General features: G+C 42.4%; 2 protein-coding genes across 9 annotated transcripts; one reads left to right on the top strand and one right to left on the bottom strand.

Annotated features, from left to right (window-relative positions):
- The first annotated feature begins 12,118 nt into the window (after nt 1-12,118).
- LOC112252828 (cytochrome P450 1B1) lies at nt 12,119-15,764 on the top strand. 2 transcript variants are annotated; one of them, XM_042323478.1, is made up of 4 exons: nt 12,119-12,475; nt 12,649-13,663; nt 14,478-15,121; nt 15,276-15,764. In XM_042323478.1, the coding sequence occupies exons 2-3, from the start codon at nt 12,657-12,659 to the stop codon at nt 15,088-15,090; spliced, it is 1,620 nt and encodes a 539-aa protein (XP_042179412.1). In that variant the 5' UTR covers nt 12,119-12,475; nt 12,649-12,656; the 3' UTR covers nt 15,091-15,121; nt 15,276-15,764. The 2 variants fall into 2 exon arrangements, with proteins under 2 accessions (XP_042179412.1, XP_024280233.1); XM_024424465.2 differs by having other exon boundaries at nt 14,478-15,764.
- Nucleotides 15,765-34,300: 18,536 nt separating this feature from the next.
- LOC112252829 (regulator of microtubule dynamics protein 2) lies at nt 34,301-106,252 on the bottom strand. 7 transcript variants are annotated; one of them, XM_024424468.2, is made up of 11 exons: nt 106,150-106,252; nt 103,045-103,493; nt 74,624-74,813; nt 73,429-73,531; nt 68,807-68,867; nt 40,506-40,581; nt 39,245-39,322; nt 38,318-38,416; nt 36,908-36,961; nt 36,694-36,774; nt 34,301-36,564 (listed from the first exon to the last, which is right to left on the bottom strand). In XM_024424468.2, the coding sequence occupies exons 2-11, from the start codon at nt 103,482-103,484 to the stop codon at nt 36,508-36,510; spliced, it is 1,239 nt and encodes a 412-aa protein (XP_024280236.1). In that variant the 5' UTR covers nt 103,485-103,493; nt 106,150-106,252; the 3' UTR covers nt 34,301-36,507. The 7 variants fall into 7 exon arrangements, with proteins under 7 accessions (XP_024280236.1, XP_024280235.1, XP_024280237.1 ...); XM_024424467.2 differs by lacking the exon at nt 106,150-106,252 and adding an exon at nt 105,126-105,213; XM_024424469.2 differs by lacking the exon at nt 106,150-106,252 and adding an exon at nt 104,836-104,960.
- Nucleotides 106,253-134,814: the final 28,562 nt, after the last annotated feature.

Consider the following 134,814-nt stretch of genomic DNA (forward strand, 5'->3'; position numbering starts at 1 on the left):
ATGCAGTAATAACCAACAAGTAATCTAACTAATAATTCCAAAACTACTGTCTTATACACAGTGTAAGGGGATAAAGAATATGTACATAAGGATATATGAATGAGTGATGGTACAGAGCAGCATAGGCAAGATACAGTAGATGGTATCGAGTACAGTATATACATATGAGATGAGTATGTAAACAAAGTGGCATAGTTAAAGTGGCTAGTGATACATGTATTACATAAGGATACAGTCGATGATATAGAGTACAGTATATACGTATGCATATGAGATGAATAATGTAGGGTAAGTAACATTATATAAGGTAGCATTGTTTAAAGTGGCTAGTGATATATTTACATCATTTCCCATCAATTCCCATTATTAAAGTGGCTGGAGTTGAGTCAGTGTCAGTGTGTTGGCAGCAGCCACTCAATGTTAGTGGTGGCTGTTTAACAGTCTGATGGCCTTGAGATAGAAGCTGTTTTTCAGTCTCTCGGTCCCAGCTTTGATGCACCTGTACTGACCTCGCCTTCTGGATGATAGCGGGGTGAACAGGCAGTGGCTCGGGTGGTTGATGTCCTTGATGATCTTTATGGCCTTCCTGTAACATCGGGTGGTGTAGGTGTCCTGGAGGGCAGGTAGTTTGCCCCCGGTGATGCGTTGTGCAGACCTCACTACCCTCTGGAGAGCCTTACGGTTGTGGGTGGAGCAGTTGCCGTACCAGGCGGTGATACAGCCCGCCAGGATGCTCTCGATTGTGCATCTGTAGAAGTTTGTGAGTGCTTTTGGTGACAAGCCGAATTTCTTCAGCCTCCTGAGGTTGAAGAGGCGCTGCTGCGCCTTCTTCACGATGCTGTCTGTGTGAGTGGACCAATTCAGTTTGTCTGTGATGTGTATGCCGAGGAACTTAAAACTTGCTACCCTCTCCACTACTGTTCCATCGATGTGGATAGGGTGGTGTTCCCTCTGCTGTTTCCTGAAGTCCACAATCATCTCCTTAGTTTTGTTGACGTTGAGTGTGAGGTTATTTTCCTGACACCACACTCCGAGGGCCCTCACCTCCTCCCTGTAGGCCGTCTCGTCGTTGTTGGTAATCAAGCCTACCACTGTTGTGTCGTCCGCAAACTTGATGATTGAGTTGGAGGCGTGCGTGGCCACGCAGTCGTGGGTGAACAGGGAGTACAGGAGAGGGCTCAGAACGCACCCTTGTGGGGCCCCAGTGTTGAGGATCAGCGGGGAGGAGATGTTGTTGCCTACCCTCACCACCTGGGGGCGGCCCGTCAGGAAGTCCAGTACCCAGTTGCACAGGGCGGGGTCGAGACCCAGGGTCTCGAGCTTGATGACGAGCTTGGAGGGTACTATGGTGTTGAATGCCGAGCTGTAGTCGATGAACAGCATTCTCACATAGGTATTCCTCTTGTCCAGATGGGTTAGGGCATCTGGACAAGAGGAATACCTATGTGAGAATGCTGTTCATCGACTACAGCTCGGCATTCAACACCATAGTACCCTCCAACCATCTGCCTCCCGTGTCTGAATCTGGGTCTTGCCCTGTGCCCTTATAGAACAAACATGTTTATTCTGCTGAAGGTAGCTGCCAGTCAAGCAGTGACTACAATGGCATAGGCAAAATTGATTGACAGTGTGCATACCAGAAAAGATAGCTATATGAGTTAGCTATCAGCACTGTAACATTAGCTAGCTAGCTAGCTAAATTAGGACTGTAACTTTAGCTATTCCCTCTGAATATATTTGGTCACCGCATCATTCTTGATAGCCGCAACGCAAGCCACTGGCAGAATCTGGGTGACTCACTGGTAGGTATATTGGTGAAAGATAACACATTTTCACGTTAGTTTATACTTAGCACAGAACACAACACGGGCATGATGACAAACATTAGTGAAAAATTTACGTTTTCAACAAAAATCTTGCCTAGAGAAGTTCTTAGATTACTGTTTGTTGGTCATTCGAAGTAAACAACGCCATTATTCAAGTTTGTGGGAACACCCCATCTACCTAGCGGGTGGTATCAGGATTCGCTAGGAATTTTGTGGTTCACTATGAGCAGACGAATACACAGGGAGTCGACACTTCCCAATTCTACCAGTGAAATGAAAATGTGCTAGTTCTAGCTTGTGGTTTGGAAAATTGTGAAGTTTATGATAAAAACGTAATATTGGTAATATACCAATGAGTATATGCTGTGGCAGAGCCAGAGTGAAATTCCACTTTAAACTGTTAGAGTTTTACGGGGCATTTTTTATTGTGCTAATTAGATTTCCGCGGGGCGCAGAAATCGACTCTTGGGGTGTCTCCTACTCTTCATCTGCACTGACTGAAGTGGATTTAACAGGTGACATCAATAAGGGATCATAACTTTCGCCTGGATTCACCTAGTCAGTCTATGTCATGGAAAGAGCAGGTGTTCCTAATGTTTTGTACACTCAGTGTATATCAGCATAATATTTTTAAGGTGGTTTGGCCTTTTGACATATTCACTAACATTGGTATGGCAGAAGCTCACTTTTGAGAACAGCCATAATGATGACACAACGCTGTCATTGTAATTATGCATGTATTATTAAGATACCTAAATATGAGCTCTTGCATAGAATGACATGAATGCGCTATAGATATGTTATGTATATATTTCATTAACCTTTAATAATGTGGTTGGGACCGTTATAAATGCTTATAGATGTGTAATACATTATTTATGGATATGTAGTTATTTATGGATATGTAGTCAAAGTAAATCGTTAGTGAACTGGTGAACTTTCTTCTTTTTTTCTACAAAACTTTTTTCACATATGTTGACATTGGTTTTGTGCTGGAGATGTTGAAAATGCGGTTGAAAATGAGTTGCCCTTTAACTTTTTCGCAACACAAGCTCCAAAGAGGATGCCATCCCTCTCAGCAATAGAGATATGACATGGCTGGTCATTTTAATTATGGCATGTGGGGCCGTTTGTGGTGCTGTCTGTAGATTTATGGAGTGTGTGGTTGTTTTAATTATGACGTATGGTTTATATTGACGTATGTTAGCTGTCAGTCAAACTGCGTAAAAGTGAAACAGATATTTACCTTGATTGTTAAGTTTACATTTTTGTAAAATTTTGTTAACAGTGTTAACCTGAGGCATTTATTCCAAATGGTTATGGTAAGGGTTCATGTTTAGGATAAGGTTTAAACAAAAAAACAAAAAATGCAAATGACTGCAAATTACTGGGATTCAACCCGCGATCCTCAGAGCTGTAGCTAGCGGATCGCATAGTACTGCGATTGAACCCGCGATCCCATTTATGGTGTGTGGGGCCGTCTGTGGTGCTGTCTGTAGATTATGGACTGTGTGGCCGTTTTAATTACGCATATTTTGATATATGTTAGCTGTCAGTCAAACTGTGCAAAACTGAAACTGAAACAGTTTTTGGTTAAATTTAGGCAACAGGGCATTAATTCTGAGTGGTTAAGGTAAGGGTTTGGGATAGGGTTAAAAAACAACAAGTGCCTAGCACTGCTATTGCAATCCTCTGAGTCGTAGCTCATGGTAATAGGCGCTCGCGATGCGGCTTGTGGATGGTAGGAAATTGTGTTGGAAATAAAATGACTCAAGAGGCCATCATTTTACCATTGAGAATTTGACTAGAGTTTGGCCTGCTATTTCACCTATTCAGAACTACTCAGCTCATAGCAGTCAGTTCACTAAATCAATGACATAATGATGATGACATAAATTGGTTGAGTTCATTGAGTTTGAGTCATTGAGTTTACTCAGTTAAAGGTCAATAAGATCAGGGGGGGTTCTGGGTTGTTGTATTTTACCTTGTGAATAGATTCCACTTCATCTCATGCAGACCTCTCTGAAGCTCCGTCTTTGCACCCCTCTCACCAATTACACAGAATAACCGTAAATATCCCAAGCCTGTTAGAATAGACACACGCACACTGTTTCTCATGACCAGGGATGTTCAGGATCACCAGTTTGACCACTGACTGGGCTTTGCGGGCTCAGTAGTCTCAGCAGTCACACACCCCTCTGAGCCAAACACACACACACACAAACACACACACACGCACACACGCACACACGCTTCTGTCATGGTTCAGCTCACTTCCTGAATCTGGATATTTTATTTTCTGATGATGAGATGTTTGCCTTTGAGCGTATCATTAATGCTTCATATGAATCATCATCTGAAGTACCACTTTTACCTTGCTAAGAAGAATTCCACAAAAACAGGAGAACAGAACTGGAAGATCCTAATTCAGTAAGTGTTATAATTCAGTAATTTTTGTTCATTCAGGATTCCCTACTAATTCAACAGAGCTCTCAAACAGCGTGTAGCAGCTGTTTACATGGGGGGGGGGTCAATGTAAATTGTACGTTGGGCCTAGACTTGGTGCTCTGGTACCGCTTGCCATGCGGTAGCAGAGAAAACAGTCTTTAACTTGGGTGACTGGAGTCTGAATTTTATGGGCTTTCCTCTGACACCGCCTATTATATAGGTCGTGGATGGCATGAAGCTTGGCCCCAGTGAGATACTGGGCCATTCGCACTACCCTCTGTAGCGCCTTACGGTCAGATGCCAAGCAGTTGTTATACCAGGAGGTGATGCAACCGGTCAGGATACTCTCGATGGTGCAGCTGTAAAATCTTTTGAGGATCTGATGACCCATGCCAAATATTTTCAGTCTCCTGGGGGGGAAAGGTTTTGTTGTGCCCTCTTCACGACTGTCCTGGTATGTTTGGACCACGATAGTTCGTTGGTGATGTAGACACCAAGGAACATGAAACTCTCGACACGCTCCACTACAGCCCCGTTGATGTTAATGGCGGCCTGTTAGGCCTGCCTTTTCCCATAGTCCACGATCAGCTCCTTTGTCTTGCTCACATTGAGGGAGAGGTTGTTGTCCTGGCACCACACTGCCAGTTCTCTGACCTCCTCCCTATAGGCCGTCTCATCGTTGTCGGTGATCAGGCCTACCAGTGTTGGGTCATGAGCAAACTTAATGATGGTGTTGGAGTCGTGTTTGGTCACGCAGTCGTGGGTGAACAGGGAATACAGGAGGGAACTAAGTACACAACTCTGTGGGGCCCCAGTGTTAAGGATTAGCGTGGCAGACATGTTGTTGCCTACTCTTACCACCTGGGGGTGGCCCGTCAGGAAGTCCAGGATCCAGTTGCAGAGGGAGGTGTTTAGTCCCAGAGTTCTTAGCTTAGTGATGAGCTTCGTGGGCACTATGGTGTTGAACGCTGAGCTGTAGTCATTGAGCAGCATTCTCACATAGCTGTTCCTTTTGTCCAAGTGGGAAAGGGCATTGTGGAATGCGATTGGGATTGCGTCATCTGTGGATTTGTTGGGGCGGTATGCAAATTGGAGTGGGTCTAGAATGTCCGGGAGGATGCTGTTGATGTGAGACATGACCAGCCTTTCAAAGCACTTCATGGCTACCAACGTGAGTTCCACGGGCGGTAATCATTTATTCATGTTACCTTTGCCTCTTTGGGCACAGGGACTATGGTGGTCTGCTTGAAACATGTAGGTATTACAGACTTGGTCAGGGAGAGATTGAAAATGTCAGTGAAGAAGCTTGACAATTGGTCCGTGCATGCTTTAAGTACACGTCCTTGGTAATCCGTCTGGCCCAGCGGCTTTGTGAATGTTAACCTGTTAAAAGGTTTTGTTCACACCGGCTACCGAGAGCGTTATCACACAGTCACAGTGTTGCTTGTCTCGAAGTGAGCATAAAAGGTATTGTCGTTTCCCTTTGTAGTCCGTAATAGTTTTCAAGCCCTGCCACATCCGACGAGCGTCAGAGCTGGTGTAGTAGGATTCAATCTTAATCCTGCATTGACGCTTTGCTTGTTTGATGGTTCGTCTGAGGGCATGGTGGGATTTCTTATAAGCATCCGGATTAGCCTCCCGCTCCTTGAAAGTGGCAGCTCTAGTCTTTAGCTCGATGCGGATGTTGCCTGTAATCCATGGCTTCTGGTTGGGATATGTACGTACAGTCACTGTGGGGACGACATCGTCATTGATGCACTTATTGATGAAGCTGATGACTGAGGTGGTGTGTTCCTCAATGCCTTTGGATGAATCCCGAGAACATATTACAGTCTGTGCTAGCAAGACATTCCTGTAGTGTAGCATCCGCGTCATCTGACCACTTCCATATTGAGCGAGTCACTGGTAATCCTGCTTTAGTTTTTGCTTGTAAGCAGGAATCAGGAGGATATAATTATGGTCAGATTTGCCAAATGGAGGGTGGGGGAGAGATTTGTATGCATCTCTGTGTGTGGAGTAAAGGTGGTCTAGGAGTTTTTTCCCTGGTTGCACATGTGACATGCTGGTAAAAATGTGGTAAAACTGATTTGAATTTGCCTGCATTAAAGTCCCCGGCCACTAGGAGCACCGCTTCTGGGTGAGCATTTTCTTCTTTGCTTATGCCTTATAGAGTTGGTTGAGAGCAGTCTTTGTGCCAGCTTCGCTTTGTGGTGGTAAATAGACGGCTACAAATAATACAGATGACAACTCTCTTGGTACATAGTGCGGTCGACAGCTTATCATATGGTACTCTACCTCAGGCGAGCAATACCTTGAGACTTCTTTAATATTAGACATCGCGCACCAGCTGTTATTGACAAAAAGACACACACCCCCACCCTTCGTCTTACCAGAGGTAGCGTCTCTGTTCTGCTGGTGCATGGAAAATCCCTCCACCTCTATATTGTCCGCTTCTTCGTTCAGCCATGTCTCGGTGAAACATAAGATGTTACAGTTGTTAATGTCCCGTTGGTAGGATAATCTTAATAGTAGGTCATTGGAAGGCATTGGGAGTTTGCTCGCTCGCCTCCGGATTCTCAAAAGGATCCCTGATCTGCGTCCCCATGTCTGGCGTCTTTTCTTCATGCAAAAGGCTTGGATCTGGGCCTGTTCCAGTGAAAGCAGGATATCCTTCTCGTCGGACTCATTAACTTCTTATGGCTGGGGGCAGTATTGAGTAGCTTGGATGAATAAGGTGCCCAGAGGTGCCCAGAGTAAACTGCCTGCTACTCAGTCCCAGTTGCTAATATATGCATATTATTAGTATATGTTGATATGAAACACCCTGAAGTTTCTAAAACTGATTGAATGATGTCTGTGAGTATAACATAACTCATATGGCAGGCAAAAACCTGAGAAAAAATCCAACCAGGAAGTGGGAAATCTGAGGTTGGTAGTTTTTCAACTCATTCCCTATTGAAGATACAGTGGGATATTGGTAATGTTGCACTTCCTAATGCTTCCACTAGATGTCAACAGTCTTTAGAACATTGTTTCAGGCTTCTACTGTAAAGGAGGGGCTCAGAAGGGCTCTTTGACTCAGTGGTCTGGCAGAGTACCACAAGCTCGTGACGCTCGTTCACGTGAGAGTTAGCTCGCGTTCCATTGCATTTCTGAAGACAAAGGAATTCTCCGGTTGGAACATTATTGAAGATTTTTGTTAAAAACATCCTAAAGATTGATTCTGTACATCGTGACATGTTTCTACGGACTGTAATGGAACTTTTTGACATTTTGTCTGCTCCTAGTGAACGTGTTTCGTGAGTTTGGATTTCTTTACAAAACGTGCTAACAAAAGTAGCTATTTGGACATAAATGATGGACATTATCGAACAAATCAAACATTTATTGTGGACCTGGGATTCCTGGGAGTGCATTCTGATGAAGATCATCAAAGGTAAGTGAATATTTATAATGTTATTTCTGACTTCTGTTGACTGCATATGGCGGATATCTTTTTGGCTTGTTTGGTCTCTGAGCGCAGTACTCTTTTTCCGTAAATCTGACACAGCGGTTGCATTAAGGAGAAGTGTATCTAGAGTTCCATGTATAACACTTGTATTTTCATCAACATTTATTATGAGTATTTCTGTAAATTGATGTGGCTCTCTGCAAAATCACCGGATGTTTTTGGAACTACTGAACATAACCCAATGTATAATGAGATTTTTTTTATATAAATATGACCTTTATCGAACAAAACATACATGTATTGTGTAATATTAAGTCCTATGAGTGTCATCTGATGAAGATCATCAAAGGTTAGTGATTCATTTTATCTCTATTGTGCTTTTATGACTCCTCTCTTTGGCTGGAAAAATGGCTCTGTTTTTCTGTGACTTGGCTCTGACCTAACATAATCGTTTGTGGTGCTTTGCCGTAAAGCCTATTTGAAATCAGACACTGTGGTGGGATTAACAAGAAGTGTATTTTTAAAATGGTGTGAAATACATTTATGTTTGAAGAATTTTAATTATGGGATTTCTGTTGTTTTGAATTTGGCGCCCTGCACTTTCACTGGCTGTTGTCATATCGATGCCGTTAGCGGGATCTCAGCCCTAAGAAGTATTAAAGGAAAAAGTTTCTTCCAGTCCGCGGTGAGTAAACGCTTTTCTGATGTCTGAAGATATTTTCGTCCATAACAGACGGTAGCAGCAACATTACGTACACAATAAGTTAAAAAATAAGTTACCACAAAATGCCCCCCCCCCACACACACACACACACACACAAAAAAAAATTGCACAATTGGTGGGGGGAATGTAAAACGTCAGCCATGTTCTTCGGCGCCATCTTCAAAGTGTGCAAACTATTTAATATAAATTGATGGAAAATGTGCTGACCATTGAATATTTAATATATGTTTCATATTTATTTTATTTATCAGCATTTAATAACAGGTGTTGACATTTAGGTAAAGAGTCAATTTTGAGAGTAAAATTATGTAGGCATGTTAAAATAAAAAATAGAAAGATATCTTCTAGAAGGAGATACAGTACATGATCAAAAGTATGTGGACACTTGCTTGTCGAACATCTCATTCCATGGGCATTAACTTCTTGGAGTTGGTCCCCCCTTTGCTGCCATAACAGCCTGCACTCTTCTGGGTAGGCTTTCCACTAGATGTTGGAACTTTGCTGTGGGGACTTGCTTTAGTGAGGTTGGGCAATGATGCTGGGCGATTAGACCTGGCCCGCAGTCGGCGTTCCAATTCATCCCAATGGTGTTCGATGAGGTTGAGGTGAGGGCTCTGTGCAGGCCAGTCAAGTTCTTCCACACCGATCTCAAAAAAACATTTCTGCATGGAATTCACTTTGTGCAAGGGTGCATTGTCATGCAGAAATAGGAAAGGGCCTTCCCCAAACTGTTGCCACAAAGTTGGAAGCACAGAATTGTCTATAATGTCATTGCATGCTGTAGCGTTAAGATCTCCCTTCACTGGGGGCCTATCCCGAACCATGAAAAACAGCCCCAGACAATTATTCCACTTCCACCAAACTTTACAGTTGGCACTATGCATTCGGGCAGGAAGCGTTCTCCTGCCTACCGTCAAACCCAGATTCGTCCGTCGGACTGCCAGATGGTGAAGCACGATTCATCACTCCAGAGACAGCGTTTCCATTGCTCCAGAGTCCAATGGCGGCGAGCTTTACACCACTCCAGCCGACGCTTGGCTCCCGACGAACAGTTCTTGTGCTGACGTTGTTTCCCGAGGCAGTTTGGAACTCGGTAGTGAGTGTTGCAACGATTTTTACACACATCCTATGACGGAACCATGTGGAAAGTCACTGAGCTCTTCAGTACAGGCCATGCTACTGCCAGTGTTTGTCTATGGAGATTGCAACGGGTGTGGTTGAAATAGCCGAATCCACTCATTTGAAGGGGTGTCCACATATTTTTGGTCATATAGTGTATATTGAATAGTGAATGTATGCTTTGCATTGTATTTCAAGTGAGTGCTCATGAACAGTTATGAGAATGAAAACGAAACTACCCATTTCAGTTTTCGATTTCAAACTCAAAAGCATTAGGTTATATAATTGAAATAATAGCTGTCGCAAATAAACACGGAGTTATCTTGTATGCGCTGTCCGTGGTACTGAAGTCTTAAAACTATAGCCAAAGGTCCTGCACGTCACGCATCGATTATAACAGCAAGAAACCACAGACAATGCCAGCAACTTCATGTCAAAAACATGTTTTGCTCCAATAAAACAAAAAAACAAAACAAGTGACAAATCTCTTCGTTCTGACTAACACGATTGTGCTGTGTGATTTGTGAACGGTGCGGTGAGATGAGATGCTCAACAGTGAGTAGAATGGACATAAATCCACAGAAATGTAGTGATCTGTGTCATGCACTTCCCCTGGCGCCGAATACGTGGATGCCGATTATTGCAGCCCCTCCGCACCTCTCTGATTCAGAGGGGTTGGGTTAAATGCGGAAGACATCCTTTAAAAAAAACAATAATATGTAGCCGCCATGCCTTTATCTCAATCATGCTTATTTTGATTTTTGTGTAGACAAAACTTGTAAACCATTATTCCAATAGCTTGTGTTCCAAGATAACCGTTCAAATACATGCCTAGGGAAATAGTTAGAATACAATTGTAATACAATGTCTTGTAATTCGTGAAATTAAAAAATAAAATAGGGACAGTCTCCTCCTGGTGGTATACATTGGACAAGCAGCCTAATCCATTTGTCTTAATGAGCAACGTTTGACAGGCCTATCATAATTGCATATGCTTTGACAAAATATGACCAATAACCCATTAACAAATATTAAATATATCAAACGTCAAATGTTTCTTAAGATTAAATGGAGGCAAGACATGTGGGGAAACAAAAATGCCATGGAACAACTTGATATTTACATAGTTTACTCTGTGTCCTGCCAGAATTCATGCAGTTCTGTGCAATAGCCTAAATGACAAATGATATATAAATTAAGCACCTATGTTTTACGATATAAAATGTACTTCATCAAGAGTTAGTACGTGATTGCAGGTATGCTTGAAAACCCAGCTCCTGTCACGTATCAGGCCTCGATAACGGAATAAAGCATCAGCTAATAATGAGTAATAATAAGTCAAATGTTTTTATAGACCTCTCATAATTAACAATTCTTTATCATTATAAATTAAAACGGACACATTTTACTTGTTGGAAACTGTATCCCGTAAAATAAGAAATACAACTATACCAGAAACACTCGGTCAGTCTACAAAAACGTTTATTTCTATTGATGTGTATGATCCGCAGTAGCCTTTATGTAAACACATTAAAGGACATAAAAAAATGCATGTTATTTCCATTTGGGGAATAATTCACGAAATATAGCATAGCACCACATAATTCTGGAAAACGTGTCCCCTACACACACATTCGTATGAATCCTTCATAAATTGCAATATCAAATAATTTGACAGTATGAATGGGTAAACACACGATTTATTTGCGTAAAAGGAACAGGAGTCGAATATAGTTCAAATGAAACAAGGCCTCTCTCATTTGCTGCATGATAAGACCCACTATATTGCATTTTAATAAACCATAGGCCTACATTTCCGCAGACACTAATCATCATTTATAAATTAAATTCAATACAATACTACATCTTGTACTTTCAAGCTGTAACCGATAATAACTTCATAGTATAATAGTATACAATTTCTAATGATAATTCGAATAATATTAGGTCAAACAAATAATAAATACAAAAAACTACTACTACTAATAATAATGTTACATTAATAGTAGTATGGTAGTTCTATCTTCTAGTATTAGGCTGCTAAAATCATATGATCTTTCATTTTTGTTGATATTTCATCATGGTTGTAGTTATTGTTCGGCTATTAGCATTAAATCTAAACATATAACCATCTACATATGAGGCTAAAGCCTAGGCCCAAATATAGGCATATTTGGTGAATGGTAACCAATTAAATAAAACAAATGAATACGTTGATTTGATTGGACATCCATAATCCCTTGACAAAACTTATCCAGCAAAGTATTGAGTTCCTAGTGGCTAGTGGTGATTGCATTCTGCCTCCAATTGCAACGAGGGAATGGACAACTTTTTGAGTAGGGGAGGGGGAAGGGAGGAAGAGGGGAGGAAGAGAGAGTGAGTGAGAGCGCGTGAGAATGTGTGTGTGTGTGTGTGTATGTGTGTGTGTAAGTGTGTAAGTGTGTAAGTGTGTGAGGGGGAGGGAGGGAGGGGAGCAGACACCCCTTACAACAAACCAGGACTCAGACGCTGACGAGCTATGATGCTATTTGACACTTCTGTTTGTGATAAATCATTTAACTCGGGACAGCAGAAGGCTATTCGCATGTGGAGTGTGGAAGGTCTAGAACTGCACCAAATGACAAATTAAGTTACTGGACGTATAATGGTTTACTTTCTTGTCTATTGTGCAGGTTATGAGGATTTTATTCTCCAATAATCCTTACTTTCAATCACTGGATCCGCTATATAAAGACGTGACCTATAATTACCGCGCTTCTTGCATTTATATTAAAATGTAGTCTTACCATCGGCATCGACGGGACAAAGGACAGGAGCTTATTCTTCAAAACATCGATTAGTAACCGACAGACTGCAATTAACATAAGGCTGTTCTTTACTTGGAAGAAGCAACGAATTGACTGCAAGGTGGTGTATTTCCATCCTCAATATTTGACCCGTTAACAATAGGATATGTTGTGCCATATTTTGTGCTGCAATAATATTACCACTATATTCTTAATTTTACTTGTGAGTTCCCCTAGAATGAGTTAATATTTTTTCCCCCAGAAATAACATTGCTTTCTCTCAATATATTATAGGCTTCATAATGGACATGCACATTATATTCGAGGAGATGACCTGGCCATCGCCACGGAGTATATTATTGGCGTCTTTGACTGTCGTCTTTGCAGTGCACCTGTGGCGCAGGATCAGGCGGAACTGGGACGTATGCAGCCCGCCTGGACCCTTCGCTTGGCCGGTCATTGGGAACGCAGTAGAGGTTGGCAAAACTCCTCACCTCTATTTCTCTCGCATGGCACGGAAATATGGGGATGTCTTTCGAATCAAACTCGGCTGCCGGGACGTTGTGGTGCTGAATGGCGACGCAATCAGGCAGGCGCTCATCAAAAAGGGATATGATTTCGCAGGCAGACCGGACTTTACTTCTTTTCAATACGTTTCCAATGGCGATGGCATTGCTTTTGGAAAATTCAGCGAATGGTGGAAAGTGCACCGAAAAGTAGCCCAATCTACTGTTCGGATGTTTTCCACCGGCAACATGAACTCCAAAAAGACCTTCGAAAACCACGTTGTCTGCGAAGTTAGGGAGCTGCTCCGTCTTTTCCTGGGAAAAACGCAAGAGCACAAATATTTCCAGCCGATGACATACTTGGTGGTATCAACAGCTAACATAATGACCGCCGTGTGCTTTGGAAAGAGGTATTCCTACGACGACGCAGAGTTTGCGCAAGTTGTGGGACGAAATGATCAATTCACCCAAACAGTAGGGGCTGGGAGCATCGTTGATGTGATGCCTTGGCTCCAGTATTTTCCCAACCCAATAAAAACCATTTTTGACAATTTTAAAGAGCTCAACCGGGAGTTCAGTAAATTTATCGTTACTAAGGTTGTCGAGCATCGAAAGACCATTCAGCAAAGCACAATCCGGGACATGACAGATGCTTTCATCATGGCATTGGACCATTCTCAGGACAGCTCGACCGGAGTCTCGCCAGGCAAAGATTATGTGCCACCTACTATTGGTGACATTTTTGGAGCAAGCCAAGACACACTGTCTACTGCACTCCAATGGATCATTCTGATACTTGTGAGGTAATAGCCTACGTATTAATTTTGAATCAGCTAAAGTGTAATTAAAGTTCTCGTTTTCCCATAGGCTATAATATGTTCTATTAACAAAACATTTTATATTTTAGTCATTAAGCAGTCGCTCTTATCCAAAGCAACTTACACTAAGTGCATTCATCAATTCACAATAGCATATATGCTTTAAGTTGAGAAAACCTATGCGTAAAACAGAAAAAGCAATTTTGTCTTGGGAGAATGATCCAACCTAATGTACTAGTATGCCACTGTCTCACTATCAACATCAAATAACGAAAGAGTACTATGCTCTGCTCTTTTTTGCTGGCAGCCTACTCCTTTACGTGCTCCTGTGTCCCGCACGTCAGTAGCAGAACTAGGATGTTAGGTAATAGTCTTAAATAGGAGAAGTGCCCAGGCAGGTATTAGAAGCCTCTCATGAGGGCTCCGCTGTACTGAAATTTCGCTTGATAAAGTAATCTGAGCCGCAGAACATCATGATGTGAGTTGCCAGTTTGCGCGGGAGAAATAAAACAGTTTCGATAGTAATTCATGTTTATTTTGTCCAGTATTTAGTATTTACTTAGGAATTCTTGGCATGTTGGCAACTGTAACCATGCTACCAAATCCCCAAATAACAAATTGCCAAATAACTTGTAGCCTATATCAACCTGCTGCTCATAGTTACCCATCAAAAAATATTGATGTATTGAGTATGCCCTCAGTGTTGAAATGGAGGTTAGCTTCCCAATAGGAAATTATTATATCAATGAACAAAGATACCTGTGTTCTGAGTGTTCACTTTTGACCATGTCCTATATAGGTTTCCTCATATCCAGCTGCGTCTCCAAGAGGAAGTGGACAAAGTGGTCTACCGGAGCCGCCTGCCCACCATCGAAGACCAGTCTCAGTTGCCTTACGTGATGGCCTTTATCTACGAGGTGATGCGCTTCACCAGCTTTGTGCCTCTCACCATTCCCCACAGCACCATCAACGACACTACCATCATGGGCTACACCATCCTCAAGGACACAGTGATCTTCATCAACCAGTGGTCCAGCAACCACGACCCCGCCAGGTGGACACAACCAGAGACCTTTGACCCCCTGCGCTTCCTGGACCAGGACAGCTCTTTGAACAAGGACCTGGCCAGCAGTGTGCTCATCTTCTCCTTGGGAAAGAGGCGGTGCATCGGAGAAGAGCTGTCCAAGATGCAGCTGTTCCTATTTACTGCATTGCTGGCACACCAGGCCCACTTTAGTCCCGACCCGGACAAGCTGCCCACCATTGACTACACCTATGGGCTGACCCTGAAGCCCAATAACTTCTCCATAGCAGTAAATCTACGGGACACCATGGACGTCTTGGAGGAGGCTAGTCAAAAGCCCTTCTATGGGGAGACCCAGGAGGACACAGGCAACTCCAGATCAGACTGAGAATATAGTTGCCAAAAGCATTACAAAAACGGTAAATGAAGCTTTTAAGAAGTAGATTCATGAACTGAAATTCTTCCTCATGTGCTATCAGGTATCAGCTACTATATAGTTAAAACATGTATTTATGAACTGAACACTCAGGCAAAATACCCTTCATATACATCCTTATTTTCTTTGTTTTACAGGTAATCACTCATATGACTATGGCTCACAAAAATGCAACTTTTAAAGATTGTTTTTAATAGGTTATTGCACTGATGTTTGTATATCTTTCACTGGAACATGCCAGAACATTAAAAAAAGTGTGCAGTGTTCATCTTAGGGCGATGGCATGTTCTTTTACACTTGTTTGCCACTTCATTTGACTGTATTTACTGGAATATTGACCAATTGGAGTTATTTTGCTTGCACCCACCACCTCAGAGAGTGTACATTTTATGGCCCAAATGACCTCCCAACAAGGTCAATATGATACAGAGAGAATCTTGATTTATGTAAATATAGGTAACTAGGTAGATAGTAATACCAACCTTATTACTATTAAAAACAATAATTGTGTTTTAAGTGACATCGTGTTGGTAATTCTAATGAGCAGCCCTACTCTACATTTGACATATGCACTAAGGTTTTACAGAAAACTCAGATTGTTGTGCTTTTAAAAAAAATTGAGTCAACTTTAAAAAACAAAATATGGCAACCAGCTCTCATCAAGGCAAAGGGTGGCTACTTTGAAGAATCTAAAATCTAAAACACATTTAGATTTCTTTGTCACTTTTTTGATTACTACATGATTCCATGTGTGTTCTTTCATAGTTGCGATGTCTTCACTATTATTCTACAATGTAGACAATAGTCAAAATAAAGAAAAACCCTGGAATGAGTAGGGTGTGGACAAACGTTTGACTGGTACTGTACATTTGTTAAATTGAAATGGTAATTTAAAAAAAAAATCTATATTTGAATAGCTTTTTCTTTTTCATGGTCTTTTTGTTCTCTTCGAGTGTGTGTTATGTCTTCATGCGCTTGAACGTTCAAATGGCTGCTCTGCAAAAGTCCTTCATATATACCATATTAAGATTCTTCATTTAAGATACCAGTTATCAAATGATTTATTCTCCATGTTGTATTGAATACAGAACATAATCATTCTGTTACTGCAACTGTGATGTTGCTCCGGTGAGAGGATTTTACGATATCTATCTGAACGGATGACATTGAGTTGATGAGTAAAGGTAATATGTGTGATATTATACAGTAACACTAAATTAAAGGACATTTTAATTCTTGCTTGATTTGTAACTAGTGTATTTATTATACTGATATGAGTTGGAGGAACACGAGATTGCGTTTTGTTTATTTTAACACATGCCTCAGAATAGGAGGTACATCTAACCAGCTTTTGAGTAAGTAGGGGCTCATTCGAACCAAAATAAAAAGTCACGTGGGCAGGTGGAATAAAAATGGAATGCTGATACTGCAATGTTTAGGAATACACAAAGGTTACATACAAAGTCACTCAACACTTCCATATCTCAAACTCACTATGGCCGAGATTCTCTATTTTTAAATGACCGGTTCAATTGTTCCCGAAAATAGAATAACCTTTGTGTATTTTCTGAAATGACAGAATTATTATTAGAAATACACTTTGTCTGGTTAGTTTGATACAGTAGATTTCATTACTTTCTTATTTCAGCGAGCAAATGTATTGTACTGTATTACGGGCACATAGCCATGTCATGTTGCAACAAATGGGGAGAGTCCTTTCCCTGTAGTACGTTTTTATCTCGCTCACCCAGAACATCCTGTACTTCATCAGAGAGATACTTGCAGCCAGACAGCCAGCTTGGAGTGCGTGACAAATTCAGATAAAGCCAGATGATCACTGATACGCTACTCCCTTGTGCTCTCCCTTTTACCTAACAGAAAAGGAAGACAGTCAAAGAAAACGATTTGCCTCAGATCTCAGTGTGAAGGAAAAGCGTAGATAGACAAGACTCGGAAATTCCGCACATGAAATAATGGCGGGGTTGTGAGGGTTTGATTTTTTGAAAGGCTTTAAAAAAAATAATTTAAAAAAACATATTCCAACGTAAAGGCAGAACTACGCGTTCAGGGTTCAAAGCTCTCATCAGTCCTCATCCAGCACACATGACCCTATGGATGGTCGGGGACATGTTGAATGCACCTTCAACATCATATTTGTCATGTACATTTTAGTGGGCCCCAAAAAAGAAGTGGTATGCATGCCTGCAAAGCCACTACACAACACAACACTAAACAATACATTAATTGCACTATAACGGTGACAAACGGTGCCCACAAACTGTTAGGGCCTACATAAAGCTGTCCCAACAGCAGAGTCCCAACACCTTACCACTTTCAGCAGAGCCTTGTCTGTCAGCGAAACAATTTCATTTAGTGCCTTAAAAAAACATAGCTGATATGGCAGACTTGCTTAAATAAGGGGACGACAAGCTGATAAGAGGCAATCAGTGATTTCAATTAACACATGAACGAGCAAGCGACGATGGACTTAGTCAATATAACTATTTGTTCAGCACTTTTGAAATGTACTGTACAGCGACAGAATTCAGAACATGGGCCATTCTTAACACGGAACCCAAACCAGCTGCGCCCGGGTGCGATTGTGCGTAAATGTATTTTGTCCCCCTACACGAAACGTGATCACGACAAGCAGGTTAAAATATCAAAATAAACTCTGAACCAATTACATTAATTTGGGAACAGGTCGAAAAGCATTAAACATTTATGATAAATTAGCTAGTTAGCTTGCTCTTGCTAGCTAATTTGTCCTATTTAGCTAGCTTGCTGTTGCTAGCTAATTTGTCCAGGGATATAAACATTGAGTTGGTATTTTACCTGAAATGCACAAGGTCCTCTACTCCGACAATTAATCCACACATAAAAACGGTCAACCAAATCGTTTCTAGTCATCTCTCCTCCTTCCGGGCTTTTTCATCTTTGAACTTATATGGTGATTGGCATCTAAACTTTCATAGTATTACTACACCGACCGGGAACACAGTTTGTCTTTCAATCACCCACGTGGGTATAACCAATAAGGAGATGGCATGTGGGTACCTGCTTCTATAAACCTATGAGGAGATGGGAGAGGCAGGATTTGGAGCGCGACCTGCGTCAGAAATAGACAGGACTTCTATTTTAGCCATTGGCAACGCGAGCGGTGTGGCCAGCCTATTACAGTGTACTCCATGTACAAGTCAGAACCGTGGGATAAATAAATGGGGCATTTAAAACATAATGAAAGCTCTTACAATATTCGATGATTACATTTCTCTAACACAGGTTATAGGCTATTTGTGCATCCCCAAGTCAGAACAGTAGGCAAATTAAAAGGTGAAAATAGAGCAAATGATTAGGGTCAGGCACATTGGACGCCGTTTGGGTCGTTGCCTGTCAAAAAAAGATACATGTCATATAACACGATTTGACATGTTAAATAAGCTTTTAATTTGACATGTCAAATAACACAATTCTAATATAGAATGTTGTGTGTGCTGAATTTGCACGTGCAAACCAAGCGCCACTACTACTAACGTTATGTCAAATCAAATCAAATCAAATCAAATTTTATTTGTCACATACACATGGTTAGCAGATGTTAATGCGAGTGTAGCGAAATGCTTGTGCTTCTAGTTCCGACAATGCAGTAATAACGAACAAGTAATCTAACTAACAATTCCAAAAAAAAAACTACTGTCTTATACACAGTGTAAGGGGATAAAGAATATGTACATAAGGATATATGAATGAGTGATGGTACAGAGCAGCATAGGCAAGATACGGTAGATGATATCGAGTACAGTATATACATATGAGATGAGTATGTAAACCAAGTGGCATAGTTAAAGTGGCTAGTGATACATGTATTACATAAGGATGCAGTCGATGATATAGAGTACAGTATCTACGTATGCATATGAGATGAATAATGTAGGGTAAGTAACATTATATAAGGTAGCATTGTTTAAAGTGGCTAGTGATATATTTACATCATTTCCCATCAATTCCCATTATTAAAGTGGCTGGAGTAGAGTCAGTGTCATTGACAGTGTGTTGGTAGTAGCCACTCAATGTTAGTGGTGGCTGTTTAACAGTCTGATGGCCTTGAGATAGAAGCTGTTTTTCAGTCTCTCGGTCCCAGCTTTGATGCACCTGTACTGACCTCGCCTTCTGGATGACAGCGGGGTGAACAGGCAGTGGCTCGGGTGGTTGATGTCCTTGATGATCTTTATGGCCTTCCTGTAGCATCGGGTGGTGTAGGTGTCCTGGAGGGCAGGTAGTTTGCCCCCGGTGATGCGTTGTGCAGACCTCACTACCCTCTGGAGAGCCTTACGGTTGAGGGCGGTGCAGTTGCCATACCAGGCGGTGATACAGCCCGCCAGGATGCTCTCGATTGTGCATCTGTAGAAGTTTGTGAGTGCTTTTGGTGACAAGCCGAATTTCTTCAGCCTCCTGAGGTTGAAGAGGCGCTGCTGCGCCTTCCTCACGATGCTGTCTGTGTGAGTGGACCAATTCAGTTTGTCTGTGATGTGTATGCCGAGGAACTTAAAACTTGCTACCCTCTCCACTACTGTTCCATCGATGTGGATGGGGGGTGTTCCCTCTGCTGTTTCCTGAAGTCCACAATCATCTCCTTAGTTTTGTTGACGTTGAGTGTGAGGTTATTTTCCTGACACCACACTCCGAGGGCCCTCACCTCCTCCCTGTAGGCCGTCTCGTCGTTGTTGGTAATCAAGCCTACCACTGTTGTGTCGTCCGCAAACTTGATGATTGAGTTGGAGGCGTGCATGGCCACGCAGTCGTGGGTGAACAGGGAGTACAGGAGAGGGCTCAGAACGCACCCTTGTGGGGCCCCAGTGTTGAGGATCAGCGGGGAGGAGATGTTGTTGCCTACCCTCACCACCTGGGGGCGGCCCGTCAGGAAGTCCAGAACCCAGTTGCACAGGGCGGGTTCGAGACCCAGGGTCTCGAGCTTGATGACGAGCTTGGAGGGTACTATGGTGTTGAATGCCGAGCTGTAGTCGATGAACAGCATTCTCACATAGGTATTCCTCTTGTCCAGATGGGTTAGGGCAGTGTGCAGTGTGGTTGAGATTGCATCGTCTGTGGACCTATTTGGGCGGTAAGCAAATTGGAGTGGGTCTAGGGTGTCAGGTAGGGTGGAGGTGATATGGTCCTTGACTAGTCTCTCAAAGCACTTCATGATGACGGATGTGAGTGCTACGGGCGGTAGTCGTTTAGCTCAGTTACCTTAGCTTTCTTGGGAACAGGAACAATGGTGGCCCTCTTGAAGCATGTGGGAACAGCAGACTGGTATAGGGATTGATTGAATATGTCCGTAAACACACCGGCCAGCTGGTCTGCGCATGCTCTGAGGGCGCGGCTGGGGACGCCGTCTGGGCCTGCAGCCTTGCGAGGGTTAACACGTTTAAATGTCTTACTCACTTCGGCTGCAGTGAAGGAGAGACTGCATGTTTTCGTTGCAGGCTGTGTCAGTGGCACTGTATTGTCCTCAAAGCGGGCAAAAAGTTATTTAGTCTGCCTGGGAGCAAGACATCCTGGTCCGTGACTGGGCTGGGTTTCTTCCTGTAGTCCGTGATTGACTGTAGACCCTGCCACATGCCTCTTGTGTCTGAGCCGTTGAATTGGGATTCTACTTTGTCTCTGTACTGGCGCTTAGCTTGTTTGATAGCCTTGCGGAGGGAATAGCTGCACTGTTTGTATTCAGCCATGTTACCAGACACCTTGCCCTGATTAAAAGCAGTGGTTCGTGCCTTCAGTTTCACACGAATGCTGCCATCAATCCAAGGTTTCTGGTTAGGGAATGTTTTAATCGTTGCTATGGGAACGACATCTTCAACGCACGTTCTAATGAACTCGCACACCGAATCAGCTTATTCGTCAATGTTGTTGTCTGACGCAATACGAAACATCTCCCAGTCCACGTGATGGAAGCAGTCTTGGAGTGTGGAGTCAGCTTGGTCAGACCAGCGTTGGACAGACCTCAGCGTGGGAGCTTCTTGTTTTAGTTTCTGTCTGTAGGCAGGGATCAACAAAATGGAGTCGTGGTCAGCTTTTCCGAAAGGGGGCGGGGCAGGGCCTTATATGCGTCACGGAAGTTAGAGTAACAATGATCCAAGGTCTTTCCACCCCTGGTTGCGCAATCGATATGCTGATAAAATTTAGGGAGTCTTGTTTTCAGATTAGACTTGTTAAAATCCCCTGCTACAATGAATGCAGCCTCCGGATAAATCGTTTCCAGTTTGCAGAGAGTTAAATAAAGTTCGTTCAGAGCCATCGATGTGTCTGCTTGGGGGGGATATATACGGCTGTGATTATAATCGAAGAGAATTCTCTTGGTAGATAATGCGGTCTACATTTGATTGTGAGGAATTCTAAATCAGGTGAACAGAAGGATTTGAGTTCCTGTATGTTTCTTTCATCACACCATGTCACGTTAGTCATAAGGCATACGCCCCCGCCCCTCTTCTTACCAGAAAGATGTTTGTTTCTGTCGGCGCGATGCGTGGAGAAACCCGCTGGCTGCACCGCTCGGATTGCGTCTCTCCAGTTAGCCATGTTTCCGTGAAGCAGAGAACGTTGCAGTCTCTGATGTCCCTCTGGAATGCTACCCTTGCTCGGATTTCATCAACCTTGTTGTCAAGAGACTGGACATTGGCGAGAAGAATGCTAGGGAGAGGTGCACGATGTGCCCGTCTCCGGAGTCTGACCAGAAGACCGCTTCGTTTCCCTCTTTTCCTGAGTCGTTTTTTCGGGTCGCTGCATGGGATCCACTCCGTTGTCCTGTTTGTAAGGCAGAACACAGGATCCGCATCGCGAAAAACATATTCTTGGTCGTACTGATGGTGAGTTGACGCTGATCTTATATTCAGTAGTTCTTCTCGGCTGTATGTAATGACACCTAAGATGACCTGGGGTACTAGTGTAAGAAATAACACGTAAAAAAACAAAAAACTGCATAGTTTCCTAGGAACGCGAAGCGAGGCGGCCATCTCTGTCGGCTCCGGAAGTTCCAGAGGTTATGTGTTTACAATACCGCGTTGGTGCAAATAGACCAAATTATTAGGGTGAGGCACATGGGCTGCTAACAGCTTACTACACAACATACACTTAGTATTACTTTCTTGGCTACATTATACATTTATCCCTGGCATATTACATCATTAATGCAGCAGCACACAAGACATTTTTGGACTCACCTTGTGAAGGTGGCGCAGCGGTCCTTTGTGGGCAAATCTTGTCATCAAACTTTGTCATCAAAGTCTAGCATTCTCTGGATTTATGGCCAGAACTCGTAAAAAAACACAGCCACTCCATTGAATAGCAGGCTAATATTAGTGGTTTCTTTGCCATGCTTGCAGTTAGCTACTGATTCCCTCCAAACAACTCATTGTTGAATTTGCGATTTCCAACTTGTTGTGTAATCTTTATGTGCAATGGCCGATGAGCACCGATATGTTTTATCTATAATTTCTCTTCATTATTTCTCTTCATATGGCAAGGATTAAAAAGGATTTGCCAGCATATTGGCGGCTTAATGACAACTGATGGTGACTGCTTGCTAAGACTTTGAAAGTAAGATGTTGACATAATCAGTCAAATCAAAGCTACTGTAGATATAATGTGATTTGATGTCATTCTATCTATGGCCAATGACCTTGAGCCTTCTTGGATGGGCACTTCTAATATAACTCTATGGCAGAATCCAAGGGGCAAAAAGTTTTGAGATCCAACCTAAGAATTGGGGAGGATGTACTGTCCCATGAGTGACAGAAAACTGAGCCAATCATGACAGAAAACTGAGCCAATCAGGTGCAACGCTCTATATTTTCTGCTGGCTAGACCCACCACAGAAAGCACTGAGCTAGTGCTCAAAACAGTGCACAAAACAGGTGGGACTCAGCCCCACCTGCCCTGAATGATGGGTCGCTACTGTCCCCGACAATATCAGCTTCAGGGTTATTACTGGATCACAATACAGGCCCTGCTAACCCCTCTTGGGTTACAGGAAGGCAGGCAACACTCTACTGTTACATTATTACCCACACAAGCCAGGAGAGAGTAATGAGTGTTGACCTGGCAAATGAAAGAAGAAGCTTTACACCTCTGAAAATCCAGGGAACTTCCTGAAAAATAAAAAACTGACATCGAATACCCCTTTGAGCATGGTGAAATTATTAAATACACATTGGATGGTGTATCAATACAGCAGGTCACTACAAATTGACAGGTGTCTTTCCTAACTCAGTTGCCTGAGAGAAAGGAAACAGCTCAAGGATTTCACCATGAGGCCAATGGTGACTTAAAAGAGTTACATAGTTTAATGGGGCTGTGACAGGATGGACCAACAACATTGTGGTTACTCCACAATACCAACCTAAATGACAGAGTGAAAAGAAGGAAGCCTGTACAGAATAAAACAATTCCAAAACATCCATCCTGTTTGCATTAAGGCACTAAAGTAAAACTGCCAAAAATGTGGCAAAGAAATTCACTTTATGTCATGAATGCAGTGTAATGTTTGGGGCAAATCCAACACAACAGATCACTAAGTACCACTCTTCATATTTTCAAGCACGGTGGTGTCTGCATCATATTATGGGTATGCTTGTCATCGCAATGATTAGGGACTTTTTTTGCCCCAAAATAAAAGGAATAGAGCTAAGCATAGGCAAAATCCTAGTTCAGTCTGCTTTCCACAGACACTGGGAGACAAATTCACCTTTCAGCAGGACAATAACCTAAAACACAAAGCCCTACACTAGAGTTGCTTACCAAGACGAGGTTAAATGTTCCTGAGTGGGCTAGTTACAGTTTTTATGTAAATTGGCTTAAAAATATATATGGCAAGACTTGAAAATGGCTGTCTAGCAATGATCAACTACCAACTTGACAGAGCTTGAACATTTTTTTTAAGCAATAATGTGCAATTATTTTTCAATCCAGGTGTGGAAACCACTTAGAGACTTACTCAGAGAAAAATCACAGCTGTAATCACTGCCAAAGGTGATTCTAACATGTATCGCCTCAGGGGTGTGAATGCTAATGTAAATGTATATTTCTGTATTTAATTTTCAATAAATTAGCAAAAATTTCTAAAAACATGTTTTCACTTTATCATTATGGGGTATTGTGTGTAGAAGGGTGTGACAAATATAAAGGTCATCCATTTTGAATTGGCTGCAACACAACTAAATATGGAATAAATCAAAGGATATGAATACTTTCTGAAGGCACTCACTGTATTTGGTATTTTATTCGGATAAATAATGTCATAAGGATGGATGTATATGGGTGGGGCTTTCTTGGAGCACTTGTCACACCTCAGCTGTCACACATCAGCTGTCACACATCAGCTGTCCTTGTGCTTGTCTTCATCCCCCTCCATGTGTTGCCCATCTCCCCCATTATCCCCTGTGTATTTATACCTGTGTTTTCTGTCTGTCTGTGCCAGTTCATCTTGTTTTCCAGGTAAACCAGCAGTTTTCTCCAAGCTCAAATTCTGAAGAATTAAAAAAATATATAACGACTTGGGGCTAGCCATTGTAAGTTCAGAATCACTCACCCCAACAGTGCCTGTGTGCTGGAGGCGAGCGAAAGCTCAGGAGGGGGAGGGGGGCTGTACCAGACAGGGGGAGACAGGCCAGGACAGACCATGAACAGATCGGCAGGTGGAATCCAAGCAGCAGTGCAGCAGGCAGCGGGAGTAGATGTCTGACCCACTTGGGAGAAGCTTTTATTTCTGGAGGCAGCTTTCTTGTAAATAATGCCAGTGGATGGCTTCAATGACTCCTGCCACTTGTTGGGCCCAACGGCATTGAACACCTCTCACTTCACACCTTCGTGCTAATCTAGATCTATCCTTTTGTAAAAAAACACATTGAAAAATGTGAGAGCTCACATGCAGCTGTGTCTCTCTCTCTCTGCTCCATCCCTGAAACTGAATATATAAATATTGAATTTGTATATTTAAATACATTGAAATTGAATTTTAAAACAGAATGCGATATTAATTCAACTCAATTCTAAATCATGAAATACAAGTTCAATTCATGAATTAAATTATTCCATTTGTGAATTACAAATGCAAAAATATTGAATTCAAATTCAATGTCTTAAAACATTTTTTACATTCAAATAGTTTCTGTTGGCACTGATATCGGTCCATATAATGGCCTCAAACCCTCGCAATGACACTACAAGCTTGGCACACCTGCATTTGGGGAGTTTCTTCCATTCTTCTCTACAGATATTCTCAAGCTCTGTCAGGTTGGCTGCCCCATCTACACACAATTACCTCATAATGACAAAGTGAAAACATGTTTTTATATATTTTTGCTAATTTATTGAAAATGAAATACAGAAATATCTCATTTACATAAGTAATCACAACCCCAAGTCAATACATGTTAGAATCACCTTTAGCTGCGATTACAGCTGTGCGTCTTTCTGGGTAAGCCTCTAAGAGGTTTGCACACCTGGATTGTACAATATTTGCTCATTATTCTTTTCAAAATTCTTCAAGCTCTGTAAATTTTGTTGTTGATCATTGCAAGACAATCACTCAGGAACATTCACTGTCTTCTTGGTAAGCAACTCCAGTGCATAGTAGATCTGGCCTTGTGTTTTCGGTAATTGTCCTGTTGAAAGGTGAATTCATCTCCCAGTGTCTGGTGGAAAGCAAACAACCAGGTTTTCCTCTAGGATTTTGCATGTGCTGAGCTCCATTCTGTTTATTTTTTATCCTCAAAAACGTCCCAGTTCTTAACGATTACAAGCATAACCATAACATGAAGCAGCCACCACTTTGCTTGAAAATATGGAGAGTGATACGCAGTAATCACAGCCATTAAACTCTAACTGTTTTAAAGTCCCCCATTGGCCTCATGGTAAAATCCCTGTGCGGTTTCCTTCCTCTCCGGCAACTGAGTTAGGAAGGACGCGTTTCTTTGTAGTGACTGGGTGTATTGATACACCATCCAAAGTGTAATTAATAACTTCACACCTTCGTGCTACTTCATCAACCTCAAGGGGATATTCAATGTCTGCTTTTTTTGTACCCATCTACCAATATGTGCCCTTCTTTGCGAGGCATTGGAAAACCTCCCTGGTCTTTTTGGTAGAATCTGTTTGAAATTCACTGCTCGACTGAGGGACCTTACAGATACCTGTGTGTGGGGTACAGAGACTTCATCAACCTCAAGGGGATATTCCATGTCTGCTTTTTTTGTACCCATCTACCAATATGTGCCCTTCTTTGCGAGGCATTGGAAAACCTCCCTGGTCTTTTTGGTAGAATCTGTTTGAAATTCACTGCTCGACTGAGGGACCTTACAGATACCTGTGTGTGGGGTACAGAGATGAGGTAGTCATTAAAAAAATTATGTTAAACATTATGTTAAACACTATTATTGCACACAGAGTGAGTCTTATGTGACTTGATGAGCAAATGCTTACTCCTGAACTTATTTAGGCTTGCCATAACAAAGGGGTTGAATAATTATTGACGTAAGACATTTCAGCCATTCATTTTGTATTAATTTGTAAAAAAAGAAAAAAGAAATCTAAAAACAATTCCCACTTTGACATTATGGGGTATTGTGTGTAGGCCAGTGAGATGTCATTTAAAAAAAAATCAATCTTAAGTTCAGGTTGTAAGTCAAGGGGTGTGAATACTTTCTGAAGGCACTATTTTAATTTTGTAAAATTTTCAGGCCCACAGGGAAGGGGTGGTATGGGAAAGGTTTTCTCTGGTCGCCGGGGGGGATTCATGTACATTTTGAAAATTATAGACTGTTTGTGATTTGAACCCGTCACCCAAAAAATTATAATAATAAAAAGTTGCTCACAAAAAAAGAAAAATGACTGGCGGCGTGACTTTCCGTTAGTTATTTTTTGCCATCCGTGAGAGTAAATGTTATTCCGGTTCTTCTGTTCTATTACATTGTTAACAGTTTTGTAACTTTAACGAAGCTTACAAAAATGTAAGAGTTCCTAGAAAGCTTACGCAAATCCCAATGTTGGGAAAGTTACCACTTTGTAACAATATGTAAACAATTATGTAATTAATAATACATTACAATATGTAATGAGTAAAAATGTTTTCATTACATTTTTTATTAGCAGGGTACCAATTTAATATGATGAGCAATAATGACATTTACTGTCACAGGTGGCAAAAAAATAGCTATCTGAAAGCCACACCTACTGAAAATAACCTATGGATTACATTAAAAAAAGACCTAACTGCTGGGTCAACTCAGTATGAAAATGAATATAAACCAATTGATGGTTAAATTAACCCAATATGTTGGGTTATTCATGCAACACTGGCTGGATCAAAATAACCAAACGTGTGTTCTGTCCAATATTTATCCAGCGCTGGGTTACCAAATTGTGTTGATTTTACCCAGCATTTTTTTGTGTAGGTGGTGAGGAAGATGACCTCATCCTTGATAGCATGACTGATGACAGTTTGGTTTTGTGACTCGTTACGTCACATTTTCCCATTATCCAAAAAGACTGACAGTCGTGTCTGTGATGGCCAATCATAAATTCATGACAGTTCCTCAAAAGTAGGATATAGTTGACCAACCTCTCAGACAGGCAATGTGCACATTAGCAGAAGTTTTCCAGTAAACCTTACTTTCAAGATGATTAACTACCGCAAACAACATATCCAGTTAGGACATTATGAGAAGGGAAAGGAGAACATTTCCAAATTATGTAACTATGTTGTTCAGATGAGATGTTAACCCTTAAGGATTTCCCTGAGCCACTGGTATATTTGTTTGGCCTTTGAGGATCACGAGACAAGTTTTATGTTTTGTTTTGCTATTTATTTCACCTATAACTAACCAGGTAGGCAAGTTGAGAACAAGTTCTCATTTACAACTGCGGCCTGGCCAAGATAAAGCAAAGCAGTTCGACTCATATAACAACACAAAGTTACACATGGAGTAAAACAAACTTACAGTCAATAATACAGTAGAAAAATAAGTATATATACAATGTGAGCAAATGAGGTGAGATAAGGGAGGTAAGGCAATAAATAGGCCATGGTGGTGAAGTAAATACAATTTAGCAATTAAAAACACTGGAATGGTAGATTTGACAGTAGATGAGTGTGCAAAGTAGAAATACTGGGGTACAAAGGAGCAAAATAAATAAATGAATACAGTAGGGGAAGACGTAGTTGTTTGGGCTATTTATAGATGGGCTATGTACAGGTGTAGTGATCTGTGAGCTGCTCTGACAGCTGGTGCTTAAAGCTAGTGAGGGAGATAAGAGTTTCCAGCTTCAGAGATTTTTGTAGTTCGTTCCAGTCATTGGCAGCAGAGAACTGGAAGGAGAGGCGGCCAAAGGAGGAATTGGTTTTGGGGTTGACAAGTGAGATACACCTTCCGGAACGCGCGCTACCGGTGGGTGCAGCTATGGTGACCAGCGAGCAGAGATCAAATCAAATCAAATTTATTTATATAGCCCTTCGTACATCAGCTGATATCTCAAAGTGCTGTACAGAAACCCAGCCTAAAACCCCAAACAGCAAGCAATGCAGGTGTAGAAGCACGGTGGCTAGGAAAAACTCCCTAGAAAGGCCAAAACCTAGGAAGAAACCTAGAGAGGAACCAGGCTATGTGGGGTGGCCAGTCCTCTTCTGGCTGTGCCGGGTGGAGATTATAACAGAACATGGCCAAGATGTTCAAATGTTCATAAATGACCAGCATGGTCGAATAATATACGGCAGAACAGTTGAAACTGGAGCAGCAGCACAGTCAGGTGGAAGTTGAAACTAGAGCAGCAGCATGGCCAGGTGGACTGGGGACAGCAAGGAGTCATCATGTCAGGTAGTCCTGGGGCATGGTCCTAGGGCTCAGGTCAGTTGAAACTGGAACAGCAGCATGGCCAGGTGGACTGGGGACAGCAAGGAGTCACCATGTCAGGTAGTCCTGGAGCTCAGGTCCTAGGGCTCAGGTCCTCCGAGAGAGAGAAAGAAAGAGAGAAGGAGAGAATTAGAGAACGCACACTTAGATTCACACAGGACACCGAATAGGACAGGAGAAGTACTCCAGATATAACAAACTGACCCCAGCCCCCGACACATAAACTACTGCAGCATAAATACTGGAGGCTGAGACAGGAGGGGTCAGGAGACACTGTGGCCCCATCCGAGGTCACCCCGGACAGGGCCAAACAGGAAGGATATAACCCCACCCACTTTGCCAAAGCACAGCCCCCACACCACTAGAAGGATATCTTCAACCACCAACTTACCATCCTGAGACAAGGCTGAGTATAGCCCACAAAGATCTCCGCCACGGCACAACCCAAGGGGGGGGCGCCAACCCAGACAGGATGACCACAACAGTGAATCAACCCACTCAGGTGATGCACCCCCTCCAGGGATGGCATGAGAGAGCCCCAGTAAGCCAGCGACCCAGCCCCTGTAATAGGGTTAGAGGCAGAGAATCCCAGTGGAAAGAGGGGAACCGGCCAGGCAGAGACAGCAAGGGCGGTTCGTTGCTCCAGAGCCTTTCCGTTCACCTTCACACTCCTGGGCCAGACTACACTCAATCATATGACCCACTGAAGAGATGAGTCTTCAGTAAAGACTTAAAGGTTGAGACCGAGTTTGCGTCTCTGACATGGGTAGGCAGACCGTTCCATAAAAATGGAGCTCTATAGGAGAAAGCCCTGCCTCCAGCTGTTTGCTTAGAAATTCTAGGGACAATTAGGAGGCCTGCGTCTTGTGACCGTAGCGTACGTGTAGGTATGTACGGCAGGACCAAATCAGAGAGATAGGTAGGAGCAAGCCCATGTAATGCTTTGTAGGTTAGCAGTAAAACCTTGAAATCAGCCCTTGCTTTGACAGGAAGCCAGTGTAGAGAGGCTAGCACTGGAGTAATATGATCAAATTTTTTGGTTCTAGTCAGGATTCTAGCAGCCATATTTAGCACTAACTGAAGTTTATTTAGTGCTTTATCCGGGTAGCCGGAAAATAGAGCATTGCAGTAGTCTAACCTAGAAGTGACAAAAGCATGGATAAATTTTTCTGCATCATTTTTGGACAGAAAGTTTCTGATTTTTGCAATGTTACGTAGATGGAAAAAAGATGTCCTTGAAATGGTCTTGATATGTTCTTCAAAAGAGAGATCAGGGTCCAGAGTAACGCCGAGGTCCTTCACAGTTTTATTTGAGACGACTGTACAACCATTAAGATGAATTGTCAGATTCAACAGAAGATCTCTTTGTTTCTTGGGACCTAGAACAAGCATCTCTGTTTTGTCCGAGTTTAATAGTAGAAAGTTTGCAGCCATCCACTTCCTTATGTCTGAAACACATGCTTCTAGCGAGGGCAATTTTGGGGCTTCACCATGTTTCATTGAAATGTACAGCTGTGTGTCATCCGCATAGCAGTGAAAGTTTACATTATGTTTTCGAATAACATCCCCAAGAGGTAAAATATATAGTGAGAACAATAGTGGTCCTAAAACGGAACCTTGAGGAACACCGAAATTTACAGTTGATTTGTCAGAGGACAAACCATTCACAGAGACAAACTGATATCTTTCCGACAGATAAGATCTAAACCAGGCCAGAACATGTCCGTGTAGACCAATTTGGGTTTCCAATCTCTCCAAAAGAATGTGGTGATCGATGGTATCAAAAGCGGCACTAAGGTCTAGGAGCACGAGGACAGATGCAGAGCCTCGGTCCGATGCCATTAAAATGTCATTTACCACCTTCACAAGTGCCGTCTCAGTGCTATGATGGGGTCTAAAACCAGACTGAAGCATTTCGTATACATTGTTTGTCTTCAGGAAGGCAGTGAGTTGCTGAGCAACAGCCTTCTCTAAAATTTTTGAGAGGAATGGAAGATTCGATATAGGCCGATAGTTTTTTATATTTTCTGGGTCAAGGTTTGGCTTTTTCAAGAGAGGCTTTATTACTGCCACTTTTAGTGAGTTTGGTACACATCCAGTGGATAGAGAGCCGTTTATTATGTTCAACATAGGAGGGCCAAGCACAGGAAGCAGCTCTTTCAGTAGTTTAGTTGGAATAGGGTCCAGTATGCAGCTTGAAGGTTTAGAGGCCATGATTATTTTCATCATTGTGTCAAGAGATACAGTACTAAAACACTTGAGTGTCTCTCTTGATCCTAGGTCCTGGCAGAGTTGTGCAGACTCAGGACAACTGAGGTTTGGAGGAATACGCAGGTTTAAAGAGGAGTCCGTAATTTGCTTTCTAATAATCATAATCTTTTCCTCAAAGAAGTTCATGAATTTATCACTGCTAAAGTGAAAGTCATCCTCTCTTGGGGAATGCTGCTTTTTAGTTAGCTTTGCGACAGTATCAAAAAGGAATTTCGGATTGTTCTTATTTTCCTCAATTAAGTTAGAAAAATAGGATGATCGAAGAGCAGTAAGGGCTCTTCGGTACTGCACGGTACTGTCTTTCCAAGCTAGTCGGAAGACTTCCAGTTTGGTGTGGCGCCATTTCCGTTCCAATTTTCTGGAAGCTTGCTTCAGAGCTCGGGTATTTTCTGTGTACCAGGGAGCTAGTTTCTTATGAGAATTCTTTTTAGTTTTTAGGGGTGCAACTGCATCTAGGGTATTGCGCAAGGTTAAATTGAGATCCTCAGTTAGGTGGTTAACTGATTTTTGTCCTCTGGCGTCCTTGGGTAGGCAGAGGGAGTCTGGAAGGGCATCAAGGAATCTTTGTGTTGTCTGTGAATTTATAGCACGACTTTTGATGTTCCTTGGTTGGGGTCTGAGCAGATTATTTGTTGCAATTGCAAATATAGATGAGGTGGGACTTTACCTAGCAGGGTCTTGTAGATGACCTGGAGGCAGTGGGTTTGGTGACGAGTATGAAGCGAGGACCAGCCAACGAGAGCGTACAGGTTGCAGTGGTGGGTAGAATATGGGGCTTTGGTGACAAAACAGATGGCACTATGATAGACTGCATCCAATTTGTTGAGTAGGGTGTTGGAGGCTATTTTGTCAATGACATGACCATAGTCGAGGATCAGCATGAGTGAAGGATGCTTTGTTGCGAAATAGGAAGCCAATTCTAGATTTAACTTTGGATTGGAGATGTTTAATGTGAGTCTGGAAGGAGAGTTTACAGTCTAAGCAAACACCTAGGTATTTGTAGTTGTCCACATATTCTAAGTCAGAACAGTCCAGAGTAGTGATGCTGGACGGACGGGCAGGTGCAGGCAGCGATCGGTCGAAGAGCATGCATTTAGTTTTACTTGTATTTAAGAGCAGTTGGAGGCCACGGAAGGAGAGTTGTATGGCATTGAAGCTCGTCTGGAGGCTAGTTAACACAGTGTCCAAAGAAGGGCCAGAAGTATACAGAATGGAGGTGGAGGTAGAGGTGGATCAGAGACTCACCAGCAGCAAGAGCGACATCATTGATATATACAGAGAAGAGAGTCGGCCCAAGAATTGAACCCCCATAGAGACTGCCAGAGGCCCGGACAACAGGCCTTCAGACACACTGAACTCTGTCGGAGAAGTAGTTGGTGAACCAGGCGAGGCAATAATTTGAGAACCCAAGGCTGTTGAGTCTGCCGATGAGGATGTGGTGATTGACAGAGTCGAAAGCCTTGGCCAGGTCAATGAATGTGGCTGCACAGTATTGTTTCTTATCGATGGCGGTTAAGATATCATTGAGAACCTTGAGCGTGGCTGAGGTGTACCCATGACCAGCTTGGAAACCAGATTGCATAGCAGAGAAGGTACGGTAAGATTCAAAATGGTCGGTGATCTGTTTGTTAACTTGGCCTTCGAATGCCTTAGAAAGACAGGGTAGGATAGGGGTCTGCAGCAGTTTGTGTCAAGAGTGTCCCCCCCTTTGAAGAGGGGGATGACCGCAGCTGCTTTCCAATCTTTGGGAATCTCAGACGACACGAAAGAGAGGTTGAACAGGCTAGTAATAGGGGTTGCAACAATTTCGGCAGATAATTTTAGAAATAAAGGGTCCAGATTGTCTAGCCCGGCTGATTTGTGGGGGTCCAGATTTTGCAGCTCTTTCAGAACATCAGCTGACTGGATTTGGGAGAAGGAGAAATTGGGAATGCTTGGGCGAGTTGCTGTGGGGGGGTGCAGTGCTGTTGCTGTGGCCAGGTGGGGTGCAGTGCTGTTGGATTCCGGTGGTGACAGAGTTTTCAATCCTCAGTGCAATGGGCAGCTAGGAGGAGGTGCTCTTATTCTGCATGGACTTTACAATGTCCCAGAACTTTTTAAAGTTTGTGTAGCAGGAAGCAAATTTCTGCTTGAAAAAGCTAGCCTTGGCTTTTCTAACTGCCTGTGTATATTGGTTTCTAACTTCCCTAAAAAGTAGCATTTCACGGGGGCTGTTCGATGCTGATGCAGAACGCCACAGGATGTTTTTGTGTTGGTTAAGGGCAGTCAGGTCTGGAGAGAACCAAGGGCTATATCTGTTCCTGATTCTACATTTCTTGAATGGGGTATGCTTATTTAAGATGGCGAGGAAAGCATTTAAAAAAAATAACCAGGCATCCTCTACTGACGGGATGAGGTCGATATCCTTCCAGGATACCAGGGCCAGGTCCATTAGAAAGGCCTACAAGCACAGTACGTTAGGGAGAGTTAGTGATTGTGGTAGGCAGCAGGGTTGTGATTAAGACATTAACATGAACTTTTCAGTCCACTTTGGAAAATTAAGAGGCAAAACCAACTTTCCAAGGATTTATTTTGAGTTCTTTTAATACTGAACAAACACCTGTGTTCCTTTAGGAGGTAATTGAATGAGTCTATGCCATAACAATAACCTGAAACATGACCAGACTGGAGGGAAGTTGGACTGAATTTGATCCAGTGACAAATTTAAAATTGGCTCCGGAACAAACTATACAGTCTGCACAAAAAGGAGAATGGAAGGGGGGCTTACAAATAAAACACCACACGTCACCTTTGGTAATCAAGCAAGAACATGCTTTCATACCTTGCTATTCCATTACATTTGGACCCGAGACCAGGCAAAATATTTGGTTGATATTAGAATGAAAATGTCCCTATTAGATTTTAATCAAGTGTTGTGTACAAAAAAATAGTTGTGTGTGCGCATGTATTCCAGCAAAACCCCCCCCTCACACACACACACACACACACACGATTCCACATATTTATTGAAAAATGGCAGACTCAAATAACATTGATCAGTGGTGTCTATAGAACAGTAGTTTCCAGAGCCATGCATTTTCATTTCTAAATACATGGCTCGCGTAGTGTCTATAATATTTTATGTACCTTATTTAATTTACAAGATATTATAAACTGGGTGGTTAGAGCCCTGAATGCTGATTGGCTGACAGCCGTGGTATATCAGACCATATATCACGGGTATGAGAAAACATGTCTTTTTACTGCTCAAATTATTTTGGTAACCAGTTTATAATAGCAATAAGGCACCTCAGGATTTGTGGTACATGGCCAAAATACCACAGCTAATGGGTAGTATCCAGGAAATCCGCATTGCGTTGTGTGTAAGAACAGTCCTTAGCCGTGGTATATTGGCCATATACCACACCCCCTCGGTCCTTTCGCTTAAAATTTACTTCACTGCCCACTGGGCACAGACATCAATTCAACATCTATTCCAAGTTGGTTCAATGTCATTTCATTTAAATGACGTGGAAACAACGTTGATTCAACCAGTGTGCGCCCAGTGGGTACAATGTGTACAACCCTAGATACAACAAAAGCATACATTCATATTACTGGAACACAGACAAATCTGAGGCAAAATAAATTATACCATTCTTGTATTTCACCTCTCAGATAAAGTATGCACCAGTTAATGGTTTCCAGAAGACTTGATAGGGAAGGAAACTGGACTCCTAGGGAGAATCTCAATTTCATACTCCTCAAGTCCTTCTTCCTCGCCTCATTTTCAAAACCCATCGGATGAGAAAGCCAGAGGTCCCTTCCCTCTGACCTCCGCCAATTGAGAAGGAGAAGAGGAGAGAGGACGCGATGAGTATGACATTGAGATTCTGCCTAGGAGTCATGTTTCTTTCCCTATCAAGTCCTTCCTCTTATCCGATGGGACCATCATCTCAGTCTATGTACAGACAGTGACAGGAACACAAAACCTGCCAACCAGCAGAGCTACACTAGTGGTCCACTCAGTGCAGGTCAAAGAATACTTAAAAAAATATCCAAGTCTGCATCTGAAATGGCACCATATTCCCTATTTAGTGCACTACATCTGACCAGAGCCCCTATTCCATATTTAGTGGACTACGGCCCTGGTCAAATGTACTGTACTTGATAGGAAATAGGGTAACATATAGTTATATATAGTGCCTTCAGAAAGTAGTTAAACCCCTTGAATTTTTCCACTTAGTCATGTTATAGCCTTTTATTTATTTAAATTATTTTTAATTAAAAAATGAAAAATGAAGAGCTGAAATGTCAATAACTATTCAACCCCTCCGTTATGCCAAGGCTAAATAAGTTCAGGAGTAAAAATGTGCTTAACAAGTCACAGAAGACTCACTGTGGTCAATAATAATGTTTTGAATGACTACCTCATCTCTGTACCCCACACATACAATTATCTACAAGGTCCCTCAGTCGAACAGTGATTTTCAAACAGATTCAACCACAAAGACCAGTGCTGTTTTCCAATGCACTTATTGGTAGGTGGGTTAAAACAGGAAAAACAGGCATCAACATTTTTTTATTTTAAAGCAGTTCTTAGGCTAGGCTATTTCAGTGTAATAAAAAAAACAAATCAAGAATAATTATTGATACATATGCAGTTTACAGGGGACCATATTCATTTATGACACCAACAGGGTGAGTATAATTATTAAAACATTTTCTAGCTACAGTATTGCCTGGTCCTCCACACTCGACTGCAGATTGCTTCAAGATATGGAAGATAATATACATCCCATTGAACACCATTGATTGACTTACATCAAAGATGGGAACAGCCAATGAAATTGGATTCTGGGTGTGTAACTGCTTGCTGATAGGTCAAAACTGTCCCTTTTTACCACAATCTCTTTAGCAAACAGATGTAAAATAATTTTGATATCTGCTTTTATAAGACATCAAGATGTGTCTGTGATAAACTTGTTCTCCAGAACAGTGTTCCCTAGCATGCACAGCCAATCCAGTCATCTCCAGTCCCAGAGAGGATTAGCAAGAGTCCGGTATTTCAGAAATGTTGAAGCCCCCATTGAAGGTACTGTCCCATCAGTAATCAAAGAAGACATTGATTTGGATTCCATTCATAGTGTGGCTTCCAGTGAAGATGATCCTGGGTTTCTCCCTAGCGAGAGGACGTAACCATTTCGAAATGTCCTCAATAAACACCTAGCGCAGGGAGAAGGTAGTCAAGCTCCTTCTGTGCCTCCTCATCCTTGGAGAGAGAGAAAGAGAAATAAAAAGAGACAATCAATCTCTTTTTGAACCACAACAATGACAAACGTGAGAGAACTAAGACTTTAGAGCACAAGAATAAGCCAGTGACAATACAGTCAGTACCCACCTCTTTGGAAACAGTTTCCATTGAGGCAGCAGCATCCCACATCTTCCTGGCCTGACCTTTCTGCCCCAAGTCTCTGTAACACTGACCAATCAAAAACACATTCCTCCTCCACATCATTATCACCATCGTTGCACATACAGAGTCCGTTTGATTATTGGATATACTGTAGATTAATCTAAGACGCAAACATTACAACATGGGCAGTCCGACTTACCTTGGCTAAAAACACATAGTTTAATTTGGAGTACTTGGGACGGATCTCCTCCACCTGTGAAAGAGTGAAAATATTATAAAACACGAGAACACTGTACTTGCTGATAATCAACTCTTTCTGGAGTTCAGCTTCCTGAGGCTGGATCAAAATGCCCTCTCCTTGTCCAGAATCTCTGAGTCATACTCTTGTGAGAAGGTAGCCCTGCATTGTAAGCACAAATCTCCCCCCCAAGCTTTGAGAGTGTCTGAGTTAAGTGTTACCATAAGGCCAGAGGAGGCTGGTGGGAAGAGCTATAGGAGGAGTAGGCTCATTGTAATGGCTGGAATGGAATAAATGGAAGTGAGTCAAACGTGGTTTCCATACGTTTGATACCGTACGGGGGTTGGTACACGATTTGGGCAAATGACTGCAATTGAAACATAGAACCTGCTCAGCACACACAATTACAGAAAGGACTAACCATAGCACTATTCTGCCTCTAGCCGTAGACAATTCTATTTCACTTGACTCTACCTTAAATTCGGACCCTATATAGCCTGAGTATTAATAGTACAATTAAAAGAATACTAGGGCAACACTTGAGCACTAGGTAGTGTGTAGTTACTGTTTGTGTACTTAGTTATAGTGGCACAAGTTGTAGAACAGCAGGATGTGTTTGTTGAAGCTAAACAGCCACTACCAGAGTCCTTGCGGCCAGAAGAAACGAGTTACAACAGAGACCACTTAAATTCAATTGATGGGTGAGATACACAAGACATGAGGAAGAGGCATGAAGCAAGACAATCTTGGACAGGGGTAATTTCACATCTCTCTATATAAACATGTGAAATGTGGGAACACAGACTAAGCCTCGAAATACATGTGGTTTGGTCTTTAAATCTTAAATCTAACAGCAAGTGCGCAGAACACAGGGAGGAGTTCTCCGAGTTGAAATGTAGTGATCAGAAAAGCTGAGTTAAAGAGAGAGAACTTGGGGCGGCAGGGTAGCCTTAGTGGTTAGAGAGTCGGACCAGTAACCGAAAGGTTGCCAGATCGAATCCCAGAGCTGACAAGGTAAAAAAAAAAAAAAAAAAAAAAAAAAAAAAATCTGCCGTTTTGCCCCTGAACAAGGCAGGACGACTGTTCTCTGATAGGCCGTCATTGTAAATAAGAATTTGTTCTTAACTGACTTTCCTAGTTAAATTAAAATAAAAAAACTTGAAAGGACTGTATGATTCTAACAGGCTAAAGTATACAGTGCAAAACTATGAAAGTTACAGAAACAGAGTAGCTGTCCATATTCAAATCTAGCAGTCGGGCAAATGAGAAATGTACTGGTAAATTACATTTGCAAGGCCTGACATGCTTTACTCCACACTAACAGGTACTGCCAAACACACCAATCTATGCTAGCAAGGTGAATCCCAATACCTTGAGGAAGTTCTTCAGCGCATCTTGGACCGTGGCACTTGGAGGCTCTCCAAACAATGTAGCAGCAATTTTCCTCTCGATCCAGGACAGCTGAGCCACCTGAACAGAACCAGTGTATAGAGCCCTTTCAGAACATGGTGAATCAGATAAACATTTAAAACGACATGGTGTGAACATGACTCTCATACTACAGTGCGTAAACAGTGCAAGTAGCATTTAAACAGGAGGGGGTCATGGGAGTAATGGATCTGAAAATTACTTTCCCCCCCATCTTAAAAAAAATATTTAAAAAAGAAGTCACTATGGAAAGACACTTCCAAAATACTAACTAATGTTCCTAAAGCCCCGTCACTCAGGATGCGGAGACAATATAACCCGCAATGGAAGCAATTTCTAATCCTGACACAAACCAACCCATCATGATAAGCAGTCACACACACACACCTTTTCCATAAAACTTGATTACAGGAATAAGATAATGGGCCTAATGTGATGGACTTGCTGGGTCAAACGCACGCACTGTTCCTTCCCCGCCCCATTCATCTTAGAAATGTGCAATTGTAGGTGTAGCACTGCCTTGCCGTCCCCGTGGGCCCTTTCAAAGAGGGGCCGCTGCCTGAACGGAAACAGCGGATCAATGTTTAACGTGAACACAGAGCAGAACGCCCTTTAAATTCACTCTCACAAATCATCAGGTGTGACTTTTTCTTCCTTCTTCGGAGAAATAGCCACTCATCTTTGACTGCAGATAGCTACACATGGCAGGGTATGTGGAGGGTGCTTGTGTGCGTGTCTGTCAATGAGTGTGTGTCAATGAGTGTGTATTGCTAATGACTCCTTCTCAAAGCTCCTACATTGATCACTTTTCAGGGAGTGTATTCCTCACTGTATGGTTGACTTGCGTTAATGTGTGTGTATGTCACATACAGCGTAGCACCAGCGGCCCAGCAGGTAGTAAGACATAGGATCCTGTGGTTTCAGCTCGATGGCCTTATCCAGATGATCCTGAACACAGAAGAGGACAGACAGCATTAAGTGTTGATTCATGACACCACACATTTTCCTCTGACCTGATCTGCCCTGCTCCACAGCTACCCACAACTATGCCACAAAAATCTCTCACACACGCACATGCATCACAAGCTCCTATTTGTCATGCAACCCTCTCCCTCCCACTGTTCTTTTCCACTCAATCGCAAAATCCTCTTTCTTTTATATATATATATATATATGCTGCGTGCGGTTCAGGCATTATGCAACCCATGCATCTGGGTGTTTTATTTATTTAACCCTTATTTTAGCAGGTAAGTTGACTGAGAACACATTCTCATTAACAGCAACAACCTGGGGAATAGGTACAGGGGAGAGAAAACAACCAATTTTAAGCTGTGGATGATTAGGTGGCCATGATGGTATGAGGGCCAGATTGGGAATTTAGCACAGGACACCAGGGTTAACACCCCTACTCTTACTATAAGTGCCATGGGATCTTCCGTGACCAGAGAGTCAAGACACCCTTTTAACGTCTCATCCGAAAGACAGCACCCGTCACCTGGCAATGTCCCCAATCACTGCCTTGGGGCACTGGGATTTTTTTTATAGACCAGATGAAAGAGTGCCTCCTCCGAAAGAGTGCCACTTCCAGCAGCATCTGGACTCCCATCCAGGGACCAACCCTGCTTAGCTTCAGAGGCAAGCCAGCAGTGGGATGTAGGGTGGTATGCTGCTGGACAGTGAGGGGAGTGATCTGAATAGAGCCCATAGTCAATAAGGCTGACGCCTGTACAGCAGTCAGTGTATATAAGTACTGACAATAACCGTATGTATAGGAACACTTTTTACATTTAATTTGAGGGATACCTGACCTAAATAAGACCGAGGGTGATTCTTCAGCTGTCAACTTGTGGTTGTATGCCAGGGGAGGACCCTCGACATAGCTGGGAATCAACACTGACTGAGCGAGACCACAGGTGAAGTTCTGGAAAAGCACACGCCCCGACCTCACCTCAGTTACCCTCTCTTATTATTGCTAAATTCCACCATTCCATCGGTGTGCCTGCCATCACCTCAGGTGCTGCTAATGTAGGTAAGGTCTGACATGCTTCAAGTACACACAAAACAAACACTTGAATCAGTGACTACATAAAGATATGGCTTTATGTGTAGACTGTCAAAAAAAATCACTTACTTTGAAGATGTAGCCATTCTTTATCCTGTTCTGCACAGTCTCGTACTCTGTCATGATTCCACACATTATGGCGTACCTAGAGAAACAGAGAATTGAGAGAATTGCTCAACAATGTTGCTTTGGCAATATGAATATGTCATTTTTGTCATGCCAATAAAGCCTTTTGAAAGTGAGAGACACCCCTATTTCAATACTTTGTAGAAGAAGCACCTTTGGCAGCGATTACAGCTGTGGGTCTTTCTGGGTAAGTCTGTAAGAGCTTTCCACACCTGGATTGTGCAACATTTGCCTCTTTTTTTTCTCCCTGAAATTGCTTTAAGCTCTGTCAAATTGTTTGTTGATCATTGCTAGACAACCATTTTCATATAACTTGCCATATATTTTCAAGCAGATTTAAGTTCAAACTGTAACTAAGCCACTCAGGAACATTCATGGTCTACTTGGTAAGCAGCTCCAATGTAGATTTGGTCTTGTGTTTAAGGTTATTGTTCTGATGAAAGGTGAATTAAACTCTGTGTCTGGTGGAAATCAGACTGAACCAGGTTTTCCTCAACGATTTTGTCTGTGTTTAGCTCCATTACGTTTATTTTTTATTCTGAAAAACTCCACAGTCCTTAACGATTACAAGCATACCCATAACATGATGCAGCCACCACTATGCTTGAAAATATGGAGAGTGCTACTCATGAATGTGCTGTATTGGATTTGCTCAAAACATAACACTTTGTATTCTAGACAAAAAGTGAATTGCTAAGCCACATTTTTGGCAGTATTACTTTAGTGCCTTGTTCCAAACAGGATGCATGTTTTGGAATATTTGTATTCTGTACAGACTTCCTTCTATTCACTGTCATTTAGGTACGTATTGTGGAGTAACTACAATGTTGTTGATCCATCTTCAGTTTTCTACCATTACAGCCATTAAACTCTGTAACTGTTTTAAAAAGTCACCATTGGCCTCATGGTGAAATCCTTGAGAAGTTTCCTTCCTCCGGCAACTGAGTTAGGAAGGACGCCTGTATCTTTTGTAGTGACTGGGTGTATTGATAGAGGTCGACCGATTATGATTTTTCAACACCGATACCGATTATCGGAGGACCAAAAAGGCGATACCGATTAATCGGCTGATTTAAAAAAATATACAGTGGGGCAAAAAAGTATTTAGTCAGCCACCAATTGTGCAAGTTCTCCCACTTAAAAATATGAGAGAGGCCTGTCATTTTCATCATAGGTACACTTCAACTATGACAGACAAAATGAGAAAAAAAAAATCCAGAAAATCACATTGTAGGATTTTTTATGAATTTATTTGCAAATTATGGTGGAAAATAAGTATTTGGTCAATAACCAAAGATTCTCAATACTTTCTTATATACCCTTTGTTGGCAATTACAGAGGTCAAACGTTTTCTGTAAGTCTTCACAAGGTTTTCACACACTGTTGCTGGTATTTTGGCCCATTCCTCCATGCAGATCTCCTCTAGAGCAGTGATGTTTTGGGGCTGTTGCTGGGCAACACGGACTTTCAACTCCCTCCAAAGATTTTCTATGGGGTTGAGATCGGGAGACTGGCTAGGCCACTCCAGGACCTTGAAATACCTCTTACGAAGCCACTCCTTCGTTGTCCGGGCGGTGTGTTTGGGATCATTGTCATGCTGAAAGACCCAGCCACGTTTCATCTTCAATGCCCTTGCTGATGGAAGGAGGTTTTCACTCAAAATCTCACGATACATGGCCCCATTCATTCTTTCCTTTACACGGATCAGTCGTCCTGGTCCCTTTGCAGAAAAAGACCCCCAAAGCATGATGTTTCCACCCCCATGCTTCACAGTAGGTATGGTGTTCTTTGGATGCAACTCAGCATTCTTTGTCCTCCAAACACGACGAGTTGAGTTTTTACCAAAAAGTTATATTTTGGTTTCATCTGACCATATGACATTCTCCGTTGCTCAAATCAAAAATACCTATTTAAATGAAAACATTTACAATAACAAATAAAGAGCAGCAGTAAAATAACAATATCGAGGCTATATACAGGGGGTACAGGTACAGGTACAGAGTCAATGTGCGGGGGCACCGGTTAGTCGAGGTAATATGTACATGTAGGTAGAGTTTTTAAAGCGACTATGCATAGATAATAACAGAGTAGGAGCAGCGTAAGAGGGGGGCGGGGGCAATGCAAATAGTCTGGGTAGTCATTTGATTAGATGTTCAGGAGTCTTATGGCTTGGGGGCAGAAGCTGTTTAGAAGCCTCTTGGACCTAGACTTGGCTCTCACGTACCGCTTGCTGTGCGGTAGCAGAGAGAACAGTCTATGACTAGGGTGGCTGGAATCTTTGACCATTTTTAGGGCCTTCCTCTGACACTGCCTGGTATAAAGGTCCTGGATGGCAGGAAGCTTGGCCCCAGTGACGTAATGGGCCGTACGCACTATTCTCTGTATTACCTTGATGTAGGAGCACGAACAGTTGCCATACCAGGCAGACATATAACCCGTCAGGATGCTCTCGATGGTGTAGCTGTAGAACCTTGAGGATCTGAGGACCCATGCCAAATCTTTTTAGTCTCCTGAAAAGGTTTTGTCGTGCCCTCTTCACAACTATCTTGGTGTGCTTGGACCATGTTAGTTTGTTGGTGATGTGGACACCAAGGAACTTGAAGCTCTCAACCTGCACCACTACAGCCCCGTTGATGAGAATGGGGGCCTGCTCGGTCCTCCTTTTCCTGTAGTACACAATCATCTCCTTTGTCTAGATCATGTTGAGGGAGAGGTTGTTGTCCTTGCACCACACGATCAGGTGTCTGATCTCCTCCCTATAGGCTGTCTCGTCATTCTCGGTGATCAGGCCTACCACTGTTGTATCATCAGCAAACTTAAATGATGGTGTTGGGAGTCGTGCCTGGCCGTGCAGTCATGAGTGAACAGGGAGTACGGAAGGGGACTGAGCACGCACCCGACCCGAGGAGCCCCTGTGTTGAGGATCAGCGTGGTGGATGTGTTGTTACCTACCCTTACCACCTGGGGGTGGCCCGACAGGTAGTCCAGGATCCAATTGCAGAGGGAGGTGTTGAGTCACAGGGTGCTTAGCTTAGAGGGCACTACGGTGTTGAACACTGAGCTGTAGTCAATGAATAGCATTCTAACATAGGTGTTCCTTTTGTCCAGGTGTGAAAGGGTAGTGTGGAGTGCAATAGAGATTGTATCATCTGTAGATCTGTTGGAGCAGTATGCAAATTGGAGTGGGTCTAGGATTTCTAGGATAGTGGTGTTGATGTGAGCCATGACCAGCCTTTCAAAGCACTTCATGGCTACAGACGTGAGTGCTATGGGTCGGTAGTCATTTAGGCAGGTTACCTTAGTGTTCTTGGGCACAGGGACTATGGTGGTCTGCTTGAAACATGTTGGTATTACAGACACAGACAGGGAGAGGTTGAAAATGTCAGTGAAGACACTTGCCAGTTGGTCATCGCATGCTCGGAGTACACATCCTGGTAATCCGTCTGGCCCTGCGGCCTTGTGAATGTCGACCTGTTTAAAGGTCTTACTCACATCGGCTGTGGAGAGCGTGATCACACAGTCGTCCGGAACAGCTGACGTTCTCATACATGTTTCAGTGTTACTTGCCTCGAAGAAAGCATAGAAATTATTTAGCTCGTCGGGTAGCCTCGTGTCATGGGCAGCTCTCAGCCGTGCTTCCCTTTGTAATCTGTAATAGTTTGCAAGCCCCGCCACATCCGACGAGCGTCGAAGCTGGTGTAGTACGATTCAATCTTAGTCCCGTATTGATGTTTTGCCCGTTTAATGGTTCGTCAGAGAGCAGGATTTTTTATAAGCTTCCGGGTTAGAGTCAAACTCCTTGAAAGCGGCAGCTCTACCCTTTAGCTCAGTGCGGATGTTGCCTGTAATCCATGGCTTCTGGTTTGGGTATGTACGTACAGCCACTGTGGGGACGATGTCGTCAATGCACTTATTAATGAAGCCAGTGACTGATGTGTTGTACTCCTCAATGCCATCGGAGGAATCCTAGAATATCCATATCCAGTCTGTGCTAGCAAAACAGTCCTGTAGCATCTGCTTCATCTGACCACTTTTTTATTGACCGAGTCACTGGTGCTTCCTGCTTTAATTTTTGCTTGTATGCAGGAATCAAGAGGATAGAATTATGGTCAGATTTGCCAAATGGAGGGCAAGGGAGAGCTTTGTACACGTCTCTGTGTGTTGGGTAAAGGTGGTCTAGAGTTTTTTCCCCATCTGGTTGCACATTTTGCGCAGCAGGAAATTAGGTCAAACGGATTTAAGTTTCCCTGCATTAAAGTCACCGGCCACTAGGAGCGCCACCTTTGGATGAGTGTTTGCTTATGGCTTTATACAGCTCATTGAGTGCGGTCTTAGTGCCAGCATCGGTTTGTGGTGGTAAATAGACAGCTACGAAGAATATAGATGAAAACTCTCTAGGTAGATAGTGTGGTCTACAGCTTATCAAGAGGTATTCTACCTCAGGCGAGCAAAACCTTGAGACTTCCTTAGATATCGTGCACCAGCTGTTGTTTACAAATATAAATAGACCGTCACCCCTCGTCTTACCAGAGGCTGCTGTTCTATCCTGCCGATACAGTGTATAACCCGCCAGCTGTATGTTATTGATTTCGTCATTCAGCCAAGACTCTGTGAAACAAAATCCCTCTCATCCGACAAGGGCACAGTGAAAGATTTTTTACCCCATCTTGTCGGCTCTGGTATTTGAACCAGCAACCTTTCGGTTACTGGCCCAACACTAAGTTTGAGGCTACCTGCCGCCCCTGACTCACACCACTCAATACCTGGTTCACTAGCCACCACTCCACCCAGGAGGGGCTGGAAGCCAACAAATCAAATTGTACACATTTAGCAATGTTAGCGAAACCTCCCAGACAAGCATTAAACAACTTGAGAAGGAGAGATAAGATCAGCTGCTTTCCCTCTTTTCATTGTTCAATATCCCAATTAAAGCTCCAGTCTGTACTTTGGGAAGCTGTTCAATGGTCATTTCAATTCTAGAATTGTTTCCAGGGTATAGCTCCAAAATATGGTCAAAATAATCTCTTGGATTGTTAGTCCAAAACAAGTGAAGTGTTTAGTTATTTTTTGAATCCCAGAATGCAGCTTTAATATACAAGGGACACTGGGAACAAGGAAGGGGCTAAATAAAACCGTGGAAGATGGTGTGTGTTTTATCCCCAGCCTGTAGCTGTGGGTTCTGAGAAAAGTGTGTTGCGCCAACCGCCAATGCTCAAATTCTGTTGCCTGATTAGCAGGAAAGTATTAGAATTGTGTGTATGCTCCGTGCACCGATTTCCATATGCTCCATGTGATTCATACGTGCTTTAAAATGTATACCACCTATACAGTGGGTGTTGCAAAATAAGACAGCGAGAAATAAAGTGCCACCCACACCACACTCACAAAAGCATCTTTATCTATTATCTGCCAAAGTATTGGCGGGTGAATTGTATATAACTGTAACAAAACGGTAATTGTTTATTTTCTTATGGCAGCGCGATGAGATAGCGGAGATGCTATCTGCAGCTTTTAGCCGACTGGCTTCCAATGAAAACATTCTGCTGTGTGATGATATGTTTTCACAAGTCCTACATCACTGACCGACTTGCTACCTGTTAATGAATAAATACGGCCGGTGGATGGATGATAAAATGGTTTGCTTCTCCCCTATCTGAATAGATAGATAGATCTTAGGCACATGTCTACACTGAGTACACCAAACATTAGGAACACCTTCCTAATAGAGTGGCACACCCCTTCTTTTGCTCCAATTCGTCAGGGCATGTGGATTCCACACTCTACACTGCCCATGTTGACTGCAATGCTTCCCACAGTTGTGCCAAGTTGGCTGGATGTCCTTTGGGTGCTGGATAATTCTTGATACACACGGGAAACTTGAGTGTGAAAAACCCAGCAGCGTTGCAGTTCTTGTCACAAACCGGTGTGCCTGGCACCTAGTACCATACTCCATTCAAAAGGCACTTAAATCTTGCCACACATACACACAACGCATGTCTCAATTGTCTCAAGGATTAGAAACCCTTCTTTAAACTGGTCTCCTCCCCTTCATCTACGCTGACTGAAGTAGACTTAACAAGTGACATCAATAAGGGATCACAGCTTTCACCTGGTCAGTCTGTCACGGAAAGAGCAGGTGTTCTTGATGTTTTGTAGACTCAGTGTATGTATTGACGTGTGGGTAACTGTCAGTGATGTGGGTAACGGTCAGTGATGTGGGTAACGGTCAGTGATGTGGGTAACTGTCAGTGATGTGGGTAACTGTCAGTGATGTGAGTAACTGTCAGTAGGACTTTATTATTTTAAATGTGTGCAGTTCTGTCCTTGAGACCTTCTTGTCTATTGGTGTTCTGCATAATTTCATGTTTTATGTATTGTGTGGACCCCAGGAAGAGTAGCTGCTGATTTTGCAACATCTAATCCAAAATAAAATACTGACTATTAAGGTTAGGGGAGGTAAAGTAGTCTGCCAGATGACCTGAAAAAGGTCCCAACAGTTAGTATCTAGGGAGCCGAGGGTAACACCTTTCAGAGCCAACATGCCCCAAAACCCTATAACCCTATTTACCCATGCATAACACATTTATAACCACAAGTTGATGGAGTGACAGTGAATAACAAGCCTGTAAAGAAGCAGTGTCTAACCGCGTAGAATAAACTGTACAAATTATAGTTTTAGTCGAGGAACATTAGCGATTGTCAGAAGTGCAAACACTCTAGGGTAAAACAACAACTCTTGAATTTGCTTTTATGTAGTCCTACTCAATATAATATGATTAACAGCTATAAATCTAAAGTGACGTCAGGGGAGTGGAGTGAAGTTGAGAAACACAGAGTAGCATAACAGAGGTGTGTACTAATCACAGTTCATATGGAACATCTCACAGGTGAGGGCTGTGAAGGAGCATGGTGGATTTCTCAATATTAACCGCAGGAATTTTTCCTGTCTCTCAGTGGTTAGGCCAAGTTAAGTATAATTATTCAGCATGTAACTCTGCTCTGGCATAGCCAACTAAACTCAACTCCATGAATTTCGATGGAGTAGCAACAAGCGTGGGCGGACTGGAGCTCTGACGTCACATAAAATGAAGTTAGCAAAAACTACTGATTTCACCTCCCGAGTGGCGCAGCGGTCTAAGGCACTGCATCGCAGTGCTAGAGGCGTCACTACAGATCCCGGGTTAGATCCTGGGCTGTGTCGCAGCCGGCCGCGACCGGGAGACCCATGAGGTGGCGCACAATTGGCCCAAAGTCATCCGGGTTAGGGGAGGGTGTGGCCGGCCGGGATGCCCTTGACCCATTGCGCACTAGCAACTCCTGTGGCGGGCACACTGACACGGTGGTCGCCAGTAGGACAGCGTTTCCTTCGACACATTGGTACGGCTGGCTTACGGGTTAAGCGAGCAGTGTGTCAAGGAGCAGTGTGTCAAGGAGCAGTGCGGCTTGGCAGGGTGGTGTTTCAGAGGACGCATGGCTCTCGAACTTCGCCTCTCCCGAGTCCGTACGGGAGTTGCAGAGATGGGACCAGACTACAATTACCAATTGGATACCACGAAATTGGGGAGAAAAAAGGGCTACAAATTGAAATACTGATTTCAGCGCCCAAAGAAAAGACAGCAATTACACAGATCAATGTTGTGCTAATTTTATGTGACGTCGGAGCTCCACACTAGTTGCCGCACAACTCCCATCGTAAATGGTGGAGAAGAGTTTAAATCAGAGAGTTCTGGCAGTGCATAACGAGAAGTACGTGGATCTGGAGGTGCCAGTACAAAACGGCAAAGCTGCTCATGATCGGCCGAGCACATAATGTTGTTGGCTCACCAACCCATTCTGGAGATTCCCTCCACAGGGGGAACTTTCATTTTGGATGGAAGAGATCCAGAAAGGTGGGGCGACACCAGCAATCGCTACATTTCATGGTCTGTTTATTTTTGCAAATCAATTCATCCATGTAGCACAGGCTAAAAGGTCCATCCTGGTGTAGAGCAGCCACATAAACAGTTCTAATCCTACCTTTAGATCTCAGATCAAGATCTGACCCCAATAGACTTCACCTACACTCCGTGCTAATGAACAGCTCATATTGAAAATGTTTGGTAAACTCCGAGCATGCTGCTACTTACGCAGTGTTTTCCCTGGATTCATTTAGCAGTGGTGCACCGCATCTGCCAAACTGCTGTCGCAAAACCCAGAGAATATGGAACAGCCCACATGGACTTTTCCTCTGAAAAGAGCCTGTGTGACATCTTAGAACTTCCCTTACATATTTTTTGTCATAGTCTACGGAGTACCATTTCTTTTGCGTCTCCTCACAAACAAGCGGGTTCCTGCAATTGTGGGAAAAACACTTTTGAAAGCAGTCAACTTCCTAATATTAGGTTTATATGCATTTAGCACTCCACAATTCACAGTGAGTGCACAAGGGAGACTAGGGCTATTTGGAACAAGGGAAGTTATCAAAAACTACTAATTTCGCCTCCCGAGTGGCGCAGAGGTCGAAGGCACTGCATCGCGCCACTGATGACAATCTTCATCAAGACACTTTACAGTGAGTCTTTCTGGATATGACTGTCCGATAAAGGTCTCTAGGATGTAGGTTAGAATGTGTCAAAGAAGGGTATTTGCACCTGCCATTTGAGATTCGTTTAAAAAAAAAATTATGAGTCTGGCAGCAGCTCTACCGTAAGCCAATTTCCCAAGTGGAAATATAAGCCCATGCTTAAAGTTTACATTTGCGATGTGTGAAACAGCACCTTGACTCTAGAGGCAGAGAGGGGGGGGGGGGTGGATGCGAGGGTGAGAAGTGGTGTGCCTGGCCCCAGGGGCCTGCCCCATGTTTTGTTTTTTTTCCCCCCCTGCCGAAACAATATCCCCCATAACTTTTTACAGAAAGGAAGCGAGGGAGGGAGAGATCAAGAGAGGTAGAGGGCGTCACAGGAAACAGAGGAAAGCACTGTCATCGCCAGGACATTGCGCAAGGTTATTATAATCCACTTATTCCTTGAAATCCCCCACTCCACTGGCCAAAGACAAAGGGGGGCAAGTGTCAACTGCCTGGCGGAAGCAGCAGATTCATTTCAGCCATAAGATCCAAACATAGAAAACTCATTGAAAGAGAGAGGACCAGCAGGCAGACAGCACCCCAGGCTAAACCTAAACAGCACAGGGGTGGATGAACTCTGAATCCTGGGCAACCTGTGTGTGGGAGTAGATGAGCTAATGTTCTTAGAAAAGAGCAATGGAACAAGTGGATAGTGTTTCTGTATTTTTTTTTCTGGGGGGGACAACACCATGACAGTCATTTTATAGTGTGAGGAAATGTAAATCATAATTAACAAGTATAAAATCAACACCTGCCAAGGGGAAAGTTTGAGAAGTCTGAGGAAACGACAGTAAAGTTCACGGAAATGCTAATTAGAATAAACATTGTTAACCCAGATTTATAAACGATCTTGCAACACCGGAACTGTTTGGCCCTAATTGCCCGTCCCCCACACTTACGCACGCACTCCAACCTCAAACTGAGAGCTTTATCTAATTTCCCATCTGTCCATTAAACCGGGACATGGACCCAAACTGCTTTAAGTTTCTTACTAACTCCATTAATGGATATAGGATTAAGCATAAAGCTGTTGTTCTTAATTAACTAAACAAACCCGGAAATGTCTCCCTCTTACTTGACAACAGTGCGCTGTGGTATGTGTGAATGAGCTAATGCTAATTATTTCCACACGAGCAAGGCAAACAGGACTGTTGGCTCACAGAGCAGGCACAAGGCACCCTGTGACACTTTTCCATGGGAAAAATACACACAGCAATTTATAGAGGCCAATAACATTCACCGAAGATAGGTTTGGTTCACAAATGACAATTTCACTGGTAAATCCTAGAAAATGCACGTACTGGGGAAAAGATTAGCCTTCTTAAAACAATGCGTTTGCAAGTACACATAACATACTGCAAGGTACAGTCCTCGCCATATGCATTTGGACAGTGAAGCTCACATTTTTATTTTGTCTCTGCTCAAGCATTTTTGATTTGAGATCGAACGATCAACAAGGGAATAATAAAGTATTTTCATACATATCTTCTTTAGACATAAAAGCACTATGTATTGTGGTAAACCGTGGGGTGTTTGGTTTGAGTGCACAGAGATGGACACAGAGACAGGGAGGCTCTTAGTCCGGAAAAAAGCCTTTACTGGGAAACATAAAATAAACGTAACAAAATAACGTCTCCCCCCTGGTCCGACTCGGGCCCACAGTGGAGACCTCTCGCAGCTGGGTATGGGTTGCACAGGCGACAGTACACGGAGGGAATGGACTCCTCCCGTCCAGGGCAGCTCCACGCAAGCTTCACGGCCGGTTCCATCTGGGCCCCATTCAGCCCCTCATCTCTCTCGGTACCTTTCTTCCCCCTCCCCGCGTCTGCGCTCTCTGCCCGGAGCCCTTTCAGCAGGTCCTGGGTGTTCTGGTGGGTTTCCACCGCAGTCAGCAAATCCTCCACGCTTTAGGGGTCCTGCATGCTCGTAGGAGAGGGCCCCGAATGTACCGATCCAGGACAACCTTATCGATTATTGGGAGGGACAGTACGTCAGTCAGTAGACAGCCCTTGGGTAAGGTGACTCAGGATCACACGTTTGAGTCCCTCATAATTCTCTGCCTGGTCAGCGTTCAAGTCGAAGTAGGTCTTCTGGGCCTTCCCGGAGAGGTAGGGTGCCAAAAGGCTTTCCCGCTTGGGCCACCCTTCACGCTGCGCTGTCCTTTTGAAGGTGCACAAATAAGTCTCCACGTCATCTTCCTCCATTAACTTGTCCAGGAACTGAGTCGGGCTAGACTCCTGGGACGTACCACCTTTCAGCTGGGCTACGTCCGCGACCAAATCGGAGGTTTTGTATTGGTTGACACTCTCCCTTAATTGGTGCCGTCAGCGTCGGGGTGCCCAGCACAGTTACTCCCAGCAGAGGGAGCCAATGTCGTCACATGTACCTCCCCTCTATCAGCCAACCTCCGGGGGTATACCTCCCGGGATAGACCTCCCGGGATACCACAGTATCTACTCCCCTTGTTTGACAAAATCATAAGTATTTGGACAAATTAGTGTATTAAAGTAGTCAAAATGTGAGTATATGGTCTCAGTTGCCATGCACTCAATGACTACATCACGCTTGCAACTCTACAAACTCGTTTAGGTTCATTTGCCATTTGTTTAGGGTCATGACATTAAAACTGGTGAGGACCGTATAGCAGGTTTGATTGGTTCCTTATGCTAAATGTGAGGGAGATGAATAAATAGCAATATGCAGGTCAACAAAATATGATTAACATGTATAGCACAAACCATTTATATTGGTGGCAATTTGTATATTTCAGCAGTGCATTATAGGAAATAACTTTACAGTTTCAGGAGGATCAGAGGGCTTAATCTAGTACAATCTACTATAGCTGTATTCCATTCGTTGGTCTATGATGAGCAGTCAAGTCCGGACAGGCCCCAGTGTTTCAGATGAGGAATGCAGCATTGGGGCCTCCACAAACACAAACAGGATCCATGTGGTTACTTTCTACTCCAGAGAACGAATTAAAAGCAAGGGGATTTTTCTCTAATCACCAAGCAAGGTGGTACATTTTTTAATCAAAACCAGGTGGGGGTTTATGTCTACTTTAGCTTTTTAGGAAATTATGTGCCACAGAGGTGATATAAGGAGAGGTGGTTGAATTTTCAAAACTAATTGTGGAGTGCTCAATATAAATATCAAACTTTGCTTGAGAAGGACTCTTTGAGAAGAAGGTAGATGACACGGGAGCCACATGAGGAACCAATACAACTTTCACCAAAACAACAAGTATAACCACACAACATTAAATCCATTTAGCCAATGTCTTCTGAAACTGCTCATACCTCTTGACTTATTCCACATTCAAAATGAATTCCGAATTCAAAATGGGTTTGATATATTTTGCTCCTCACCCATCTACACACAGTACCCCATGACAAAATTAAAACATGTTTTTAGAAATGTTAACAAATATATATATGAACGTATGTGGACACCCCTTAAATGAGTGGTTTCTGGTATTTCTGCCACACCCGTTGCTGACAGGTGTTTAAAATCGAGCACACAGCCATGCAATCTCCGTAGACAAACATTGGCAGTAGAATAGCTTTACTGAAGAGCTCAGTGACTTCCAACGTAGGACCGTCATAGGATGCCACCTTTCCAAGATTCTTCAGTTAGTCAAATTTATGCCCTGCTAGAGCTGCCCTGGTCAAAGTGCTATTATTGTGAAGTGGAAACGTCTAGGTGCAACAACGGCTCAGCCGCGAAGTGGTAGGCTTCACAGAACGGGACCGGCAAGCACTGTAGCGTGTTAAAATGATCTGTCCTCGGTTGCAATAACGAGTTCTAAACTGCCTCTGAAAACAATGTCAGCACAATAAACACTTCATCAGGAGCTTCATGAAATGGGTTTTCCATGGCCAAGCAGCCGCACACAAGCCTGAGATCACCATGCGTAATGCCAAGTGTCGGCTGGAATGGTGTAAAGCTCGCCCCATTGGACTGGAAACGCGTTCTCTGGGGTGATGAATCACACTTAACCATCTGGCAATCCTACAAACGAATCTGGGTTTGGCGGATGCAAGCTTCCTGCCCCAATGCATAGTGCCAACTGTAATGTTTGGTGGAGGAGAAATAATGGTCTGCGGCTGTTATCCATGGTTTAGGCTAGGCCCCTTAGCTCCAGTGAAGGGAAATCTTAACTCTATAGTGTACAATGACATTCTAGACGATTCTGTGCTTCCAACTTTGTGGCAACAGTTTGGGGAAGGCCCTGTCCTGTTTCAGCATGACAATGCCCCCATGCACAAAGCGAGGTCAATACAGAAATGGCTTGTCGAGATCGATGTGGAAGAATGTGACTGGCCTGCACAGAGCCCTGACCTCAACCCCATCGAACACCGTTGGGATGAATTGGAACGCAGACTGTGAGCCAGACCTAATTGCCCAACATCAGTGCCCGACTTCGCTAATACTCTTGTGGCTGAATGGAAGCAAGTCCACGCAGCAATGTTCCAACATCTAGTGGAAAGCCTTCCCAGAAGAGTGGAGACTGTTATGGCAGCAAAGGTGGGACCAATTCTATATTAATGCCCATGATTTTGGAATGTGATGTCCGACAAGCAGGTATCCACATACACTACATGACCAAAAGTATCACATTCAAATAAATACTCACAACTTTGAGTCAATAAATGTTAGAATCGCCTTTGGCAGTGATTACAGCTGTGATTATTTCTGGGTAAGTCTAAAAGCTTTGCATTACAGTTGAAGTATGAAGTTTACATACACTTAGGTTGGAGTCATTAAAACTCGTTTTTCAACCACTCCACAAATTTCTTGTTAACAAACTATAGTTTTGGTAAGTTGGTTAGGACATCTACTTTGTGCATGACACAAGTAATGTTTCCAACAATTGTTTACAGACATATTATTTCACTTATAATTCACTGAATCACAATTCCAGTGGGCCAGAAGTTTACATATACTAAAGTTGACTGTGCCTTTAAACAGCTTGGAAAATTCCAGAAAATGTCATGGCTTTAGAAGCTTCTGATAGGCTAATTAACATAATTTGAGTCAATTGAAGGTGTACCTGTGGATGTATTTCAAGGCCTACCTTCAAACCCAGTGCCTCTTTTCTTGACATCATGGGAAAATCAAAAGATATCAGCCAAGACCTCAGAAAAAAAATTGTAGACCTCCACAAGTTTGGTTAATCCTTTGGAGCAATTTCCAAACACCTGAATGAACCACGTTCATCTGCACAAACAATAGTACGCAAGTATAAACAACATGGGACCACGCAGCCGTCATACCGCTCAGGAAGGAGACGCGTTCTGTCTCCTAGAGATGAACGTACTTTGGTGCGAAAAGTGCAAAAATCAATCCCAGAACAACAGCAAAGGACCTTGGAAAGATGCTGGAGGAAACAGGTATAAAAGTATCTATATCCACAGTAAAACGAGTCCTATATCGGCATACTCGGAAAAGCCGCTCGGCAAGGAAGAAGCCACTCCTCAAAAACCGCCATTAAAAAGCCAGACTATGGTTTGCAACTGCACATGGGGACAAAGATCGTACTTCTTGGAAAAATGTCCTCTGGTCTGATGAAACAAAAATAGAACTGTTTGAACATAATGACCATCATTATGTTTGGAGGAAAAAGGGGGAGGCTTGAAAGCAGAGGAACACCATCCTAACCATGAAGCACGGGGATGGCAACATCATGTTGTTGGGGGTGCTTTGCTGCAGGAGGGACTGGTGCACTTCACAAAATAGATGGCATCATGAGGGAGGAAAGTTATGTGGATATATTGAAGCAACATCTCAAGACATCAGTCAGGAAGTTAAAGCTTGGTTGCAAATGGGTCTTCCAAATGGACAATGACCCCAAGCATACTTCCAAAGTTGTGGCAAAATGGCTTAAGGACAACAAAGTCAAGGTATTGGAGTGGCCATCACAAAGCCCTGACCTCATCCTATAGAAAATTTGTGGGCAAGAACTGAAAAAGCATGTGCGAGAAGGAGGCCAACAAACCTGACTCAGTTACACCAGCTCTGTCCGGAGGAATGGGTCAAAATTCACCCAACTTATTGTGGGAAGCTTGTGGAAGGCTACCCGAAACGTTTGACCCAAGTTAAACAATTTAAAGGCAATGCTACCAAATAATAATTGAGTGTATGTAAACTTCTGACCCACTGGGAATGTGATGAAAGAAATAAAAGTTGAAATAAATAATTCATTTCATGCATGTTAACATTAGAAACCTACTCCCTAAGTTTGCTTTATTCACTGCTTTAGCACATTCTGCCAACCCGGATGCCTTAGCCATGTCTGAATCCTGGCTTAGGAAAACCACCAAAACCCCTGAAATTTCCATCCCTAACTATAACATTTTCCGCCCAGATAGAACTGCCAAAGGGGGCGGCGTTGCAATCTACTGCAGAGATAGCCTGCAGAGTTCTGTCTTTACTATCCAGGTCTGTACCAAAACATTTGAAGCTTCTACTTCTAAAGATTCACCTTTCCAGAAACAAGTCTCTCACCATTGCCGCTTGCCATAGACCACCCTCTGCCACCAGCTGTGCCCGGGACACCATATGTGAATTGATTGTCCCCCCATCTATCTTCTGAGCTTGTGCTGCTAGGTGACCTAAACTGGGACATGCTTAACACCCCAGCCATCCTACAATCTAAGCTGGATGCCCTCAATCTCACACAAATGATCAATGAACCTACCAGGTACAACCCCAAATCGGTAAACACGGGTACCCTCATAGATATCATTCTAAATAACTCACCCTCCAAATACACCTCTGCTGTTTTTAACCAAGATCTCAGCGATCACTGCCTCATTGCCTGCATCCGTAATGGGTCTGCGGTCAAATGACCACCCCTCATCACTGTCAAACGCTCCCTAAAATACTTCAGCGAACAGGCTTTTCTAATCGACCTGGCCGGGGTATCCTCGAATGACATTGACCTCATCCCGTCAGTAGAGGATGCCTGGTTATTCTTTAGAAGTGCCTTCCTAACCATCTTAAATAAGCATGCTCCATTCCAAAAAAATGGAACCAGGAACAGATATAGCCCTTGGTTCACTCCAGACCGGTCTGCCCTTGACCAGCACAAAAACATCCCGTGGTGTTCTGCATTAGCATTGAATAGCCCCTGTGATATGCAACTTTTCAGGGAAGTTAGGAACCAATATACACAGGTAGTTAGGAAAGCTAAGGCTAGCTTTTTTTAAACAGAAATTTGCATCCTGTAGTACAAACTCAAAAAGGTTCTGGGACACTAAAGTCCATGGAGAATAAGAGCACCTCCTCCCAGCTGCCCACTGCACTGAGGCTAGGAAACATTGTCACTACTGATAAATCCACAATAATTGAGAATGTCAATAAGCATTTTTCTACAGCTGGCCATGCTTTCCACCTGGCTACCGCTACCCTGGTCAACAGCCCTGCGCTCACCACAGCAACTCACTCAAACCTCCCCCACTTCTCCTTCACCCAAATCCAGATAGCTGATGTTCTGAAAGAACTGCAAAATCTGGACCCCTACAAATCAGCCGGGCTTGACAATCTGGACCCTCTCTTTCTGATCTGCCGAAATTGTTGCAACCCCTATTACTAGCCTGTTCAACCAACCTCTCTTTTGTGTCATCTAATATTCCCATAGATTGGAAAGCTGCCGCGGTCATCCCCCTCTTTAAAGGGGGAGACACTCTAGACCCATCATTATGTTTATTCTACCCTGCCTTTCTAAGGTCTTTGAAAGCCAAGTTAACAGATTACCGACCATTTCAAATCTCACTGTACCTTCTCCGCTATGCAATCAGGTTTCAGAGCTGGTCATGGCTGCACCTCAGCCACGCTCAAGGTCCTAAACGATATCATAAGCGCCACTGATAAGAGACATTACTGTGCAGCCGTATTCATCGACCTGGCTAAGGCTTTCGACTCTGTCAATCACAACATTCTTATTGGCAGACTCAACAGCCTTGATTTCAAATGATTGCCTCGCTTGGTTCACCAACTACTTCTCCGAAAGAGTTCAGTATGTCAAATCAGAAGACCTGTTGTCCGGACCTCTGGCAGTCTCTATGGGGGTGCCACAGGGTTCAATTCTCGGGCCGACTCTCTTCTCTGTATATATCAATGATGTCGCTCTAACTACTGGTGATCTTTGATCCACCTCTACGCAGACAACACCATTTTGTATACCTCTGGCCTTTCATTGGACACTGTGTTAACTAGCCTCCAGATGAGCTTCAATGCCATACAACTCTCCTTCCATGGCCTCCAACTACTCTTAAATGCAAGTAAAACTAAATGCATGTTCCTCAACCGTTCACTGCCTGCACCTGCCCGCCTGTCCAGCATCACTACTCTGGACTGTTCTGACTTAGAATATGTGGACAACTACAAATACCTAGGTGTCTGGTTAGACTGTAAACTCTCCTTCCAGGCTCACATTACACATCTCCTATCCAAAATGAAATCTAGAATCGGCTTCCTATTTCGCAACAAAGCATCCTTCACTCATGCTGCCAAACATACCCTCGTAAAACTGACCATATTACCGATCGTCGACTTCGGCGATGTCATTTACAAAATAGCCTCCAACACTCTACTCAACAAATTGGATGCAGTCTATCACAGTGCCATCCATTTTGTCACCAAAGCCCCATATTCTACCCACCACTGCAACCTGGATGCTCTTGTTGGCTGGCCCTCGCTTCATACTCGTCGCCAAACCCACTGGCTCCAGGTCATCTATAAGTCTCTGCTAGGTAAAGCCCAGCCTTATCTCAGCTCACTGGTCACCATAGCAGCACCCACCCGTAGCACCCGCTCCAGCAGGTATATCTCACTGGTCACCCCCAAAGCCAATTCCTTCTTTGGCCGCCTCTCCTTCCAGTTCTCTGCTGCCAATGACTGGAACAAACTGCAAAAATCTCTGAAGCTGGAGACTCTTACCTCCCTCACTAGCTTTAAGCACCAGCTGTCAGAGCAGCTCAATGATCACTGCACCTGTACATAGCTCATCTGTAAATAGCCCATCCAATCCACCTCATCCCCATATTGTATTTATTTAGTTATTTATCTTGCTCCTTTGCACCCCAGTATCTCTACTTGCAGTCATCTTCCTACCATTCTAGTGTTTAATTGCTATATTGTAATTACTTTGCCACCATGGCCTATTTATTGCCTTACCTCTCTTATCCTACCTCATTTGCACATGCTGTTAAAAGATTTGTCTGTAATATTGATTGTGTTTGTTTAATCCATGTTTAACTCTGTGGTTTTGTATGTGTCGAACTGCTTTGCTTCATCTTGGCCAGGTCGCAGTTGCAAATGAGAACTTGTTCTCAACTAGCCTACCTGGTTAAATAAAAGGAAAAAAAAAATTCTCTACTATTATTCTGACATTTCACATTTGTAAAATAAAGTGGTGATCCTAACTGACCTAAGACAGGGAATTTCTTTCTAGGATTAAATGTCAGGAATTGTGAAAAACTTAGTTTAAACGTATTTGGCTAAGGTGTATATGTAAACTTCAACTGTACATACCGATTATTCTTCTAAAATTCTTCAAGCTCTGTCAAATTGGTTATTGCTATACAACCATTTCCATGTCTTGCCATAGCTTTTCAAGCAGATTTAATTAAAAATTTGGCCACTTAGGAAAATTCACTGTCTACTTGGTAAGCAACTCCAGTGTAGATTTGGCCTTGTGTTTCAGGTTATTGTCCTACTGAAAGTTGAATTCATCTCCCAGTGTCTGTTAAAAAGCAGACGGAAGCAGTTTTTCCTCTATGACTTTGACTGTGCTCAGCTCCATTCAGTTTATTTTCCATCATGAAAAACTCCCCATTCTTTAATGATTACAAGCATACCAATGCAGGGTTCATACATATTTTGACAGATTACATTTCAGGACTTTTCCATTACTTTTAACCACATTTCTATGACCAATCATTGGTGGCATCTCTATGTGTTCATAAAAAAATATGGTATTGACACTAGTCAATGAGTGTCAAATGATGCAAGGCTTATTTCTAACAGCTTGATTAAAATAATAAACACTTGTAAATTATTTGTGGACAGGAATACCTTAACAGATACAACAGGAAAAACTGGAGACAAAAAAAAAGTACATAAGTGCTTTCTTTTTGTGGTCTGACAGTTGGATTTAAAAACACACACGCAAACCTGAAGAAGTTGTTTCACATTTAAACTGAACTTACTATTAACATTTTTTGACTGTCCCGGATAGTGCCGGAGATATTTATTACACGCACGAACGCTAATGAAACAGCAGGGGGTAGGGTTATGAAAAACCTCATGCTCCTGGAACACACACACACGCTGAGGACACAGCAAGGATAGGGTTAGGACAACCCACATGCCCCTGGAAAACACACAACTTTCAGCCTGATAAACTGAACACACACACACACACTCCATAAGTGTTTTTTTCTTCTTGAATGTCCAGAGATAAACTGAACAGTATTTGGCAGCTTAGTTTTTCATTGCTACAAGTTTCTCTTTGATCTGTTTTTCATTCTCTTTTGCAGTGCGTCAGAAACGGATGGATTTTGCGAGGCAAGTCCGTTTGCTTGTAGCATCTGCCTTCTCTGCATATCCCTCAACTGATTTTTCAAGAGCACTCCCACCCTGGCCCTCTTCTTCTTCAAGTCGTCCAGCTCATCAATAAGACCCTTTCTCTTCAGGTCGATGACTTGTCTCTCCTTAAGTCTTTTCTGCTCATCCAAGCACCCATGGTACCTCAGCCTTGCTCCTGCGGCCGACATCAACAGCTCTTTGGTGATCTGTAGATTACTTTGTCTGTTTACAGAAACGTACTCTGTGTACAGAAAATGTCCACGTCAAAAGAGACATGGCAATAAACAGTTGAAACAGACAATTCATGAAAACCTGTAACTAGGTTACACCCCCAACGTCTCTGACGTGATCGACAATGAGCCTCAGAGCCACCAGTGTGTTCTCCTTCTGATTCTCTACCACAACCTCCTTATAGTTTGAGAGTCACCTCTCCAACACTAGCCTGTCCATGAGACAGGACAAACAGCATCTGAACAACATCCCACAGCCTGGAGAAGGCATCTTTTGATCCCATGGTCTCCTGCAGGAGTGTGTCCACCTGGTTTGTCTTGGGGTCAAAATCTCTGAAGCTGGCTTGGAGTGCAGCAGCGTCACAAATCTCTCTGAACTCTCTCAGAACATCATCACACACGGGCTCCCCCACATGGTTGGCAGTAACGAGTGTAAGCAGTATTCTCTTTATCTGTGGTACGCACAGCTGTTTGGATATTGCCATCCGTCTTGGCTCGAAGCACTGCATGCTTCTCACCATATGGTGGTGCACTGGAGCCTTCTTCATGACCTTCTCCAGCAGTATGATCACGAGTCTCCTGCAGTCCATCTTGATCTCCAGCACCTGCCTCTCTGTAATCTTTCTGGAAGATTTGAATTGATTTAGGGTTGTTTCTGGTGCAAATCCAGTGTTAATCATTGAACTGTCCTTGCGCTGACTGCTGTCCTCAAATGGAACTTGGATGAGCTTCCGTGTTGAGGTGGCTTCTTTCAAGGTATTTTCCTTCACAAGCGTTCCATGAGCTGTGAGCTATTGAATATTGTTCTTTAGTTTAAGCTCGGATAGGAAACTTGGATTCTAGATTACATTTTAACACTGTTTTCATTCCATTAATGTACACATAAAACAGCCCAAATAAATCACAATGTGACGATTGTTTGATTAATACTTTATTTTAGTAAACAGCACTAGGAATGATCCTTTCTGTCCCATGTATTTGGAAGACAAAGCACCGTAAATACTGTATCAATCGTATCACACACATACAAATTGTGGTCAACTTATCAATAATTATCCATATTTCTTTACCTTTCATCATTTTTTAACATGTCCTCATTCAGGAAGGGCAGTTTGGGTTTGTACATGGTGAGGAAGGGGGTGATTTGTCTGGCAACGCCATTGAAGATGCCTACTTTCACAGGGAAAGCAGCACAGCTGTCATTCTCTAAGTCAAAAGACTTGCACTTTGGATTGGGTAGTTCTCCTTTTCTCACCATCTCCACGTACTGTTTCCCGTGAGGCCAGAGCAGCAGTCCGCAGCCTGAAACATTGACATTTTCTATCCAGTGCTCGCAGAACCAAAGCACGCTAGTGCTACAACCTGTGGCTCCTACCAAAGTCTATGTTACGTGCAGGGAAATCGTAAAAAATACAAAAAAAGACTCGAGAGTGTGTGTTCTACATCCCAGTCAGCGGCTTTGCATCTATCAAGGAATGCGTTATGCAGGATGTACAATACACAGGACCCAATGTTGATCTGTGATTTGTTGACATCTCTCAACATGTTCTTCTGTAGTATGTTGAACACCTTCCAGTTGACATTGGGACTGGCAAGTGAAAGTTGCAGCAGGTTCTTAGCAAAATAAGAATCGGAGCTAAGTATATCGACAGCAGAGGAATGTCCCATGAATTCAGAGCCAATGTGTTTCGTTTTCACCTCTTCACATGACTTTTAAGAGTTCGCCACGAACTACATGAATAGTGGGAGTTCGCCACTTTCAGGGCCCACCATACTTTGGTTGCTAGCACTTCATTCTTGTTTACCACTATCGATATTTGCTTGGTAGCAGAGGTGGTGGTGGATACGGCGGCTGATCCTGCTGCTAACCCCGGGTTGAAGAAGCTATTGATGGGGGTCAGTGTCGAGCTCGTCATCTTGCTCCCAACAGCACTGAGGTGTTCCCCCCCCTTTCATGTGGCTAATTACCGCTGCCTTCCCCATGTTCGAAACGTAAAAATCTTTACTGCACGTTGCATTTTACATGTGCTGAGTTTTGAACTTTCGCCAGTCACAGGTCTTACTTTGGCATGTGTAGCCAAGCATTGTTGAAGGAACATTTATTTACCCGGCCTGGCTAGCTAGTTGGTTTGTTAGCAAGCTAGAACTAGCTACAGAGACCAGATAGCGCAACCAAAAATCGACCAAAATTCATTCTGATCATGCATATTTTCACTTTTTTGATAAAATACTTAAGTTTGTCTTAACGAACTACATGAATATAAATGATTCAACTAATTTCCATGACTTTTCTAAAAAACCTTTGTGATATTATTTTCCAAAACATAAAAGGCCTGGAAAACAAGATTTTCAAATTCCATATCTTTTCCAGGACCATACAGACCCTGCCATAACATGACGCAGCCACCACTATGTTTGAAAATATGAAGTGTGGTGCTCAGTAATGTCTTGTATTGAATTTGTCCCAAACACAACACGTTGTATTCAGTACAAAACGTTACTGCAACAAGTGTGGCAATGAAATTATTACTTTATTGCAAACAGGATGCATGTTCTGGAATATTTTTCAAAATTCTGTACAGGCTTTCTTTTCACTCTGTCAATTAGGTTAGTACTGTGGAGTAACTACAATGTTGTTGATTCATCCTCTGTTTTCTCTTATTACAGCCATTAAACTCCGTCACCATTGTCCTCATGGTGAAATCCCTGAGCGGTTTCCTTCCTCTTCAGCAACTGATTTAGGAAGGACACCTGTATCTTTGTAGTGACTGGGTGTATTGATACACCATCCAAAGTGTAATTAATAACATCACCATGCTCAAAGGGATATTCAATGTCTGCTTTTATTTTTTTACCCATCTACCAATAGGTGGCCTTCTTTGCAAGACATTGTAAAACGTCCCTGGTCTGTGGTTGAATCTGTGGTTGAAATTCACTGCTCGACTGAGGGACCTAACAGATAATTGTATGTGTGGGGTACAGAAATGAGGTAGTCATTTAAAAATAATGTTAAACACTTATTGCACACCGGGTGAGTCCTTCCGAAGTTTGTGTAAGTTGTTAAGCAAATGTTTTAGTCCTGAACTTATTCATACTTGCCATAACAAAGGGGTTGAATACTTATTGACTTAAAGATTTTCAGCTCTGTCAAAAAATGAAAAGTCTGAGGTCCTGAGCAGGTTTATCAAGGATCTCTGTACTTTGCTCTGTTCATCTATCCCTCGATCCTGACTAGACTCCCAGTCCCTGCCACTGAAAAACATCCCCAAGGCATGATACTGCCACCACCATGCTTCACCGTAGGGATGGTATTGGCCGAGTGATGAGCAGTGTCTGGTTTCCTCCACATGTGACGCTTGGCATTCAGGCCAAATAGTTCAATCTTGGTTTCATCAGACCAGAAAATCTTGTTTCTCATGGTCAGAGTCCTTTAGGTGCCTTTTGGCAAACTCCAATTGGGCTGTCATTTGCCTTTTACTGAGGAGTGTACATACTTCCGTCTGGCAACTCCACCATAAAGGTTTGATTGGTGGAGTGCAACAGAGATGGTTGTACATGAGATTCTTCGTCACCTCCCTGAAGAAGGCCCTTCTCCCCCTGACCGAGCGGCCAGCTCTAGGATGAGACTTGGTAGTTCCAAACTTCTTCCATTTAGGAATTATGGAGGCCACTGTGTTTTTTGGGACCCTCAATGCTGCAAAAATGTTTTGGTACCCTTCCCCAGATCTGAGGTCTACGGACAATTCCTTTCCCTGATGGCTTGGTTTTTGCCCTGACATGCACTGTCAACTGTGGGACCTTATATACAGTGGGGCAAAAAGTATTTAGTCAGCCACCAATTGTGCAAGTTCTCCCACTTAAAAATATGAGAGAGGCCTGTAATTTTCATCATAGGTACAATTCAACTATGACAGACAAAATAAATAAATAAATCCAGAAAATCACATTGTAGGATTTTTAATTAATTTATTTGCAAATGATGGTGGAAAATATGTATTTGGTCACCTACAAACAAGCAAGATTTCTGGCTCTCACAGACCTGTAACTTCTTTAAGAGGCTCCTCTGTCCTCCACTCGTTACCTGTATTAATGGCACCTGTTTGAACTTATCAGTATAAAAGACACATGTCCACAACCTCAAACAGTCACACTCCAAACTCCACTATGGCCAAGACCAAAGAGCTGTCAAAGGACACCAGAAACAAAATTGTAGACCTGCACCAGGCTGGGAAGACTGAATCTGCAATAGGTAAGCAGCTTGGTTTGAAGAAATCAACTGTGTGAGCAATTATTAGGAAATGGAAGACATACAAGACCACTGATAATCTCCCTCGATCTGGGGCTCCACGCAAGATCTCACCCCGTGGGGTCAAAATGATCACAAGAACGGCGAGCAAAAATCCCAGAACCACACGGGGGGACCTAGTGAAGGACCTGCAGAGAGCTGGGACCAAAGTAACAAAGCCTACCATCAGTAACACACTACACCACCAGGAACTCAAATCCTGCAGTGCCAGATGTGTCCCTCTGCTTAAGCCAGTACATGTCCAGGCATGTCTGAAGTTTGCTAGAGAGCATTTGGATGATCCAGAAGAAGATTGGGAGAATGTCATATGGTCAGATGAAACCAAAATAGAACTTTTTTGGTAAAAACTCAACTCGTCGTGTTTGGAGGACAAAGAATGCTGAGTTGCATCCAAAGAACACCATACCTACTGTGAAGCATGGGGGTGGAAACATCATGCTTTGGGGCTGTTTTTCTGCAAAGGGACCAGGACGACTGATCGGTGTAAAGGAAACAATGTATTGGGGCCATGTATCGTGAGATTTTGAGTGAAAACCTCCTTCCATCAGCAAGGGCATTGAAGATGAAACGTGGCTGGGTCTTTCAGCATGACAATGATCTCAAACACACCGCCCTGGGCAACGAAGGAGTGGCTTCGTAAGAAGCATTTCAAGGTCCTGGAATGGCCTAGCCAGTCTCCAGATCTCAACCCCATAGAAAATCTTTGGAGGTAGTTGAAAGTCCGTGTTGCCCAGCAACTGCCCCAAAACATCACTGCTCTAGAGGAGATCTGCATGGAGGAATGGGCCAAAATACCAGCAACGGCGTGTAAAAATCTTGTGAAGACTTACAGAAAACGTTTGACCTCTGTCATTGCCAACAAAGGGTATATAACAAAGTATTGAGATAAACTTTTGTTATTGACCAAATATACTTATTTTCTACCATAATTTGCAAATAAATTCATTAAAAATCCTACAATGTGATTTTCTTTTCTTATTTTGTCTGTCATAGTTGAAGTGTACCTATGATGAAAATTACAGGCCTCTCTCATATTTTTAAGTGGGAGAACTTGCACAATTGGTGGCTGACTAAATACTTTTTTGCCCCACTGTTATATAGACAGGTGTGTGCCTTTGCAAATCATGTCCAAACAATTGAATTAACCAGAGGTGGACTCTTATCAAGTTGATCAATGGAAACAGGATGCACCGGAGCTCAATTTGAGTCTCATAGCAAAGGGTCTGAATACTTATGTAAATAAAAGGTTTTTCTTATTTTTTTTATACATTCGCAAAAATATCAAAAAACATGTTTTTTGCTTTATCATTATGGGGTATTGTGTGTAGATTGATGAGGGAAACAAATGATTTAATACATTTTAGAAAATAAGACTAACGTAACAAAATGTGGAAAAAGGGAAGGAGTATGAAAAGTATGAACTTTCCAAATGTACTGCATGCTATGTTGAGATAAACATCACTATATTATTATCGTGGCAAAACATGTCAGCTGTATCAAAATTGGCCCTCATTTGCAAGATGTAATTAAGTCTTTATTATATACTACACAGAGTGCACCAGTTTCACTAGCATGGGGTTAACCCAACATAAATGAGGTTATCATCAAGATTAGCTCATACAAATCAGACAATCTCCTGCCATGGCCTGGTGTGCTTTGGCAGCATAACGAAGACACGCACGCATACACAATCTTAAATCAATCTGTCTGGGGAATATTTTCCTGAATCTGTGATGATTGGCCTTGTCCTATTTTAACTGGCAGGGATTGCAATGCACTCTAAACCCAGATGCTTGTAAGGACAAGATTCCGGACACACATTGCAACGCAAAAAGGCCTGAGTCACTATTCTAGGGACCGCAGGACAACTCTGTCACTCACCCAAAACCATAGGCTTCTGAACTTCTGTCCCGAGGCAACTCAAGCTGCATGTTTTCACTCTGTCTCAGGCCCTTAATTAACATAGGCCTTTCCACTCACAGCCCCGTCAGAGCTCAGTTTCTCCGCTTCACAGCGCGGTATAGTTTTTGACTGACAGACGTTTTGAACATGAGCACCGCACATGACGAGATGCCCCTATCCCTCCCACTAATTGGGCTACTTTTGCACATTTGTTGTTGACAGAGGGAAATGCTGTAAATTGAGAGGAGTCAATGGGTTCTGAAAGACAAGATGTTGAGGATTATAATAAATACCACTTTTGACGTCATACAAGCAAAACCCAACACCCTCGAGTCCAAATGTGCACTTAATATTTCCAAACGTGTCATTTACAGTATCAACGTTCATGATCATTATATTTGATTCACAGTTAGAAGGATAAAATTATTAAAGTGACCAGTGATGTCTATGTACATAGGGAAGCAGCCTCTAAGGTGCAGGGTTGAGTAACCGGGTGGTAGCCGCCTAGTTATGGATATTTAACAGTCTGATGACCTTGAGACAGAAGCTGTTTTTCAGACTGGCTGCATCACCACTTGGTATGGAAACTGCATGGCGCTATAGAGGGTAATGCGCAGTGTAGTAAAGTACTTCAGTAAAAATACTTTAAAGTAGTACTTATGCAGTTTTTTTTTTGTATTTGTAGTTCACTATTTTTGGCAACTTTCTTTTATTTAACTACATTCCTAAAGCAAATGATGTACTTTTTACTACATACATATTCCCTGACCCCCAAACGTACTTGTTACATTTTGAATGAGTAGCAACACAGGAAAATGGTCCAATTCACACACTTATAAAGAAAACATCCTTGGTCATCCCTACTACCTGATCTGGTGGATTCACTAAACACAAATGCTTTGTTTGTAAATATGTCTGAGCGTTGGAGTGTGCCCCTGCTATCTGTAAATTTAAAAAACAAGAAAATTGTGCTGTTTAGTTTGCTTAATATAAGGAATATGAAATGATTCATACTTTTACTTTTGATACTTAAGTATATTTAAAACCAAATACTTTTAGACTTTTACTCAAGTAGTATTTTACTGGGTGACTTTCACTTGAGTCATTTTCTATTAACGTATCTTTACTTTAACTCAAGTATGATAATTGGGTACTTCTTCCACCACTGGTACTGTGTATGGCCTAGTACATCACTGGGGGGCATTTCCTGTAGTCAACCACCCACTCCACAGTTTTGACTGTTGAGTTCCAGGTTGTTGTGATTGCACCAGACAGTCAACCTGCCATCCAGGACCTCTATACCAGGCGGTGTCAGAGGAAGGCCCTAAAAATTGTCAAAGACTCCAGCCACCCAAGTCATAGATTGTTCCGTCTGCTACTGCACGGCAAGAGGTACCGATACACCAAGTCCGAACCAACAGGACCCTGAACAGCTTCTAAGACTGCTAAATAGTTAGTTAATTAGCTAACCAATAGTTACCTGAACGTTCTGCATTGACCCTTTTTGCTCTTTTAAGGCATCACATATGCTGCTCCTGTTTATAATATATCCTGTTGACCACTCATTGGTTATTTATTTCTCATGTTATTTTTGTAAAAATTATTTTTATTTTCTTCTCGCTGCAGTAAGTAAGGATTTCCACGGCTAGCTGAAACCTTCGCTTGAAAAAAGTACCAATAGTACCGTTTGTCCATTTTGAGATGCCATAGCCAGTATACACTTCCTCAAAATTCTGAATTAGTCTAAGATAACCAAAGAAATCTGTCGCTCATTTTGACGTTTTTGCCAAAGCAATCTTAGTTGCACAATTTTACATGAACTATTATAAGATGTTTGGCCAAATATTTTTTAAATGAAAAAATGTGCATGCAAACGAGTTGTCTCTTGTTGAACGACAACAAAGACTTTAATGAAGAATCCCTACTGTTGGCCAATCACCGACGAAGAGGCGTAGACTTCGGCTCCGAACTTCAGCTTGCCTCCAGAAAAAAATGTAGTGTGCCCGAATATCTCCGAAGTCCCCCAAAAAATGTATAATCTAAACGTTGTCATAATATATGCATGAACTCTACTAAACTGTTTCGGCTGGGAAGAAAGCATACACCTTAAGTCTACACTTGTTGTTTACGAAGCATGTGACAAATTACATTTTATTTGGATAAAGTTCCAGGGACACACAGTTGTTCAAGGGAGAAGGAAGACACACACAAACACTTAGGCTACTTTACGAACCATGCTTCAAATAGATCGTAACCCTAGCCTCCGTTTACCCATTTCTGCAAGGGTGGGTGTGTGTGCACAGTACACACACCACACAGCCAATGTGGTCATGGATGGGTGTTGGGAGGAAGTGAGGGCCTGGTAGTCTGTGTCCTCATACGGACACAACATCGAGGCAACAACTACGCATGGAGTCAGTGGAGCGGACATCCAAGGAGAGGTAACAATGTTCACTCTTTGGCATTTAAGTGGCTAGACGGACATGGCACCTAGCCATAAATGACATAACTGAATGGCATCAAACTAATTAAGTTGCCCAACTAGGACTGCAACATAGGTTTAAGAGGATGTATGTGTAACATATGGCTATTAGCAAAGAAGACTCACCACTGATGACTTTCGGCACACATAGGGTCCATCTTCACGGCTTCCTCTCCAACTTTCTTCCCTGAGGGGAGTGAAGAGGGAGGACAAGAATAGAGCTACTGCACTGAAACGCGAGCTCAGTATACACACTACTGGCACGTTTGTTCACGGCATACAGTATATACAAACATATAGGAATGTACCTAGATTTAATAGAAGAGGAGATTCAACAGAACCACACGGATTACATGGACATCATTCAATAACACGCATCACACGAAAAACAAAAAGACGCCACACAAAACGCGACGAGAGACTGGGCATGAGATGAACAAATAAAAATCAACAGTGATATGAAAGATAATCCAGGGAGACAACAGGGCCATAAACTTGATGTCTTTGTTGCTTTAAAATTAGCCAACACTGCATCGCCCTGTTTCCGTCTGTGTTTCCAAACCACTTGACAATGGTGCCTTTTGCGGAAAGCACCTGGCCAGCCTTGATTAGAGGCCCATTAATGAGGAAGGATTACTGTATGACGAAACGGATCAAGCCAGTCTGTACTGTTCAGCACAATCACACAACAGTCTCAGTTGAGAAAAAGAGAAAGACTCTAGTCTAGATGGTAAATGGTATAGTGCTGCACGTAATAAGCTGAGGCTCATGGCCAACATATTGCTACAGTTACACGAGACATGCAAAGAGTGTTGTGAGTTAATTGTAACTCTGCTTACAAGCACTGCAGGGGATGGAGTATGTGAAAAAGGCAGGGAGAAAATAAAAACATGCAAGCTGAAAGTTTTCTTAAACTAGCGATTTGAGTGAACACCTACACTACCGTTCAAAAGTTTGGGGTCACTTAGAAATGTCCTTGATAGTAAAGCACATTTTTTTGCCCAGTAAAATAATATCAAATTGATCAGAAATACAGTGTAGACATTGTTAATGTTGGAAATGACTAATGTAGCTGGAAACGGTTGACTTTTAATGGAATATCTACATAGGCATACAGAGGCCCATTATCAGCAACCATCACTCCGGTGTGCCAATGGCACGTTGTTAGCTAATCCAAGTTTATCATTTTAAAAAGGCTAATTGATCATTAGAAAACCCTTTTTCAATTATGTTAGCACAGCTGAAAACTGTTGTTCTGATTGAAGAAGCAATACAACTGGCCTTCTTAGACTAGTTGAGTATCGGGAGCATCAGCATTTGTGGGTTCGATTACAGGCTCAAAATGGCTAGAAACAAAGAACTTTCTTCTGAAACTCGTCAGTATATTCTTGTTCTGAGAAATGAAGTCTATTCCATGCGAGAAATTGCCAAGAAACTGAAGATCTCGTACAACGCTGTGTACTACTCCCTTCACAGAACAGCACAAACTGTCTTTAACCAGAATAGAAAGAGTGGGAGGCCCCGGTGCACAACTGAGCAAGAGGACAAGTACATCATAGTGTCTAGTTTGAGAAACAGATGCCTCACAAGTCCTCAACTGACAGCTTCATTAAATAGTACCCGCAAAACACCAGTCTCAACATCAACAGTGAAGAGGCGACTCCGGGATGCTGGCCTTCTAGGCAGAGTTGCAAAGAAAAAGCCATATCTCAGACTTGTCAATCAAATTAAAAGATTAAGATGGGCGAAAGAACACAAACACTGGACAGAGGAACTCTGCCTAGAAGGCCAGCATCCTGGAGTCGCCTCTTCACTGTTGAAGTTGAGACTGGTGTTTTGCGGGTACTAGATAATGAAGCTGCCAGTTGAGGACTTGTGAGGCAATAGGCTATGCAATTGCGTGAGAAAACAGTGATTGGGCTCTATTAAAAAGAGGATCCCATCAACGTTAATAGGCTTACTATATTTATTTCTCAACTTTCCTAACATTAAGCACATTGCTTCTCTTTACAACAGGGTTATTAGTCTACCTGGCTGGCAGGAAAATTAACCACAGGGAATATTAGTCTATCACTTGTGAATGATATCATCACCAGCTTGTGTGCAGTAAGGCAAGAAATGCATACCCTTTTTAAACGACAAAAAAAAATAAAAAATCAGTTGCACACCTCATGTAGCCTAGCCCATAGACCTATATGTTTTGATACGGTTTGTATCACAAATAAAGTTGCCAAATAATTTTAAGAAGTTAAGCACATTAATCCGCTTTACAACGGGTGTAGAGCCTAAAAAAATAATTTCCACTGTAAAAATGAACTTTCATAATAAAAGCATTACATGCATAAATCGCATTTGTAGTCACTTTTGAGAATGGCGTTTTCCCACTAATGGAACATTTGTGCTTATAGCCTACTGCCATGTGCGCATTGCTGCGCTTATGTGAAGAAATAGCCTAATAGTTATCAACATTTATAGCTAAACCTTCTGATCTGTTGAGTCAGTCCCATTACTTAAAAAAGTTTTGGGATGCTAGTGGTTGTAATACTTTGGGATCTATCCCATCCCATAACTGTCCCAGACTATGTTTGTAATATTTCTCTCTCGCACAGAATAGGTCAACTTTTGTACTATGGGGGATAGTAGATTGACATAGGCTAGTGCTTTTGCTGTTTGTTAAGCCTACTCAACTTGTTGGCTGACGAAAAAATAAACGTGGACAGTTGTTCCAATTATCTTTAATATGCGCAAATTGGATATTCAATTGATATTGAAGGCTATATTACATGGATTTATTAGACTTTTTGTTCCAAAGGTCTGCAGTAGTGGCTTGTAGGCTATGCGTGGAAGCCAGGAGATACTAAGTGTGTATGTTAATTAGCGGCCAATTATCGTGAGACTGGCAGTTATTTGATTGACAATCACCGGCTGATGAAATGTCATGACCGCCACAACCCTATATGCCACCACAGCTGTATGGTACAAACATTATGGGCAAATGGAGTATAATGCAGATTACTATTTCAGGTCATTGATGACAATGTGCAGTAATCAGTCCAATGCAAAGTCACTTAATCCCTATGTGCCCAATAGCCGGCTGATGAGGGCCACAGCATGGGGGAAGAAAAGGTTAAAGTGGTGGACCTAAACCGTCTGCCAGTCTTTGAAAGACAGGGTATTTCGGGTGGGCAGGGTCGGCAATGGTCTTGTACTGGAGGTGTACAAGTCCTTCATGGAGGGAAGGTGACAGCCGATGACCTTCTCCACAGACCGGACGATGCGCTGCAGTTTGCCCTTGCAACAAGCAGACTCAAACCAGACGGTGATAGCCTCTGTTGAGCCTTCTTGGTCACCACTGATGTTGTCCGCCCACTTGAGGCTATGAAAGATGATGGTTCGCAGGAACCTGAATGACTCGGCAGTGCTGACGGCTGAGCCATCAATCTCGAGGGAGAAAGATGGTGGCGGGAATTTCCTGTAGTCAACCACCATTTCCATGGTTTTGACTGTGTTGAGTTCCAGGTTGTTGCGATTGCACCAGGCGGTCAACCTCTCCATGGTACTTGGATTTTTGTCGTCAGAAATTAGACCGACCAGGTTGGTGTCATCAGCAAACTTGAGTAGTTTGGCAGATGTGTCGTTGGAGGAGCAGTCATTCGTGTAGTTAGAAGAGGAAGGGAGAGAGCATGCAAACCTGTGGCGCCCCCGTGTTGAGAGATGTTTTCCCATCTTAACCTGCTGTGTCCTATTGGTCAGAAGAAGTCAGTGATTCACCGGCAGATGGAGTCAGATACGTTCAGCTGTGTGAGCTCATGCTGTAGCAGGTCCGGAATGATGGTGTTGAAGGCTGATTTAAAGTCCACAAACAATATCCTCGGGTTGTTGAGGTGTTGAAGGATGTAGTGAAGGCCCATGTTGACGCCATCATCCACAGGCCAATTGGCTCTGTCGGCGAACTGCATGTGGTCAAGGAGGGCGTCAGTGGTGGTTTTGAGATGGGACAGAACCAGGTGTCCAAAGTTTTTCATGATGACGAGGTGGGTGCTAAAAGTCTATAGTCATGTCGCCTTTTGTTTCTTCTTGCCAACAGCATTACGTCATTCTAGACATGTGAAGAACGTGAAAAGTTAACTGTTATATGTAGTGTTGTTTTGGCCAAATGGGCCATTGTGCTAGGTTGCATTTGGGAAATAAGTTCATGCACAACTGTGTCTTACTGACAACTTAATGTGGCGCAATAGACCCTGTGAATGGCTCATTGTGCATTATTGCTAATGCACATATAGCTAGCTGTAAGTAGAGCACTTCATCATAAGCCTACGGATGACAGAATACAGCTGTGCTCACAAACTTCGCCAAAGCTCACCACAGATCCTGCTAGTTATCTTTGTGGCCAGATTTGAAATTGGCTTACTGAGGTCATATTATCAATACTAGAGGTTCATGCCAACTGGTTGGTTTTCCAGGTGTCATTCAGTTGCTGGTTAACACCAGGACTACTTCCAGGCCACTCCGAGATGTGGACACTGCCAACAAGTGGGTGGCCTGCAGAACCAGTTGTGCAAATGAACATACATGTCTCCAATACCAGGAACTGCTACGGTTGCATATTTCCAGACACTCTGAAAAACCTGGGCATTTTGGGGAATAGAAACCGTGACATTTTGGGAATTTTTGGGAATTGTATAACCCTAATCTTTGGTACATGCTGTGAATACTGGAGATCAAGGGGTCAGTATGTGATTTATTACCAGTCTCTGCATGGGTCTTCTTCTGCTCTAGGTTGGTAGTGATGTCGTGGACATCCACATAGGCCCGAACTAGTCGCCATAAGAAAGTAGTGTTCTGTCCAAACTGTGAAGAAAAGAGGAGTGTCAATAAATTTCACATATTGACTTCCATTTGGAGGCAGGCTTCACCGAGGAACTTCACTGCTCAGACTTGGATTCAAATAGTATTTGTTTTGCTATTTTGGAAAAATATAGATTTCTTCTATGCAATATCCCATCTAATTATTGTCAGCATGGAGCAAATTTTAACGTCTCTTGAGTAGAAAGTTGAACGTTGTGAGAATTCCGTGCAACTTCCAGCATGTGCTTACTTTGAACACTGAGGCTGTAACCCTTTAAGTTAGAGACATAACATGTTTTATGAAGGGCTTGATGTTAACCTTTTGACAAGTAGGAGAGATTTTTTTACTTGGTCTGTAACAACAATGGGCCAAATAGGTGACTGGGAATTGCATTGTATTACGTCATATGACGCAAGAAACCACTTTACAAAATAAAAGTCATTATTATTACCATACAGAGAATCAGAGAAAAATGTAGGCTACCCTCTGCCTATTGGCTTCTTTGCATATTCAAGCCTGTCTCAAAATACAACACTGCCCCTTTAAGACATATAAAAGCCATTTACCTGACTTGCTTTTCAAAGACAGCTAGAAATGTACAAGTTTTGTGCTCTTGTAGGAAGCAGTCACTCCCCCATTTCTGACCAATAATTAGCTACAGCCTAACTGGGCAAATAACTCGCTAACTAGCAAAGAATATTAACAAATGTGCATGTGGCTCTGCACTTTGACCTGAAAAGCGCATCAACTCGCAAACTCGGGTGATGGAAAGACGGCTCGTTAGCTACCGGTAAGTAGAATTCTACTCTGTTGCCTTCAGCAAAGTCACCAACTCAATCTTGCAAAGATTTGTTTTGGTTGATGCATTTAAAAAGGGGGATAATATTATGTTGATTCACAAGTCTCACAGGGAAACGTTGATCTAAGTTTAGTGTAAAATAATGGGGCGAACTATAATAAATTCAGTAACGCTTCAATATTGTGCATTTCTGGCTGCGCGGGCTGGCATTTCTTCTGTGCGGCAGTCTTGGACATTGCTTCTAGGCCTAGGATATCCAAACTAAAGACTAGGACTGTTGGTTGAAGAAGCCCACCTCTGTCCTCTTATCCAGCATGGTGCGGAGGCACTCCCTCTTGTCTCCTTCCGTGCCATTGTGTAGAGCATCCATCCTCTCCAGGAGGGCTGAGAACTCGTCCAGAGGCTCAATCACAGTCACTTCCTCCTGACTCTCATCAGCCTCACTCTTCTCTTCTTCCTCAGAGTCTGTCAGAGCCGTAATGTACCTGAAACACATGGGGAAGCATTCATTAGGGTCACAGCCTAAAATCTCAGTTTCCTTGGCATGTTTTCATAGTTAAGTTAAGTGCTAGGAAGATAAACTGAAAGTGTGGGCGGTTAAAACATAAAATCCCTTGTGAGGTTGCTTCAATTCTACTCCTAGCAGAGCACTTGGTCTGAGTGGGAACCAGTGATCCTACGCAATGACTGGGTTACCGTATAAAATGTAGCCTATAGGCTACGCCTTAGTGTGCCAAGACAGTACAAAGTGTACTGGCATCAGGCTATTCATAAATAGTGAAGAGGGGTGGGGGTATCTCCAGAATGGGATCCCTCTGGTAATGTCTCAGAACGTGAGTCTTAGTTAACAAGTGCCTTTAATTACCCCCTCTCTGCCAGATGCTGTCAATAACAGATGAACATTCCCTGTTGGTTTACACGCAAACAGCAACATGTTTGATTACACAAGTGGGTTACTTAACTGTATAAATGCTGCCTAGTTAAGAAGTCTTGACACAGATACCTGAAGGGTTTCCAGTACCGAACACTAGTTTGTCTCTGTCATGGCATGGCACATAATGTCCCTGCATTAGCCCCGGTTCACCGCTTCCAAAAAAGTCCCCTTTCAATTACTGTAAGTACATACTAACACCCTCAGCAAACACTTGAGTAGGGGAGGTGAAAACGGTGTGTATTAATGACATAGGTAGAAATTCAAAGAAATGGAAGACAAAGTGAAAAGGTTTAAACATGAAAGGCCTCCATTAAGTGCTGGCAACAGCTACATCGTCGGTGGTTAAGGAAATGTTTGGGTCTGCGAGCTATGGTTCTGGGCTAGGGGGAGGTGTGTTGGAGTGGGCCGCTGACCGGCACATCGTGGGCCCACAACAAGTGGTGGAAGCCCCATCTTAGATACCTCCCAACTCACAAAACTTAGGTCAGGCCCGAATAGATGATTACTTAAAGATGCACTACGCAGAAATGGCTCCGCCATTTCCTGGTTGCTACATTTTTTAAATAGTTTGCATAATTTCAGTTTGTGAGAAAACAAGCAAGCATAGTGCAGAGAATCATTGTCCCATCTAAACCGCTGTGAACTAGATTTTCCTTAACCAAAAATGTTGTAATTTCAGCTGTTTGAAGCTAGTGTATAAGAAGAAAGTAAAAAAACAAAACTTAACCTCTTGGTGTTAGGGGGCAGTATTTTCATTTTCATTCCTGTTTTAAACGGGATATTTTGTCAGGAAAAGATGCTAGAATATGCATATAATTGACAGCTTTGGATAGAAAACACTAATGTTTCCAAAACTGTAAAGATATTGTCTGTGAGTATAACAGAACTGATGTTGCAGACGAAAGCCTGAGAAAAATCCAATCCGGAAGTGCCCCAGGTTTTGAAAGCGCTGCGTTCCAATGACTCCCTATTCAGCTGTGAATGTACCATCAACGAGCTTACGCTTTCTACGTATTCCCCAAGGTGTCTACAGCATTGTGACGTAGTTTTACGCATTTCTGTTGAAGAATAGCCATAGGCGGCCACATTGCGTAAGTGGTCACATGGTGGCTCCGAGAGAGATTCTCGCGTAAAATACAGGAGGTAGCCATTATTCCAATCGGTCCTAGTGAAAAACGAATTGTCCCGACGGATATATTATCGAATAGATATTAGAAAAACACCTTGAGGATGGATTCTAAACAACGTTTGCCATGTTTCTGTCGATATTATGGAGCTAATTTGGAATATTTTTCGGCATTGTGGTGACCGCAATTTCCGGGCGATTTCTCAGCTGAAGAACAAACGGAGCTATTTCGCTAACAAAAATAATATTTTGGGAAAGAATTTACTTTGGCTGTCTACCTGGGTGAAAACCTCCGAAGTTCAAAGGTAAACGATTTAATTTGCCTGCTGCTAGCAAGGCATAATGCTATGATAGGCTATGATAAACTTACACAAATGCTTGTCTAGTGTTGGCTGTAAAGCATATTTTAAAAATCTGAGATGACAGGGTGATTAACAAAAAGCTAAACTGTGTTCCAATATATTTCACTTGTGATTTTCATGAATAGGAATATTTTCTAGGAAGATTTATGTCCGTTGCTTTATGCTAATTAGTGCCAGATGATGATAATGGTCCTGTTCACGGGATGGGCGTCACTACAGGTTAACGGGAAACATAAAGTGCACATAGAACATATCTACCGCTTCTTAGAATTGCTTTCAATGAGAATAACAGACCTAACTCACATTTCTATGCACATTTGGTCAGGTCACCCAAAAAGTTCCATATTGCAGCTTTAAGTCTGTGCCAGAGGAGACTAAAGTACAGTATATGCAGGAAAACAGCAACATTGCTTCCCCGCAGGGCAGGCAGTAAAATCCAATGACGTTGTAACAACATGACTAAGCAATGAGGGAATGCTTCGGTCTCTTACTTACGCTGCCTATAACAACAGTCTCAAACAACGCCTACCCAATGCCTCAGAAAAGTTAAGAAAATCCAACACCTAAAACTTCAGGGATAGTGTGTCACTTATTGTCTTGAAATAGACAACCGAAAGTCTATGCAACGCAAGAATATCATGGCTATAGGCCTATTTTCCCCCATTTTCCAATCTAATTGGACCACTCAGTAAAAATGGAAACACACCCAGTCATGGAAGTGCTTTATGTAGGGATTATGCTGCTGTCAATCTCTCCTCTGCCATTTGTGTGGCCAAGGAGCCCAGCATGTTAGCTCAGACTCCCTCTGCTTGTTGCTTTAATGCCGCTGTTTGCTCGAGACCACAGCTCTTAATCTGTCCACACACACCGCTCAGCAGAAGAAAGAAAACACACTGCGGCCCTAGCCAAGAATCTGGCCCACTCACTCACTCATACAACACACAGTGAAAAGCCCGGCCGATTGATTCACAAGACATTCATTCTAAAATGAATTATCTTGCGTTACCAAAATAGGGTAAGACTTGTTAAATACAACATCTAAAAACTCTAACAAAAATGTGGGGGCAACACACGAACAGGGAATGAATGAATTTGACAAGAAAGACAATCCATGATCTTTATCCTAAAAAAAACGCGGATTACAACATTTTAATGAATAGACATAGAACCGTTGTACCACAGGGTACAGTTCACTGGCTATTGGCGTTCCTGGGATCTGGAGCTGTGGCCTTGTTTACAAACCCAGATTCCTAATCTCTGCACAGTGACCTCAGAGTAAGCTCCTGCAGGCTGGTGCTGAACCCTTTTACAGAGCATTCAGAAAGTATACAGAGCCCTTGACTTTTTCCAAATTGTATTACGTTTCAGCCTTGTATTAAATACATGTCTCTCGTCAATCTACACATAATCCCCCCCACAATGACAAAGCAAAAACAGAAATACCTTAATTAGATAAGTATTCAGACCCTTTGCCACGAGACCCGAAATTGAGCTCAGGTGCATCCTGTTTACATTGATCATCCTTGACATGCATCTACAACTTTATTGGATTCCACCTGTGGTAAATTCAATTGATTGGACATGATTTGGAATGGTACACACCTGTCTATATAAGGTCCCACTGTTGACAGTGCATGTCAGAGCAAAAACCAAGCCAAGAGGTCAAAGAAATTGTCCGTAGAGCTCCAAGACAGGATTGTTTTGTGGCACAGATCTGGGGAAGGGTACCAAAACATGTCTGCAACATTTAAGGTCCCCAATAACACATTAGCCTCCATCATTCTTAAATGGAAGAAGTTTGGAACCACCAAGACACTTCCTAGAGCTGGCTGCCTTGGAAAACTAAGCAATTGGGGGAGAAGGGCCTTGGTAATGGAGGTGATCAATAACCTGATGGTCACTCTAACAGAGTTCCAGTGACAGAAGGACAATCTCTGCAGCACTCCACCAATCAGGCCTTTATGGTAGGCACATGACAGCCCACTTGGAGTTAGCCAAAAAAGGCAAAATAGCTGTGCAGCGATGCTCCCCATCCAGCCTAGCAGAGCTTGAGGTTCTGCAGAGAAGAATGGGAGAAACTCCCCAAATACAGGTGTGCCAAGATTGTAGCGTCATACCCATGAAGACTCGAGGCTGTAATCACTGCCAAAGGTGCTTCAACAAAGTACTGAATAAAGGGTCCGAATGTAAATGTGATATTTCCGTTTTTGCTTTGTCATTATGGGGCATTGTGTGTAGATTGATGAGGGTGAAAACAAGTTAATACATTTTTGAACAAGGCTGTAACATAACAAAATGTGGAAAAAGTGAAGGGTCTGAATACTTTACGAATGGACTGTACGGGCCAATACAGGACTTAACATTCTGAATGGACGGCCATTCTCCAAATTGTTGTGCATTATTTATTTTTTTGCACCTGCACACAATGTACTAGTACAGGGTTCGATACTGCGACCAAAACCGTCATATTTGCGACAGTTTAACTTTGCAGTGCGACACTGATTTTATGTGGTCACAAGAGTGCCCTTGAACATTTTCCCTGGTCACGTTCATTTTTTGTTCACAATTTGCTTTTTTTAATCATCATGATGTATTCAAACAGTAAAAATGTGCAAATGACCAAAAATAAACCAACTTTATGAAGAGGCAACAACAGTACGGGAATGCCAGACTGTGCTCAACACGGGATGTTTTGAAACCCTCCGGGTCATCCCGTCAGTGGCCGGCTTGGGCCAGTTTAAATAATATTGTAATAATGTTATTTTTAATCTAGGCTAAATTATTATAATATTTTTTTTATATGGATTCCCGAATCTGTTCATTCATGCGCGTTGCACATATATAGCCTATAGATAATCTGTTGGGCGGAGAGAGCGCGCAGCTCTCAAACAGCTGGTTGTTGCGTGGAGCGAAGACCGGCAGCAGAAGGGGTAGGAAAGCAGTAAGAAATATGTTGCAAGTTATATCTACCAGTAAATGCTATGGTAAGAATGGGTACGCAAACAAGGTATTTAAAAAGTTAAGTCTTGGTTGAATATTTGCGATACGCAATTCAGTCATCATGGATAGCCTTGATAATCACACATCTCCTCTAGGCTCTTTGGTCCTTGAAAAGTCATTGTAGCTTATTTATAAGTTCTCCTGCTCCAATATAATTTTCTAATATTTCATTTCTAATCAGTGTTAATGAGTGTGTTTCCTGTCGCTGTTGTCTATTATGCTTGTGTAAAACCATGTGTGGATATTATGGGCAAGACAACATTGAATGTTGGCTTCAACTTGTTTTTTTCCCTATAAATTATTGATACAATTGCTGTGTGCTGTGCGCATAGGGCCTATATGTCTATCACTTTCTGTAGCCGTTAGCAATGCTAATGATGGAAAGCCAATTAAAAAGGTAACCACAAAGGAGCCAATGCCTACCTGGCACAATGATGATTATTTGCATCAATCCAGTGGACATTTGTTTTGAAAACTCCATTACAAATGCGCTGCAGAAACACAGCTAGACAAACTCAACTGTCTGGCTGGTGCGCACCTGAATTAAAAAGACACAACAACAAAAAAATGTAAATTTCTCAGATATTCTAACAACTGGTCCCCTGATGTGGTTTAAGCATTGCTATGGCCTTGGAACATCCATTTTAGTTGTTTTTATATTTTAAAAAGTGTGTTTCTGAAATTAGAAATGTAAAAAAAATTAATAAAAATCAGTCCTTCCCCATTTTTTTGTTTGTTGCTGCGGTATCATTTTGGTATTAAGTATAATTTTTTCCAAATCCTGCCCCCTAGAGGATTTCACAGAAAATAACATGGCACTTTGAAATCTGCAATAAACGCACTTTATTTTAAGTATATTGTCTTTGCTGTTACAGTATCCAAATCAATGTAAGAAGACAAGGGCATGCTACCTTGAAAGACAGCTAGTCATTATTAGCTTGGATCTGTATGGAATGCAGGCACATTATGGGATACAGGCCAGGTCATTATCAACTGTTTTATTTGAAAACAATTGGTGCGACCAAAATCATGTGCAGGTGCCACCAACTGAAAAAGTTAGTGTAGAACCCTGTAGTACATTGAGTGATTCTCAACATGTATCTAGATGCTTAGGGGAGAGAACCCCAATGCATTGTCTTACATTAATTTGTTTGTATACTGATTGATCTGTTTATACTGCCATTCATTCAGCCCTCTCTTTTGCCTCCCTGGGCTTGTTTACTCAATGAAAAGTGGTGAGAGAAAAGCAGCAACGGGTAGTACTGAGTGATCAGTGCATTCCTGTAACGCCATTCCATGGCACATGAATCACTGGAGTTGAGACAGAAAAAAAAAAAACAGGATGCATTTATGTGTGTTTATATACCATCATTATCCGCCCATCATTTACAGATACAGAACAAACATCACAGGGCCTGTGGTCCTATTTCAACACTGTGTTAAAAAAAACAAATACAATTTAAAATACACACACACACACACACACACACACACACACACACTCTCTCTAACTTGACTGTGTGCCGTGCCAGTTTGATTCAGGTCTAGTTAGGGGACGAGGAGAAAGGGTAAGGCAACATGTGACCGCTAAAATCTTCAAGGGGCCAACTGGCCATTTTCAGCACTGGCTCCATAGATTGATATGTACTGTGAATACATAGAACATTCTAGTAATGTTGTCATGCCATCACAGTGGTTGTGGAGCATATTTGCAATGAAGGATGAAATAAATTTGCTCTAACTACTTTGATGAAACAGTGACAGTACTTAACACCTTTAGGGCCACCAATCACTGATCCTCTGGGTCCAATGTTTTTAACCACACTGTATGTGTAGAGCACACACTAATTAGTGTAATACAGGCCTAAACATGATGCAAAAGTTGGCCTATACTTTGATGTAATGCTACATTACCCTTTGCACCAAATGAATGCATTTGTAAATGCCATAATCAAAAGTCTTGCCAAGACCGAATATGTGACTGGTATCAGGAAACTAGGCGTGTCACTACTTCACAGATGAGCCACTTGAACAAACTTTTATTTTGTTTCTTAAAAAAATTTAAAAAATTAAGTGTGGCGCTCCACTTTCTGGAGGACCGACTTTTGAAATCAGTGGATCGAGATGGTGGAATAAGAGTTTGATAGCTAAGGAGATGGAGAAAATTCTGGCCTTTGATTGCAAATATGCAGAGGAAGTTGAAAAGAGAACAGACAAAAGGCTGTAAAAAACACCTGTCTCATTTTCAAACTAAAAGGCAGCCATGGCATCTGTGAAAGAGAGGGAGATGGGTCCATCCATGTATACGGATAAGAGTCTAGCTAGCTACATTTTCAGATATTACACGTTTCAAATGGTCAGAAAGCAGTTTAAGCGTACTGTTAGGTAGCTAGCTAACGTTAGCTGGCTGGCTTGCTATCTAACGTTATGTGTATGTACTGTATCTCAGAGCCATTTGCATTGCTAGTTATAGCCTAATGTTAGCAAGCTAGCTAACATTGAACCTGATTGGTTAGCCACCTGCAGATTCCTGCAGGGTAGTAATGTTATGAATGGGGATTAGGGTTAATTATTTAGCTAGCTAACTACAGGTCTAAACAAAAAAAGACTCACTATGCAAGTAACCATTTCAATACAACGTTCATGATACCACTGCGACAACTGTCGATAGACTTCTCCGATTTCAGCGCACTCTTGTCTGAGTGTACCAGAGCGCAGAATAACTGACACATTTATGAACGCTCAACACCCGTTGAATATGGCCAGTGTCAGTAAACGATGGCAAAAAAAAAGCATAATTAAATTGTTGCCAGCAATACAGTTAGTCACCGACGCTCTGGATAACCAGCACTGCTAGGGTGAGTGAAATGGTCAGTGAGCTTTTCTCACAGTTTGGGCAGCCTGGCTCATTGCGAACTAATTTGCCAGAATTTGACATAAGTATGACATAACATTGAGGATTGTGCAATGTAACAAGAATATTTATACTTAGGGATGCCACCCATTAGATAAAATACCGAACGATTCCGTATTTCACTGAAAGAATAAACGCTTTGATTTTGAAATTATATTTTCTGGAGTCGACCATATTAATGACCAAAGGCTCGTATTTCTTTATGTTATGTTATAATTAAGTCTATGCTTTGATAGAGCAGTCTGACTGAGCGATGGTAGGCAGCAACATGCTCATAAGCATTCATTCAAACAGCACTTTCATTGCGTTTTGCCAGCAGCTCTTCGCAAGCACAGTACTGTTTATGACTTCAAGCCTATCAGCATAATGGCTGGTGTAACAGATGTGAAATGGCTAGCTAGTTAGCGGGGTGCACGCTAATAGCGTTTCAAACGTCACTCGCTCTGAGACTTGGAGTAGTTATTCCCCTTGGCTTTTGTGGAGTGATGGGTAATGCTGCTTCGTGTGTGGCTGTTGTCGATGTGTTCCTGGTTCGAGCCCAGGTAGGGGCGAGGAGAGGGACGGAAGACAATGTTACACTGGCAATACTATAGTGCCTATAAGAACATCCAATAGTCAAAGGTATATGGAATACAAACGGTATAGAGACAAATAGTCCTATAAATACTATATTAACTAAAAACCTCTTACCTTGGAATATTGAAGTCTCATGTTAAAAAGAACCACCAACTTTCATATGTTCTCATGTTCTGAGCAAGGAACTCAAACGTTAGCTTTTTTACATGGCACATATTGCACTTTTACTTCCAACACTTTGTTTTTGCATTTTTTAAACCAAATTGAACATGTTTCATTATTTATTTGAGGCTAAATAGATTTGTATTGATGTATTATATTAAGTTAAAATAAGTGTTCATTCAGTATTGTTGTAATTGTCATTATTACAAATAAATAAATAAAAATCAGCCGATTAATCGTTATCGGCTTTTTTTGGTACTCCAATAATCGGTATCGGCGTTCAGCTACTCTCAACTCCCTTTCAAGTGAAGCCACTTTCCCTGAGATCAGGCCAAGAGGTGCCAAATCATGCCCTCTTGCTGTGGCACAGAACCTGGCCAATACAACAAACGTATGACCGCATTACAGTAACAAGGAAGTTAAATTGTCATGTGCAGGCTACTGTACGTAGGCCATTAATAATGCTGTGCCTTTTCTTTCACTTTTATGTTAATACTAGGCTATATTGAGAATCACAACTAAAGGCTGTTTTCTTTAATGGAGCTCCAGCAGGCTTGTAATTTGTCCCTTCAGCCTTTCGATTGCAACTACAGGCAGTTTTCGCATACGGTTGGCAGGTATTCCTTGGGGTTAGAACGTTTGGCCAATAACCAAAAGGTTGTGGGTTCGAATCCCAGAGCCAACAATGTGAAAAATATGCCCCTGTGCCCTTGAGCAAGGCACTTAACCGATTTCGCTCCAGATGACGTTAATAATGGCTGCCCCCGGCTCTGACCCCAACTTTCCACAGGTGTCTCAGGGAGAGTGGGGATATGCAAAAAGCATTTCTAATTCACATAAGTACACACTTGTACACGTGTAAAATAGGACAAATAAGCACCCACCAAATAATTATTATTCTATTCAATGGAGCGGCAACAGGATTGTTGAATTGATTAGTGATTTGTCACCCTTTAGTCTAAAATAGCCTTAACCTTAGATCACCTCTACAAAAGGAACTTTGTATTAAAAGGAAGCCTCACTCTCATAAAGAGGCTTCCCAAAAGGCCTTAAGGCAAGAGCTTCTTTCCAACAATACACAAACAAACAAAGAGGGGGTGGGGGGTGGGGGGAGTAAAATAACACCTGCAACTTGATTACTTCACGTGCAATGATGGCTAAAAAAGACAGACGACAAAGTGAAACAACTAACAAAGGCTTTTCCCCTCTAAGCAATGAAATTGCTTTGCAGGGACCACGTGAGAGTACAATCGAACTATGCCTATTAAAGCAATAGTAGAAACGGGCTCATGACCAGTCCCTGCTATTTTGTGTGTATTTTTGAGCTGATCTTAAAAAATGTTTGACATAAATGTTTCCACCCACCGAAAAGAGCTTCTGGACATCAGGACCCCGATTTGGATGAATATTTCTACTTCAACGGGTCGAGATGGATGGATTACAGTCAACATCTGCACTGTGTGTGTTTCTTTGTAACAACAACTGGTGCACACAATCTCCAATATTAAGGAAGTCTTGAGGTTCTGCTCGCCGGAGTTAGAATAGCTCATGATAAGCTGTAGATCATAATATTTACCAAGAGTTTCCATCTATATTGAAAACTCTATATAGGGCCAAACGCAAACAAGAAAATGCTCATCCAGATAGGATGCTCCTAGTGGCCTGTGACTTAAACGCAGCAAAACTGAACATAGTCGTACCTAATTTCTACCAGCATGACACCTGTTCAACTATAGATCACCTTTACTCCATACACAGAGATGACAACAAAGCTCTCCCTTGCACTCCATTTTGCAAATATGACCATAACTCTATCCTCCTGATTCCTGCTTACAAGCAAAAACTCAAACAAGAAGTACCAGTGACACACAATATGGAACTGGTCCGATGAAACGAATGCTAAGCTACAGGACTTTCGCTAGCACAGACTGCAATATGGTGACTCGTTTAAGGGAACTATGTATGTCACAGGAGAGGCATTTGAACATTAACTTTTTTATTCAGAAATGCCTTCTGGGGCCTCCCGGGTGGCGGAGCTAGTTGTGCCACCAGAGACTCTGGGTTCGCACCCAGGCTCTGTCGCAGCCAGCCGCGACCGGGAGGTCCGTGGGGCGACACACAATTGGCAAAGCATTGTCCGGGTTAGGGAGGGTTTGGCCGGTAGGGATGTCCTTGTCTCATTGCGCACTTGCGACTCCTGTGGCGGGCCGGGCGCAGTGCACGCTAACCAGGTCGCTAAGTGCACGGTGTTTCCTCCGACACATTGATGCGGCTGGCTTCTGGGTTGAATGCGCGCTGTGTTAAGAAGCAGTGCGGCTTGGTTGGGTTGTGTTTCGGAGGACGCTTGGCTTTCGACCTTTGTCTCTCCCGAGCCCGTACGGGAGTTGTAGCGATGAGACAAGATAGTAACTACTAACAATTGGATGCCACAAAATTGGGGAGAAAAGGGGGTAAAAAAAAGAATGAAATGCCTTCTGGAACATGTGAACTTTTATGTGCCTTAATAACAAACTTGTATGCCACCTGAAAATAAGTAAGAATTGTTAAATTACGAGCCTAGTTGTTTTAGCCACAGAAAAAGAGGGAACCTTACCACTAGCCATGATTGGCTGAGATAATGGATGGGCTGGCCATGCCGAGAGATGAGTTCAGATTGGTCTGCCAGGTAGCACGCTTCTGTCAATAACATGAGCTGGTCAGTATGTGTAGGTAATCCTTTCTAATGTGTCTTTTTTGAAAGATATCATGTACAACAGCAAAAGTGTTGCTCTCCACTTTCTGAAAGACTAAGTTTTGAAGGCAGTGGAATGCCCTGTGAATTGGAATATGATAGCTACGGAGATGGAGAAAATTTTGCCATTTGATTGTAAATATGCAGAAGTCGAAAAGACAACACACAGAAGGCTGTTGTATAGAACACCTGTCTCCGGATGAAATCTTCAAACTAAGGGCAACCATGGCATCCGTGACAGAGAGAAAGAAGCATCCATCCATGTGTACGGGTAAGAGAGTCTAGCTAGCTACATTGTGAGATATTATAAGTCACGAATTTAGTCAGAAAGTCAATTTAATTTCACGTTAAAGCGTACTGTCAGCTAGCTAAAGTTAGCTGGCTGGCTAGCTAACGTTACGTGTATGATCTGTGTAGTAATATTCTTTGTATCTCAGAGCCATTGGCATCACTCATTACAGCCTGTTAGCTAGCTAGCTAACATTGCACCTGGTTGGTTGGTTAGCTACCTGCAGGCAATGTAGTAACGTTATGGGTTGGGATTATGGTTCATTGTTTAGATAGCTAGCTACATATCTAAACAAGACTTCACTATGCAAGTAACAATTTCCCTAATGTTTACACCTTCGGTATCCTGTGCATGTGACAAATAAATGTTGACTTTATTTGATATAGTATGTGTTTACCAGAGATGGTAATGTAAAGAACATGAACTGCACCAAAGTCAGATTAGGATATAACGTCAGGCCAATGAGACGGTGTCCAAGTTCTAAAATTCTCTGGTAGAATGCCCTGCTTTTATTTTGTCACACTCACAAACGTAAAATATTTTCTGTAATTGGCTTGCCATTAACTTGTAGATAATGATCTTGTTGTGAGTTTATTTTCCTGTAACAATGACTACAAACGAGCTAAAGAGAAAACGTTGTCAGCTATATGATCATTATTTGAACTGGCTAGCCAGCTAAATTAACATTTGCTAGCTAACATGCTAGAAACTAACCAAAACATTGTTTAGAAAGTTGCTTTTTTTTGTACTAAATTCATTTTTAAAACAGGTGGGTTTATTGGTGTTAAAATACACCAGTTCTGCTATTTTGGACCACCAGGCTGCTGATGTCATGCAGCCTGTAGTTTGTGTTTATACTTCTTCATAACGACAACAAGAAGTTTGATATTGGATGACAACAGAATGCTCATGATGTTTTTGCGACAACTGTCGATAGACGTAGTATGAAACAACCTTTAGTCTTGAAATCTTTGGTTGTTTAGTACATGGCCTCACATGTGAATCCTTAAAGAGATGGACGGGGCTAAGGCTTAACAGGGTGTGAACGATGCTGAATAGGGTGTAAACAAAGAACTCTCCAGTAGGTTTACCAAAACATTCAAGTGCCATTTTCTCAAAAGTGGGATTACAAGTTTATCAACTTTCAAAGCAGAATTACTTTCCCATTGTTCCTTAACTGTAGTGTTTGATATACAATCTTCTAGGTCTGAATCTATACTTTTATCCATTGTAGAAAAACACAATTTCAAATGTTGCTAAATAAGACTGAATCGAGCTGGTTGGTCACATATGTTCCGGGACACTTCCGATGGCATTGAGGTTTTTACAACATCAGTAATAGGCTTCATTAATAAGTGCCTCGATGACATCATCCCCACAGTGACCGTACGTACATATCCCAACCAGAAGCCATGAATTACAGACAACATTCGCACTGAGCGAAAGGCTGGATGCTTATAAGAAATCCTGCTAAGCCCTCCAACGAACCATCAAACAGGCATAGCGACTATACTGGACTAAGATCGAGTCCTACGACACCGGCTCTGATGCTCTCGGATGTGTCAGGGCTTGCAAACTAATCAAATATTATTGGTCACATACACATGGTTAGCAAATGTTAATGTGAGTGTAGCTTCTATGCTTGTGCTTCTAGTTCCGACAGTGTAGCAATATCTAACAAGTAATCGAACAATTCCCCAACAACTACCTAATACACACAAATCTAAAAGTGTGAATGAGAATATGTACATATAAGTAAATGGATGAGCGATAGCCGAGCGGCATAGGCAAGGTGCAATATATGTATAAAATAAAGTATATACATGTGATATGAGTAATGTAATAATGTAAACATTATTAAAGGGGCATTATTTAAAGTGGCATTGTTTCAAGTGTCCAGTGATTAGGTCTCAATGTAGGCAGCAGCCTCTCTGAGTTAGTGATTGCTGTTTAGCAGTCTGATGGCCTTGTGATTGAAGCTGTTTTTCAATCTCTCGGTGCCAGCTTTGATGACCCTGTACAGACCTTGCCTTCTAGATGATAGCGGTGTGAACAAGAAGTAGCTTGGTTGGTTGATGTCCTTGATGATCTTTTTGGCCTTCCTGTGACATCGGGTGCAGTAGGTGACATGGAGGGCAAGTAGTTTACCCCCAGTGATGCGTTGTGCAGACCGCACCATCCTCTGGACAGCATTGCGGTTGAGGGAGGTGCAGTTGCAGTACCAGGCTGTGACACAGCCGGACAGGATGCTCTCGATTGTGCATCTGTAAAAGATCGTCAGGGTTTTGGGTGACAAGCCAAATTTCTTCAGCCTCCTGAGGTTGAAGAGGCGCTGTTGCTTCTTCACAACACTGTCTGTGTGGGTGGACCAATTCAGTTTGTCTGTGATGTGTACACCGAGGAACTTAAAAAACTTTCCACCTTCTCCACTGCAGTCCCTTCAATGTGGATAGGGGGGTGCTCCCTCTGCTGTTTCCAGAAGTCCACAATCATCTCCTTTGTTTTGTTGACGTTGAGTGAGAGGTGCCCTCACCTCCTACCTGTAGGCTGTCTCATCGTTGGTGATCAAGCCCACTCCTGTCGTCTGCAAACTTGATGATTGAGTTGGAGACGTGCATGGCCACGCAGTCGTGGGTGAACAGAGAGTACAGAAGAGGGCTGAGCACACACCCCTTGTGGGTTCCCAGTGTTGAGGGTCAGCGGGGTGGAGATGTTGTTTTCTACCTTCACCACCTGGGGGCGGCCCGTCAGAAAGTCCAGGACCCAGTTGCACAGGAAGGGGTTGAGACCCAGGCCTCCAGCTTGATGATGAGCTTGGAGGGTACTATGGTGTTGAATGCTGAGCTGTAGTCAATGAACAGCATTCTTACATAGGTATTATTTTTGTCCAGATGAGATAGGGCAGTGTGCAGTGTGATGGCGATTGCATCATTTGTGGACCTGTTGGGGCGGTATGCAAACTGAAGTGGGTCTAGGGTGGCAGGTAAGGTGGTGGTGATATGATCCTTAACTAGCCTCTCAAAGCTCTTCATGATGACAGAACTTAGGTAGCCTTGTTCACAAATTTGCTTTGCTAAAATCCCCAGCTACAAATGTAGATTCCAGGTATATAGTATCCTGAATACTATATAGTATATAGTATCCAGAGTCCAGTGAAGTTCCTTGAGGGCCGTCTTGGTGTTCGCTTGAGGGGGAATGTACATAGCTGTGACTATAACTGCCGAGAATTCTCTTGGTAGGTAAAATAGCCAGGATTTGATTGTAAGCCAGCATTTGATTATGATTACACCATGAGTCGTTAATCATAAAGCATACAGCCACGTGCTTCCTCTTCTCAGAGGTGTTTCTCTCTGTCGGCGCAATCACAGATTACAAAAGGGGATAGACACGAGCCTACCAGACAAGCTTAATGCTTGGTTGGAGGCAAGCAGCACTGAACCATGCCGGAGAGCACCAGCTCCTCCCGACGACTGTGATCACGCTCTGCCTAGTTGATGTGTGTAAGACCATTAACAAATCAACATTCACAAGGCCGCATGGCCATACAGATTACCAGGACACATACTTTGAGCATGGGCTGACCAGCTGGCAAGTGTCTTCACTGACATGTTCAACCTCTCCTTGACCCAGTCTGTAATACCTACACGCTTCAAGCTGACCACCACAGTCCCAGTGCTCAAGACAAATTACCTTTGTAGCACTCACATCTGTAGCCATGAAGTGCTTTGAAAGGCTGGTCATTGCTCACATCAACACCATCATCTAAGACACCCTGGACCCACTCCAATTCGCATACCGCCCCAACAGATCCACAGTTGACGCAATCTATATTGCACTCCACACCACCCTTTCCTAGAATGCTGTTTATTGCAACTCAAAGTTCAACACCATAGTGCCCTCCAAGCTCATCACTAAGCTCAGGACCCTGTGATTGAACAACTCCCTCTGTAACCGGATCCTTGACATCCTGACAGGACTCCTTGTTCACCCACGACAGAGTGGCCGCACACGTCTCCAACACCATCATTAAGTTTGCCAAAGACATGACGGGGGCCTATAGGGAAGTGGTCAGAGACCTGACTGTGATGCCAGGACAACAACCTCTCCCTCAACGTCAGCAAGATAAAGGGGATGATCGTGGACTACAGGAAACAGAGGGTCAAGCACGCCCCCATTCACATCGATGGAGCTGAAGTGGAGCGGGTCAAGAGCTTCAAGTTCGTTGGTGTCCACATCACCAAGGATCTATCATGGTCCAAGCACACCAACACAGTCGTGCAGAGGGCACAAGAACACCTCTTCCACCTCAGGAGGCTGAAAATATTTGACATGGGTCCTCAGAACCTCAAATGATTCTACAGCTGCACAATTGAGAGTATCTTGATTGGCTGTTTAAACGTTTGTTATGGAAACCACTTGGCAAACAGGCGGTGTCAAAAATTGTCCAAGATTCCAGCCACCAAAGACAAACTCCTGAACAGAATCTATCACAAGTCATAAGACTGCTACACAGTTTGTTAAATAGTTAACCAAATAGCTACCAGGACTTTCTGCATTGACCCATTTAACGTATATGACACATTGCATATGCTGGTGCTACTCTTTACCATGTCACTTTGTTAGATATACAGTATGTACACTACCGGTCAAAAGTTTTAGAACAACGAATTTAAGGGTTTTTATTTATTTTTACTATTACCTACATTGTAGAATAATAATGAAGACATCAAATAACCCTTTGCCTTGATGACAGCTTTGCACACTCTTGGCATTCTCTCAATCAGCTTTACCTGGACTGCTTTTCCAACAGTCTTGAAGGAGTTCCCACATATGCTGAGCACTTGTTGGCTGCTTTTCCTTCACTCATCCCAGACCATCTCAATTGGGTTGAGGTCGGGGGATTGTGGAGGCCAGGTCATCTGACACAGCACTCCATCGCTCTTCTTCTTGGTCAAATAGCCCTTCATCATTGTCCTGTTGAAAAACAGATGATAGTCCCACTAAGCCAAAACCCGATGTGATGGCGTATTGCTGCAGAATGCTGTGGTAGCCATGCTGGTTAAAGTGCGCCTTGAATTCTAAATAAATCACAGATAGTGTCACCAGCAAAGCACCCCCACACCATAACACATCCTCCTCCATGGTGGGAAATACACATGCAGAGATCATCCGTTCCCCCACACCACGTCTCACAAAGACACAGCGGTTGGAACCGAAAAATGTGGACTCCACAGCAAAGGACACATTTCCACCGGTCTAATGTCCATTGCTTGTGTTTCTCGGCCGAAGCAAGTCTCTTCTTGTTAATTGGTGTTGTCATGACGTTGCCCTCTTTGGGTACAGCGAGCACTATTCCCCCTCCCTCTGCACCAGCCCTTTTCTATGCACCATCCCCCTACCTCTGTCTCCCACACCCAGGCTGCTGTGGTCAGAGAGGTCGTAAATTCCTAGAGAAGATCCTGACTCATGGCCAGACAGTATAGAGAGAGTGACTTTTCATAGAGAGAACAAAGGAATTTCTTCCACCTCACAGCACTGGAGATCCGAACAGTATTTTTCTCTTGATCCAAGATGGCGTAGCAGTCAGACGTCTTGTCGTGTCCCTTGTATATATATATATGTTTTTTTTTTAACATATTTTTCTTCGCCTATCTTTTAAAACATTTTTCTAAACCTCAACATCTAAATACTCTCCTGCAACCCGCCTCAACCAATGTAGCGTGGATCTGCTTTTTTTCTAAAGTATTTATATTTACTTCGGATCCGGAACCCCTCAACTGAAGCTAGCCAGCTAACTACCAGCTATCAGTCAGCAAACCATTGCTAGCGGTCATCAGCTAACCGTTAGCTCGGAAAGCTCTCGCCAGTTCGAACAACGCGACTCTAACCAGATCATAATGGACCTATTTTTTATCCCCGGATTCCCACCGCAAACGGAACATTTTCAGCTGGATCTTCACAACTAGCTAACCGCAACCCCGGATGATTACTCCTGGCTAGCGTTTCCATCCACTTAGCTTGAAGCTAGCCCGGCCAGAGCTCCTGTGCTACCACCGAAGCATACTCCTGGGCTACAATATCCGGACCCACGACCGGTCTATTGATGTCACCGCATGAAGAGGCATAAACAGACTCACCCCATCGCGACGTCCCCCAAAGGCTAACTTTCTAGCCCTTGCTATCTGCTTGCTTGCTAATTCGGCCTGCTAACTGCTAGCTTGTTTAGCCCCGGTCCGATAACTGCTAGCTTGTTTAGCCCCGGCCTACTAACTGTTAGCTTGTTAGCACAGGCCTGCTAACTGTCTGAATCGCCGCGTCCCCAGCCAGCCCAACCACTCACTGGACCCATATTTACTTTCAATCTCTTTTCGATTTTTAATTCGATTATACCTTCCGGTAACCTGCCTCACCCAATGTGATACGGAATCACAATTATTTTTTATTTTTAGAACACATTCAAGAACCTCCAGAAGCTAACCAGCTAACTAGCTACAAGCTATTTAGTCATTGTTAGCCACTGCTAGAGGCTTTTACCTTCTGCACAGCCAGCCAGTTTTTTTTAACCTGGATAATACTCGCCAGTCTAGCTTCCCTGCCCCATCCACCGCTGTCCCCTGGACACTGATCACTTGGCTACATAGCTGATGCATGCTGGACTGTCCATTAATCACGGTACTCCATTCTTCTTGTTTATGTTTTATCTGTCGGCCCCAGCCGCACTCAGGCTCTGTGTGTAGTTAATCCGACCCTCCCTGCCTAGTCAACGCCATTTTACCTGCTGTTGTTGTGCTAGCTGATTAGCTGTTGTCTCACCTACTGTTTTAGCTAGCTCTCCCAATTCAACACCTGTGATTACTGTATGCCTCGCTGTATGTCTCTCTCAAATGTCAATATGCCTTGTATACTGTTGTTCAGGTTAGTTATCATTGTTTTAGTTTACAATGGAGCCCCTAGTTCAAATCAAATCAAATCAAATCATACCCCTGATACCTCCTTTGTCCCACCTCCCACACATGCGGTGACCTCACCCATTACATCCAGCATGTCCAGAGATACAACCTCTCTCATCATCACCCTGAGCTTACCTCCGCTGTACCCGCACCCCACCATACCCCTGTCTGTGCATTATGCCCTGAATATATTCTACCATGACCAGAAATCTGCTCCTTTTATTCTCTGTCCCCAACGCTCTAGGCGACCAGTTTTGATAGCCTTTAGCCGCACCCTCATACTACTCCTCCTCTGTTCCGCGGGTGATGTGGAGGTAAACCCAGGCCCTGCATGCCCCCAGGCACCCTCATTTGTTGACTTCTGTGATTGAAAAAGCCTTGGTTTTCATGCATGTCAACATCAGAAGCCTCCTCCCTAAGTTTGTTTTACTCACTGCTTTAGTACACTCTGCTAACCCTGATGTCCTTGCCGTGTCTGAATCCTGGCTCAGGAAGGCCACCAAAACTTCTGAGATTACCATACCCAACTATAACATTTTCCGTCAAGATAGAACTGCCAAAGGGGGAGGAGTTGCAGTCTACTGCAGAGATAGCCTGCAAAGTAATGTCATACTTTCCAGGTCCATACCCAAACAGTTCGAACTAATAATTTTTAAAATTACTCTCTCCAGAAATAGGTCTCTCACTGTTGCCGCCTGCTACCGGCCCCCCTCAGCTCCCAGCTGTGCCCTGGATACCATTTGTGAATTGATCGCCCCCCCATCTAGCTTCAGAGTTTGTTCTGTTAGGTGACCTAAACTGGGATAAACTGGGATAGTTAATTACAGTTAAATGATTAATCAGTTTAATCGCGTAATAATAAGAGAGTTATTTGATAAATAAGTCTTCTAAATAAGTATTCAGTTTTTATGATGCCAAAGACACAAGTGTCCTTTAGTTCTTTAGTATTGGTTTCTTTGCAGTAATATTCTTTCTTTGCAGTAATTTGACCATGAAGGCCTGATTCACAGTCTCCTCTGAACAGATGATGTTGAGATGTGTCTGTTACTTTAACTCTGAAGCATTTATTTGGGCTGCAATTTCTGAGGCTGGTAACTCCATTGAACTTATCCTCTACAGCAGAGGTAACTCTGGGTCTTCCATTCCTGTGGCGGTCCTCGTGAGAGCCAGTTTCATCATAGCGCTTGATGGTTTTTGCGACTGCAGTTGAAGAAACTTTCAAAGTTCTTGACATTTTCTGTATTGACTGACCTTCATGTCTTAAAGTAATGATGCACTGTCGTTTCTCTTTGCTTATTTGAGCTCTTCTTGCCATAATATGGACTTGGTCTTTTACCAAATAGGGCTATCCTCTGTATACACACCTACCTTGTCACAACATAACTGGTTGGCTCAAACACATTAAGGAAAGAAATTCCACAAATTAACTTTTAAGAAAGCACACCTGCTATTTGAAATGCATTCCAGGTGACTATCTCATGAAGCTGGTTGAGAGTATGCCAAGAGTGTGCAAAGCTGTCATCAAGGCAAAGGGTGGCTATTCAAATAAAATATATTTTGATTTATTAAACACTTTTTTGGTTACTACATGATTTCATATTGTGTTATTTCATAGTTTTGATGTCTTCACTATTATTCAACAATGTAAAAAAATAGTAAAAAATTAAGTAAAACCGTTGAATGAGTAGGTGTTCTAAAACGTTTGACCGGTAGTGTATATCCAGAGCATTCTGAAAGTATTCAGACCCATTCACTTTTTCCACATCTTGTTATGTTACAGCTTTATTCGAATGGATTAAATACATGTTTTTCCTCATCAATCTACACCCAACGCCCCATAATGACAAAGCAAATACTGGTTAAGCCATTTTTGCAAATTTATTAAAAATAAAAAACAGTAATATCTTATTTACATAAGTATTCAAACTTTGCTAGGAGACTCGAAATTGAGCTCAGGTGCATCCGGTTTCCATTGATCATCCTTGAGATGTTTCTACAACCTGTGGTAAATATGATTGATTGGATATGATTTGTAAAGGCCCACACCTGTTGAAGGAATTGTTCATAGAGCTTCGAGACAGGATTATGTCAAGGCACAGATCTGGGGAAGGGTACCAAATCATTTCTGCAGCATTGAAGGTCCCCAAGAACACCGTGGCCTCCATCATTCTTGAATGGAAGAAGTTCGGAACCACCAAAACTCTTGGCCCCCCGGCCAAACTGAGCAATCGGGGGAAAAGGGCCTTGGTCAGGGAAGTGACCAAAAACATGATGGTCACTGACAGAGCTCTAGAGTTCTTCTGTGGAGATGGGAGAACTATCTTTGCAGCAATCCACCAATCAGGCCTTCATGGTAAAGTGACCAGAAAGAAATCCACACCCTAAGGTAAAGACACATGACAGCCCACTTGGGAGTTTGTCAAAAGTCACCAAAAGGACTCTGACCATGACAAATAAGATTCTCTGGTCTGATGAAACCAAGATTAAAATCTTTGGCATGAATGCCAAACATCAAGTCTGGAGGAAACCATGCACCGCTCATCATCTGGCTAATACCATCCCTTCGGTGAAGCATGGTGGTAGCAGCGTCATGCTGTAGGTTTGTATTCAGCGGCAGAGACTGGGAGACTAGTCAGGAGAGGCAAAGATGAATGGAGCCAAATACAGATAACCTGCTCCAGAGTGCTCAGGACCTCAGACTGGAGGCAAGGTTCACCTTCCAACAGGACAACAACCCTAAGCACACAGCCAAGACAACGCAGGACCGGCTTCGGGACAAGTCTCAATGTCCTCGAGTGGCCCAGACAGAGCCTGGACTTGAACCTGATCAAACATCTCTGGAGAGATCTGAAAATAGCTGTGCAGCGATGCTCCCCATCTAACCTGACAGATCTTGCGAGGATCTGCGGAGAACAATGTGATAAACTAAAGTAAAGTTATCGTTCGTTACTCATTGTGTATCCATTATTACTTATGTGTTTTACTTTTCTATCTTTTATTTTCTTTCTCGCTGCATTGTTGGGAAGGGTACGTTACTAAGCATTTCACGGTTAGTCCACACCGGTTGTACACAAAGCATGTGACAAATAAAATGTGATACTAATGGAGCATAATAGGGAAGCCTGGAGCCAAGCACGTTAGTGTTACGCTAGAGGAAAACTGAAATGAAACTGTGACAATGGGGGTGGTCACAGTCCAAGTGGTACAGTATGCAGGTGGAGGGGTCTACCATGCCCTGTAGACAGACATACTATACGTAGAAGGTAAACTGCCGGAAATTCACAGGAATGGGGGTATCAGAAAGTCAACAGTGCTTTGGTTGCAAGATTTTTATTTAATAACATGTAGGCCCTACTTTCTAGGAAAAAAATACTGTATAATAGTGCCTTCCATGAAGTTCAGAATGCGAAAGACAGAGAGACACAAAATGTGACTGGCCTGGACACCCATCACTAAATCATGACACTTTTTACATTCTAAGCTTTTAATTACAAAAGACAGACAAGGTCATTTTTCCCTTGAAAAAACCTCTGTGTGATCAGACATGCCCGGTACTAAATAAACAAAAGTCTTCTCCTTAAAATCAGCAACCTATCCAATGCCAAACGCTATCATTTTAAAAACAAAACGTTATAATGCCCTCTAGCTACGGGTAAACAGCATGACGTGGATAAACGGCAGTGGGAACTGTTTGAGGAATGACAAGTTCCGACATGACACTTTACAATGAGACCTTTGACAGCTCGGCATACAGACTGGGAGATTGATGGGCCTGCTCGGTTGAGGTGGGATGTTCGAGGAAGCGATTTTGACAAATGAAAAGTGAACAGTGCAAACTGTTTGAGCTTATCTACCTTGCGAGTGTGTGTTGCTAAACTGAGCAAGCACAATCATTATCAACTTTGACTTGCTCCATAATTGATCCTTCTTCTTTGCGGTCCTTTGTAGCTCAGTTGGTAGAGCATGGTGCTTGTAATGCCAGGGTAGTGGGGTCGAATCCCAGGCCCCCCCTACGTAAAATTTATACATGCATGACTGTTAGGAGATTCGGGAAAAAAACATGCTAAATGGCATATATATTGTCGCACATCTTTGCGGTACGCCGTATTGTCTGTACCCCATTACAGCCGCTTTGTGTTTCAGCAAGACCCAACACAACCTGCAAATATATCACCGCTGGTCATTGTCTGAATATCATTTTTTTGCTCCCCAATTTCGTGGTATCCAGTTGGTAGTTACAATCTTCTCCAATCGCTGCAACTCCCGTACAGACTCGGGAGAGGTGAAGGTTGAGAGTCGTGTGTCCTCTGAAACACAACCCAACCAAGCCGCCCAAGGGCATCCCTGCCGCCCAAACCCTCCCCTGATTTTAGTTTAATATATATTATATATATATTACTATATTACTTTGAGGGGGTGATTCGGGGGGGGGCTCCGCTGTAGGACATGCCTCTAAACTACATAAATCATTGCATTCTAAACTACATAAATCATTGCCTCAATAAAAATAAAAAATTTAAATCAGCGAGAATGCTAAAAAGCATGAAGCCTGCCACAACCACCATAGCATGGTTTTCTAATAAAGATATCTCAGCAGTGAAGGATATAGTCAAGTGCTGTTATTGCCTACAGTTCCAAGCGACGGTGCAACAGACAACCAAAGCTCTTTAAATGTAGGTGATGTGAGGTCTATGGGTGTAGCTGGCAACTCTGGGTGAGTGCCAAGCATTCCCTAAGGGCTAGAATTTGTCCATTGCACCTTTACCCCCCTTCCCGCTCTAACAAATCACAGGTGAGAGGGAAAGGCGCTTTAATTACGGTAGGTGTGTGCGTGATTTGATTTCTTTCAAACCATAATAACCCGGGACGTAATTTAGAACATTTGATGGGGCCGACAGCTGCCACTCAAAGCAAGTTGCTGGATCTGCTGGAGGGCAGGCTGTGGCACCATACTTCGGTCTACATCTCTTTCTCCAACAGGGAGGAGGATAAATGAAACTCCATTGATTACAGAGGTGGGAGAACCAATGACCTGATATAACCTAGTCCTCATGTGGTACAGTAATTTATACCCCATGAAACTTTTATTAGGCCTAAACTTCTAGTCTAGGAGCTTTTTCACTACAAAGATAGGAGTAGTACGCTTTACCATAGACCACCTGATTATTGTATCACTCAAGTATGGCCTGATTCCATCAGTCGAACTACAACAACATACAGTAAATTATGGCCTGAGTAAGAATGCAAACTGAGAGGCAAAGTCTGTAAGTCTGTAAACTGAGAGGCAAAGCCAAAGAGACCGATACACTGAAGACAGCAAAACACAAACAGTAATTAACTACCCAGAGTGTTCTGGCTGGCTGTTGGCCTGCTTGTTATGTTGTTACAACTAGACTTGCTCCCAGGCGACTGCTGCAAGATTTCTGCCAGGATACAAATCTGGAGCTAACCTAACTGGGAGGGAGGTGCCATGATCCAGCTCTGATCTGCAGCCCGTTACACTCCTCTGCCCCGCCCACTTTCTTTGAGTTTGGATGCCAGGCCAGGTAGGGTGCTTGTTTTTCTTGGAACACTACATTATGCATGCTTAGCGAAAGTACGGGGAAAGTCAATCCAGGTGATGCCCCCATAGTCAGAGCAATGTCCTGCGACGCTATAACAAGTTATTAATCCACAGCATTGTGAACAGAAAAGTGCATAAATGCAAGATTCCTCATTCTAGGTTTTCTAAATCGCAAGAGATTCAAAAACAGACTGCAACATTTTTCAAAAGTAATAAGCCACAGTAGACTAAAAACAAACAAAATATAACTATTGTAAAATAGATTGTGTCCGTAAAATGTATATAAACTTGTCAAAAAAAAAGAAACAGGGAAGTCTCAGGAACATCACAATCAACACTAGAAAACATCAGACACGCTTTCATATGTTTTTTTCAGAGATCAAGACCATTCTGCAAATACACGTAACAGAATAGCCTCACTCATCTTTTCTGTTTTGTGTAAATGGGACATAGTACCATAATTGCAGTCTTCCACTAGAAACCATCTGGTGTTGGCTTGTAGTTACAAAGATCATGTATGTTTATTGGACATGAAAAAGGGAAAGCCATAACTTGGATGGCCGTTAGGTCATTCTTGTCGCAACGTCAGAGTAATCCTCATACCCAACGGATGGGAGACTGTGCTGGAAGTGGTATTGGAGGGCCAGTAGGAGGTACTCTTTCCTCTGGTCACCAATGACCCAGGAGAGAGATTGGGGTCAATGCCCTGTGTAGGGTGCAGTCTTTCAGATGGGACGTTAAACGGGTGTTCTGACTCTCTGTGGTCACTAAAGATCCCATGGCAATTATAGTAAGAGTAGGGGTGTTAACCCTGGTGTCCTGGCTAAATTCCCAATCTGGCCCTCATACCATCATGGCTACCTAATCATCCACAGCTTCCAATTGGGTCATTCAGTCCCCTATAATTATTCCCCAAGTCGGTGCAGTAAATGAGAATGTGTTCTCAGTCAATTCACCCTGGTAAAATAAATGAATGAAAATGCAACATTCAGATTTACTCTACTCACCAAAACAGAAATGTGCATAAATGTACACTTCCACCAAGGCACCTGCAAGTTCCCGGACATTTTTCGGGGTAATGTCCCTAGCCCTCACCCTCAGGTCCCAGATGGGCTCAATGGGAATGAGATCAGGGCTCTTCGCTGGCCATGGCAGAACACTGACATTCCTGTCTTGCAGGAAATCACGCACAGAACAAGCAGTATGGCTGGTGGCATTGTCATGCTGGAGGGTCATGTCAGGATGAGTGTGCAGGAAGGGTATCACGTGAGGGAGGAGAATGTCTTCCCTGTAACGCACAGCCTTGAGATTGCCTGCAATGACAACAAGCTCAGTCTGATGATGCAGTGACACACCACCCCAGACCATGACGGACCCTCCACCTCCAAATCGATCCCGCTCCAAAGTACAGGCCTCGGTGTAACGCTTATTCCGTCGACAATAAACGTGAATACGACCATCACCCATGGTGAGACAAAACCGCGACACGTCAGTGAAGAGCACTTTTTGCCAGTCCTGTCTGGTTCATCGACGAGCGGGTTTGTGCCCATAACGACGTTGTTGCCAGTGATGTTTGGTGAGGACCTTCCTTACAACAGGTGAACAAGCCCTCTGTCCAGCCGCTCTCAGCCTATTGCGGACAGTGTGAGGACTAATGGAGGGATTGTGTGTTCATGTAAAAATTGTGTGTTCTAGTAAAAATTCCCTGTCTTAGGTCAGTTAGGATCACCACTTTATTTCAAGAATGTGAAATGTCAGAATAATAGTAGAGAGAGATTTACTTCAGGTTTAATTTATTTCATCACATTCCCAGTGGGTCAGAAGTTTACATACACTCAATTAGTATTTGGTAGCATTGCCCTTAAATTGTTTAACTTGGGTCAAACGTTTCTGGTAGCCTTCCACAAGCTTCCCACAATAAGTTGGGTGAATTTTGGCCCATTCCTCCTGACAGCTGGTGTAACTGAGTCAGGTTTGTAGGCCTCCTTGCTCGCACACGCCTTCTCTGTTCTGTCCACAGATTTTCTATAGGATTGAGTTCGGGGCTTTGTGATGGCCACTCCAATACCTTGACTTTGTTGTCCTTAAGCCATTTTGCCACAACTTTGGAAGTATGCTTGGGGTCATTGTCCATTTGGAAGACCCATTTGTGACCAAGCTTTAACTTCCTGACTGATGTCTTGAGATGTTGCTTCAATATATCCACATAATTTTCCTCCCTCATGATGCCATCTACTTTGTGAAGGGCACCAGTCCATCCTGCAGCAAAGCACCCCCACAACATGATGCTGCCACCCCCGAGCTTCACATTTGGGATGGTGTTCTTCGGCTTGCAAGCCTCCCCCTTTCTCCTCCAAACATAACGATGGTTATTATGGCCACACAGTTCTATTTTTGTTTCATCAGACCAGAGGACATTTATCCAAAAAGTACAATCTTTGTCCCAAAGTGCAGTTGCAAACCGTAGTCTGGCTTTTTTATGGCGGTTTTGGAGCAGTGGCTTCTTCCTTGCTGAGCGGCCTTTCAGATTGTCAATATAGGACTTGTTTTACTGTGGATATAGATACTTTTGTACCCGTTTCCACCAGCATCTTCACAAGTTCCTTTGCTGTTGTCTTGGGATTGATTTGCACTTTTCGCACCAAAGCACATTCATCTCTAGGAGACAGAACACATCTCCTTCCTGAGCAGTATGACGGCTGTGTGGTCCCATGGTGTTTATACTTGCGTACGATTGTTTGTACAAATGAACATGGTACCTTCAGGCATTTAGAAATTGCTCCCAAGGATGAACCAGACTTGTGGAGGTCCACAATTTTTTCCTGAGGTCTTGGCTGATTTCTTTTCATTTTCCCATGATGTCAAGCAAAGAGGTACTGAGTTTGAAGGTAGGCACTGAAATACATCCACAAGTACACCTCCAATTGACTCAAATGATGTCAATTAGCCTATCAGAAGCTTCTAAAGCAAATGACATTTTCTGGAATTTTCCAAGCTGTTTAAAGGCCCAGTCAACTTAGTGTATGTAAACTTCTGACACAATGGAATTGTGATAGTGAATTATAAGTGAAATAATCTGTCTGTAAACAATTGTTGGAAAAAATGACTTACGTCATGCACAAAGTAGATGTCCTAACAGACTTGCCAAAACTATAATTTTTAACAAGACATTTGTGGAGTGGCTGAAAAGTTAATGACTCCAACCTAAGTGTATGTAAACTTCTGACTTCAACTGTATATACCTCAAAAATATATGGGGGATTAGAAATTATTCAGACAATTACATTGATGGAAGCTACAATCTATCTGCAATATTAATGCTGATCCAGCCCCTAAAAAAGTCCAGTAGCCTATGTGAATAATATGAATATCAAGCAATAGGCAGGAAATTTCCCACAAAGCTTTGAGACAAGACATTCTGAATGCATTCATGCCCAAGAAAAGCTGTGCAAGTTAAGCCTGACTGTTAACACAAGTGCCTTGTTTTAATAGTCACTACTTACCTGTTAATATATTGTTTTCATAAAGAGGAATTTTAAGAGGCAGTGCATTTAAAAGCAGACATCTGTTGTTTGTTATTCAAGCCTGTCGTGTGATCAAGCTATTTGGCTGTAGATGGAGAATGACTGGGCGTGTGGCGCTAGATTCCACTCTCTGACACCCTAGGCAAATTCACATACAGTACTTCTTATTTTACCACATATAATGACTGAGCAAATCAAAAAGTCTGGTGATGTAGGGTGAGCATGTGACTTTGGCTTATTAAGATATTGATCAAGTACAGGTGGGATAGTTAAGGTGGTGCAGCTGGCAGAGAGGAAACCAGAATTTGAGTATAAAAAGGCCAAAGGGTGTGGTGGATGCTTGGACAGAGAAGATTATGTAGCAAACTGTAATAATATCATTGTAGGACATTTTAAATGAGATCTCATGCCAAAACAAGTCAGAGTTTTGGAGCTGTTCCATTAAACATAGAAATAAAGGCATTGCAAATACTGTGAACATTTCCTTGTTTTTTTTCTATGAAATCATTGTGATGTGTGGATTTCACCCCCCTGTATCTGAAACAACCAACATGTGACAATGCCAGAGAGAAAGATGGGACTCACCCTCCTTCACTCTCAGCCCCCTCCTCTGAGCTTTGGCCTTCAGCTCTGGCTACTCTCCTCCTGCGTGTGGGTATAGTGCGGTTTGGTGGGCCTGCCCTGATGCGAGCCACGCCCCCCTCGCGTCCTCTCAGCTCATCCCTCACGTGGTCCTGCAGCTTTGGGATGGCACTCTTTAGCGCCCGCACCTCATCTTTCAGCTCTGACACACACTGGATCAGGGCTCCGAGACGATCTAGAACCTCAGCCTGACCCAGCATCCCCCCCACCACCATACTGGCTCCAGCCGCCCGCTGGTCATTACTGCTGAGGTACTGCTCACTGTGTCCACTCTGTGGCATGGCCCTCCGGCTGTTGTACAATGCCACGGCACCCAGGCTGAGGCCAGCTGCTCCAGCCAACACACCCAGGACCAGAACCTTGTTGTCTGATGACTGGGCCATCGTGCCAACCTGCAGAGAAAGAGGAGGAATGAAAAGGACGCATATTAATAATGAATTTGCTCTGTTGTGCAGTGACAACTTCTGATTTTAGGAATTGTTTACTTGAGTATCCCGCAGCAGAGAAAGTAGCGTTGCAAAAAGTTCATCAGAGTTGACTGAGCAAGGAGCTGAGTTGGTCAGCCCTTAGCTCTTGTTACTTGTAGAGTTTGACCTCTGATCTTAACCCACCTCCATTCTAATCATTAACAAGTCCAATGTCCATTTCCTACCAGTCTACATGCCAACTGATTTGATAGTTCCTGTCACACGAGCAGCTAAATTCTCTGTGCCTATTAAATAATACAATTTAGGCCACTTGGCTAAGCTCTTAACGGTTTCCACAAACACTGGGAAAAGACCTGCTGATAAAGCCTACAGCTAAGAGGACCACAAGCCAATTAAGGACACTTAATTAACAGACAAATCAGGGCATTGTTTAGGACAGCATAGTAAAGTGATCGATTGGGTTAGCTGTCAAATGTGCAGAGCCTCAGCTGAAAAGTCAAGCAAACTAGTTTGGGGTATAGAAATGTAGCAAAGCAAAAAGCCACTTAACTTCTGAAACCCACCAGCCAGTAACAGTTTGAGAAAGTGACCTAGTGACTAGTAGCAAGCTGTCAAGCTAAAGCTGGCAACGTCATGGGGAGGGATTAGTCACTCTTCTGTTGGGTCCTCCCATTCACCTCAGTGTTAGACTAGCTAGTTACGTTTGCACGAAGGGCTAACGTTAACAGGATTAGCTAGCTAGCTAACACTTGAATCAGTACCTGGGCTTGAAGAGACGAGATCTCATCTGACACCCAGGGATCCTTCAATTCAAAGTCCCATCAAACCAGCTCTGCAAGCGTTATGTCAAAATACGTTCGGTACTCACCAGAATATTGAGTCTATATTTTGTTGAGTACCGATCGTATTTTCACGTCAGAACGTTTGCAGAGCTGAATTTAAGGATCCTGGATCTCGTCTCCTCAAGCCTACTGGTTCAGCTAACACTCAAGCTAGTCAGTTAGCGGAACAGAATAATGTCAAAGAAAGGGCACGTAATGGCATGGACAGAGCCACCGAGCTTGCGAACTAATGCCTGGCAATGGTGTTCACGATGTGTTGTTTACTATAACCGCACAGAGAAAATAGATCGCTAGCTTAAGTAGCTTTAGCTCAACATAAAGCAGTGCATTTGAGTGTGGCACCCTTATATTATCGCATAGTTGTGGACTTGACTACAGTTAAATGTAAAACACTTTAATTAAGGTTCAATAAAATAATATTAATTCAACTCCAAAAAAATGTAGAAATTGTAGCTGTCATTGACCTTACTGCGGAGAAGCGAGCAGTCTCTGTACACCTGTAGTTTCAGTATTATTTATGTGCAACAACCAAATATTCCGTCTTATCAGGAGAGGTTGATACACCATCGAAATGTTCCGACCTCAACCGCAATGACTGTGTCAGTTTACCGATCAAGGTAGGGTGATATGGTGATACTTTCTAACGCATCAAACCTGTCAAGTCCTTTGATGATTATGGCATTTGCAATGTAACAACCTGAAAACCGTACTACATGTGTTCCTCTACAACTCAGATAGAAGCGAGTAGCCACACCATTTTAATTATTGTTCACTCCCCATCACGGCCGATCGTGATACAGCACGAGGATAGAGGAATCGAACCAGGGTCTGTAGTGACGCCTTAGACCACTGTGCCAATTCTGTAAAAAAAAAAAACATTGATTGGGTAATCATTGGGAGTAAGCTATCGCTGATATTAAATGTGTTTATATGTAGCTGTTTACTACATACATTTTCTGGATATTATTAACCCCAGATATCTCAAATAATTATTGTATCATGTCATTCAACCCACTGGACAGTGGGCACATATGCCAGTTCAACGTCTCGTTTTGATTGAGTTACTAACTAACGCGAATGAAACTTAAAATCAACCAAATATTTCCCCCTCTCATTTGAATTTGGTTAAAAGTTTGTTGAAAAAAATACTAAATTCCCCTACATTGATGACTTTTTGAAAATCCAATCCGTTTTCCACAGAACATCATCACTTCATTATTTCTGTCGAAATGATGTGGAAACCTTGATTCAAACAGTTTTTGCTCAGTGGGAAGGGTACATGTGGCGTTTAAACTAACAATACTATTGTAGTCTTTGATCCTACAATGATGGACTACTGCGTTTCCAAAACAGTTCAGAGGTTGAGGTTTAAAGATCTGCTGGAAAACAGAGACTGTCATAATAGATTTGAGCAAAAGACTAATCCAGCGGCTCAACTGAATGGCCAAAGTGCACTCCAACAACAACAACCCCCATGTACCTCGGTGTTAACTAGGTGAATACCAGACTGCACCCTGAGAACAGTCAATGAGATCAGTCTCTGAATCCATTGACCAATCAGTGTCATATTATCTTAATGAAAATAGCATTTTTGCAGAATAAAGTTAATTCAGAATATAGGTTCAAAGAACCCTACAGCTGAAATTCCATATTCACAAAAATCAGTCCCCATTAGGCCATGCATTTATTATGTTATTGATCAACTTGGAAAACACCCCTTATTCATTTAAAAGGGATAAGAAGATGAATACATTGCAAAAAAAACAATGGCAACTCACCTCCAAAAGGGATTTTTGTCTCTCTCAGGGAGCTGTTCTCACACTGTGCCCAGTGTGTACGAGTGAGGATCACAAATGCACTTAATCTGATCAACTTTGAACCTGCAGTCAGTTCAAGCGGCGCTGTCCTCGTCAGCTTTTCCTTTCAGGGTTATAAAAGGGTGTTTAATTTGTGCCTTTATTTAACTAGGCAAGTCAGTTACGAACAAATTCTGATTTTCAATTACGGCCTAGGAACAGTGGGTTCTGCCCCTGCTTTGTTCAGAACGACATATTTTTTTACCTTGTCAACTCGGGGATTTAATCTGGCAACCTTTCGGTTACAAATCCAACGCTCTAACCATTAGGCTACCTATGCGACGCTATGGTATCAAAATTGAAATGTTGATATTTCAAACAGACAGTTCTAGGAACATTCTGCACGGTGAAACATCAGAAACAAGAGTGGTAGGATCAGATTGTAAAAAGTGTACTATTAAAAAAATTTAATATATATATTTATTTATTTTTGGTGCAAAATAGCCCACACAATTGTTCTTTGTCTGTCACAACATCACTTCAGTTTGCTTATCTCCTGGTTAATCTGCCCACCATATTTACATCTCACCTGCACCACAGTAATGCTGCTACAGGGCTCAAAGTACTCATTGGAAGATTTCAATCAAGCCCCTTTAAAATTGTATTTACATAATACTGTCTCAATTTGATGACGTGCCTTTAAAAAAAATATAATTTGATTAATATGGATTTCATAACCATAACCTTGAATGATAATGTGCTTTTTTTAATTAACCAACTCAAAATTATTTTGGAGGTTGTGTGATTCTACAGATGTGGTGCAAAAACTTTATGTTATACCCTTCCCCAGTTATATGTCTATTTTAAAAAACAGTTAAGTCTCTTAACTTAGGACATGTATTTACATGCTAGGTTCTAATTCAATCCAAGGCAATAACAAATATATATTTTAATTAATATAGTACAAAATCATTGTTTATACATCTATTTCTATTGAGAGGTGAGTGTCCCAAACCCTAACTCTTCATGTTAATAAAAAATAAATAAAGCAATTAATGATTTTTGAAGAAAATATCAAATGCAATATTATTTCAATAGATCATCTTGAGCTGTTCTGTTATTACATTCAAAGATACTGATCTATTTAGTAGTTTTGTTTATCTTTCAAACATCTTTCTCCAAAAAATGCTGTCCCACCTTTTGATGTCATTACCGAAACACACACATTAAAAGACTATAGAATGAATGTGCCACACCCTTACAAATGTCACCAGGTAATGGGATTGCACCCCTTTCCAGCATGGCCACATGGTGAGAAGCCTGTATGCATACATTTTGGAGAAAATTAGTGAACAATTTGGTAAATTATATTTTTAAGAACTGTCACTACTGAACATTTAATTTATCAAGAAATATGTAAAGTACATTGTCAGGACTAAAATATATGTTTTCTGGGATGTACAGTGCCTTGCAAAAGTATTCATCCCCTCTGGATTTCTTCCTATTTTGTTGCATTACAACCTGTAATTTAAATAGATTTTTATTTGGATTTCATGTAATGGACATACATGAAATTGGTGAAGCGAAAAAAAAACATGTTTCAAAATTATTTTTTTATTAAAATACAGAAAAGTGGTGTGTGCATATGTATTCACCCCCTTTGCTATGAAGCCCCTAAATAAGATCTGGTGCAACCAATTACTTTCAGAAGTCACATAATTAGTTAAATTATGTCCCCCTGTGTGCAATCTAAGTGTCACAGGATCTGTCACATAATCTCAGTATATATACACCTGTTCTGAAAGGCCCCAGGGTCTGCAACACAACTAAGCAAGTGGCACCACCAAGCAAGCGGCACCATGAAGACCAAGGAACTCTCCAAACAGGTCAGGGACAAAGTTGTGTAGAAGTACAGATCAGGGTTGAGTTATGAAAAAATATCAGAAACTTTGAACATTCTACGGAGCACCATTAAATCCATTATTTAAAAAATGGAAAGAATATGCACCACAACAAACCTGCCAAGAGAGGGCCGTCCACCAAAACTCACAGACCAGGCAAAGAGGACATTAATCAGAGAGGCAACAAAGAGACCAAAGATAACCCTGAAGGAGCTGCAAAGCTCCACAGCGGAGATTGGAATATCTGTCCATAGGACCACTTTAAGCCATACACTCCACAGAGCTGGGCTTTATGGAAGAGTGGCCAGAAGAAAAGCCATTGCTTAAAGAAAAAAAAATAAGCAAACCCATGTGGTGTTCGCCAAAAGGCACGTGGAGACTCCCCAAACAAATGGAAGAAGGTACTCTTGTCAGATGAGACTACAATTGAGCTTTTTGGCCATCAAGAAAAACGCTATGTCTGGCGCAAACCCAACACCTCTCATCACCCCGAGAACAACATGGTGGCAGCACCATACTGTGGGGATGTTTTTCATCGGCAGGGACTGGGAAACTGGTCAGAATTGAAGGAATGATGGATGGTGCTAAATACAGAGAAACTCTTGAGGGAAACCTGTTTCAGTGTTCCGGAGATTTGAGACTGGGACAGAGGTTCACCTTCCAGCAGGACAATGACCCTAAGCATACTGCTAAAGGAACACTTGAGTGGTTTAAGGGGAAACATTTAAATGTCTTGGAATGGCCTAGTCAAAGCCCAGACCTCAATCCAATTGAGAATCTGCGGTATGTCTTAAAGATTGCTGTACAACAGTGGAACCCATCCAACTTGAAGGATCTGGAGGAGCCTTGAAGAATGGGCAAAAATCCCAGTGGCTAGATGTGCCAAGTTTATAGAGACATACCCCAAGAGAATGCAGCTGTAATTGCTCCAAAAGGTGGCTCTACAAACTATTAACTTTGTATAGTGAATAGTTATGCATGCTGAAAGTGGAAGGAATATTGTGTAAATCAAATGATGCAAACCACCCCCCAAAATCTATTTTAATTCCAGGTTTTAAGGCAACAAAATAGGAAAAATGCCAAGGGAATGAATACTTTCACAAGCCACTGTACATTTGTCCAAATTAAAGAGATCCAGTCATGTGTTAGGTATGGGGATTCTTTTAAAGTAAAAAGAGTCAAAATTGTTCAAACCAAAACGGTCACAATGGAAACAATTGACAGCATAGAGATATATAGTGGCCTCATCTTTGTATCTGTGCCATTATGGCATCTGTAACAGCTCAGCAGCACCATTGAGGCTATCTCCATTTAAAAGTTGCATGCGCCTTGCTCTACCAACTGAGCTTATCATGTGGGTAGCGGACAAGTGCACACTTCAGGAAAAATGTAGATATTGAGATGCATAGCCAGCAGAGGGGCTCAAACCCTTCAAGAACCCAATCTATTTGGCCATAACATAGACGTGTATAATGTCCTGGACTGTAACGTACTGTGTGCTACTGAACTATACTCCTACAATACTATACGTTTATTGATCATGTACACAGATTAGCATATGTTATTGCAGGTACAGCGAAAATGCTTTCGTTTGTAGTTCCAAAAGTGCCTTTATATGTAGCAATACAAACAAAACACACATATTCCAAAAAGAAAGACATCCCCACCCAGTTGACTACTTTTAAATGGTGGAAGCCCTCAATGGCAATGTCTATACTGAAAATGAGTTATCCATCTAGAGTCCTCCATTTATCTCTATGATTGATAATGAAACACCTGTTATTTTGTCAAAATAAAATAGGTTATGTGATAATTTAAACATTAAGCAACATAATTAATTAGATGCATAAGTAAATCAGTCAACAAGTTCCAGAATCATACAATCAACATTGAACATTTTACAGAGAACAATAGAGATGAACAACGTAGTAAAAACATGGATTTTAAACACTTTTTTAAATATATAATTTGGAATGCAAATACAATTTCTACAAGTATTCTGTAATAGAAGGTTAATCAAAATGATCACTACTGTGTATGGTTCATTGCATTGGTTCATTGCATTGAACTACTGAAATACCTCATTTACATACAGTACCAGTCCAAAGTTTGTACACACCTACTCATTCAAGGGTTTTTCTTTATTTGAATTATTGAGGCTTTGATCAAAAGTGTGGACTAGTGGCACCTGCTGGTAAAAATAATTTAGAGCATTATTATTAGCAGTATTATTGTTGATGTCCCACACTCCATAGCGCATGCGCAGCATAGCTTTTTTGTCTTACACCAAACCAATACCTGACCAATCAGGTGGTTGTTTGACGAAACAAAGCTTCAGACATCATTTATCACGTGCTTCTGATAAAATGATACAGGCATCAGCACACTGCTTCACAGTACACTGTTTAGCCATTTCGACGCACGCCTCGGAGCTCAGGTATCAAATGTAACATCACTAGTAGATCTCCGAGAATTGTGATGAGGAATATATCTGGGGAAGGGTATAAAGCTGGCCATCCGACCAAATTGAGCAACCGGGCAAGAAGAACCATGGTCAGGGAGGTGACCAAGAATCCAATGACCACTCTGACAGAACTACAAACTTCCTTGGCTGAGATGGGAGAACCTGCCAAAAGGACAATGATCTCTACAGCACTTCAACAATCTTGGCTTTATTTGAGAGTGGCCAGATGGAAGTCGCCCCTGAGAAAAAGGCACAACAGCACGCCAGGAGTTTGTAAAAAGGCATGTGAAAGACTCTGTGGTCAGATTCTGTGGTCTGATGAGACAATAATTGAATTCTTTGGCCTGAATGCAAAGCGCTATGTCTGGAGAAAACCAGGCACAGCTCATCACCCGTTTAACACCATCCCTACCGTAAAGCGTGGTGGTGGCAGTATCATGCTAGGGGGATGCTTTTAAAAGGCATGGATTGGGAGACTGGTAAGTATAGAGGAAACCATACATGGACCCAAATACAGGCAAATCCTTGAGGAGAACCTACTTCAGAGTGCAAACAACCTTAGACTGGGGCGAAGATTTGCATTCCAAAAATGACCCCAAGCATACAGCCAACAATGCTGGAATGGCTTCCAAACAAGAATGTGAAAGTCCTTGAGTGGCCCAGCCAAAGCCCAGACTTGAATCCCATTGAAAATCTGTGGAAAGACTTGAAGATTGCTGTTCAACCCTGCTCCCCAAATCCAGATGTTGCAAAGCTGATACAAACATACCCAAGATGACTCAAAGCTGTAATTGCTGCCAAACGTGCTCCTACAAAGTATTGACTCATGGTGTGTTTTTTTCTAAAAACATTATGGGGTATTGTGTGTAGTGAGGAAAAAAATGGATTTAATCCATTTTGAATTCAGGCTGTAACACAACAAAATGTGGAATAAGTCAAGGGGTATGCTCATTTTCTGAAGGCACTGAACGTCTGTCTGCCTGATATATGTTGGACGTGTGCTGAAAGTTTTGGGAAAATAGAAAACAAATTAGATTATTTTTTTTACACGCAATGCAGTACGCCAAATACACATGTGATTCACATTTATCCATATTATTCACCTTTTCAAACAGTTAATTTATCTTTTTTTAAAGGTAAGGTTAAGCTAGACATCAATGGAATGAGCGTGAGCATGCTTTCTCCCAAACACAGAGAGGGGGAAATATAGATCATAAAATGCCTGTAGTATTACAACACCTGCCTAGCACATCCTTATGGTTAAATGAATACCTCCAGTACATGGCAGGCAAGTGATGCTGAAGTGTTTGGTCAACTGAGGTAACCCACCTAATGTAAGTTGGTGAAACCCCAATATGTGATTCTGAGGTGGGATTTTCAACCTGAAAGTTTGTGGTCTCTCACCAGGTGACTGATAGCAATGGCTGAATTCATCCTCTTACATGTATATCGTTTGACAACAGTTATGAGCCTATTTCTGTGCATGAGGCGAATCCGACTGCTTTCTCTCCCCCTCAGTGGCATGAGGCCTTGGCCAGCTGCCTGCCGTGGATGGATAATAGATGTCTGTTGACGATGGCCCCTTATCTGCAGACTTTGACCCGATGGAGACGAGGCCACGGCTGGATGCCTCTCTTCTTATCTGTCCATCTGCGTCTGTGGGGCAAGTCCAAGGCCAGGCTTTTTTTTGCTTGTTACGCCATGCCTCTGAGTTTCAGGTGGGGGGTTTGTTCCCTCAGGCTGGAAGAAATCAGGCTGTGGGCCTGGAACAAAACTCTAGTGCAGTGGTTCCCTAACTTTTTATAGTCCCGTACCCCTTCAAACATTCAACCCCCAGCTGTCACGATCGTCATATGAAGCGGACCAAAGCGCAGCGTGGTATGAATGCATTCCTTTTATTGAATGACGAAAAACACGAAGTAAACTGTACAAAACCAATAAACAAAATAACGACCGTGAAGCTATAATAAGAACTGTGAAGACACAAGTAACTAACATAGACATAGACAATCACCCACAAACAAACAGTGAAACCCAGGCTACCTAAGTATGATTCTCAATCAGAGACAACTAATGACACCTGCCTCTGATTGAGAACCATACTAGGCCGAAACATAGAAATCCCCAAATCATAGAAAAACAAACATAGACTGCCCACCCCAACTCACGCCCTGACCATACTAAATAATGACAAAACAAAGGAAATAAAGGTCAAAACGTGACACCAGCTCCATACCCCCTCTAGCACCAGGGTCAGCGCACTCTCAAACGCTGTTTTTTGGCATCATTGTAAGCCTGCCACACACTATACGATACATTTATTAAACATAAGTTTGAGTGTGAGTTTTTGTCACAACCCGGCTTGTGGGAAGTGACAAGCTATTATAGGACCAGGGCACTAATAATAATAATCAATAATTTTGTTCTTTATTTAGCCATCTTACATATAAAACCGTATTTGTTAATCGAAAATTGTGACTAACTCACCACAGGTTAATGAGAAGGGTGTGCTTGAAAGGATGCACATAACTCTACAATGTTGGGTTGTATTGGAGAGAGTCTCAGTCTTAAATAAATTTTCCCACACACAGTCTGTGCCTGTATTTAGTTTTAATGCTAGTGAGGGCCGAGAATCCACTCTCAAATAGGTATGTGGTTGCAAAGGGCATCCGTGTCTTAACAAACTCGATGATCTTAGCCTTACTTTAAAGCTGCATGTTGGGTACAGTTGCTAGATCAACCATTACCAAAACAAAAATCAGCATACATAAACCCCTTGATTTTAAATGTCATATACAGTATGTATCTAAGCAGCAGAAACATTAACTTTAGCACAAAGGCAGAGGAGGTGACCGTTTTAGCATTACATTGACGTTTAATGGTCTCTTGATTGATGGATCTGTGATATCTTTTTTTTTACAGATGTAGGAACTTCATTTGATTACTCTTTTGTTGCTGAGAATTGTCCTGCAGGGCATGAAATGCAAACTTGTAGCATATAATAGGTTTAAAAAGTCTTCTAAAGTTTGAATTTCCACTTTAAAATGACAAACTTGATTTTCCCTAATGAATAATGTATCAAACCCGACAAAAAATGTCCATTAATTAATTAAAAGAATCTAGGTTTGGCGTATGCAAAGATCTTACCTATGGCAAAATGCTTGGTTTGCCATCATATTTATTCACATAGATGTAGGAGTTCACACAGAGCACAGTGGGTCCAATGTCTATGATCTTGTTTTAACTGCCACACCAGACACTACAGTAGATTTGCCTTGCCCCTGACCAATGACTGCATAAATTAGGGGCCCTGATTGTTTATTTGCCATCTCTCCATTACCGGGGCACATCATGCGTGTCATCCCGACCCTCTTGTCCACTGCACAGCTTGGGACAGCTTGGCGTGGCAGGTCGCCCCATGACGTGATTTGTCAGACTTTTTCAGCCCCCGTGTGTCACAGGGCTGCATGTTGTATTACTCAAGCATCAACCTATGGAATACTGTTAGCTTAGAAAAATGTGTTATTAAATATTAGTGTGTATGTCACAACTACATGTCAATCAAACTATAGACCATCGAGCTGTGTCAATAACATAGGTCCAACATGATGAAGCAGAAATGGCACGTTAAAATAGCATGTTGTCAGAGTCGTGTGTATAGGTGGCAGGGAAGTCAGGCGCAGGAGAGTCAAACAGAGTGTAAAATGGAGTCTTTTAATGAATGTCCACGTAACATGCTCCATGACACTAATAAGAAATGAATATAAACAAACATGGGTACGAGGACTCGTCACGCACCTATACAATAAACACAACTGACAATAAACAATCTCTGACAAAGATATGAGGGAAAACAGAGGGTTAAATACACAACAGGTAATGAATGGGATTGAAAACAGGTGTGTGGGAAGACGAGACAAAACCAATGGAGAATGAAAAATGGATCAATGATGGCTAGAAGACCGGTGACGTCGACCGCCGAGCCCCGCCTGAACAAGGAGAGGCAACGACTTTGGCAGAAGTCGTGACACATGTTTGGCAGTAAATTCCTCTGACAGCTCCTGACAAGTGTTTGATTGATACCATGTCTCTGGAGTGTCCTGAGAAAGCGAATTCAATGCTGTGACTAAAGACAACACTGCCCCTCGGTGTCTATGGCTGCATGTGGCATTGCATCTATGTATCTGTCTCATGCACGCACGCACACACACACACACACAGATACATGTACACAGAAAGCTTTATTTTTGCACTACCTTAAACGTCTGCCAGTGCCAATCTCCCGTTTTCTCTTGGCAGACAGTTACTGTTAAAACGTGACACGCAGAGATGCAATGAAAAGGAAAACAGCTTGACTTGTTATCAGGCAGATGGTGCGGCTGACCGAGAAGTAGAGTTTATACACTGTCTACTCTTATCACACTACATGCCAACGAGTGGTCATAAAGGTAACCTCAGACAATGTCATTGTGAATCGCTGAGGTGGCTATTTCAGCGGCAGCTGCTGAAGGTTATGTATTGTAACTTCACTGGCACACGTTTGTCGTCTATTGGTATTAGTAGCAATGTGTTTAATTGAAGTACCGAATAAACGGTGGTCTAATGTAGGAGTCCTCACCGTGACTTGTACATGCGAGTGGCCTTACGCTGACATAGACAAGGGACTGAATCCTGTTGGCAGCAGGCCTTTAGGGGAATGAAGAGTCTTATATTTCCCTTTTCTCCAATGGGTCAGGGACGGTGGCCTTGCATTTCTCTTGCAGCATTGAACATCAATTACGTATGCCACACTTTTGATTTTGTGAGCTCCCCATGACTGTCTCTCTCGCTCTGTCTGTCCGTCTGTCTGTCTCTGTGTGTGTAAATCACACATACATGGATATACACAGAGAGAGAGAAGCAGCAGCACTTGGTTGTGGTAATTTGTGCAGGTTTGCATTGTTTTTTAAGAGATTTTAAACACAATAAGAGATTTTCTTTAACATAATCTTCTATGCTAACACATTGCTAGCCATACACATTCCTAGCCATACAACGGAAAGCATGTGTTTCATACTGGCTCTTTGGACCAGCCAGAGATTGCTCTGTAATTAATTTCTAAACGAATATGGACTTTACACCCAGAGCATGCACAGACCAGCTGGCTGATGTGTTTACGGACATATTCAATCTCTCCCTATCCCAGTCTGCTGTCCCCACATGCTTCAAGTTGGTCACCATTGTTCCTGTACCCAAGGAGGCAAAGGTAACTGAACTAAATGACTATCGCCCCGTAGCACTCACTTCTGTCATCATGAAGCGCTTTGAGAGGCTAGTCAAGGATCAAATCCTATCACCTCCACCTTACCTGACACCCTAGACCCACTTCAATTTGCATACCACCCCAAGAGGTCCACTGCACACTGTCCTATCCCGTCTGGACAAGAGGAATAACTATGTAAGAATGCTGTTCATTGTCTACAGCTCAGCATTCAACACCATAGTACCCTCCAAGCTCATCATTAAGCTTGAGGCCCTGGGTCTCAACCCCGCCCTGTGCAATTGGGTCCTGGACTTCCTGACGGGACACCTCCAGGTTGTGAAGGTAGGAAACAATATCTCCACTCCACTGATCCTCAACACTGGGGCCCCACAAGGGTACGTGCTCAGCCCCTTCCTGTGCTCCCTGATCACCCATGACTGCGTGGCCATGCATGCCTCCAACTCAATCATCAAGTTTGCAGACGACACAACAGTAGTAGGCCTGATTACAAACAATAACGAGACAGCCTACATGGAGGAGGTGAGGGCCCTAGCAGAGTGGGGCCAGGACAATAAACTCTCACTCAATGTCAACAAAACAAAGGACATGATCGTCGACTTCAGGAAACAGCAGAGGGAGCACCCCCCTATCCACAACGATGGGACAGTAGTGGAGAAAGTGGAACGTTTTAAGTTCCTCAGCATACACATCACGAACAAACTGAAATGGTCCACCCACACAGACAGTGTTGTGAATAAGGTCCAACAGCGCCTCTTCAACCTCAGGAGGCTGAAGACATTTGGCTTGTCACCTAAAACCCGTAGAAACCTTTACTGATGCACAAATGAGAGCATCCTGTCGGGCTGTATCACCGCCTGGTACGACAACTGCACCACCCACAACCGCAAGGCCCTCCAGAGGGTGATGCAGTCTGCACAACACATCACCGAGGGAAAACTACCTGCCCTCCAGAACATCAAGGACAACATCCACCCAAGCCACTGCCTGTTCATCCCGCTACCATCCAGATGTCGAGGTCAGTACAGGTGCATTAAAGCTGGGACCGAGAGACAGAAGCTATTTTTCAATCTCAAGGCCATCACTAACACAGTGAGGCTGCTGCCTACATACAGACTTGAAATCATTGGCTTAAACTAATAACAGATAATTTATTGTATTTTTCTTGTCTATATTGAATACATCATTTAAACATTCACAGTGTAGGTTGTAAAACTTCAATGAGAAAAGATTGAGATGGAGATGCCCTATAAAAACACTCACAAAATTTGAAAACAATGCCTCGAACAAAATAGATTTCAGAAGACCTACGATTAAGAATTGTTGACTTGCATAAAGCTGGAAAGGGTTACAAAACTCTCTAACAGTCTTGATGTTCATCAGTCCACGGTTAGACAAATTGTCTATAAATGGAGAAAGTTCAGTACTGTTGCTACTCTCCCTAGGAGTGGCTGTCCTGCAAAGATGACTGCAAGAGCACAATGCAGAATGCTCAATGAGGTTAAGAAGAATCCTAGAGTGTCAGCTAAAGACTTACAGAAATCTCTGGAACATGCTAACATCTCTGTTGACTAGTCTACGATACGTAAAACACTAAACAAGTATGGTGTTCATGGGAGGACGCCACGGAAGAAGCCACTGCTGTCCAAAAAAAACATTGCTGAACATCTGAATTTCGCAAAAGAGCGCTTCTGGCAAAGTATTCTGTGGACAAATTAAACTGAAGTTGAGTCGTTTGGAAGGTACACACAACACTATGTGTGGAGAAAAAAAGGCACAGCACACCAACATCAAAACCTCATCAAAACTGTAAAGTATGGTGAAGGGAGCATCATGGTTTGGGGCTGCTTTGCTGCCTCAGGGCCTGGATATCTTGCTATTATTGACTGAAAAATGAATTCCCAAGTTTATCAAGACATTTTGCAGGAGAAGATAAGGCTATCTGTCTGCCAATTGAAGCTCAACAGAAGTTGGGTGATGCAACAGGACAACGACCCAAAACACAGAAGTAAATCAACAACAGAATGGCTTCAACAGACAAAAATACGCCTTCCGGAGTGGCCCAGTCAGAGTCCTGACCTCAACCCGATTTAAAATGCTGTGGCATGACCTCGAGAGCGGTTCACACCAGACATCCTAAGAATATTGCTGAACTGAAACAGTTTTGTAAAGATGAATGTTCCAGAATTCCTCCTGACCGTTGTGCAGGTCTGTTCCGCAACTACAGAAAACGTTTGGTTGAGGTTATTGCTGCCAAAGGAGTGTCAACTAGTTATTAAATCCAAGGGTTCACATACTTTTCCACCCTGCACTGTGAATGTTTACGCGGTGTGTTCAATAAAGACATGAAAACGTGTAATTGTTTGTGTGTTATTAGTTGAAGCAGACTGTGTTTGTTTGTTGTTGTGACTTAGATGAAGATCAGATTCAATTTTATGACCTATTTATGCAGAAATCCAGGTAATTCCAAAGGGTTCACATACTTTTTCTTGCCACTGTATGTATATACTGTATTTTATACCATCTATTGCATCTTGCCTATGCCACTCTGTCATTGCTCATCCATTTATTTATATGTATATACTCTTAGTCCGTTCCTTTACTTAGATTTGTGTGTATTAGGTAGTTGTTGTGGAATTGTTAGATTTCATGTTAGATATTGCTGCACTGTCGGAACTAGAAGCATAAGCATTTCACTGCACTCAAAATAACATCTGCTAACCATGTGTATGTGACCAATACAATTTGATTCGACTTTTCAGCATTTTGCTGAACAATACATCTTTAAATTGCATTATTTTAGAAACCATGACTACCAAATATTTTTGGGGTCTTTTTTATTTCTAAAATAATTTCTGTCGGAATAATCTACTCACAATTCCTCAGAATTATGTATAGCGAACATTATTTTAGCCAAAGTTTTTTTTTAACCTACTGTACACTCACGAAACGTAAGTGACAAGTCAAGTTGACAAGGGGTGCTTGTCGTTGTCGTCCAAACTTTACCACCAGGTGGCGCCTGCAGAACTGACTTGAGAAAGCTCACCTGCTGGGACCACTGTCGCAGAGTGCATGTCTTTCAAAATATCATAATTTTGTGATCACCATTTCTCAGATCAGCCCCTAATTTGACACCGTTACGCTATGTCTGGGTGCAAGGTAAGACAACAATTATGGTAATCTGATATTACACACAAAGCAGATAGGCAACTTGTTAGGTTTCTACATATCCTTCTTAGCATCTCTGTATTGTCTCATTTTGGTCCAAAATGAGAAATATCTGTCTGCCTGTGTGGATTAAGAAGACCTGAGTCATCTGATCTCACAGGGTTGTTTTGTCTCCATTCATCAGGTAGATAGGACTGAATGAGATATTACAGAACAGCAGGGTCATATTCATTTGGCAACAAACAGAAGAAAACAAACTGAAACGGGGAGGGACTACCTACACCTGTCCAATTACAAATGCTCTTCCATTTTCTGTTGCACGACACTTTGAAACATTTTGCTATGGTGCGCCCTAATGAATATGACCCAGACAAAGCCTTGCTTGAATGAATGAGAAGGGGCTGTCATAAACACTAGAGCGGCTTTGCGTCAGCATAACTCGTTAACTGCTGTGGAACACCTGCAGTCCAAGGTGAAGTCATGTCTACCCGCAACCCAAACTGCTCCACGTAGCGTTGTGAAGACATGTAAAAAAGAAGAAGAAGAATGACTTGAGCTAATTGTCTTTGACACTAAGCAAAACATCTTCCAAATAACATTTTTTTCAGCTTGAAGTGTCAACGGCTAAAAGTGTCCCAATGCCTACACACATAACATAATTTAGTGTACCCATGTGAATTGAGAAAATAATGTTCTTTCCGCAAATTATTTATAGTAATTCTGTTACATCTAGTTCATGTTTTTCTCTCACTCGCTCTCTTTCTGTGGTTGCTGACTAGAACTACCACAGTGGCAGCGTGGCCCAGGATAGCAGAAGGTGGGGAAGGGCTGTATACTTGCATGTGGGCCACTGACTTGGTTCTCTTTAGTGTTTCTCAACCATACTCTGGTCAGTGGAATGGAGGCCGCTGCTTCCTCATGCATGCCAGTGGTCAGTGCCCTGCCTACACACCCTCCGCTATTTCTGTCTCTTCCTCTCTCTCCAAGTTCAGCTGCACTCGCACCACACAGATTAAGAACTGGTAAGACATTTCATGGACCTTAATGTTCCTGATAACTCAGTCACAAAGTGATTTAAGACTACTCTGACCAATAAGCCTTCAGGAAGAACAGAGCAGAGAGCCACATCATTTCAAAGAAATGTAAAGCATTCCTTTTGTTTAAACGTGGAAGTGGCTCATTGAATCAAACCAAATGGAACATATTAATTCACAATCAGGCAAAGAGAGCAGATTGGTAAGTGGTTGAACTTTGCACAGAGCAGTATTGTTTGAACTGAGAGAACATTTGTGTAATACTCAAGCATTCCTGAGTGAGTTAAATGTGTTGTATGGTTCTGAAAAGGACGGCGAGAACATTAGAGTGAATTTTTCTGCTTCATGTCCACTCAGATAAACTCCAGACTTCCAATGACGCACGTACACAGACACACAAGATTTACAGGCACGCATCTACAGTATGTACACACTTTGAAACACACACATACATACACACACCCACAGCCACTGGTACCCTGTGTATATAGCCTAGTTATCTTTATTCATTATGTATTACTTTTTCTATCATTTCTTTCTTTTTCTCTCCATTGTTGGGGAGGGCCTGTAGGTAAGTACTTCACTATTCGTCTACATCTGTTGTTTACTAGGCATGTGCCAAATGAGATTTGATTATGATTTGATTTAAAAGTCCCCCCCCCCTTGAAACCCCTTAATAACACACACACACATTCTCACAGTCTTGAAATGAAACTCTCTCTGTATAAAATACATTTCCAGAGATCCCTTTCCTTGTGTCAGTGGTGACGGTGTTGACTGACAGCATCTCTTGGATCCAGAGTTCCAGATAACCAGGTCCAGATGGAGCAGGTCGGATGTGTCTGCCCCACTGATTTACTCCCGGGCCTTGGACAGGGCAGGGCGAGGGGACTAGACCGGCACCCATAGCGCCACACCCCAACCCCCAGCCCAGGGCAAATCCAAACCACATGGGAGAGGTTTAGATGTCCTTTTGATCTGTCCTGTGGGAGAATCAGGATATCCCATCTAGCGGCTCCCTTCCTGCCTGGGCTGTGGCAGATTCTATGAACAGTCAGCTTATGAGGTTGTGATAGTTTACACTGTAATAAACCCATAATGGGACTTCCAGACATGATCTGTTTATAATAAGACAGATGGAAACTGAGTCATGGATGACTGGGCATTTTATAAGGCATCTCTACATATGGACTGTAGCTGACTGACTAACAAAGTATCCAGATGGTAGCTGAATGACATACACTATATATACAAAAGTATGAGGACACCCCTTCAAATGAGTGGATTCGGCTATTTCTGCCACACCCGTTGTTGACAGGTGTATAAAATCGAGCACACCAGCCATGCAATCTCCATAGTCAAACATTGGCAGTAGAATGGCCTGTACTGAAGGGCTCAGTGTCTTTCAACCTGGCACGGTCATAGGATTCCACCTTTCCAACAAGTCAGTTGTTCAAATTTCTGCCCTGCTAGAGCTGCCCCAGTCAACTGCAAGTGCTGTAATTGTAAAGTATTGAACGTCTAGGAGCAACAACAGCTCAGCCACAAAGTGTTAGGCCACACAAGCTTACAGAACTGGGCCGCCGAGTGCTGAAATGCGTAGCGCGTAAAAATCGTCTGTCCTCGGTTGCAACACTCACTACCGAGTTAGAAACTGCCTCTGGAAACAACGTCAGCACAAGAACTGTTCCTCGGGAGCTTTGTGAAATGGGTTTCCATGGCTGAGCAGCCGCACACAAGCCTAAGATCACCATGCGCAATGCGAAGCGTTGGCTGGAGTAGTGTAAAGCTCGCCGCCATTGGACTCTGGAGCAGTGGAAACGCGTTCTCTGGAGTAATTAATCATGCTTCACCATCTGTCAGTCCGACGGACCAATCTGGGTTTGGCAGATGTCAGGAAAACGCAACCTGCCCCAATGCATAGTGCCAACTGTAAAGTTTAGTGGAGGAGGAATAATGGTCTGGGGCTGTTTTTCATGGTTCGGGCTAGGCCCCTTAGTTCCATTGAAGGGAAATCTTAATGCTACAGCATATAATGACACTCTAGACGATTCTGTGCTCCCAACTTTGTCCCAACAGTTTCAGCATGTGCATAAAGCGAGGTCCATAATGGTTTGTCGATATCGGTGTGGAAGAACTTCACTGGCCTGCAAAGAGCCCTGACCTCAACCCCATCAAACACCTTTGTTCCACACTGACTAGGCCTAATCGCCCAGCATCGGTCCCTATCGCTCTAATGCTCTTGTGGCTGAATGGAAGCAAGTCCCCGCAGCAATGTTCCAACATCTAGTGGAAAGCCTTCCCAGAAGAGTGTAGGCTGTTAAATAATGCCCATGATTTTGGAATGAGAAGTTCAACGAGCAGGTGTCCACATACTTTTGTGTAAATGGGTGTGTGAATACTGTAGAATAAACCTGTGGTTCTCAACTGGTTTTGCCTTGGGACCCCAATTGAACCAGGTTGTCTCAGTTGCGATCCAAATTCGGATCGCAATGTTTTATTGTTGACAAAGTGCAGTCTGTAAAACGTTTTTAATGCTATATTGATAATATGACATGTACCAATTATATGACGAGGGAACAACTGTCTCACCTTTTTCATTGTCAATCATGAAATTTTGCACATTTTCTTGGTGAAGAATGTTATGCTCATAAATCAAATCTGCTAAATAGCGCTCCTAATAACTGTATACTGAAAATACTGTGATTGAAGAAAAATAGTTAATAGATGAAATAATTAAATATATACTGTACAGTACCAGTCAAAAGTTTTAGAACACCTACTCATTCAAGGGTTTTTCTTTATTTTACTATTTTCTACATTGTAGAATAATAGTGAAGACATAAACACTATGAAATAACACATATGGAATCATGTAGTAACCAAAAAAGTGTTAAACAAATCAAAATATATTTTTTATTTGAGATTCTTCTAATAGCCACCCTTTGCCTTGACAGCTTTGCACACTCTTGGCATTCTCTCAATCAGCTTCACCTGGAATGCTTTTCTAGTCTTGAAGGAGTTCCCACAAATGCTGAGCCCTTATGGGCTGCTTTTCATTCATTCTGTGGTCCAACTCATCCCCAACCATCTCAATTTGGTTGAGGTGGGGGGACTGTGGAGGCCTGGTCATCTGATGCAGCACACCATCACTCTCCTTCTTGGTAAAATAGCCCATACACAGCCTGGAGGTGTATTGGGTCATTATCCTGTTGAAAAACAAACAATAGTCCCACTAAGCTCAAACCAGATGGGATGGAGTATCGCTGCAGAATGCTGTGGTAGCCATGCTGGTTAAGTATGCCTTGAATTCTAAATAAATCACAGACAATGTCACCAGGAAAGCACCCCCACACCATAACACCTCCTCCTCCATGCTTCACGGTGGGAAATACACGTGCGGAGATCCTCCGTTCACCAACACTACATTTCACAAAGACACAGTGGTTGGAAACATAAATCTCCAGTTTGGACTTCAGACTAAAGGACAAATATCCATCTGTCTAATGTCCATTGCTCGTGTTTCTTGGCCAAAGCAAGTCTCTTCTTATTATTGGTGTCCTTTAGTAGTGGTTTCTTTGCAGCAATTCAAACAAATGCTATCAATTAATTGCTATATTGTAATTACTTCACCACCAGGGCCTATTTATTGCCTTACCTCCCTTATCCTACCTCATTTGCACTCACTGTATATAGACTTTGTTCCGCTCTATTATTGACTGTATGTTTGTTTATTCCATGTGTAACTCTGTGTTGTTGTTTGTGTCGAACTGCTTTGCTTTATCTTGGCCAGGTCGCAGTTGTAAAGGAGAACTTGTTCTCAACTAGCCTACCTGGTTAAATAAAGGTGAAATAAAGGCCTGATTCACACAGTCTCCTCTGAACAGTTGATTTTGAGATGTGTCTGTTACTTGAACTCTGTGAAGCATTTATTTGGTCTCATGAACGTATCCTCTGCAGCATAGGTAACTCTGGGTCTTCCATTGCAGTGGTGGTCCTCATGAGAGCCAGTTTCATCATAGTGCTTGATGGTTTTTGCGACTGCACTTGGAGAAACTTTCAAAGTTCTTGAAATGTTCTGTGTTGACTGACCTTCATGTATTAAAGTAATGATGGACTGTTGTTTCTCTTTGCTTATTTGAGCTGTTCTTGCCATAATATGGACTTGGTCTTTTAACAAATAGGGCTATCTTCTGTATACTCCCCTACCTTGTCACAACAAAACTGATTGGCTCAAACCCATTAACCTGGGGTGGCAGGGTAGCCTAGTGGTTAGAGCATTGAACTAGTAACCACAAGTTTGTAAGTTCAAATCCCCAAGCTAACAAGGTACATATCAGTTGTTCTGCCCCTGAACAGGCAGTTAACCCACTGTTCCTAGGCTGTCATTAAAAATAAGAATTTGTTCTTAACTGACTTGCCTGGTTAAATAAAGGTAAACAATTAATTAAGAATGAAAGAAATTCCACAAAATAACTTTTAAGAAAGCACACCTGTTAATTTAAATGCATTCCAGGTGACTACCTCATGAAGCTGGTTGAGAGGATGCTTGATGACAAAGCTGTCATGAAGGCAAAGGGTGGATATTTGAAGAATCTGAAATCTAAAATATATTTTGATTTGTTTTTTGGTTACTACATGATTCCATATGTGTTATTTTATAGTTTTGATGTCTTAACTATTATTCTGCAATGTACAAAATAGTAATCATAAAGAAAAACCCTTGAATGAGTATTTTTTTTAAATAAGAACAAATTCTTATTTACAATGAAGGCCTACACCGGCCGAACCCAGATGACGCTGGGCCAATTGTGCACCGACCTATGGGACTCCCAATCACGGTAATACAGCCTGGATTCAAACCAGGGTGTCTGTATTGACACCTCTAGCACTGAGATGCCATGCCTTAGACCGTTGTGCCACTCGGAAGTAGGTGTTCAAAACCTTTTGACCGGTAGAGTAGATGTATATGATTGGATTAGATTTGGGCCGGACCAGACCAAATCTGAACCAATCGTAGACGTCTGTGTTTGGGCAAAATATGGGCCGGGCAAGACCAAAAAAAGACGTAGCCGTCGGGAAATGCTTAGTGGGTTACCTGTCTAACACCTAACATCAGTTCGCTTGCACTGAGGTGTAAGAATTGGCAAAATATGAGGTGTTTCTTTAAAAACAAACGCAAAAGTGACAATTTCATGGACCACTAATGGGAAGTTTTAAGACCCACAAACACAGATCTTAACGATAACGCAGTTGATAAGGGCTTGGATTTTGAGAGCGGAAGCACAACCTATCCAGCCGTGACGCACAGTACCCATGAACGAGAGATTATGGAGGTGAATCTCGTATTTAGAAACATTAAAAAAAGATTGGGTTCCCACCATTTCCTTTAACTTGATAAAAAGAAACAAGTATAACCTACCTTCCCCTTAATCTCATTGGTGTATATTTTTATCCTAGTCATAGCCAATTAGCATATGAATAAAGGGGTTTTAAATAGTCAACTGAGACTGCTTTGAAATATTTTGAAGGTTTTGGCCCTCGTGCTTTTTCATTATTCACAATTCACATACCTGTATACTTCATTTCATAGGCAAGTAGGATCTCCATCCCAATTTCATAGAGTGCCCCTCATCTGATTACCTAAGGCACGCTACTCCAAACCATTCAGTCCTCCTATAATGCCATATCAACAACAGATTTCTTTGGGAGAATCTACCTAGCACATAGGCAGCGATACAATTGACAGGAGCCTAGTATTTTGCATAGATGTGTGAATGTTATGTGTAAAGACATTTAGGCCTACATGTGCACACAGTGCCATGGAACGAGAAAAGCGAGTATGAAATCATGCTTTTGACCACATTTAGAAATGGGCCTAATCTTCTTGTTTAAAAAAAACTGATTGCTTGTTTTCCGTAATACCATGAAACGTGACACTTTTATAACCTAAACGTCAGTGCTTAAAACTTAAACGTTAGGTATTTTGATTTGTCAAGAAGTGTTCATCTTAAACACAGGCGTTTAGAATGCAAGATGAAACATGATTAGTCCATTTTTCCAGTCAGTTTCCAACCAGGAGAACACCTATATCACCTAAGTGTTCAGATTTTGTGTTTACTTTTTTTGTGTTTTGTGTTTACTGTCTTGTTTAGAGTGCATTTAGTCATTCGAAAAAGTATGTGACTTTCCATGCCTTTTATTCAAATCAATGTTAGGAATGTCTGTCACCTTACCTACATTTCAGCACAACTGAACAGGACATTTGATTCCATAAATATTTTCAATTGCATTGTGTTGTTCCTCGACTGTGTTGAGTTAATTTCCATTAACTCTCTGAGTGAAAAGTGAAGGGGCCACATTATCATATTTCCCAGCATGCTTTGTTGCAGGTTCATTTCTAGAATAGTTTGTTTTAATATCAGTTTCCTCATGCACATTGATTAATTCATTGAACTTATGCTATCAAAGATAAATAACTAAAATGTTTCTAAATGAATCCAATCTGTAAATGGTTGGATCAGGAGAGAATGACTGCCCCCTCGCAGTAAGGATTTCATGTTCAAGGCCAACTGTGCTACTTCAGACAATTTTTCCCAGAAAACAAGATCCTCCATTATAGTCAATTGGAGTATGGTGATCTTCGTATATATATATATATATATATATATATAATATATTATTATTATTATTTTTTTCACCAAATGTATGTACTGTATGTCCTTCAAACGATTACTTTAAAATCACACACAGAGTTTGAGGCTAATTTAGTTGCTACCGGCAGCAAATTTTGACGTCACAAGCCTGTGTATATTTTGCTCATTATGTGCGTCACACATACAATACAATTTACGTGAGCTTAGTTTTATTTTATTTTAAGGGAAGTGCGAGGCGTAAAGACATGTAGGCTAGGCTCGTTGAAGCCAATTACAACAATATTGACTGCCAACACTCCAAACATAGGCTATTGAGTAACTATTGAGCTATTGAGTTATTGGGCTATTGAGTTTTTTAAACTTTTGCTATTACTTGTCTATGTTTTTTAATAAACTGTAGCATAGTCCGTGCCCCCTGTCGAATTAGAGATGATGACAACGCAAAGACCGCCAATAACCTGCAGAAGTTGAGACAAACGCATGCAGTACTAAGCCATGGAATGTGTTGATTGACCAGTAACATGTTTATCCATCAAAACCCAGCTCTTTCTCGCCACCGCAAAATATTGCACTTCTAATTCCAGCTGTGAAAATAGCAAAAAAAAATATTTTAGTCACACCCCCTGACCTATAGCACTGCCGCCAGCACTTAGATTTACCAGCACTTACAATTACCATTCCTTTAGGTTTCTTAAAATAGAGCCCTGTATGTCTGTTTTCATGTTATTCAATACATCTGTCATACCGCTGATTACATTTGCCCTCAAGAGAATACTTGACCTCTGTCCATTTGGACAGTTATGCTATTACCTTTTGATTCGTATTGATGGTTCACTACTTAAAGCTGTCTTCTCTTGGTAGGATATGCACAACATGGGAACTTGTTGATAAACTGTATGAATGTTCTTGTGCACATTCCTTACCTGTGCCCAAAGGAGTGATTTTGAACCATTAAGTTAACTGGGATTGTTTGTCACTGGGCCTAGTGTACTAAAACAAACTATAAAAGTGCAATCCCTCACCCACCCCATCATAAATACCATAAAACCACAGTTAACTAAGGCCCGCATTTATAAAACGTCTCAAAGAAAGAGTTCTGATCCAGAATCAGCCCCCCCCATGTCCATATGATCTTATTCATTATGATTTAAAAGGTTAAACTGATTCTATATCAGCCTTCTTACTCTGAGATGCTTTATGAATGCACGTCCAGGGCTGGTGTAATGGTGTAAGCCTGATAATGGGATGCTTGGATGAACCATTGGATCTTGGGTTGAATAATCAAATGGTCTTTATTCTAATAATATAACTCAATGAACAGTTCTAATATTGTAAGTCAGATAGTGAAGATAAGAATGTATTTCTCTCTCAATTATAAGACAGACTTGCTATCAATGCCCCCTTTCATGCCCTGCGTTGATAACCTACGCTAATGCGTAGGTACAACCCCCCCCATCCAAAATATCTCACTTTGTTTTTTGTACAGGTCCTTTTTGATGCATCTACATGTACATGGTAGATTACCAGCCCTGGGAAGTGAACACCCAGCGTCTCACAGCAGCCTGCTGGAGATGAATATAGGAGATAGAATGCAACAGTAATGGATGGCTGCATGCTGAGTCATGTTTAGTAGGGGTCTCCCGAGTGGCGTAGTGATCTAAGGCACTGCATCTCAGTGCTAGAGGCGTCAGTACAGACGGTGGTTCAATTCTAGGCTGTATCACAACCGGTCATGACTGGGAGTCCCATAGGACGGTGCACAATTGGCCCAGTGTTGTCTGGGTTAGGGTTTGGCCGGGGTAGGCCGTCATTGACTTGCCTAGTTCAATAAAAAAATTAAAAAATACAATTAGTAGTCTATATAAATGAGTGAATATCACATAAATTAGTGAATATAACAGAAACCTAATGAGGGGAGGATGGCTCATAATAATGTCTGGAATGGAGTTCCAGCTGTTATTATAATGTTCTCCCAAATTAAGGCGCCACCAGCCACCTGTGGAGAATATTGCCTACTCCCCAATTAAGACCACTGCTTATGGAATGTAAACTCCTACAGTATACGTACACAGCAGATGCTGCTTTTTTTGCTCAATTTAATTCAATTTTACTGTAATCCCCAAGAGACAATTAATTACAAAGGCATTGTCAGTGCATGGCAACAACATGGAATACATTTGGAGATTGAATATATGCATTTAGATGAAAGCATATTTTGTGGCTCAAATATTTCCATGCCTTTTTTTAGTCAATCCTGTCTGAGACAGTAATCTAATTTTGTGACATGAAGCATAAAACAAACTGTTTTTGTAGATTGTGCATGACTTTCTCAGATAACACAACCCCATGGTTAAAAAGGACAGAAGGACTAAAAAGTACCACGTTTAATAAACGTGTCTGTGAGCTGGCAGCTGGAAGCTGCCATGACTGCTAATGAACTGTTGAGCCCTCTGCCTGAGTCGAAGCGGCTGAGGATACAATACCAGATGTCCCAGGCATATTGCTTTACTGCGAGTGAAACCACACAATACGGCAATCTAAAGCAGATGAGGCATACATGGAGACCGTCTGACGAGGTTCAGGTTGGACAAAATGTGAAGATGGTGGATATGGCCTACTAAGTTTGAATGTGCGGTATATGGAGGAATTCATGGATTTCTGTTCAAGATGACCTGATGGCACAAGTGATACCAGTGGTTGTGCTTTAGGTCAGGAAGGAATTTAGGGAGAGACTGCAGAAACAAAATGATCCCATGGTCATTTTTCTCCATCCTTGGAATTATTTACTGACCATACTGATAAGAGGGGGGAGGGAGGGGACTTCCGTAAATACCAACTGGAATGACAAATGAGGTCCCCACGGACATCCTAGCATGCTTGCAGAGAAACAGGAAGCCTCAGTATGATCATATCAGGGATAACTCCACACAAATGTATTTCAGGAGGGTCCATAAAACAGTCAGCTTAACCAAAATAATGTTTTTAGAAGTGGTATTGGGGGGGGGGGGTTGTAGGCCTGGCATAGCCTGGTCACAGATCTGTTTGCGCTGTCTTAGCAACAATTATCATAAGATGCCACTAACAGATGTAGGAACAGCCCCCTGGGCACCGACGTCAATTCAATGTGTATTCCACGTTGGTTCAATGTAATTTCATTGAAATGATGTGGAAACAACGTTGATTCAACCAGTGTGTGTGCCCAGTGGGAGGCCTGACAGTAGTTTGTCCAACATCTCAATATAAGCAGAATTCCTAAACTGAAGAATGTTAGAAAAGCATGTTCCCTGAGACTTTAACACATATCTAATGAGAACCAGACTTTGCTTGGGGCCAAGAGTTTACAGGAGTAAATACGACCCACCGAAGGCACCTTTAACTCTCTGCAACAGTTTACCAGCTTCCAGATTTCCATGGTTCTCTGAGTCAGAGCTAAAGTCAGGGCCTTGGTTTGGCCTCACTGTGACAGTAGCCTGAAGCCTCACTTAGCCTAGTGCACTGTCACCACTCTACCACACCATCAAGACTATCCTGCCAACTATCCTTCCCATGGCAAAATAGCAGTTACGGAGTGGTACCACCGGACAACCACAGTCATTCTTATGGGATGGCTCACTCATTCATTTCACAGATTACTACTGTATTTCTTTTTTCTCTTGCAGATGTATGCCAGACATCACTGTGCCATCTTATACTGAGCAAAACTATAAACGCAACATGCAACAATTTCAAAGATTTTACTGAGTTACAGTTCATATAAGGTAATCAGTCAATTTAAATCAATTTATTAGGCACTAACTTGTGGATTTCACATGACTGGGAATACAGATATGCATCTGTTGGTTACAGATACCTTTAAAAAAATGTAGGGGCGTGGATCAGAAAACCAGTCAGTATCTGGTGTGACCATCATTTGCTTCATGCAGCGCGACACATCTACTTCGCATAGTGTTGATCAGGCTGTTGATTGTGGCCTGTGGAATACTGTCCCACTCCTCTTCAATGGCTGTGCGAAGTGGTGGGATATTGGCGGGAACTGGAACACGCTGTCGTGCACATTTAGATCCAGAGCATCCCAAACTTGCTCAATGGGTGACATGTCTGGTGAGTATGCAGGCCATGGAAGAACAGGGACATTTTCACCTTCCAGGAATTGTGTACAGATCCTTGCGACATGGGACTGTGCATTATCATGTTAAAACATGAGGTGATGGTGACCTATGAATGGCATGACAATGGACTTCAGGAGCTAATCCCTGTATCTCTGTGGATTCAAATTATCATCGATAAATTGCAATTGTTAGTTGTCCGTAGCTTATGCCTGCCCATATCATAACCCCACCACCACCATATGGCAATCTGTTCACAACATTGACATTATCAAACCGCTCGCCCACACAACGCCATCCACGTGGTCTGCAGTTGTGAGGCCGATTGGATGTATAGCGCATTGTGTTGTGTGTCAAAACTGCACATTTTAGAGTGGCCTTTTATTGTCCCAAGCGCAAGGTGCACCTGTGTAATTATCATGCTGTTTAATCAGCTTCTTGATATGCCACACCTGTCAGGTGGATGGACTGGAAAAGGAGAAATGCTCACGGACAGGGATGTAAAAACATTTGGGAGGAATGGAATAAGCTTTTTGTGCGTATGGAACATTTCTGGGATCTTTTATTTCAGGTTATGAAACATGGGACCAACATGTTGCGTTTTACATTTTTGTTCAGTATACTTTTGTAGCAATTAGCATAGATAAGGACCAGCTTTAAATCAACATCCGCCACTGATGACAGCAAAACTGTAAATACAGTAGTACACTATTGTACAGTAGCTCCATTACAGTAGTACTGTAGATAGATATACAGTGGCTTGCAAAAGGATTCACCCACTAAGGCATTTTTCTTATTTTGTTGCCTTACAACCTGGAATTAAAATAATTTTTTTGGGGGGGTGTATCATTTGATTTACACAACATGCCTACCACTTTGAAGATGCAAATTCGTTTTTATTGTGAAACAAATAAGAAATGAGACAAAAAAAATGAAAACTTCAGCGTGCATAACTATTCACCCCCGCAAACTCAATACTTTGTAGAGCCACCTTTTGCAGCAGTCTTGGGGTATGTCTCTATAAGCTTGGCACATCTAGCCACTGGGATTTTTGACCATTCTTCGAGGCAAAACTGCTCATGCTCCTTCAAATAGGAAGGGTTCCGCAGGTGTCGAGCAATATTTAAGTCATTGCAGATTCTGGGGCCTTTCAGAACAGGTGTATATGTACTGAGATCATGTGACAGATCATGTGACACTTAGATGACACACAGGTGGACTTTATTTAACTAATTATGTGACTTCTGAAAATAATTGGTTGCACCAGATATTCTTCAGGGGCTTCATAACAAAGGGGGTGAATACATATGCACACACCACTTTTCTGTTTTTAAATTTTTTAAATATATATTTTTTTCTTAATTTCACTTCACCAATTTGGACTTGTTTGTGTATGTCCGTTACATGAAATCCAAATAAAAATCCATTTAAATTACAGGTTGTAATGCAAAAAAATAGGAAAAATGCCAAGGGGGATGAATGCTTTTGCAAGGCACTGTAGGTCACAATGTATGGTCTATTGACCAGTTATAAGATGGCAGGTCACCATGCAAATCATTTTGGGACATGGCCGCAAAGCAAGATAGTGTTTACTACACGCAATGCCCCCCTCTCTCCAGACCCTCTTACAACTCTTTGCTCCTCTCTGCTCACTTTTAGAGAATTGACCAATAACCACATTGTGTCGGTCCCTCCCTAAGTACAGTACAGTGGAGAACATTGTGAAATGTTTACTCTCAGCCTGAGAATGAATGTGCACATTAGACCCTCCAGTAACGGAGGCTGAGGGCAGAGCTGGCCTTCCAAAGCTGGCCTCAAGCCTATATACATTTACAAACTGTAAATTTAAGACAGACGGAGAGAACACATTGCACATGTAAAATAAATCCTAACTTATTCAGGAATGTCACCATAATTCTCAGTAAAAAAATAATTAAAAGCATATTTCCCTGAACCCCCAGAGAGTAGAGATTGTGGGGGAATGTTATGTTAGGCTTAATCTCTTGACATTTCTGGTCTCTTATAAAGACATCCATGCCCAAAAACCAGACACTGTAAACCAGATCCTAGTGTAGATCAGCACTCCTACATCTGTTGTTTTTTAAAAATACGGGCCAAGGCTCTTTGTTATTGTTTCTGCCTTACTTTCCCTCTTTTCCTCCTCTAGTCTGATAATAATGTGGCAACACTGGTACAGGTGTAAACATCGGTGTCGTCACAGCATCTGGAGAGGGACTCTGGGAGAGTGGCAGGGACGTGTCAGAATGCTTGATAGAAGCTCTGTTGATGTCACCATCAGGATATTGACTAGCTGGTGCTATTCCCTATCTGTATATAGCAACAAACTTCAGGAGAAATATAAAATGGAAATGAACACTGGCGCTTGGGAATGAACAGAGGTTCATTAGTTTTTCCCACATAACATTTCAAGGCCAAATGGAAATGGCCTTATCTTCATTTTTTTAACATTTAGGGAGTAAGAGAAACATAACACATGGTGGAAGAAATGTGTCAAATAAACGTGTTGACTAAAAATAGACGTTGAAAGGTAGGAAGATAGAGAAATACTTTAGCAAAATGTTTGCAAGATGACGACATGGACATTTTAGTTGAACTAAAGAGGCCTTGTTCAAATCAAATGTTACTTGTCCTATGCTCCGTAAACAACAGGTGTAGACTAACAGTGAAATGCTTACGTATAGGCCCTTATATACACAATGAGTAACGATAACTTGGCTATATGCACGGCAATGGTGGTCAGTGATGTTAAAGATGAGGGAGGATGATTAAAAACAATGTATGAACATGGCCTTACAGCCCATTGGATGACTGTCAATTATATTCCATTCACCCAGCTCAATGTAGCATCGATAGGTTTAGGCTACTACATGATACTCAAATTTTCTGTGTGCCTATCATGAGGTTGCTACATCCTAGCCTATGAACGAAAGTTTACTACGTAGCTGCACATATTGAGAGAAAAAAATTGAGTAATCAAGGTGACAGACAGTGAGACATTCAATACCGCCTTGGGCACTCTTGCCTGCATCTAGCTGATCTAGTGTGGAATCATTAGTGCAACAGTTGCAAAAGAGTTTCTATTGGAAAAATTCAGGTACATTTATCCCTGTTTCATTTTGTTTGCTTCCGTTTAAGAACAGTTTTTAAACAGAATCAGCTAAATGAATACACCCCTGATCACATGCAAACACAATTCACTTTCAAAGCAGCCACATACAAACAGCATGATCAATTTGACCATTTTAGAATGTTTTCTCACATATACACTCTCTCCTCCTCTTACCTTTTCCATTCACTTGTGGACTTTAGTGCACATCACATACGTTGGCTGTGATCAGGCGGGAAAAAACCCATTTCAAAGCAAAACTTTCATATTTGGTATTTTATTAAGTTCCCCATTAGCTGTTGGAAAAGCAGCAGCTACTCTTCCTGGGGTCCACACGAAACATGAAACATGACATAATACAGAACATTAATAGACAAGAACAGCTCAAGGACAGAACTACATTAAAATGTTTAAAAGACACATGTAGCCTACACATCAATACATACAGGGGAAATTTTATTTTTTATCCGTTATTTTACTAGGTAAGTTGACTGAGAACACATTCTCATTTGCAGCAATGACCTGGGGAATAGTTACAGGGGAGAGGAGGGGGATGAATGAGCCAATTGTAAACTGGGGATTATTAGGTGACCGTGATGGTTTGATGGCCAGATTGGGAATTTAGCCAGGACACCAGGGTTAACACCCCTACTCTTACGATAAGTGCCATGGGTCTCGCAAGGGGCACAGAAAACATGTCTAGACTTAGCCGTTTTTCTGAACAGTTTTTGAAACCTTCCATAAATCACTCAGGCCGGCCCCCATTGATAAAGGGCCGTAGTAGGGTTGAAGATTAGGAACCCTGGTAAATGCATTTAGAACCATTTTTTTTTTCATTTTGGGTTACCAGGTGCCGATTTTCAATCACCAGTTGCACAGAAAACATCCCATCCGAAAGACAGCACCCTACACAGGGCAGTGTCCCCAATCA

This window comes from Oncorhynchus tshawytscha, linkage group LG06, assembly GCF_018296145.1.
Source record: "Oncorhynchus tshawytscha isolate Ot180627B linkage group LG06, Otsh_v2.0, whole genome shotgun sequence".
In the NCBI taxonomy this organism is placed as follows: Eukaryota; Metazoa; Chordata; class Actinopteri; order Salmoniformes; family Salmonidae; genus Oncorhynchus; species Oncorhynchus tshawytscha.

Coding starts and splice junctions, on each gene's coding strand:
- LOC112252829 (XM_024424466.2), bottom strand. Junction 73,532..74,623: donor TGCTGGATAAGAGGACAGAG/GTGGGCTTCTTC, acceptor TTTTCTTCACAG/TTTGGACAGAACACTACTTT. Junction 68,868..73,428: donor GAAGACCCATGCAGAGACTG/GTAATAAATCAC, acceptor CACTCCCCTCAG/GGAAGAAAGTTGGAGAGGAA.
- LOC112252828 (XM_024424465.2), top strand. CDS start 12,657: ATGGACATGCACATTATATTCGAGGAGATGACCTGGCCATCGCCACGG. Junction 13,664..14,477: donor ATCATTCTGATACTTGTGAG/GTAATAGCCTAC, acceptor TGTCCTATATAG/GTTTCCTCATATCCAGCTGC.